Source organism: Schistocerca gregaria, chromosome 1 (assembly GCF_023897955.1).
Source record: "Schistocerca gregaria isolate iqSchGreg1 chromosome 1, iqSchGreg1.2, whole genome shotgun sequence".
Classification (NCBI taxonomy): domain Eukaryota; kingdom Metazoa; phylum Arthropoda; class Insecta; order Orthoptera; family Acrididae; genus Schistocerca; species Schistocerca gregaria.
The window spans coordinates 740,369,493-740,513,671 of NC_064920.1; the positions used below are offsets into that span (position 1 = coordinate 740,369,493).

Consider the following 144,179-nt stretch of genomic DNA (forward strand, 5'->3'; position numbering starts at 1 on the left):
TAAACCAGCATTATGTCTTTCATTTGTGTTTATTTTCACAGCTTACAAATGTTGGTCGTGAACTTTGTTCTTGAGACTGTGTCTATGCATTTCATGGGTCAGATCTACCAACTTGGTTTTGACGCCGAATTCTCAGATTATCTCGGTTAGAGTTTCCCTAATAGGATTAAAGTAAAGTCGTATGGCATGACTCGCTTCGAGGCCACGAGGGGTAGGGTGAGCCGCCTAATTGGAAAGGTTTTTCCTATCCTTTACACACGCACTGACACCTTTGCTTCGTGAAATGAGTTCAGTGTATCTGATGCGTGTAATGTGTGTGTGTGTGTGTGTGTGTGTGTGTGTGTGTGTGTGTGTGTGTGTGTGTAGTGTGGTTTCACGTCTGCGTTGTATGATGATTAGAGAGAAGGGAGAGAGTGGAACACGGTGCCACCACATAGCTTACAGCTGTCGAAGAGCAGCAAAGGGGCCTCTTAGCTTTCTCCAGCCGATGGTCGGATCATGATCAACAATGTCACATGCACTCACTCCATGAGGCACCGCGGAGAGCTTTGGAACTTAATCCAGGTCATTGGCACAAAGTCTGGTGCTCAGGAATTTTAGTCCAGCACCTCTCCTCCCCCTTTTCCGGATAGGCAAAGAGTAAACTGCCAACAGAGCTTGACCTACCTGGACAGGGAATCGATGTATTCATCGAGGCAAGGCCATTAGCTATTAACAGGGTCAAATGCCCTCTTGAAATCCACGGATGTTACAAATATATGTTTTGAGTTCAGTGGTTTGTCATTTCCAAATGAATATTTGTATTCAGCAGATTCGAGAACTCTTCAGTTCTGCTCAGCAGCATTTTCGAATATATTTTGTAGAGAACTGATAGAAGAACTATTCCTCTGTAGTTACTTACGTCTTTTCTCACATTCCTTACGAAAATGATGTATTAGTACCAAGGGCGCCGCCTCCCCTGCCCCTCCCCCGCCCCCCCTGTCACCCCCGCTCCCTCTCAGAGAAAGGAAAAAATAGTGTAATAAGCTGTTTTTATTACAAGAAATTGATTTAATCAGCGGTATTACGTAGTAGGAACTGTAACTTTCTCATGGGTGCCTACAAGTCACCATTCGTTTTCCAAAATATTAAAAATACTTCATAATGCCAAATCTAGACCCCCCCCCCCCCCCCCACGGATCCCGTCCCCCACATCTACATACTATCGTACGGGTGCCCTTGATTAGTTCAATTTACTATGCTTCTAGAATACTTTCTGTTTTCTATATTTCTTCTAAATCAGTTTACAGATCTTTCATAATCTTTGTTTACGACCATTTCAGAAATTCAGCTGTTGTTGGATAGTAATTTTTCACGATTTGAATTATTTCTCAGATTTCTTCAATGGCTGCATATTTGCTTCTCAGTTTTCACGAAAGTCTGAGGATGCTATTTGCTACTTGTTCTGGAGAATTTATCAAACTATTTTGCTAGCATCTCACAATTTTTAGTGTTATTTAAGCCAGTTCTACTTCACTCGCTACTGGAACAAATCCATGGCGCTTGGTACCCTGTAATTTATTCTTAGAGGTCTGATAAAATCTCTGGAATTTTTTTGTTAGGTTTTGCAGCATTGTACCGAGGTGTGATTTTTCGAATGATCTTTTAATTTTGTGCATTCAGCCACATAGTTCTTTTCTCTGTTGTTTAAACTGCACACAGTGTTCAACATTTTCTGAAATTTTCCATTTTCTCCGTCTTTCTCACCTTGCTGTTAACGCTTTTTCATACTCTCCATTCCAGTATACTCTCTTTTTATTTCTGTTTTGAACGCTGCAGTGTTAATTTGCCTAGATAGCTCTTGCCAATTCGTAGGTTTAGTTGTTATTCTGTGATTTTGTGTGTATATTTCATCAAGAAATCGAGGTTCCTGTGCTGTTAAAATCAGGATTTTATATTTATCAAAAACTATCTAGCTCCGTCCTCTTTCCAGCATTTAGCAAGGACTTGCAAGTTAGCTGTTAGATTAGCAACTTTTACGATATAGCATAGTTTATTTCTGGTACAATCTGTGAAGTGTTGAGGAAGTATTCTTCGAGTTACGGCTGAGCTGACCAATCAGCTCACACCCCTCCCCGCTGTTGATTCTGTGTCGCATATTTGAAGAGGCACTTATATTCTGGTGAGTTTAGTGGATGGTCTTGTCTGGAGTCCGATGGCGCCGCTAGCTATTTGCGGTGCAGCGTTGTGGTAAGATGCAGTTGACTACCAGTAGGTAGAGCACACTTGCAATGCAATTTTGTTAACCATTCACAGCGAGCGTGTAGTTCACACGTAAGTATTTTCTTGATAAGCATTGCTAAATTTAACCTTTGGCTACTATGGATTGTCTCTCAGACGGCTACAGTTTTTTCCTCGTGATATTTCACGAACCCCTGTGAGGTGAAGTAAACTCTTCTGTGTACCTTCCTGTCGGATGGCAAGCTACGCGTGCCAGAAATCTCGCATTTTTGTTGTAATTAGTTCCTTATTTTTGGGCCTTGGGTGGTCTCGCAGACGTACCATAGTGTTTGTGTGTCATGTTTTTGTTGAACGTTACCGTTTCTGCTTGGTGAGGAGAACTATACCTTCTATGCAACGTTTTCTATGCGAGACTGCTGTAAGTGTTCTCATGGTAGTTATAAAAATTCTCATGCCTGCTCTACACACAGACCGATTCCGCAAAATACATGGAACAACAGATGAAGACTTAGATGGCAGTGGTAATGGCCCTGATTTTGAGTATTTAATGATCTCGATAATAATTAGGAGAAGGAAACTAAAAGTGATGAAGATGTGATAGATTACGACGATGGAGAAGCTTATTTCTTTGGTAAGAACAGAAAGATGTTTTCGATGGAGACAACAAAAGTCGCTACCTAACGTAAGAGCAAGGCAGCTCAACATTGTCTTGCAGCTGCCTGAACTGCTACCGATTCCGAAAAGTCTCAGAGAAAGCTTACTGTTTTGGAGATATGAACATCAAATACGGAAACAGTTTGTTGAAAACAAAAAACATCAGCCTTGCGTTGTCTTTGTTTGAAGTGCAAAACAAGATATCCGTGTAAAAAGTGTGGTGTTCCGATTTGGATAGGAGGGTCTGCGTGAAATGCATTCAGTCTGAAAGCATTTAAAATTTTATTCAGTGCCTGAGAAGAATACATAAGGTAATTACTTTCTTCTCGATTTTTAATATAAAAATTTGACGAAATTTCTTCCTTGATAGAATTATGGGGTGAAATAATATCTCGGCTGAAATGACAAGTAGTGAACTCAAAACTGATTCCACATACAATTCGTCGTAACTCAAATGCGTTTTTCCATCAGTTTTGTTGCGAATCTGTAATACAATGTCCCTGATGATAATTTGTGAGTGAGTAGAGAGGTAACTATGTGCTGTTATTTTAGTAATCCATAAAATAAAAATAAAGTGCAAATTTCGCTATGTTTTAGTTTTCAAAGTGTTTTAAATTTTGCATTGTTTAAGAAATGCAAATTTCCATAAAGTATGTTTTCAAGAAGTGTAACGAATAACAGGAAGTCATAAAATATATATTCACCAAAACAGTGGTTTTATACATACAAATAAAAGGGCGGTCTGAGGGATCCCTCCATAGTAATTGAATTGTGTTCTTGTCAACATCCGTAGTAGCTAAGGGTTAAGGTGGTGGACTGCACTGAAACTCTGATAACTTGGATACGTGTCTCCCCAACTGCAGGCTCCTTCTTTGTGCTTTTGCGAGAAGACTAGACTTCAGCTGCTCAGTGCTGAATCTGTGTCAAATTCATCCAAATTGTACATAATTTAGTTTCGTCACTTCACTTTCCCTATAACTGAACCTTTGTTTTTGTTTTGTGACTTCTATAACTTTTGCTTTATTTGAACTCTGTGTGCCACATGTTTGATGAACATAAAGATTACAAGTGCTATCTTGCTTTAACTAACTTTGCAGGCAATTATTTGAATTTATGTTCGTACATTCTTTCAAATAAATCTTTCCTTCTCAATTACTGCACTATCTAGATGATCACTCGACGCGAAACGTACTACTTCTGCAAATTGGTTGAATTTTTATGGATTGCTTATTGCATTTAATATCAAAACTAGAGTCAGTCACTCGGAATGTTATACTTCGCGTTTCTATGGATAGTCCTTCAGGCTCTCCTTCATTCTATAATCTGATGTTCTGTAATTGTGAGCTATTACAACAAACTGGGTCCACATGCCCATCAAACTACATAAACCACATTGCTATGCACATTGTTATGCATGGATATAGATCTATTGCAATTTCTCTGGCTCACCTAATTCAGTTTCCTTTTGCTGTCGTTGTTGTGGTCTTCAGTCCAGAGACTGGTTTGATGCAGATCTCGATGCTACTCTATCCTGTGCAAGCCTCTTCATCTCCAGGTACCTACTGCAAGCTACATCCCTCTGAATCACCTTAGTGTGTTCATCCCTTGGCCTCCCTCTATGATTTTTAAGCCCCACACTTCCCTCCAGTACTAAATTGGTGACCCCTTCAAGACTCAGAATGTGTCCTACCAACCGATCCCTCCTTTTAGTCAGTTTGTACCACCAATTTCTCTTCTCCCCAATTCTATTCAATATCTCCTAATTAGTTATGTGATCGACCTATCTAGTCTTCACCATTATTCTGTAGCACCACATTTCAAAAGCTTCTATTCTCTTCTTGTCTAAACTGTTTATCGTCCATGTTTCACTTCCATACATGGCTACACACCATACTTTCAGAAAGGACTTGGTGACAAATGTTTACTCGATGTTAACAAATTTCTCTTCTTCAGAAACGCTCTTCTTGCTATCGCCAGTCTGCACTTCATATCCTCCCTGCTTCGAACATCATTCGTTATTTTTCTTCCCAAATAGCAAAAATCATTACTAATTTAAGTGTCTCATTTTCTAATTTAATTCTCTCAACCATCACCTGATTTAATCAGAGTACATTACATGATCCTCGTTTTGCTTTTGTTGATGATCATCTTATATCCTCCTTTCAAGACACTGCCCATTCCGTTCAACTGCTTTTCCAGGTCCTTTGCTGTCTCAGAATTACAATGTCATCAGCAAGCCTCAAAGTTTTTATTTTTCTCCCTGGACTTTGATTTCTACTCTAAATTTTTCTTTTGTTTCCTTTACTGCTTGCTCAATATACGGACTGAATAACATCGGGGATAGGCTACAACCCTGTCTCACTCTCTTCTCAACCACTGCTTCCCCTTCGTGTCCGTCGACTCTTATAACTGCCATCTGGTTTCTGAACAAATTGTGAATAGCCTTTTGCTCCCTGTATTTTATCCCTGCCACCTTTAGGGTTTGAAAGAGGGTGTTCCAGTCAACACTGTCAAAAGCTTTCTCTAAACCTACATATGCTTAACCTATCTTCTATGAGAACTCGTAGGGTCAGTATTGGTTTGCGTGTTCCTACATTTCTCCGGAATCCAAACTGATCTTCCCCGAGGTCAGCTCTGCTAGTTTTCCATTCTTCTGTAAAGGATTTATGTTAGTATTTTGCAGCCGCGACTTTTGCTATGAGCATTATAAAATCGTTGCGCAAAGTAAGCGTCCCCTGTCTAGATAATATTATATAACTTTGTGCAGTCAGATTGCATTACTAGTTTGATTAACGGGTCTAAACACTGAGGGCATCCTTTTTGACTCAGGGACTTAATTTCTTTCATAGGTAATTCATCGTCAAAAAGACCTTACAGGAACTTTTCATAGTTAACATTGAAAATATCTAAAAAGTCTTTTTAAATACAAGTTTCAAGGGACTACAAGGATGCTCCATCTCATCCTGATTCCAGATGTCCACATTTCTCAGAACCTTAGGTCCTGGTGGATTGCATAATGTAACTGTGGATTCCTCCTCTTAGTTACCGCCGAGGATAGTGCATACTTTTACTATATAAAACGGTCGTATGGCATGATTGGCTGGGAGATCCTTAGGTGCAGATTCAGCCTCTTAATTGGAAAGGGTTATGAACCGTGAATTTACTTTCAATTTTTTTTTTCTTAAAGAATTTACTTTATTCACTGGCGATTCATCAAGAACATTGACACATTTAATCACACTAGGTGAGCGTGGAAGTAGTTGCCAGGAAGTAACTGATGGAAAATTACTTTTAACAAACGTGAATTTATTCCTAAAAGCTTTTTCAAAACAGATTTAAATTTGTAAGCAGAAAAGCACACTCGAAATATCAAGTCACAATTTAACAAATTTGAGTTTTATTCCTAAAAGCCTTTTCAAAACAGATTAAAATTATTAGCAGAAATTCCCCCTCGAATTATCAAGTTACAGTTTTATTTAGAGGCAAGGAACTATATTAACAATAGGAGCCTTCGGGCTGAGAAGCTTGCCTGCTCCCTTTCAACACGGCCGTAGTCATGACCGCTCACAACAACCTCTGTAAGAGTTCACTGGTGCAAACCTGCAACACACCAGATTACTTTAAACAAAACTTTTTAACAACTCACACAAACATTTAAACTATGCACCCCGTAAGAGGAATCGAAATGGTACAACCCTCAAATTATTTGCCACCGAAAGTGCAATTTATTAGATTTTTTAAAGGACTCTTACGGTAGAAGGGTGGCAAGCTTATAACCTAAAATGACTACTTAAATAAAACCCATAAAATGCAGACTTACATAAAATGTACAACATGCTCTACATTACACTTATATCACCTCGCAAGATGATAAGCAAGATAGAAACATATTTCAAGAATTCGTTCCTTAAGCAATAAATTCGTCAACACCGAATCCGACAAACATGACAGAGGTAGCTATTAACGTATGGCAGACCGACAGACAGACGCTAACTGCCTAACAAATGCGGACGAGAGACAAACCAGCAAACTGGGGACGAAAGACTGACCAAGAACACAAGTAGAATTTAACAAGTAACTGAAACAACAAAACACTAATCACTCAACTTCTAATAAACTGCGATTTCTGACGAAGACACGGCGCAGCAACCCCAAAACGCTACCCCGAACCGTCTGCTGCCAGTCGCTTCAACGGACGCAGGAGGGCGCACCGATCTCCCATCTCACGGCGTCGCAGCTCGCTCCGGTCAGCCCGATGTCGTAGTTTCGCTACTGTTCCTCTCGTGTGAACCGCGAAGCCACTACCTCTTTCTACACGGCGCTGCCCACTGGACTCACGTGGGGACCTCACATGCGCCGACGCTCAAGGCGGACAGGTCATCTCGTGTCTCAGTGCGCGACCGACCAACCGACCGATCCAACCGCCAGTGACCATTTCCCGAGCAACTTGAGCAGACTGGCGGCCTAGCGCGCATACTAGCACTCCGGACGACGGCAGACAGTATCCGCCTCATCAATGCGGACGAGACAGACCCAGACTAACTTGGCTGACCAACTAACCAGACTCGCCGACTGAGACTCACAGACTGCCCGACTCCCCTCTACAGAGCTCATAGTCCCCTTAAATGCACGTGAACAGGCGACTTTTCCCCTTTCCCACCAGAGTGAGACACCAAAGCTGCGATTGCCACAGCGGCGCCACCGCCAGAAACGGAGGGCGTCTGCTTAACACTACGCGCTGCAGCGCGCTCTTCAAAACAGCAAATTTTACTACGGCTCAGGTTTTCGTAACCTTCGTGCACACTGGCACCTTTCCTTCGCGAAGAGTGAGATTTATGTTCAAATGTATCTGCTGCGTATGATTGCGTGCGTGTGTGTGTGTGTGTGTGTGTGTGTGTGTGTGTGTGTGTGTGTGTGTGTGTGTGTTTGTGTGTATGTGTAGTGTGGTATCAAGTCTGCGTTGTATGATGAGAGAAGGGAGGGGGTGAAACCCCATGCTGGCTCATAGCCTGCTCCTCTCGAAAACACCGAAGGAGTCGCTGAGCTTAGCGTCCTGTTTGACGGACGAACCACCATCAGCAAAAGGATAAGTAGTAACAGCTGCAGAAATGTAAGACAATTACACCACAATTTTTTTCATTTCTGCAAAAACTTCTGTTTCGGACCACTACCGGAATGATTGCAGGTACTCTTTGCAAAATTTTTGCTGAGACATCATCCTTCCAGGATACACAAATATTAAAAAGAATACAGTAATATGTTCGTTGTGTTAATAATCATGTTAGGGTCACTTTCGTGGGTTTTATTTATTACTTCGAGGCAGGCAGAACAGTGTCATGCGCATGTTTACAGGAGTGCCTCAGTCCCAGTCATTACCAGAGAGAGTGGTCGAGCTGTTGGTAGCGGCGGCTATGGCATGATGTCCTCACTGCACCCCACAGCAATGCAGCAGCTTGGTCCTGCGGCTGACAAGCGGATCACAGAGGATGAGTGGAGCTGGACCAGGTGTTTGTTGGCAGTGACTCCAACTGACATTCATTGCTTACATCCAGCACTAAAGCCTAGCAGCAAAGTGTCCACACGTACTGACTGGCCAACTCGTATTTGAGCCGTGCGTGGCTCTTGTGCCCGCCATCATGTATTTTACACCCTGTTTTTAACGTACTTCCACCTCACTACGTTAATGTAAATTACTACTGTCACTGAGTTGCTGCTTTGACCGGCGCTAGCAGAGTGTATCGATATATCCCCTCTCGTAGTGTCTTTGCTAGACTGCTATTACTTCCCGGTCGTTGTCTGTCGTAAGCGTAGTTCAGGTCGCGAGTTCGGGGCAGCCAGTCTGTTGGAACGCGTCTGGAGCGCAGTCCGGAACTGCCAGTCGGGGAATCGCAATGCGGCACTAGTGCAGTCGGGTTGGAGCAGCAATGAGGTCTGCGTCGATATGGCTGCCACGTATCACATGAGCCGGGCCACGGTCTCGGTGGCTCGTTGGTCGGTCGTCCTACCGGACGAAACGTTTTGGCTCGCCGATCTTTCATGAGTCGGCTCTGTTTGTGTGCATAGACTCCCGATTTGTCTTCGTGCGTGCTTAGTTACTGTTGGGTATCGTTCATGTCTTCCTGCAAGTGTTAGTCAAGTTGTGTGTGTAGTTCTCCTCATTTCCACTGACAAATATTTTAGATGTTGTTGGCATCCTGAGAGGAGTCGGTCGGTTGGTGCCCGACCAGGCAGGATATCTCCGTGCGGCGCCATCGGCTGGGTCCGCTGGCGGTCCCTGCCCAGTGTCGTAGTGTGTGTGGGGCTGTCCGATCGCTACGAGCTTCGTGGTTCACCGACCCAGGACGTCAAAGTTGAGTAGTGGTTTCAACTACCCAAGCCACGTCCATTCATGTTGTGTGGTTCGTTCCGGTGGTTCGCTGTTGGTGAGGTTTTCCTGTGAGCAACACAGTGTGTTGCTAATGCTGAAATTTATCCGCCATGCGGTGGAATTAACTGTATTGGTTGACTACAATACAAGTGCACCAGCGGAATTTTCTGCCTAGTGGCCGTTAGTGTTCCGGTTACCGGCCCTGGCAACTAACGTAATTTCAGGGAGCGTCCTTTCCTCACCTATTGTCGCTGTCCAACATGGTGTGTAGTTTTGACAGGTTAATACATATTTCATTGTGGATAATCACGTCCGAAGCATTTGTGTTTGAGTTCTCATGTACCGATTGGTGGCAATCAAGTCGTTTGTCGGTCGGTTCGTAGCTGTCCCTTGGTTGGGCTACCGACGGATCAAGTGTAGTTGGACTGATCATCTGTCTCACCTAAGTGAACGAGGGCAGATAGACCCCTGGAGACTTCTGTGTGCCGTTGTCTTTACTGTCTTTTTCACGAGTGTTTAATTGTCTGTTTATAACATATCATAGCCAATGCTTTAAAAGAAGAAAAATTATTATGTAAATTAATTTTGGAAATTTTATTGCATCTTGTTTATGTTTGTCTATCCACTTTTGCATTGAGGCTTATATTATTTAATTTGCTATTTTGACTACATTTTAATCTTGTTGATTTTCAAGATTTCTTGTCTGGAGGCCTTCAGCCGTGAAAGAATTGCATTTTGAAATTCGTGGTTATAAAGGTTCGGCTATGTGCCGTTTTGGTTTAAAGGTGTTATTAAATTACAATAAATGAGAATTTTAAGGTGAAACTGACACCAATCTTATTTGGCCCTTTCCACAATCCTAATCACCTGTTCTGCTCTGTGGGTTTAGCGGGCATCTCAGTATTCTTCACAATAAACTTGTTTGTAACTTTCGTCGCCGTTCCGTAATTTCTTTTTTCCCTTGCTGAAACAAACGCTAGCTCACCAAGAATATTCCTTTCTAAAAGCATTCAATTTATGAACAATATTTAGTTTAGCGATATCATCCAAACTCCGTGTCCTGATGTAAATAGCCCAGGTCCCTTCGACTGATGCCTGCATTGCGTAAGTGTCTCTGACTGTGCAGACCAACAAGGGGCTGTACCTTCTAGACATACAATGCCGCTTGAAGGTCCTGCTGAAATGTAATTGTATTACGGCTTTATGTGTGTTTCTAAGTGGCAAAACCCCTCTATACGTGTCTCTAAGTGGCAAAACCCTTTTACAGGCACGTTATAAGGAACTGACTCAGCTTCTCTTCTAGATATAATACAAAGTGCAACACTTTGATACATTTATCCCACTGTCAGATAAGATGGTTATTGCCTTCACTGATAAACTTTTGCTTCTCCCTGCAGAACCATGATTGAACCCCAAGGAGATGAACGGTCACGAATGTCTTTATAAATAAACTGGAAGCAGTCTTGATCGCATAACTTTTTTAATGTGGCGACCGGTTTCGATCTTTTATAAGATCATCTTCAGACCATGAATGTCTGCCGGAGGCGGTGACGCATGGCAACCCTTTTACTTGTGGCTGATGGTTACGCGATCAAGACTGCTTTCAGTTTATTTACAATAATTACAGATGGCTTTTTTCCTATATAAGAACGAATGTCTTTCTTGAGGACGCCAAAAATATGAAAATAGCATGGGGAGAGACCGGAACTGTATAGAGGACGTCTAAGGGCTTCCCTGCGAAACTTCTGCTGCGTATTCCAAACAACAGGCACGCAGCTCAAGGAAATCCTGGACGACTTTTTTCTTTGACTCTAAGAGCACGCTGTTCATAGACTTTCTGGAACACGGCGTCACAATTGAAGCGCGCAATCAAGTCCAAACGCCCAATAATGTTGATGGACGGCATCATTCTGTTGCGGAATAATGCCCGCCCATATGTGGCCAAGGCTACTTCAAGTACGCTGCAAAAGTTTCGCTGGAAAATCCTTACACATTCTCCAGACAGTCCCGGTGTCTCTCCCAGCGATTTCCATTTAGGGCTCCGAAGAAAGACATTCGTGGCCGTCGATCTGCTTCGGACAAAGACGTCCACCTCTGGTTACAATCATGGTTGCATTAAGGAATTTACAGTTTTGTCTGAGAATGGGATAAATATATTAACAAATATGGCCATTACTTTTGAAATGATAAACAGCTTACAAGCTGTATGAGATTTTCAGTCTGCAGCGGAGTGTGCGCTGACATGAAACTTCCTGGCAGATAAAAACTGTGTGCCGGACCGAGACTCGAACTCGGGATCTTTGCCTTTTTCACATCAGCGCACACTCTACTGCAGAGTGAAAATCTCATTCTGGAAACATTCCCCAGGCTGTGGCTAAGCAAGTGTCCACAATATCCTTTCTTCCAGGAGTGCTAGTTCTGGAAGGTAGGAGACGAGGTACTGAGAGAACTGAAGCTCTGAGGACGGGTCGTGAGTCGTGCTTGGGTAGCTAAGATGGTAGAGCACTTGCCCGCGAAAGGCAAAGGCCCCGAGTCTCGGTCCGGCACACAGTTTTAATCTGCCAGGAAGTTTCAGCTTACTAGCTTTTTTCCCCCATGTCTCTCGGTTTCATTTGCCTGGACCTCGTGTTTGGTACCATCGTGGTTCTTGAGCTTGTAATCCCAGACAGAACTATTTCGCCTTCAGTTCTTTGGAAACTGACTGGAATAAATTGTTGTCGAAAAGTCTGGTTGAATTGGCTTTCATTATAGAATAGGCCATACTGAAAATCATAGAACAGAAACAGTTACAGCGGCAATAACAGCAGAATAAAAAAATTGCAGTAGTAGCAGCAGAACCAGCAGCAACTCCAGCTGCTAATGGAACGGGAAGAATAACAACAGATACAACGTCAGCGACAGCTTTAGTTGCTACACAAGCTTATCGAATCACATGTACCGCGATCACGTCATATTCCCCGTTCCCATCGTGGACCCCATCAGCTTTGAAGTGTCCTCGTCGACTGGAACTGCTATTCCATAGGCATCCAGTTCCCTCTCCCCACTGACCTACTTACCCGCGGAGCATTTTGGGAGTTTGCACTATTCTTATTTTTATACGAGAAGGCGATGCTGCACCAGTACTGACATATCCAGGTACTAGAACACAGGAGCCATAGTACTGTCTACGTAAAACGGACAACTCTGCTGATGAGATAAACGGCACCTAATGAAAGGAGAAATTTAGACAGACCATAACAAAATACACTCCGATTTAATGTACAGCTAACAGACTAATCGAAATGGATTGGAAAGCAGGAAAGATGATGACGAAGACAATTGGGACATACAGAAGAAGACCCTGCAAAGTTCTACTCTCTGCAAAGACGTTGGACGAATAGCGTCGACAGACAGGGACTTCGGCAAATAGTGCATTTTTGACCTAAAAATCATAGTCACTGCTAGGCAGAGGTATATTTGCCACTTGTCCTTGTATATAGGATTGTAATAGGTTGGACAATGGCAGCACGAGGTAGAAATCAAAGGAGGCAACATCGATCAGCAGCACGACATGATAGGATAACAACGGAGACAAGAAGAATGACACAGTGATGTAGGAGAATATGTTCCTACAACAACAGGGAATGTGTCGCTGGAGGCTGCCAAAGTTCTACCATGCTGTTAACGTTAAATTTCTGTATAAGAGGTATCCAACGGTTGTGCGTCCATCGGAGTAGTATAGCACTGTTCCACTGTGTAAAGTGTGAGAATAACAACGGATGAAATGTTGAACGGTTCCGTGTCACGTAAGCGTCCTGTACGCTACTCTGCGGCTCCTCTGTAAAGCAGGTATGCAGAAAGCGGCAGTTTCTGTCGAGTCACGGTTCACCTGTCTCCTGCGTCAACTTGCCGAGTGTACCGCGAACACTTGGCAGAATTTGCCGTGTGCTTAAAAGCGAAAGTGCAAATAGTGACGCACGAGGAAATAAGATGTCTTTGTTTGTCATCCAGCAGTTCGCTGAAGTGAATGATTTCTGGATACTCAGTGAGGGGATTTTCGTTGCTGAAGTACACTGCTCTATAGAATACGTTCAATGAATTCTTGAAATATACGTGTGCTTCGACTTCTTGGAAGGGAGATATATAGCTACAGTCGGCTTGTTTGTATCAAAAATTTTATCACCAACTCGCGTCATTTCGAAATGTACACAGTCACTTCCAGGTACTGTTGCAAATCACTATTATACCACTAGAAGCGTGGTATGGCTACGTATAGTTATTCATTTAACCGCCTATGCGCATGGTGTTTACATTCGGCAACAAAGCTTAAATCTATGAATAATGTTAAGAAAACTACTCGTGTATGCATGGTGTTGCCGTCCAGCAACGCATACAGTCTGGCTGCGTGGAGCTAGATTGTGTTTAATGTCGTTATGTTGGCAGAATCGCCAAAAATCGATCATCTTTACTGAAGGTCGACGGTACGTAAACGCACATGGATGCAGCTGAAGAACGAATTATTTCTGCCACATTGATCCATCTAAAAAAATTATATTCATACAGTATGTAAAATGATCCTTAAAGGAAGAACAGATTATGTTCTCATGTTTCTGGAAATGAAGGATAAAAAGAAATCAATATTTTCGGTTTGTTGCCGTATGACAGTACTATGATATTGCTGCCGTGAACGTACCTTTTTCCACTGTGGACAGGTTCAATGTAATACTATTTATTACTTTTAGGTTGTTGACATAAACGTCCTGAAGAAAATGACGATTCGGAATTGGATGACACTAATAGCGAAAACGTATTTTCAGATGACTAAGAGGCTGAGAGTGCTGGGCCTGATATTGGAAATCCCATTCTAGTTGTTTCTCGGAGTGATAACGACAGTGAAGAAGAATAAGAAGTAGAGTAAGATAAGTTAGTGCTTCGAAGACAAAATGCCTGAACTTTCACGCAGTTAGAAGACGTGTCAGAAAGAACGATCCATGCCAAAATGGACTGGTATACTTCTCATATATACTGTCCAAAAGAGTATTTTCAAACGTTTCTTTAAAACTAAATATTGAACATTATTATCAAAGAATCAAACAGGCTATATATTTTAAAAAATCCTGATGAGCAAATTACCCAATTCAAAGGGCATCACTGAATGAAGCAATGAAATCCTATAGAAACCAAGAGATGGGGCTACAAAATGTTGTACAATCTGATCTGAAATGCTTTGTATACGTCTTTGAAGTGTATGCTGGCAGGAGTAGCCAAAAGGATCGTACTTCTCACATAGATGCCAATGGAAATTTGCTTAAAGTCACTATTGTACACAACAAAAATGGTAAAATACACTTCTGGAAATGGAAAAAAGAACACATTGACACCGGTGTGTCAGATCCACCATACTTGCTCCGGACACTGCGAGAGGGCTGTACAAGCAATGATCACACGCACGGCACAGCGGACACACCAGGAACCGCGGTGTTGACCGTCGAATGGCGCTAGCTGCGCAGCATTTGTGCACCGCCGCCGTCAGTGTCAGCCAGTTTGCCGTGGCATACGGAGCTACATCGCTGTCTTTAACACTGGTAGCATGCCGCGACAGCGTGGATGTGAACCGTATGTGCAGTTGACGGACTTTGAGCGAGGGCGTATAGTGGGCATGCGGGAGGCCGGGTGGACGTACCGCCGAATTGCTCAACACGTGGGGCGTGAGGTCTCCACAGTACATCGATGTTGTCGCCAGTGGTCGGCGGAAGGTGCACGTGCCCGTCGACCTGGGACCGGACCGCAGCGACGCACGGATGCACGCCAAGACCGTAGGATCCTACGCAGTGCCGTAGAGGACCGCACCGCCACTTCCCAGCAAATTAGGGACACTGTTGCTCCTGGGGTATCGGCGAGGACCATTCACAACCGTCTCCATGAAGCTGGGCTACGGTCCCGCACACCGTTAGGCCGTCTTCCGCTCACGCCCCAACTTCGTGCAGCCCGCCTCCAGTGGTGTCGCGACAGGCGTGAATGGAGGGACGAATGGAGACGTGTCGTCTTCAGCGATGAGAGTCGCTTCTGCCTTGGTGCCAATGATGGTCGTATGCGTGTTTGGCGCCGTGCAAGTGAGCGCCACAATCAGGACTGCATACGACAGAGGCACACAGGGCCAACACCAGGCATCATGGTGTGGGGAACGATCTCCTACACTGGCCGTACACCTCTGGTGATCGTCGAGGGGACACTGAATAGTGCACGGTACATCCAAACCGTCATCGAACCCATCGTTCTACCATTCCTAGACCGGCAAGGGAACTTGCTGTTCCAACAGGACAATGCACGTCCGCATGTATCCCGTGCCACCCAACGTGCTCTAGAAGGTGTAAGTCAACTACCCTGGCCAGCAAGATCTCCGGATCTGTCCCACATTGAGCATGTTTGGGACTGGATGAAGCGTCGTCTCACGCGGTCTGCACGTCCAGCACGAACGCTGGTCCAACTGAGGCGCCAGGTGGAAATGGCATGGCAAGCCGTTCCACAGGACTACATCCAGCATCTCTACGATCGTCTCCATGGGAGTATAGCAGCCTGCATTGCTGCGAAAGGTGGATATACACCGTACTAGTGCCGACATTGTGCATGCTCTGTTGCCTGTGTCTATGTGCCTGTGGTTCTGTCAGTGTGATCATGTAATGTATCTGACCCCAGGAATGTGTCAATAAAGTTTCCCCTTCCTGGGACAATGAATTCACGGTGTTCTTATTTCAATTTCCAGGAGTGTATTTTTGGGCAATTGGTTCTGTAGCTTATATTTGCAAATTGAACTAGCAGAAATGGGATCTACTATTCGATCCCACCGTCTAAAGGGAAGTATGTTCGACTGTGTCAGCGATATGAAAAATCTAGAATTGGTTGCAAAACATGAAAGACAATGTTCTGCTGACTTGAGAAGAGATTTGTGACATTACCCAGAAATTTTGTACGTGGAAATCCAATGGCTGAAGTAGAAAAATATGAACATGAAGTTGAAGAAATCAGTCAAGACAACTAACCACAGGATAATTGTACAGGGTGTCCCACTTAAACCTCCCTGATTTCAAGGACCCAGGAGAGAAAAACCACAGTAGACACGACAACGAAAAATGCACCACATTGTATAGCATCCAAAAGAATTTATATTCCCACATCAGAAGTGCCAAGTATCGTCTCCAGAATGCAGTATGGTCGCATGAAGTGAAAATGGCGACTCCACAGCAGTGCACGCAAGCAGTAGTGTCGTTTGAAGAAACAAAATCGCCGATTAATGTGCAAATAAATTATCTTCGGGTGTATGAATGTGATCCACCCGATGTGAAAACAATTAAGGAATGGTATAGGAAGTTTTTGGCAACAGGAAGTGTTCTGAAACATTCTGGCAGTGCACGTTTCAGAGTTTCAGAAGAGACAGTGGAGGACGTGAGACAAACGTTTCTCAGAAGCCCATGTAAGTCAATTCGTCAAGCACCTAGGCAACTCGATGTACCTCAGTCAACACTGCATCGTGCAGTTCAACAGCGTTCTTTGTATGTGTGCTTACAAAGTGCAGATTCTACAATGCCTGACGCTAAACGACAATCCACGCCAACAACAATTTGTTGCGGATATGCTGCACAGTATTGATAAGGATGTCAGCTTCCTGGAAAGATGTTTATTCTCAGATGAGGCAACCTTTCATCTACCACGAAGGGTTAATAGGCATAGTGTTCGGATTTGGTGTTTGCAAAATCCGCACGTTGTCATTGAAAATGTTCGTGATAGTCCTAAACTAAACGTCTGGTGTGGGATAATGCACGAAAAGATTGTTGGACCGTTCTTCTTTGCGGAACAAACAGTGAATGGGTCTGTATCTGGACATGTTGGAGCAGTTTGTGTATCCTCAGATACAAGACTTGCTACCCAACATCATTTTTCAACAAGATGGAGCTCCACCGCATTGGTCAACGGCTGTTTGCAAGTTCCTGGATAGGAAATTTCCCAATCGTTGGAGGACCCATTGCCTGGCCACCACGTTCTCCCAACATTACGCCACTTGATTTCTTTATGTGGGGATTCGTGAAAGACCCTGGGTATGCGACCAAAGTAGACGATATTCCTATGTTGGGACATCCAGTCACTAATGCAATTGCAACAATAACAGCCGAAATGTTACAAAGAACTTGGCAAGAAATTGAATATAGACTCGATAGTCTTCTTGCTACAAATGGTTCACATGTAGAGGTGTATTGATGATAAATAAATAAATTCTTTGAGATGCTCTACTGTGGTTTTTTTTCCTGGGGCTTTGAAATCAGGGAGGTTTGAGTGGGACACTCTGTATAATTAATTCATGGGAGGTGTAGATCCTGTGGATTCAGTGATGGTCTTCTGTAAGAGTTCAGATATGTTAACAAATGATGTATTACGGAATATTTTTTCACATACTTAATATGGTGATAGTGAATACTTAGTTTCTTTACAGAAGAGATGCAGCACCATGCATTGCTAAATCACATTTGTCGTAGCCGAGTTCAAGAAGGTCACAGGTGGAGCTTTGCTGTTCTAGAGTAAAAGTGAAGCAAGAAAACAAGGAAGTCCTAGAAGTAATTCTACTGAGAGATCTTCCGTCACAAAAAAGGATAAAGATGGCGCTGTAGTGATATATGGAAAAGATGTGCAACAGGATGGCACAGTATATTTGCCTGTTGTGGATATGAAAGGATGGTGCAAGGTTCCATCATACTATTGAATAATTAGTATGAAGTGCGTGAAATGGAAAGTGTATTTTTATTTCTCTGCTAATAAGAAATGTTTCTTGAAATTATAATGTTACTGATGATGAGATGAGGTCCAAAACTGCTCAAGACTACAACTAACAAGTTTTAGAAAAATTGTAAATAAAATGAGAGACACAACAATTTTTTATATGAAACTTTTCCTCTGGATATTTAGACGTACATTATGTCATGTCGTTGATAAAATGATTTGTACATATAAGAAAATAAAAAAAGTTGTCATACTTATGTTGTTGCTATATGGCAACAGACCTAAAATAGTGAATAAGTAAAAATCAAATAAAATTCCTAGTTTATATTTTTAAACAATTACATTCTAATTTGTGTTTAAGACCCTACCAGAGCCGCGCAGTTGAGGGTTAAAGAAGTTTTTGCAAGTGTCTTTCAGTTTATTGTCATGGAGCTGTCTTTGTGAGGTGACGTTCATTTGTTGTGTATCACGTAACATACCACACTGGATTAAATACATCCTTTTCTACAATGCTGATCATTCAGACTGCAACGCTTTAAATATATGATGCAGCGAACGTCAAATTGGGATCAAATGGATATGGAAATGGCAAGCATTTCAGTGTAACCGTACACAATAAGGAGGAAGGGAGATTAGTGTGCAACATCCCTTTGACAATGAGGTCATTAGAGAGTGAGCACAACCTCAGATTTGGGCGGGATCGGGAAGGAATTCGGCCGTGTCCTTTCAGAGGAACCATCTCCGTATTTGTCTTAAGTGAATTAGGGAAATCACGGAAAACCTGAACCTGGATGACCAAATGGTGATCTGAACAGGCGTCCTCCCGAATGCGAGTCCAGTGTGCTAACGACTGCGCCACATCGCTCCGTCGTACACAGTAGGTAGGGGTAAGGCGATCTACATTTTGAGTACAAAGAAGATTACGCAATGGAATAATAAATCAGACATCGCGTCTGAACGGTGCTTGTATGTGAGATGGTCGTGCTATGCCTCGTATGAGGAAGACAGTCTACCAACACGTGTCGGAAAACGACAGCGGCTGGATCACGGACTTTCAACACTGCAGTTTATAGTTCAGTGGTACTGCTGCTCGTCTGGTCATTATCCCACTACTGTCATGTGAATATGGAATCGTTGAGTTTAGGAGGGCCATACCTCAACGCCACGCAGGATCTTACCAGTCCCACGCGAATCGCGCCAGGGAGGACACACAGACTGCCGTGCATGACGTAAGAGTCACGTCACGCAGTAAGACAGGCGCCCACATGGATAGTCTGACGGCGTCTGAAGTACCACGGACTGTCAACACGATGGCCATTGATGCCGCATCCCTTGTTGCGACACCAAGGCAATGGCGTGAGGACAGCGTTGCACCCGGCAACAACACTAAACACAGGCAGCACATTGTCTTTTCAGTCGAGCCCCAGTTCACCATACAGCACCATAACGGACATATCCAGATATATAGGCTCCGAGGAGAACGAACATATCCAGATAGCATTCGTCATCGTCACACTGGTCAAGCACTTGGTGTGATCGTATGTGGTACCTCTGTTCTACAGCCACGAGGGTAAGTCAATTAATATCCGCAATTTAGTTATATTTTTGCTTATTTTGGTAATACTGTCGTTTTACGTTGATGACGCATGCTTTTTTTATTTGTTGTTATATCTTTGAAATTTTCAAGCTACTAGGACAGTTTCGTTATCGCTGCCGTCCTGTTAATCATGACTGCTCCGATGTCTATTTGCACCAAAGAAGAGCAACGTTCAGTAATCCGTTTCGTGTGGTCGGAAGATGTATCATTGGCCGAAATTCATCGAAGACTTTCGTTGCAGTACAGGAACAGTGTTTGCCACAACGGAGTGTCTACGAATGGACTGAAAAATTCCCTAATGGTCACACAAGTGTTACGCACGATGAAGGAGCCGGACGACCGTTTACCGCCACAAATGAAGGAACCACTGTGCGTTCACGTGAAACGATTCTCTTAGACAGACGATTAACTATTGACGAAGTGGCACATCGTCTGCAAATTAGTCACGGTTCTGCGTACGAAATCATCCACAACAGACTTGGGTTTCACAAAGTTTGTGCAAGATGGTTCCCAAAACAACTCACACAGTTGCATAAACAAATGCGCTTGGACATCTGCAAAAAACAGTTGAATCGCTATGGTAAAGAAGCGGACAACTTCTTAGACAGGATCATTAATGGTGACGAAACATGGATCCATCATTACGAGCCTGAAAGCAAACGGCAGAGTATGGAATTTGCCTCGGACGAAGCATTGAAAGAAGCGGTGCATTCCTGGCTCGCAGTTAAACCGAGAACCTTCTTTTGTGAGGGATCAGGAAACTTGTACAACGATGGACCAAGTGCGTTGAAACGCATGGAGACTTTATCGAAAAATGATGTTTTTGTAAGTTACCTATTTGACTACAATAAAATTTTATAACTACTTTGCGGATAATAATTGACTTACCTTTGTAGATCTATACTCTGCGAGCCACTGTGATGTGCATGGCAGAGGGTACGTTCCCCTGTACCAGTTATTAGGGCTTTTCCCCGTTCCATTCACGTGTGAAGCACTGGAAGATTGATTTTTTAAACGCCTCTGTGCTTGCTGAAATTAATCCAATCCTGTCCTCACGTTCTTTATGGGAGCGCTATGCAGGGGGTTGTAGTATATTCCTAGAATCATCAATTAAATCTTTTTCTTGCAACTTCGTCAGTAGACTTTCTCGGGATGGTTTCCGTCTATCTTCAAGAGTCTGCCAGTTCAGTTTCTTCATCATCTCTGTGACATTCTCCCGTGGGTCAAACAAACCTGTAACCACCATGACGTCTCTGTCTACATACGTCCTATATCCCCTACTAGTCCTACACCGATGACTCAAACAATTATGACCACCTGCTTAACAGCTTGTTTGTAAGTTGGTTGGTTGGTTTGATTTTTAAAGGGGCCCAGTGTTTCTAAATCTTTGGAACAAAATACGTAACTTATTCTGCGTATCAGAAATCTGACAGTTTATTGATGGGTTTGTGGAGGTACGTGGCATTAGATGTCTATGCACAGATCATGTAACTCGCTTAAATAACGGGCCGCTGATATGCGTATGCAGTGACGGCGCCCGATAGCGACCCAGATGGGTTTGACTGGATTTACATCAGGCGAATTTGCTCGCCGAGACATCGATGTGAGTTCACTACAATGATCCTCAAACCAATGTAGCACGGTTCTGGCTCCGAGACACGGACAGTAATACAGCGCAGTCGGAGAATACATCACGCGTCAAGGAATTCACGTGGTTCGCAGTTGACAGCGTGTCTTCGTTTACGACCACAGGTCCCATGCAAGCGCAGGAGAATGTCTCCCATAACATAATATTGCTCCTACCAGCCTACGTCCATGGCACGCTGCATATTTCGAGCCACTGTTCACCTCGATGACAGCGTTTGTGGAGGCGACCATGGACCTACTGTAGCAAAAATGTGATTCACCCGAAGAGTAGTATTAACTAAAATTTAACATTTTTATAACGTATAAATTCAAAATTATATATGTACTCATACAGCATAGCCTGGATGAATCCACAGCTGAACTTGCTGTAAGCAGCATAGCAGCAATAAATGAGTAAGACTGGACATAGACCGAGCAATGCTCTATCTCGTGTGTTTTTTAACACTCTTTCGCGGAAGCTCCCACCAACGACGTTAAAACAAGTGCCACTGTGGGTCTTCGATATCAACAACGCAACATCAGCTTCTGATTGGGCTGTAATAGCGGTTTCTGAGAGAAGAAATTTTCTGTAGCGTAACATTTTGGCTTCTGCAGATGGCCTTAGAGAGAAGGGGAGGGGGGGGGGGGTGATGGTCAGAGAGAGAAGGAGCAGATGATGAGATCATGGACGAGGGGAGAGGGAACGAAGGGGTGGACTAAAAGAAGATCGTAATAAATACATACCCAGGCAATGCCGGGTACTCGTCTGATATGACTGTAAAATAATATAGATAAAAGTGAACAACGGAAGGCAACGATTCCGTGAAAGATGATGTCAGTTCATATGTCTGACAAATCCCAGTTCAGATGTCTGACAAATAGGACGGAATGACAAATGCAGTGACGATTAGATTTTTTACTTTGTTATATTTATCGGCAGAACTACCAAAGAGAACTCGTTTGTGTAATGGACATTACATAAGAATTATAGTTTCATTAACTTGCCATGGAAATTTCGAAGCTTCTTAAGGGACGTGCCCGTTCCCGGAAAATGCGATATGTGTGAGTTGATGATAATTTGCAAAATTCCTGTGATTCGAGAACTGCAAACAATAACGTGACATTATCTATTCCTTTTTCAGCAACATCTAACGAACGAGGTACATCTGATGACAAGTTCATATTTCTAGAGATAAGTTTATATGATACTTTGCCCCTCATTTCGCTGTAATGATCCTGTACCCAAAGTTTGTCGAAGTGTTTATTCTGAATAAAACTGGGGAGAAAATAGTTTTACGGCACTAATTGAATAAAAGACGGAATTAGTTGATAGGACACATCCTGAAGAAACAAGAAATAGGGAAATGTGATAATGGAGGCATGTTTGGGATAGGGTACTGTAGAGAGAGACTAAGCGAACGTCCAGTAATTAAATTCAATTGTATTGGCTGCAGTAGTGGTGTAGAGGTGAAGGGACTTGCACAGGAGCGACTAACTTGGAGAGGTGCATCAAATCATTACTCAGACTGAAGATAACAAAAGTAGCAACAACAACAACAACAACAACAACATATATTCGTCCATTTGAGAGCATATATACGCTAAGAGCGTGTAACAGGATATCTTTTCCAACTTGCGTATTACGTAGTACCTGACAAGCACCTAACGTAATGACTTAGCTCATTATGGTGTTTCGTAACGATGTTCACTGGAAAGTTCTCAGCCTTGTATCAAAGCAACTCAAATGTCAACAGCAACTGTAATTTTTCTGTTGACGTCGAAGTGAATCAACGCAAGAAACTTAGAACCGAAGTACAGATTCTTTGGGAACTTGTAAATTAATCATTAACATAAATGCTTTTACGCGGAAACAAAATGGTAGTTATGAATCTCATGACTCATATCGTAGATAATTACAAGGAAAGAAATATTAAAAAAATTCCCTTTATCCAATCGAGGTTTGTGAAAGTACAAATGATAGATAACAACCATTGGGCAAGAAGTCTGTATAAGGAAGGATCTTCTTCACGCTCTACTCTCATAACGGTTCACGAATCTGTGCGCCGACTAGAAAGTCAGGGACTGTGGAAGGGGGGGGGGGGGGGGGAGGAGGGGGGATGGGAAGAAAGACTAAAACGGAAATTTCTGCTACAAATTAGTTAGTCAGTTTCGAGACGTATTATGCTGCAAAAACTAAAGTTTATAGGAGACAAAAATAACTTACTATATCCCAGATAATTATGTCGATGCACTCACGTCTACAAGTTTATGACAATTCTGAAGTGCACGAAAAAGCAGTACTCCAGATTTCATGGGGAGAAGGAAAAGGGGAAGACAAGTGCCTTCTTTTACGCCTCATCTCCCCGTCCCCATAGCAGAAAGCGATGACGTCTTCTGTGACAGAAAACTACGGCAGGTTTCGGTCTGTGGAAGAACAATCAGTTCAACACTATATCAGGGAGAAAAATAAAAATAAGACTTAACATGTTGAGCGCACATGTAGTTTACTTGCTCACAACGTCGTCCACATTTACTGACACAGAAATTTTGGGAAACTTGTCAAGTTCCAAATGTAAGTTGCTGTGACTGGACTCCCAGTGGTTACCACCTCTCCAAGAAAGAAGAAAATGATTACTGTCTTAGAGCTTCGTCTGTTATCAATAGCTTCAAACGCCATCTAAGTACCACGTTGGGCGTACACAGAACGGTGTCCAGCGCTCCGTTAGGCACCAGAAGGCACACAATATAAAGCTGAAGGAAGACTACTATTTAACGTTCATTCGACGACGCGGTCAAGAGATAGGACACAAGCTCGGAGGGGACAAAACGAACCAATCGAGCACTCGCCTTAATCGATTTAAAGAATACACAGAAAACAATCTGCATGACTGAACGGAGATATGAACCCATTCCTTCTAGTTGCTTGGACACATTCTTAAACAATGCGCCACCTGGCTCAATGATATTATGTTGAGAATTAAGGTGAAACGTTAGAATGCTCTAGTCTAATTTTAAGCAACTCACAATGCATACACATAACTAGAAAGCCCCTCTTTGCAGATAAAAGCACTATAACGAGATGAATGGAGTTACCGGTAGGAGGCGACGGAAATCATTAACGCCATTAGTAATTCAGTACTGGGAATAAAACGAACTTATAAAACTATGACACACGCAGATAACATGTACATTACAACAGGAAAAGCATTTTGATTGAGGATGCCAGTTAATGTGAAGCTATACGTGATACTGTCCATTATTATGTAGACATATACTTAGCGACTGCGCAGCAATTTGATTGTCGTGGCATGTGTCTGATGATAAAACCATCAGAGAGATTCGAAATAGATAATAATAAGTGAACCTAATGAAACACAGCTGCTTGGAATTAATTTCAAAATGAGAAGAATAAATAGCTATTCTACACAAAAGACTGTAAAATTCGCTGTTCAGTTCGCTAACCGTGTCGACTGGAGAGGTGTCTGCTTCGGTTTTGAGGGGAATACGAACCAAAGATATTTTATTGGGAGAACACTTACAAGATGCAATAGGTTTGCTAAAAGAATGGCTACACAACGCCTGCCGTCCTCTTCTGAAATATTGCTGCTCGGTTTGTAATCCGTAAGGGATAGGATTGACGGAGGACATCGAAAAAGTTCAAAGAAGGACAACACATTTTGTAGTATCGCCAAATATCGGAGAGAGTGTCACAGATATGACACGTTAGATGGATTGACAATCATCAAAGAAAAAGCGTTTTCACGAAATGTCAGTTACGAACTTTCCCCTCTGAATGCGACAGTATTTTGTTGACGCCAAGCAAGACAGGGAGGAATGATCAGTGAAATAAAATAGAGAAATTAGAGTACGTACGGAAATATTTCAGTGTTTCTTTCTCCCACACGCTGCTCGAGAATGGAACGGTAGAGAAATATCCTGAAAGTTGTTCGATGAACCTTTTGATAGCACTTAATTGTGAATGGTGCAGTACGCATATAGATGTACATACAGATGTAGATGCAGACCCCAGACAGAAAAATCCAGTCTAAAACAACAGTTTACTGTGCGATGAGCTACAGAAGACGTCCTTGACAAATTTTGACACTGTCGGCATCCTCGAATGTTTCAATCCTCCTCTAAGGACATTATGGGGCTTTCTCCATCTTGGATCATACTGACACGTTAGATGTCGTCTTACGTCAGTAGAAAAATGTGGTGGTACCTCATCACGCATGTATCAGTTTCCCCAACTATTGGCCGTGGGTGAATTTTGAGCGCAATTATATGGGGACTTAATCGAAAAGTTGAAATTGCAGTTCCATCTGCAGTAACTACGATAATATTTCATAGAGAAGTTGTAACTGCACATTCGCAGTCACCTCGCAAACGACTCGTAACAGGAGCCAAATTTACTGGAACGTTTTCGGTTTTGTTATCGTTGCTGTATATTATTATTTTCACCATGTCAGTTTCAGATGTTGACTATGTTGCACCGTGTCAATCATGATAAAGTTATTTTTATAATGTCATAATATTTAACCTTTCATTTCATGCTGCTCTTGAATCTAAGCCCACACACATTTGCAGATGTACGGAAGGTGTGAAAGACTGTCGGCCAGAGTGGCCGAGCGTTTCTAGGAGCTTCAGTATCGAACCTCGCGACCGCTAGGGTCGCAGGTTCGAATCCAGCCTCGAGCCTGGATGTGTGTGATGTCCTTAGGTTAGTTAGGTTTAAGTAGTTCTACGTTCTAGGGGACTGATGACCTCAGAAGTTAAGTCCCATAGTGCTCAAAGCCATCTGAACCTTTTTTTTTGTGAAAGAAGTTTGGAGGTGTTTATGTGTTTTTAATTTTTGCGATCGTTTCAAGAGTTCATACGCACTGCAAATATTGAACAAACGATGATGGTTCAAGCACGCATCTCATTACATTATCCCGGACTAGGACGAGGAACTAATGTTCCCCAGAACTGTACTGAAAACCCTGGTCTGGGTGAAGTGAGGTAGTACGGGGCGGATCTATTTCTAAATCGACAGTGTTTAACGAAAAGGTATGGTCAGACCTTCAGGCAACATTCCTCACTCAGAGGAAAAAAACGTGATACACAGACATGGGTCCGGAAACACTTTATTTTCATGTTATTTGACGCCCTGTATTTGACGTCCTGTATTTGACGCCAGCCACCTTCAGAATGTGAAAGAGAGTATTCCAGTCAACATTGTCAAAAGCTTGCTCTAAGTCTACAAATTATTAACCTATCTTCTAAGATAAGTCGTAGGTTCAGTATTGCCTCACGTGTTCCAACATTTCTACTGAATCCAAACTGATCTTCCCCGAGGTCGGCTTCTAACAGTTTTTCCATTCGTCTGTAAGGAATTCATGTTAGTATTTTTGCAGCCGTGACTTATTAAACTGATAGTTCGGTAATTTTCACATCTTTCAACACTTGCTTTCTTTGGGATTGGAATTATTATGCTCTTCTTGAAGTCTGTGGGTATTTCGCCTGTCTCATACACCTCGCTCACCAGATGGTAGAGTTCTGTCAGCGCTGGCTCTCCCAAGGCTATCAGTAGTTGTAATGGAATATTGACTACCATCGGGGCCTTGTTTCGACTTAGATCATTCAGCGCTCTGTCAAATTCTTCACGCAATATCATATCTGATTTCTCATCTTGCTCTATGTCCTCTTCCATTTCCATAATATTGCCCGCAAATACATCCCCCTTGTATAGACCCTCTATATACTCATTCCATCTTTCTGCTTTCCCTTCTGTGCTTAGGACTGGTTTTCCATCTCAGCTCTTGATGTTCATGCAAGTGGTTCTCTTTTCTCCAAAGGTCTCTTTAATTTGTAGGCAGTATCTATCTTACCCCTAGTGATATATGCCTCTACATGCTTTCATTTGTCCTGTAGCCATCCCTGCTTAGTCATTTTGCACTTCCTGTCGATCTTTTTTTGAGACTTTTGTATTCCTTTTCGCTGCTCTGTGATTGGCTACTGTGTTCGGCGGGAGGGCGCCAAAACGTTAAACTTTAGTTGCTATTATTAATTTAACCTGTCATCCAAATTATTTCATTTTTTTAAATAAACATCTCTCAACAGCCAGCTATCAATCAGTCATTTCAAAATTATTAAAATCAAAGTATTACTAAAACAAAAGACTGACGATATTACTGCCGATGCACTTCGGTGGCGTTTGGGTCACGCCTTGCTGGCTTGGCGCGCGAAGTGTCTCGGGCGGTCCGGCTGTCCAGTTCTGACCGTTCCAGTAGACAGACATGTTGTCTTATAGCAGTATTTGTTTCATGCAATTTTATTTACTACCGTTCCAACCGTCCCTAGGTACAGACATGTTGTCTGTAATAGTAGTACTTGATTCATGTAATTTTATTCTGCAGTTCTGACGGTTCCAGTAGACAGACATGTTGGCTGTGGCAGGATGTATTTCATGTTATTTTAGCCAGATATAATGACTGCGGAAAGGTATGTTCAATACGTTGTGATCAGGAATAGTTTCTCGTGTCTATATCAATAAAAACGCGAGTGGCATCCCAAATGAGTTATAGTTTATTCGTAGCAGCAGTTCTTTGCGAAGTTAATTTATGTCTCAAGAAAAAGAATCCACGACCTGCGTACTGTTTTCTGCGCTGGGGACATCATCGTCATGAAGACAGCAGGTTAGTGAAGTGTGCAAGAACTTATGTATTCCACACAGGACAGTGGAAACAACTAGGCACCTCACGTGTACTGCATGCACAGTACAAATGTGCTCAGTGACACGTCATCTGCAGTAATGCAGAGGAGGTAAAGAAGGCTGAAAGTATTAACACTATCTCACTTCTACTCCTTTTTTTTTGCCGTACCAGGCCCCATCTCCTTAAATTCCCACCTTGATTTGAATACCATGTAGAAAATTTTTAAGAATTTTGATCATTTTCGGGTATGTCTCCCTTAAGAAGTACCATCATTGTTCCTTCGGACATGCAGTGCCACTGCATCGTGCAGGCACTGCAGTTTCGCATTTCGTTATAATTGTCTTGCCCTTAAGACATCTCTGTAGACAACAGCGTCAACAGAGGTAGTGAAAAGTCATGACAAGCCGCTGTTGGTAACCAAACGCAAGTTGCTCACGAGATAGCCGTCATGTTTAGAGAGGCGACGCAGGGGTGAGTGTCCGCCCCGCCGCTTTCTCCGGGGCGGCGACAGCGGCCGTGGTGAACGACCCGGGTGTTCCCGCCGCCTGCCCCCGTTTGCCGCCGGGATGGGGGCCCCCTCCCACGGCAGCCCGGCCGCCGCTATATGAGGCGCCCCGCGCGCTGCCGCCGCCGAGTCATCACCATGTCTGCTGAGGCCACGGCGCTGCTGCTGCTGCTCGCAGCTGCTGCACTATTCGCCGGCGACCACGCCGCGCCGCTGGAAGCCGACTCTGCAGGTGAGCGCCGGCCTCCTCTTGCTTTCGGCTGTGGTGGGCACAGGGTCGCTGACAACCAGGTGCTCTACGGGTTTTGGTCTGGCCTCATTGATAGCTTCAGAGATCTTAGGACTTGCACTCGCGTTTTTTGCAAGACATCGGCGTCTATATAAACATGTTCTCTTTACAGTGCGCTGCGAATGTTACTTTATACTGCGCCCCCATCTGTAGATATTCCTCTATTTGTGGATGGAACGAATGGAAACTAGTACTTACTTACGTACGTATTTGCCGACTATTATTACTACGGTGTCGTTGTGGTCTTCAGTCCTGAGACTGGTTTGATGCAGCTCTCCATGCTGCCCTATCCTGTGCAATCTTCTTCATCTCCCAGTACTTGCTGCAATCTACATCCTTCTGAATCTGCTTAGTGTATTCATTTCTTGGTCTCCCTCTACGATTTTACCCTCCACGCTGCCCTCCAATGCTAAATTTGTTATCCCTTGATGCCTCAGAACATGTCCTACCAACCGGTCCCTTCTTCTTGTCAAGTTGTGCCACAAACTCCTCTTCTCCCCAATTATATTCAATACGTCCTCATTAGTTATGTGATCTACCCATCTAATCTTCAGCATTCTTTTGTAGCACCACATTTCGAAAGCTTCTATTCTCTTCTTGTCTAAACTATTTTTTGCTCATGTTTCACTTCCATACTCCATACAAATACTTTCAGAAAATATTCCTCACACTTAAATCTATACTCGATGTTAACAGATTTCTCTTTTTCAGAAACGTTTTCCTTGCCTTCGCCAGTCGACATTTTATATCCTTCGTACTTCGACCATCACAAGTTATTTTGCTCCCCAAATAGCAAAACTCATCTACTACTTTGTCTTATTACCTAATCTAATTCCCTCAGCATCACCCGACTTAATTCGACTACATTCCATTATCCTCGTTTCGCTTTTGTTGATGTTCATCCTATACCCTCCTTTCAAGACAATGTCCATTCCGTTCAACTGCTCTTCCAAGTTCTTTGCTGTCTCTGACAGAATTACAATGTCATTGACGAACCTCAAAGTTTTTGTTTCTTCTCCATGGGTTTTAATTTCTACCCGAAATTTTTCTTTTGTTTCCTTTACTGCTTGCTGAATATACAGATTGAATAACATCGGGGATAGGCTACAACCCTGTCTCGCTCCCTTCGCAACCACTGCTTCCCTTTCATGCCCCTCGACTCTTATAACTGCCATCTGCTTTCTGTACGAATTGTAAATAGCCTTTCGCTCCCTGTATTTTACCCCTACCACCTTCAGAATTTGAAAGATAGTGTTCCAATCAACATTTTCAAAAGCTTTCTCTAAGTCTACAAGTGCTGTAAACGTAGGTTTGCCTTTCCTTAATCTAGCTACTAAGATAATTCGTAGGGTCAGTAATGCCTCACCTGATCCAATATATCTACGGAATTCAAACTGATCTTCCCCGAGGTCGGCTTCTACCAGCTTTTTCCATTCGTCTGTAAAGAATTCGCTTTAGTATTGTGCAGCCGTGACGGATAGTTCGGTAATTTTCACATCTGTCAACATCTGCTTTCTTTAGGATTGGAATTATTATATGCTTCTTGCATCTGAGGGTATTTCGTCTGTCTCATACATCTTGCTCACCAGATGGTAGAGTTTTGTCAGGGCTGGCTCTCCCAACGCTGTCAGTAGATACGATAGAACTTCAAAAGCCCTGCAGGACTGACGTGGAACGAGCTGAACGAAAAGCAAACAGCCTGGTCTGCGAACTAGATCCTGGATTCATAATCAGTTTCACGTTACGAAATTGCGCTAGACAAATCTTAACAATTTAATAATTCTCTTATAGTCCAGTACTGTAGAGGAATGTTAAGACTACGTTACCAGGGAAAGACTGCTCGTTACAGGTAAAATTCTCCTACTTTTCGACGTGACCTCCTTTTATGTACCCATTCGAGGTGGCACAATAGAGCATTGCATTCTCATTGTGGAGTTAGGGGCTCTACTCTCTACCTGACCACCGTAATTTACGTTTCCCATTATTACTCTAAATGACATACGGTGAATGCAGGGGTAGTTCTTTTGAAAATTACATTGTGTATTTCATTTCTTACAGTTTCCCTACACGAGCTGCCGCTTCACCTCCAACGGCCATGCCGTCACGCGACGTTAGATCCTCATCTTCCTTCCTTTTGCACCTACGCACTTTGTCAAAAGGTTTTGCAATAACTAGATTCATCGCTGAAGTATAGTTCTACAACGTCTACGAAATAACCAGCCAGTGACGCCTTAATCTCTTCATTGAAGCTGTATAGCTGTGCGACCACGAATACCTTACATGTGGGAATACCTGCATATCGAATATACACAGTGCCAAATCTGGTAAACAGGACGGATACTCGAATAATTCGTACTTGAAATTCACCAGTATTCCCAATGACAAGGCACGTTTTTAAGCTTGTGAGTCGTTCTGTTTTTTTTTTTCTTTCTTTTGCGGTGCAGTCCAGGCACTTATCATATATTTCAAGATCCACAATGTCAGGACGATTTGTGTGCTAACCTATTTAATCAACGGACAAATACAGATGTATCCGCTTTAAAACTGTGCAATCATTGCAGAGATGTTTTCATATTTCCATTTCGTCAACATTAAACGAATGCGGCAACAATTTTCCGCATAATCTTTTCATAGTTAATTATTCATGTAGAACGAACTGTATTTTTCTGATATGCCTGCAGCTTCAGCAGTTTCGTAGTCTGTTGACTGCGCATCTTTCATGCTGTGCAATTCAATAATATCTTACATTTTTGGCAGAAGTTTCGGAATGTTGTTTTTGTGGATCAGTTTCGAAAGCGGTGCTTCGTGTTTGAACGCAACCACTCAGTTCTGAAATGCTGAAAATGAAGTAGAAATCAAGGAAAGAGAGAGTTAATGATGGTACGATACTCCATTTTTCCTTATAACAAACCACACACAACAGGAACTTTTTGAAACTTAATATAAACCAAACTATTCCGCTGATCAAGTTGACTCTTGATTTGCGCAACATATATCAACGTCAGAAAAAAATACATCAGTTTTGCCAACCTTATCTCTGTGAGAGATTGAGAAATTTTTCCCTTGCCTGATAAGTGAAGTTATCCTGCTGTACAGTTCGCAAATGTGACATGGAAAGTTTCACTACTTAATGCGATTGTGTGGGATATTTGATTGGCCTGACCTCCCCCGCCTCTTGCTCAAGGAAGTGATGTAATGAATATTCACATATAACAACTCGGGTACAGTTTCACTATTTTGATTTTTTTTATGTGTCCCTAACTAATTCTAACGACTGGAAAATCCTCCGACTGCGCAATAGTAAGAAGAGACAAACAGTGTCCCTAAATGACATCTCCATCCTCCGTGGCTACACTGCGCTTTCATCTGGTCATTTTGCATTAGTTTGTGTTGAGTTATTTTTAGTCCACCGTCAAATAATGTCTATATCATAAATGACGTTGAAAACACGTTCACCACTGAATCTAATGGTTTTTTTTGTCTTCTTCATACAGAGAGGAAGTTGAAACTCCATTGTATGAGAAAGCATTAACACAGCAGATCTAGTCGCTGATGAGTTGTTGTCAGGATTGATATGTCCCGAAAGCAATGCAATGTGTGGGATGTAACTCCTACTCGAATATTTCCTTCCTTTTTTATGATTTGAAAGAGTCTTACGAAATAGGAATCTTGTTCCGTACAATGGTTTAATTTATTTAATATAAAATCTTAGTTGCAGACCATGGACACAGCGCTTGATGTTATCAGCAAAGAAAGATCCATACAGCTGTGCAATAGATGGAATGTGGCTCGTACAGAATATTTCTTTTGTTTTCTTTATTAATCAAAAGAGTGATTAAAAAGGATCCCTGCTCCACACTCCGTTACAGTTTCCTTAACAAGAAATATTAGTAGTCAATCAAGGTTCAGCATTTAATGTCACACTGAGCTTTGATCACAGCTGGAGCTACAATTAGATATTTGTCGCGTATTGATACGAGCACAGAGGGGACTACATGGTGTTGTAATATCGTGTTTTCCGGTAGTTGCATAGGTGACACAGAAAAAATATTCCATAAAAGTCGCTCCTCTACATCCAGCACCGAGGAGAATGTGCAAGTCGTACAGAAAATCTTCCCACGAAGTCTGCATAAACCAACACGCCGAGCATCTAGAGAAAGTGGTTTAACGATACACACGACTCAAACCACTCAGAAAGGGGATTAAATTTCAGTCTTCCCGTTACTGGGCCACATGCAGCTTTTTCTCTTACCTTGATGTTGAGGTCGACTTCTTCTGCTAGCGAGTGCAGCTGAGCCTTTGTACGTTAGCTAGGAATATTCTTCATACCCATGAAAGAGAACTGTTCTCCCACACATCGTCACCGTCTCAGCAGACGTTCCACAGAGTATAATACTTTGTAATAGGACGTAATGCTCATGCAGACTTGAAAATTGGGCAATGGCCTGTAACTGATTTCTGAAATGGCACTTCCTGAAATACATTCGACTGCCAGTTCCGATCACGTACCACGCGAACAAATGTTACCAGATACTCCGCTGAAATTCTTCTGTGTCAGGCTACCCGTCTTGGGATATATACATACAAGCGCAGATGCAAAGAATCAACATATGATGATAAAAAGTATCTGCGGAACGACTCAACAAAAGAATGAACTGACTTCGAACAGGGTGTGATTCTGTGAATCCATCATGTTGGTTCATGTAATAGTGTTATTTCGTGAAACAGTAGAAGGAAAGTTGAAAGGAGTGCTTTATCATGGAACTTGATGTGACGACCAGATCGGTTATATTGATCTGGTGGATACATATAGATGGCGTTGACTTGAGAATATTGTACAGTTTAACATGCGATGCAAACCACTGTGAAACTTCGATTTCTTTTACTTACTTCAGTCTGTTTTGATACGAAACTTACAAAGTTTTCCGATTTATATCTTTGTTTATGGCCAATGACCTGTACATGCCAAATTTTTAACACCGCTGAATGTATTGTATATTTTTAAATTGCATATCAATGCGCGAACCCCATTAGAACAAGCACTCTCAACATACGCTGAACAGAAAGAAGGAAACGATTTAATAAGTCATGAGATTTCAATTTACGATCTGTACATGCACCTAATGGTTCTCAGTATTGTAGAAAATTTTTTTATTGAGTAACGCACGAAGTTTCGTTTGTTCACGGCCCTTCATCTGATTGCCTCCTTCAGTGATTGTTTATTCTGTGCGTCAGGATGACTTCCGCAATAAAAATTATTATAAAATAACTTTTTAGCGGGCAAGGTGTATATAGGAAAAATAGAACTTGGAGAGCGATTCAAGTAGAACAAATCACGCGTCTGTTCACGTCTAATGACAGTAGAGGTCTTCTTCGATTTCTGTCTTATTCCGGTCTGTAGACGATGCAGTTTTCACATTTTGAATGTGATGATGATGATTTTATACTTCTCTTTCGATTTTGGCCTTTGTCTGAAATATAGGCTAGTTATAATTACACTTTCGCTTCTTCTGAGGGCCCCCATGAAAAACGAGTGGTCGTAGGACGATGAAACATTTCGGAAACATCGGTAAGGGCAGCCGGCCAGTGTGGCCGAGCGGTCCTAGTCGCTTATGTCTGCGATCGCTACGTTAGTTAAGTTTAAGTAGTTTCAAGTTCTAGGGGACTGATGACCTCAGAAGTTAAGTCCGATAGTGTTCAGAGCCAACCGGTAAGAACACGGCGGAAGAGAATTATCGAATAAACAATTGAAAGAAACACATTTTAATTTCCACACGAGTGGGTAACATTTTTTAATTACGTACCACGTTTACTTTCCACGTTACAGACGTTGCTCAATCTGACGACCATCTGCATCGACGACAACATGGAACCGCACTAGAGATACCATTTCCCAGTTGTTCGCAGCACTTGTCGAAAGCTGTCCTGACACAGCTTGTGAATCGTTTGAAGATCGCACATTGCATCCAGCGTTCTCAACCGTGGCAACAGTAACTGCTTCAGCAGTTTTTGGTGCAGTTGGCCGTTAGGTTATACCAGAGACAACTCCCAAATCGCCACTTCAGAAACGTGTTCATAAACCCCGTTGCGGAAAGAATACACGCGAGTAGCAGCAGCACTATTGCTGTAGTTTCGATAAAACAACTGTGCGGGTAAATCGACGCTCGTCTATGTTGACTGCAACTATAATGCGCACTGATGCCTGTGTTTCAGCCCTAAGTGCTGTACTGTCAGCGGCACCTAACGGCAAGTCATGACACTGTCGCTGCCAACAACGCAAATCCTACAGCGCACAGTCCGCACATCGTTCCTATGAAGTTGGGTTCCTGTACCGTAAATAGTTTTCCGTCAACACTGGATGAAGTAGTGAGAGTTTAATAGTAACTACCCTGTAGACGGTCAGTGTACTCTGCCGAAGTCAGTCATTTCTTCTCCTTATCAAATCACACATTGTTTTCGTTAACAGAAGCAAATTCAAGTCCTTTGTGTTGTTATCGTTATTCTTGTTGTTTTCCTTGTTATTTTCATTTTGGCATGCAGCAGTATCATGATTTATTGTTTTCTTTCAATAAGTTTCGTATACACTAATTTGCTCGATCAATTTCGTTTCCGTGTACTTGATTAATTTCTATAGCACTCTGTTCCTGACAAAAGTGTTGAACTGGATAAAGATTAAATAAAATAAACATAATACAGGGGGATAGTTTCTCTTCGTAGCAGCACAGATCTCGTTAAGCCACACGTGTCAATGTCACACGTGTGTCCGAGGGCGTCGCATATTGACCGACTCAGCGCAGCGCCGCTCCGATATGGACGCCATCTCATTAGCTTATCGTGCGTTCGCTGTCGTTCAGCTGTCTCTGGAAAACTGTGTTTGATATTAGCAAGGTCAACGTGGCGAACGTTTGCAGTAGTAATGTTCTGTACGTGCTGCACGGTCTCATTATGTCTTTTTTTTTTTTCAGTCATAACTGACTAACGACGTGAAACTGGCCGTGGTAGCGGGAACGTTGGAGAGGCATCCACGAATTCAAAGGTCCACGACTAGAACGCTGTAGATTGTGGTTCTGAGATATCACATTGCGTACAACGGAAACTCTAAAAAACTAAACTAAACTCCTCCCGCACAGGCCGCCAAGGGTACCGACTGGCCGCCGTTTCATCCTCAGACCACAGGCGTCACTGGATGCGAATTGGAGGGGCATGTGGTCAGCACACCGCTCTCCCGGCTGTATGTCACTTTCTGAGACCGGAGCCGCTGCTTCTCAATCAAATAGCTCCTCGGTTTGCCTCACAAGGGCTGAGTGCACCCCGCTTTCCAACAGCGCTCAGTGGACAGGATGGTCACCCATCCAAGTGCTAGCCCAGTCCGACAGCGCTTAACTTCGGTGATCTGACGGGAACCGGTGTTTCCACTGCGGCAAGGCCGTTGGCTAACGGAACCTCTAGGAGGAAAAATTGCATTTCAGTATCAAGTAGACAATGATCAGAGCAAAAGAATTTTAACTACACCAAGCGTGAAGATAGATTGTACTTCTTCCAAGTGCTGGTCCCAGTAAGTTGTGTAACTTTCTTCATTTCGATTACAGGATCGTTCTATCACGCGAGCCAGTGGTGAACAATTCGCGATGACTAAAATGATAGTGAAAGTCCTGTGACAAATTCAGAACCTGTCGGTAGCCTCATAGGGCGAGGACAACGTGACGGCATCGAGGTTCTTTCTCTCCATTTCTTTCGTCTCCATATTTATCCTAATGAGCACTCGTTGCACGAGCATTCGCTAGTCATTCGCACAAAGCAGTTACATGACCTTGGCAAGAAAACAACACCATGGCTATTTATGAGTACAGAGATTAAGTTAGTCTGCAACTACTACGAAAGTAGTTTCCAGAATACAGTCAGAATCAGTGTAGTCCACAAAGGGGTTGCAAGGGTGGTAAGAAGGGGGGGGGGGGATATTCATGCTACTGTGCTCTAGTTTCAACACGTATTATTCGTCATGTTATCATCGCACTACAATTAGGAAATAATTCTCAGAGTATGAAGGTGTACTACACACACACACACACACACACACAGAGAGAGAGAGAGAGAGAGAGAGAGAGAGAGAGAAAGAGAAAGAGAGAGAGAGACATTGAGACAATTTCTGTATGGGATCACGCATTGTGCGAAGGATCTAGTTGGTTTTAGATCGCTTGACCGTTGTAAATAATCGTTCTGTAAATTCTGGGAAAGATTGTGTTGCAGTTATAAACTCATACCTGTCTAATTTCGCTTCATTTCGGTATATTGTCTTATTCAAAAATTTGCAATTCAAAACTTACTCAGGATACTCTATAAATTTTGGCAATAATCGTTATCAGTAGAAAAGTGAACGTTCAAGTGCAAAGCTCACCGGGATAGCAGACAGCACAAATGGGTCGAAACTGCAACACTTCTTTTACAGCGGCGTGTTTATGCGATAAATTACGGTTTTTGTGTGTTCTTGAAAGTTGCCTAACAAAGTACGTGTCCTCCAACCCGAAAGCGCCTGACCTACCGCCAACCATCGCTGTTGATGGTGACCCAGATTTACGATGCAGCGTCAAGGCTGTTCTCACGTCAGCCCTTCTCAGAACGACGACGTGGAACGTGCTAGCGGCCTCTTTGTACCATGACTTCGCAACTCGTTACCCTAGTGCGCCTCTAGTAGCTGCCATTTCCAATGTGGTGACTTAAACTATTGTCCTACCGTATCGGAGGCCTAAAAATCCTTCCGCTTTCATCATTAATCATCCGTTGTTCGTTGGCGAATTCCGCCAGATAACACGTATTTCTTCTTCTTATATTAATTCAGTTGCATCATATACTGTGAAATCATACATATGACTGTATGAGGTCAATGAATATCTGGAGATATGTCTGATGAGAGCAACTAGTAATGTCTAATAGCCGACCTGTGACGATTGATATGTACAACAATTCCCAACAATCACTGTTCCCATGCAGGGCGATGCCTGCGTTTGCTAAAGAAGTTATTTCTTGAGAAACTTCATTGTACATTCACACAGATTTACTTTTCCATTATTAAACATCTCATGTCGGTCAGTTCTGAACATCTTCAGGTCACATAATAATTTATTGACAATATTATATAAAAAACTAGCTTCGACTTATGGCTTGCAGAGATTTTTGCTTTGATTGTATTTAATCGAATTTTTATGTTGTTAATAATTGCAACACACTTTAGGCTTTTCATGTTAATGAAGGCTGCAGAAGCATGGTCTTTTCCAAATGTACTTCTGATCAAAAAATGATTCTAGTAGGTGGACTCCAAAGTTTGAGTTAATCATGCCTTTTGCGTTATTGTGGAGATATTTCCATAGCAGCTTTCATCCCATAACAAGTATTTCTTTATATCTAACCGAGAAGTCAAATACCAGTCGTCATAGATGTAGCCTTAAAAATCCTTTAGTCGTTCTTTAGTAATTACTTATTTTCAATATAACTTTCACCCACTATTTCACTCCCATTGGATAAAATTTTCAAAAATGCTGGAACATGTATTTCTTTAATTCTGACCGAATACCAATTGCTGTAGATCTAGCTTCAAAATTGTGTTAACAGTGATTTTTTTTTAAACAAACCTTCATCCCCTACTTCACCTAGGATTGGAATTTCGAAAAATCCTCTCTCAAACAACGCTTACAGTATAAGATCCACACCTTCTCCAAATTACATGTATCTATCCTTATCAATTTGAGCTGGACGATGAGAGCCAGACCGTCAGTCGGGACATTGTCCTGTACACAGGGTGTTACAAAAAGGTACGGCCAAACTTTCAGGAAACATTCCTCACACACAAATAAAGAAAAGATCTTATGTGGACATGAGTCCGGAAACGCTTATTTTCCATGTTAGAGCTCATTTTAGTTTCGTCCACCTACGCTCAATGGAGCACGTTATCATGATTTCATACGGGATACTGTACCTGTGCTGCTAGAACATAAGGATGACACAACATGTGGTTCATGCGCGATGGAGCTCCTGCACATTTCAGTCGAAGTGTTCGTACGCTTCTCAACAACAGATTCGGTGACCGATGGATTGGTAGAGGCCGACCAATTCCATGGCCTCCACGCTCTCCTGACCTCAACCCTCTTGACTTTCATTTATGGGGCCATTTGAAAGCTCTTGTCTACGCAACCCCGGTACCAAATGTAGAGACTTTTCGTGCTCGTATTGTGGACGGCTGTGATACAATACGCCATTCTCCAGGGCTGCATCAGCGCATCAGGGATTCCATGCGACGGAGGGTGGATGTATGTATCCTCGCCAACGGAGAACATTTTGAACATTTCCTGTAACAAAGTGTTTGAAGTCACGCTGGTACGTTCTATTGCTGTGTGTTTCCATTCCATGATTAATGTGATTTGAAGTGAAGTAATAAAATGAGCTTTAACATGGAAAGTAAACGTTTCTGGACACATGTCCACATGACATATTTTCTATCTTTGTGTCTGAGGAATGTTTCCTGAAAGTTTGGCTGTACTTTTTTGTAACACCCTGTATATAGAGATAATTAGCTGAACATTATACGTGAAGTTGTTTTACAAAATCTGAATCCCTCCATGGTCTTATAAATAAAAAACCTCGCAAAATTACAGATATGTTGTCTGATCTGCAGATCTACTATTAGACGCTTCCCTATTCTACATACAGTACTGAAAGAAGTATCGTAGAGAAGTATGTCAAATACCTTAGGCCCGTGAGCAACTACACAAAATATTTCATATTATTTCAGTGATTCTGAAACATCTATAGCTGTGAACGATATACTTTTGATCATACTGCAGCTATAATAAGTGACGCAGCATTAACAATACGCTGGCTCCTGATAATTTAATACACGCAATTTTTTTTCTTAATGTTCAACGAAAGTGGTGTATTTAGATCTGAGATCGGTCGCATTATTCGCAGACCTAGCGAAGAAGGCGAATAAATGTTAATGATTCTTGTCTCTGGCATTTTCACTCCCGACATGATTACTCCAGGCCTGTTTCCAATCTATGGAACCTACCTGACAGAGAACCCGTCAAAACGAGATGTCTAAAAACAGCGCGATCGCCTGTATGCACATCAAGTCTTGGGTGCCTCTGCGGATGTAATAGTTATCGATTTCTTCCCGGCAACAGTCCGCCCTGATAGCTGAGTGGTCAGCATGACGGATTGCCGTCCTACGGGCCCGGCTTCGATTCCCGGCTGGGTCGGGGGTTTTCTCCGCTCAGGGACTGGGTGTTGTGTTGCCTTCAGCATCATTTCGTACCCATCCAGCGCGCAGGCCGCCCAATGTGGCGTCGAATGTAATAAGACCTGCACCAAGGCGGCCAGAACTGCCCCTTAAGGGGCCTCCCGACCAATGACGCCAATCGTTCATTTCCATTTTCCCGGAAATAACCGCCAGTCCTGAACGAATTCTAAATTGTGAAGTCTCCGAATATGTCGTTGAAAGACTGTATGGCTAATTTTCTTTCTAGCAGCTGATGTTTACAGCGCTGTGCACCATGAAACTTATAAAAACGTATTTTACGACGACTGTGTCGTAATAAGCACATAAAAATCTTTACACTGCAGTAGGTGGGAAGAATAGGAAATATGTGGAGAAACAGGAGGTTCCAGAGGACTGATTTGTGGCAAGAATGTCTAAAAGATTAGTGCGCAGAAGTGTACTGAAATGACGCAGAAAGCGGTCTGTCTGAAAAGACGACGAAGAGTCTGCAAAGTATCAAAGCATATCTGTCGTCAGTATTCGTACAGTGTTGTTGAGTCCTACGTGGAGGAAAATGGTTAACGTGTAGTTTCCGGGTTATGCTGAATTGGTTACTAGAAGACGCTCACTCTACTCTACTTAAAACCATTTTTACCTAACGAACAACTTGATGTTGTTTTATATCTGATTTGAGTACCGTACCCCGTATAATTTATCTTTTGCTCCTGGTCGGTAGCAGATTTACAATGAAATTGCTAACAGCTGATTATTTCACCAGCACTATGCCGCTTGTATCTGCCGCGCGACACATGCATAACACGTACACACTGGTCTGACAGTTTGCTTGTTGTGCAGCCGTAGATTGACGAGGATGAATAACTTGGTATGTGTAGAAACATCGATCATTACGTAGTATATTGTGCGGGAAGACTCACGCCTCGCAAGGTGATAAAAGGCGCGCATGGCCGAGGAGTTCCCCGCTCGACGCTGGGATGGCCAGCTGCCCTTGGAGCTCTGCCCTGTTACGTGTCCTGCGCATTGGCTGCCGCGAGAGTGCGTGTGGGCGTGACGTCACGTGACGTAGCAGCGAAAGTGCGCTTTCGCCTCGTCGCCTACGCAGAACTGGGGAGTCCCGCAACATATGTCAGAGCGCCCTAGCTCCGTGTCTCCGGTGGCCACATTCTAAGCACAGTGCTGTCTTCTTCGACAGAAATAGTGCCAGAATGTCAGTGGTGTGCCTGTAGACACGATCGCTTCAAATAAGTTCCCAGAGTCTGTTCAACAGAGTTGGGTGAAACCAGAGTCGATGGTGTCTTATTACTAACAAGGGAATTACTCTAGCTCGCAAAGCTAAAAACCGAATAAAATGACGTTAGAAGTGGAAAAGTGTTCGACGATGAAACGAGTGACATGACACTGGCACGCAAAACACACGTAACATAAACACATTAAACATGCATTAACATGAACATAAGTCAAAGATCGCAATTTATGTCTCATTATGCATGCATGTAATTAAAATAAGAAGTAATCAGAATAGTCTGTGAATAGATATTGTTCTAGAATCCACGTGAAAACCTGTGCAAATCATTGTTAAGTAGTAATATAAATGAATGCATCATTGTAAATGTAATAATACGAATGTAATATAAGATATGTAAGCAGTAATTCAAACCGTGTTAATATGCAACGGTAAAAGATCATATAAATTTATAAGTTACAGAGCGAACCAATCAGTCGTCCTTGTTTTGTAGGTTTTATTACGCAAATCCAGATTTCGGGTACTGCCTAACCAATATCAGTGCAACATTTTCTAATCTCGATTGCATGTTAGTTCCCTGTTGTTTGGGCGTCAGTCAACAACAGGGAACTACCATGCATCGAGATTAGAAAATGTTGCATTGATAGTGGACAGGCACCAGCCGAAATCTGGATTTGCGTAATAAAACCTACAAGAAAAGGACGACTTATTGCTGCGCTCTATAATTTGCAAATCACATAACAGTCGATGAGTGCACCCACTTTCCCAATGGAAGGTAACCTGACTAACAGATCATGCATATTATGCTATATATGCAAGATTAACAAGCGCACTACTCTGAGAAAGTAGCTGTATCACACAAATATATATTTTTTTCAAGGTTAATAACTGAGTTAGTTGTGGCTTGTTATTTCTGCTACAGCGGCATACGATCTGTGTATAACTTAACTGGATTACATCGAGGCAGGATATTGTTCCAAAGCCATGTAAAATTTGTTTACTAACTAACCTAGTATTGGTAGTTGTTATGTAACAAAACAAATATTAATTCGCATAGCCCTAACAAATGATACCAAGCATATATTAGATTACATCTGCATGGACTGAACAAATCTAATTTTCCTGAGGAGAGATGTTCATGCAGATAAAATGGGTAACACCACACAGGCACACTGGACATGAAGTTCAGTACCAAGTCCCCTTCCCAAGTGGTGTTGGTGAAGGGACATTTATGTCTACTCTTTCCTCTCTTTTTATTCTGTTCTTAAATTATGCCATAAATTTACAGTTTCCCACTTCCAAATTCATGCATTTTTCTTTCAAAAATTAAGTTTAATTGCCTTAAGTAAATGAAATATAATACCAAAGAGCAGACAAAAGAACTTAAAACATCCCTATTTGCACGTGGTGCTGGCTGGGCAACAGTGCCTGTGGCCTCAACTGCGCGGCATGATTTTGCTGCGCGGCGGTGGCGGTGGGTGCGGGCCAAGGGGTCTGTATGAAGCACACGGCCTGCATAAAGTAATAAGATGACCGGCAACAGCAGTCAAAATAAAGCTCGAAAGAAAAAAAAAGGTCCCGCAAGATACGCAGTCTGTCTCAGGCTGCCACGCACAAAGCACAACGCTGTCTTCTTTGACAGAAGTACTGCTAGGATGTCAGTGGTATGTATGTAGAGATGACAGCTTCAGATAATTTCCTAGAGGCAGTTCAACAAAGTTGGATGAATCCAGAGTTGATGGCGCCTTATTACTAACAAGGGAAGCACTCTAGCTTGAAAAGCTAAAATCGAGTAAAATGACGTTAGTTTGGAGTTGCATTTGTTCCTCAATTCAGCAAGTTTACTTACATCTGCATCTAGATGTACACTCCGCAAGTCAAGTTATGGTGTCTGGTGGGTGTAGCACTGTCACTTCCCCTCTGTTCTGTTCCATTCGCGAATGGTGTGTGAAAAGAACGATTGACGGTAAGTCTCCGTGTGAGCAAGACTAGTTTTCTTCTAATAATTTCCGGGTATGCAGCCGGATCCCGTCGACATTCTGCCACGATATTTCGGCCCAGAGACGTCCGGCCATCATCAGGTGAGTACACAACTACTGAAGAGCCCAGGTGCAGTCGCGGTATTTTTACCGATTCTCTCGCACGTGTTGACATGCGCGGCATAGCCGAGTTGTACGTGCTGCCCTCGGTGGTGAAAGTAAAAGATCATCTAGTCATTGAGTATCGAATGACGCTGTCTATTCCGCTGTGAATGTATAATTTTAATAACAGGATTCCAAGTTTTATCCAGTTGAAAGCCGTTGTCACGATTTATAAGATTATCGGCAAGACGTATTTCCACTGATTCCTTGATTACGGAATCCCAAAATCCGGAAACCGGAGCTAAAATTTTTGTTCCATTGTATTCCATTGAATGTCCCAATGAAATACAGTGCTCTGCTACTGCCGATTTTGACGCTTGCCGCAGACGGGTGTATCTTTCATGTTCTGTACATCGTTCATGGACAGTTCTTGTCGTCTGGCCAATATATGCAGAGCCACATTCACAGGGAATTTTGTAGACGCCTGCTTTCTTCAGTTGTAAATCGTCTTTAACGGATCCAACCAGGGCCCGGTTCTTTGCTGGTGGACGGAAGATAACCTTGATTTTATTCTTCTTCAGTAATCGGCCTATTTTCGACGACACATTCCCGGCGTATGGAAGAAACGCAGTTGATTTAAAGTCGTCATCAGCGTTCTCAGTGCGCTGCTTCTTGTTATGACAGTTGCGCATGGCCTTTCTTATTTGGCGTGAAGTGTAGCCATTCTCTTTAAAAACCTTCTCCAAGTGTTCTAATTCTGCGTGGAGGTTTTCATCGTCCGATATTACATGCGCTCGATGTATTAAGGTACTGAGAACGCCGGCTGTTTGTGCTGGGTGGTGGCAGCTTGACGCCTGGAGATACAGATCTGTGTGAGTCGGTTTCCTGTACACAGAATGTCCTAATGACCCATCATTTTTACGGCATACTAGCACGTCTAGAAATGGTAAAGTGCCATCTTTTTCAATCTCCATCGTGAATTTGATGTTCTCATGTAAAGAGTTTAAATGATGAAGGAATTTCTCCAGTTCCTGTCTGCCATGAGGCCATACAACAAAAGTATCATCTACGTACCGCCAGAAGACCGTAGGCTTTAAGACAGCAGACTCAAGTGCTTTCTCCTCAAAGTCCTCCATAAAGAGATTAGCTACCACAGGGGACAAAGGGCTCCCCATGGCGACGCCGTCTGTTTGTTCAAATAATTCGTCATTGAATAGAAAGTACGTTGAGGAGAGTATATGTTCAAACAAGGCCGTCATTTCTGCACTGAATAAGTTACCAATAAGATGTAACGATTCCATTAAAGGCACTTTGGTAAATAGTGAGACCACATCAAAGCTGACTAATAAATCCGAACTGCTAAGCTTAACTTCCTTCAAGCGACTGACAAAATCCTCGGAATTACGTATATGGTGGCAACACTTACCCACATACGGCTTTAGTAGTGAGGCCAGATATTTTGCTGTAGAATAGGTGGCAGCACCAATATTACTCACTATTAATCGTAGTGGGGCACCATCCTTGTGTATCTTGGGAAGACCGTAGAGTCTTGGTGGTACTGCATTGTGTGGTCTCAATCTCTTGATAATTTGTTCAGGTAGAGAACAGTCGTTCAAAAGGGTAGCAGTTTTCCTTGATATTCGGCTTGTTGGGTCCTTTTCAATTCTGCGGTACGTGGAATCATTTAGCTGACAATATATCTTCTCGTTGTAGGCTTCCCTTGTCAGAAGAACTGTGGCGTTACCCTTATCCGCAGGCAGTACGACTGTGCTAGTATCTTCTCTGAGGCTGCGGAGAGCAGCTCTTTCAGCTGGCGAGATGTTACTCCGTTGTGGCGCACATTTCAACAACGTTCGGCAAGATTCACGTCGAATTTCGTCTGCATTATCCGCAGGGAGACGTCTAATAGCTTCCTCAATGGAACTGATGAAATCCGTTAAAGGCAGTGAAACAGGAGTAGGGGCGAAGTTTAAACCTTTCGCAAGCACTGACATCGTCGCATCGTCAAACGATTTCTCCGTAAGGTTCACCACGGATCGTCCAGAGATAGCTTCTTGCGGCTTTCGTGTTACGAGTTGGCTAAACTTCGCACTTTGCCTGTTCGTACTGTTCCTGTGAGCCCAGTCTGCCTTGGCCCAAGATACACCGTCAATCCAGTCCCAGCTAAGGGAAGAACATCTTGCTGCAATCTTCAGATGTAAATAATATAAATTCCTGGCAACAGTGTCTAACTCACGACGCGTATAACGGATTCGTTCTCTTAATAAAGCCAGACTCGCCTTGCGTTTTATATTGTTGGCGGCCACACTATTAATAAAATGAACAACTCTGGCGAAAGTTGGAATCAAGTTATTGTTTCTACATTTCAGTAAAAAATTTAGTGAACACAGCAACCTGGCTCTTTTCTCGCGTAATTTATCCAGTACGTGGATATCCTGAACCATCTCCTCCCCGTAAAGGTATTTGATGTGACTTCTGAAATTTTCCCGGCGTATTTGTTCTTCTAATAATTTCCGGGTATGCAGCCGGATCCCGTCGACATTCTGCCACGATATTTCGGCCCAGAGACGTCCGGCCATCATCAGGTGAGTACACAACTACTGAAGAGCCCAGGTGCAGTCGCGGTATTTTTACCGATTCTCTCGCACGTGTTGACATGCGCGGCATAGCCGAGTTGTACGTGCTGCCCTCGGTGGTGAAAGTAAAAGATCATCTAGTCATTGAGTATCGAATGACGCTGTCTATTCCGCTGTGAATGTATAATTTTAATAACAGGATTCCAAGTTTTATCCAGTTGAAAGCCGTTGTCACGATTTATAAGATTATCGGCAAGACGTATTTCCACTGATTCCTTGATTACGGAATCCCAAAATCCGGAAACCGGAGCTAAAATTTTTGTTCCATTGTATTCCATTGAATGTCCCAATGAAATACAGTGCTCTGCTACTGCCGATTTTGACGCTTGCCGCAGACGGGTGTATCTTTCATGTTCTGTACATCGTTCATGGACAGTTCTTGTCGTCTGGCCAATATATGCAGAGCCACATTCACAGGGAATTTTGTAGACGCCTGCTTTCTTCAGTTGTAAATCGTCTTTAACGGATCCAACCAGGGCCCGGTTCTTTGCTGGTGGACGGAAGATAACCTTGATTTTATTCTTCTTCAGTAATCGGCCTATTTTCGACGACACATTCCCGGCGTATGGAAGAAACGCAGTTGATTTAAAGTCGTCATCAGCGTTCTCAGTGCGCTGCTTCTTGTTATGACAGTTGCGCATGGCCTTTCTTATTTGGCGTGAAGTGTAGCCATTCTCTTTAAAAACCTTCTCCAAGTGTTCTAATTCTGCGTGGAGGTTTTCATCGTCCGATATTACATGCGCTCGATGTATTAAGGTACTGAGAACGCCGGCTGTTTGTGCTGGGTGGTGGCAGCTTGACGCCTGGAGATACAGATCTGTGTGAGTCGGTTTCCTGTACACAGAATGTCCTAATGACCCATCATTTTTACGGCATACTAGCACGTCTAGAAATGGTAAAGTGCCATCTTTTTCAATCTCCATCGTGAATTTGATGTTCTCATGTAAAGAGTTTAAATGATGAAGGAATTTCTCCAGTTCCTGTCTGCCATGAGGCCATACAACAAAAGTATCATCTACGTACCGCCAGAAGACCGTAGGCTTTAAGACAGCAGACTCAAGTGCTTTCTCCTCAAAGTCCTCCATAAAGAGATTAGCTACCACAGGGGACAAAGGGCTCCCCATGGCGACGCCGTCTGTTTGTTCAAATAATTCGTCATTGAATAGAAAGTACGTTGAGGAGAGTATATGTTCAAACAAGGCCGTCATTTCTGCACTGAATAAGTTACCAATAAGATGTAACGATTCCATTAAAGGCACTTTGGTAAATAGTGAGACCACATCAAAGCTGACTAATAAATCCGAACTGCTAAGCTTAACTTCCTTCAAGCGACTGACAAAATCCTCGGAATTACGTATATGGTGGCAACACTTACCCACATACGGCTTTAGTAGTGAGGCCAGATATTTTGCTGTAGAATAGGTGGCAGCACCAATATTACTCACTATTAATCGTAGTGGGGCACCATCCTTGTGTATCTTGGGAAGACCGTAGAGTCTTGGTGGTACTGCATTGTGTGGTCTCAATCTCTTGATAATTTGTTCAGGTAGAGAACAGTCGTTCAAAAGGGTAGCAGTTTTCCTTGATATTCGGCTTGTTGGGTCCTTTTCAATTCTGCGGTACGTGGAATCATTTAGCTGACAATATATCTTCTCGTTGTAGGCTTCCCTTGTCAGAAGAACTGTGGCGTTACCCTTATCCGCAGGCAGTACGACTGTGCTAGTATCTTCTCTGAGGCTGCGGAGAGCAGCTCTTTCAGCTGGCGAGATGTTACTCCGTTGTGGCGCACATTTCAACAACGTTCGGCAAGATTCACGTCGAATTTCGTCTGCATTATCCGCAGGGAGACGTCTAATAGCTTCCTCAATGGAACTGATGAAATCCGTTAAAGGCAGTGAAACAGGAGTAGGGGCGAAGTTTAAACCTTTCGCAAGCACTGACATCGTCGCATCGTCAAACGATTTCTCCGTAAGGTTCACCACGGATCGTCCAGAGATAGCTTCTTGCGGCTTTCGTGTTACGAGTTGGCTAAACTTCGCACTTTGCCTGTTCGTACTGTTCCTGTGAGCCCAGTCTGCCTTGGCCCAAGATACACCGTCAATCCAGTCCCAGCTAAGGGAAGAACATCTTGCTGCAATCTTCAGATGTAAATAATATAAATTCCTGGCAACAGTGTCTAACTCACGACGCGTATAACGGATTCGTTCTCTTAATAAAGCCAGACTCGCCTTGCGTTTTATATTGTTGGCGGCCACACTATTAATAAAATGAACAACTCTGGCGAAAGTTGGAATCAAGTTATTGTTTCTACATTTCAGTAAAAAATTTAGTGAACACAGCAACCTGGCTCTTTTCTCGCGTAATTTATCCAGTACGTGGATATCCTGAACCATCTCCTCCCCGTAAAGGTATTTGATGTGACTTCTGAAATTTTCCCGGCGTATTTGTTCTTCTAATAATTTCCGGGTATGCAGCCGGATCCCGTCGACATTCTGCCACGATATTTCGGCCCAGAGACGTCCGGCCATCATCAGGTGAGTACACAACTACTGAAGAGCCCAGGTGCAGTCGCGGTATTTTTACCGATTCTCTCGCACGTGTTGACATGCGCGGCATAGCCGAGTTGTACGTGCTGCCCTCGGTGGTGAAAGTAAAAGATCATCTAGTCATTGAGTATCGAATGACGCTGTCTATTCCGCTGTGAATGTATAATTTTAATAACAGGATTCCAAGTTTTATCCAGTTGAAAGCCGTTGTCACGATTTATAAGATTATCGGCAAGACGTATTTCCACTGATTCCTTGATTACGGAATCCCAAAATCCGGAAACCGGAGCTAAAATTTTTGTTCCATTGTATTCCATTGAATGTCCCAATGAAATACAGTGCTCTGCTACTGCCGATTTTGACGCTTGCCGCAGACGGGTGTATCTTTCATGTTCTGTACATCGTTCATGGACAGTTCTTGTCGTCTGGCCAATATATGCAGAGCCACATTCACAGGGAATTTTGTAGACGCCTGCTTTCTTCAGTTGTAAATCGTCTTTAACGGATCCAACCAGGGCCCGGTTCTTTGCTGGTGGACGGAAGATAACCTTGATTTTATTCTTCTTCAGTAATCGGCCTATTTTCGACGACACATTCCCGGCGTATGGAAGAAACGCAGTTGATTTAAAGTCGTCATCAGCGTTCTCAGTGCGCTGCTTCTTGTTATGACAGTTGCGCATGGCCTTTCTTATTTGGCGTGAAGTGTAGCCATTCTCTTTAAAAACCTTCTCCAAGTGTTCTAATTCTGCGTGGAGGTTTTCATCGTCCGATATTACATGCGCTCGATGTATTAAGGTACTGAGAACGCCGGCTGTTTGTGCTGGGTGGTGGCAGCTTGACGCCTGGAGATACAGATCTGTGTGAGTCGGTTTCCTGTACACAGAATGTCCTAATGACCCATCATTTTTACGGCATACTAGCACGTCTAGAAATGGTAAAGTGCCATCTTTTTCAATCTCCATCGTGAATTTGATGTTCTCATGTAAAGAGTTTAAATGATGAAGGAATTTCTCCAGTTCCTGTCTGCCATGAGGCCATACAACAAAAGTATCATCTACGTACCGCCAGAAGACCGTAGGCTTTAAGACAGCAGACTCAAGTGCTTTCTCCTCAAAGTCCTCTACAGCAAAATATCTGGCCTCACTACTAAAGCCGTATGTGGGTAAGTGTTGCCACCATATACGTAATTCCGAGGATTTTGTCAGTCGCTTGAAGGAAGTTAAGCTTAGCAGTTCGGATTTATTAGTCAGCTTTGATGTGGTCTCACTATTTACCAAAGTGCCTTTAATGGAATCGTTACATCTTATTGGTAACTTATTCAGTGCAGAAATGACGGCCTTGTTTGAACATATACTCTCCTCAACGTACTTTCTATTCAATGACGAATTCTTTGAACAAACAGACGGCGTCGCCATGGGGAGCCCTTTGTCCCCTGTGGTAGCTAATCTCTTTATGGAGGACTTTGAGGAGAAAGCACTTGAGTCTGCTGTCTTAAAGCCTACGGTCTTCTGGCGGTACGTAGATGATACTTTTGTTGTATGGCCTCATGGCAGACAGGAACTGGAGAAATTCCTTCATCATTTAAACTCTTTACATGAGAACATCAAATTCACGATGGAGATTGAAAAAGATGGCACTTTACCATTTCTAGACGTGCTAGTATGCCGTAAAAATGATGGGTCATTAGGACATTCTGTGTACAGGAAACCGACTCACACAGATCTGTATCTCCAGGCGTCAAGCTGCCACCACCCAGCACAAACAGCCGGCGTTCTCAGTACCTTAATACATCGAGCGCATGTAATATCGGACGATGAAAACCTCCACGCAGAATTAGAACACTTGGAGAAGGTTTTTAAAGAGAATGGCTACACTTCACGCCAAATAAGAAAGGCCATGCGCAACTGTCATAACAAGAAGCAGCGCACTGAGAACGCTGATGACGACTTTAAATCAACTGCGTTTCTTCCATACGCCGGGAATGTGTCGTCGAAAATAGGCCGATTACTGAAGAAGAATAAAATCAAGGTTATCTTCCGTCCACCAGCAAAGAACCGGGCCCTGGTTGGATCCGTTAAAGACGATTTACAACTGAAGAAAGCAGGCGTCTACAAAATTCCCTGTGAATGTGGCTCTGCATATATTGGCCAGACGACAAGAACTGTCCATGAACGATGTACAGAACATGAAAGATACACCCGTCTGCGGCAAGCGTCAAAATCGGCAGTAGCAGAGCACTGTATTTCATTGGGACATTCAATGGAATACAATGGAACAAAAATTTTAGCTCCGGTTTCCGGATTTTGGGATTCCGTAATCAAGGAATCAGTGGAAATACGTCTTGCCGATAATCTTATAAATCGTGACAACGGCTTTCAACTGGATAAAACTTGGAATCCTGTTATTAAAATTATACATTCACAGCGGAATAGACAGCGTCATTCGATACTCAATGACTAGATGATCTTTTACTTTCACCACCGAGGGCAGCACGTACAACTCGGCTATGCCGCGCATGTCAACACGTGCGAGAGAATCGGTAAAAATACCGCGACTGCACCTGGGCTCTTCAGTAGTTGTGTACTCACCTGATGATGGCCGGACGTCTCTGGGCCGAAATATCGTGGCAGAATGTCGACGGGATCCGGCTGCATACCCGGAAATTATTAGAAGAACAAATACGCCGGGAAAATTTCAGAAGTCACATCAAATACCTTTACGGGGAGGAGATGGTTCAGGATATCCACGTACTGGATAAATTACGCGAGAAAAGAGCCAGGTTGCTGTGTTCACTAAATTTTTTACTGAAATGTAGAAACAATAACTTGATTCCAACTTTCGCCAGAGTTGTTCATTTTATTAATAGTGTGGCCGCCAACAATATAAAACGCAAGGCGAGTCTGGCTTTATTAAGAGAACGAATCCGTTATACGCGTCGTGAGTTAGACACTGTTGCCAGGAATTTATATTATTTACATCTGAAGATTGCAGCAAGATGTTCTTCCCTTAGCTGGGACTGGATTGACGGTGTATCTTGGGCCAAGGCAGACTGGGCTCACAGGAACAGTACGAACAGGCAAAGTGCGAAGTTTAGCCAACTCGTAACACGAAAGCCGCAAGAAGCTATCTCTGGACGATCCGTGGTGAACCTTACGGAGAAATCGTTTGACGATGCGACGATGTCAGTGCTTGCGAAAGGTTTAAACTTCGCCCCTACTCCTGTTTCACTGCCTTTAACGGATTTCATCAGTTCCATTGAGGAAGCTATTAGACGTCTCCCTGCGGATAATGCAGACGAAATTCGACGTGAATCTTGCCGAACGTTGTTGAAATGTGCGCCACAACGGAGTAACATCTCGCCAGCTGAAAGAGCTGCTCTCCGCAGCCTCAGAGAAGATACTAGCACAGTCGTACTGCCTGCGGATAAGGGTAACGCCACAGTTCTTCTGACAAGGGAAGCCTACAACGAGAAGATATATTGTCAGCTAAATGATTCCACGTACCGCAGAATTGAAAAGGACCCAACAAGCCGAATATCAAGGAAAACTGCTACCCTTTTGAACGACTGTTCTCTACCTGAACAAATTATCAAGAGATTGAGACCACACAATGCAGTACCACCAAGACTCTACGGTCTTCCCAAGATACACAAGGATGGTGCCCCACTACGATTAATAGTGAGTAATATTGGTGCTGCCACCTATTCTACAGCAAAATATCTGGCCTCACTACTAAAGCCGTATGTGGGTAAGTGTTGCCACCATATACGTAATTCCGAGGATTTTGTCAGTCGCTTGAAGGAAGTTAAGCTTAGCAGTTCGGATTTATTAGTCAGCTTTGATGTGGTCTCACTATTTACCAAAGTGCCTTTAATGGAATCGTTACATCTTATTGGTAACTTATTCAGTGCAGAAATGACGGCCTTGTTTGAACATATACTCTCCTCAACGTACTTTCTATTCAATGACGAATTATTTGAACAAACAGACGGCGTCGCCATGGGGAGCCCTTTGTCCCCTGTGGTAGCTAATCTCTTTATGGAGGACTTTGAGGAGAAAGCACTTGAGTCTGCTGTCTTAAAGCCTACGGTCTTCTGGCGGTACGTAGATGATACTTTTGTTGTATGGCCTCATGGCAGACAGGAACTGGAGAAATTCCTTCATCATTTAAACTCTTTACATGAGAACATCAAATTCACGATGGAGATTGAAAAAGATGGCACTTTACCATTTCTAGACGTGCTAGTATGCCGTAAAAATGATGGGTCATTAGGACATTCTGTGTACAGGAAACCGACTCACACAGATCTGTATCTCCAGGCGTCAAGCTGCCACCACCCAGCACAAACAGCCGGCGTTCTCAGTACCTTAATACATCGAGCGCATGTAATATCGGACGATGAAAACCTCCACGCAGAATTAGAACACTTGGAGAAGGTTTTTAAAGAGAATGGCTACACTTCACGCCAAATAAGAAAGGCCATGCGCAACTGTCATAACAAGAAGCAGCGCACTGAGAACGCTGATGACGACTTTAAATCAACTGCGTTTCTTCCATACGCCGGGAATGTGTCGTCGAAAATAGGCCGATTACTGAAGAAGAATAAAATCAAGGTTATCTTCCGTCCACCAGCAAAGAACCGGGCCCTGGTTGGATCCGTTAAAGACGATTTACAACTGAAGAAAGCAGGCGTCTACAAAATTCCCTGTGAATGTGGCTCTGCATATATTGGCCAGACGACAAGAACTGTCCATGAACGATGTACAGAACATGAAAGATACACCCGTCTGCGGCAAGCGTCAAAATCGGCAGTAGCAGAGCACTGTATTTCATTGGGACATTCAATGGAATACAATGGAACAAAAATTTTAGCTCCGGTTTCCGGATTTTGGGATTCCGTAATCAAGGAATCAGTGGAAATACGTCTTGCCGATAATCTTATAAATCGTGACAACGGCTTTCAACTGGATAAAACTTGGAATCCTGTTATTAAAATTATACATTCACAGCGGAATAGACAGCGTCATTCGATACTCAATGACTAGATGATCTTTTACTTTCACCACCGAGGGCAGCACGTACAACTCGGCTATGCCGCGCATGTCAACACGTGCGAGAGAATCGGTAAAAATACCGCGACTGCACCTGGGCTCTTCAGTAGTTGTGTACTCACCTGATGATGGCCGGACGTCTCTGGGCCGAAATATCGTGGCAGAATGTCGACGGGATCCGGCTGCATACCCGGAAATTATTAGAAGAACAAATACGCCGGGAAAATTTCAGAAGTCACAAGACTAGTTTTACCATCACTAGTTCGTGGTCTTATGGATAGCGTTGCTGACTGTCGATGACGAGGCCCCCGGTTCAATTATCGGCGGTGTTGGAGATTTCCTCCGCTCGGGATTCGGTTTGTTTGTAATGATAATTAAATCAAGACCCTAAGCTGTTGACGGGCGTTGATATACATTAACGGGGACAGTTGAAAATGTGTGCCTCAACCGGAACTCGAACCCGGGATCTCCTGCTTACATGGCAGACACTCTGTCCATCTGAGCCACCGAGGGCACAGAGGATAGTGCGACTGCAGGGATTTATCCTTGCACGCTCCCCGTGAAACCCACATTGCCAACTTAATGTCCACGCACTACATTCATAGTGTCCCTGCCCACTACACTCATTACTCGCGGCAGACGATTTTACCGAGTACCGTAAGAGTTCGGGCAATGCGTGTGCATCCACACCGAAGGAGAAGGTCAATGGCCGGTTAGCCATAACTCTATGAAGATGATATCTGTTTTTTCGGACATTTTCAAAAGAACAGATACCATCTTCATACGGTTTGTGTGTTGTCCTCCTCTTCCTCATCATCATTATCATCGACGCGGAAGTCGCCGAAGTGGTGACTTGCACCAGCCGGTCTCCTTTCTAATTTTACCTTTATGGTCTTTTCTTGATATGTAGATAGGAGGAAGCAATATATTGATTAACTTCAGGAACGAGACTGGGTTTTTTCTGGTCCTCATCCTTTCATCATCATCATTATTCGTGACAGTGGCTAGATTGGATTGTGTAAAAATTGGACTGAGTCAAAATTGGGACTTTTTATGGGCGCTGATGACCGCGCAGTTGAGCGCCCTACAAACCAAACATAATAAGACTTAAGGAGCGCGCGCTCTCGGAATTTTAGCATCAAACCACACCGTGATTTATGGCACCTCTTTACTAGCGTCTGTCACTCGAGTCCGATGAGCATCTCTGAGTAGTTTTCGCACTTACTTAATGATCCTGTAACAGAACGAGCTGTTCTTCTTTGGATGCTCTGTGTTTCCTCTTTAGCGCTATCTTATAAGGGTTTGAGACTGAACAGCAATACTCGAATGGTCGAAAGAGGGTTTTGTAAGGTAACTCCTTTATGAGCGGTCACTTCCTGCCGATTATTCCAATGAATCTGTCTGGCATCTACGTTTCCTACGACTAGTGCTTTTACACGTGGCAAAGTTTGTGAGTCCTGCGAAATTAACATAATTCAAAAACTTAAGCTGTGTTTTTCAAGGCGATTTGTACTCCAGGATTAACCCCATGAATTCAAGTAACTCTGCACAACGACTCCCGCAGTGTTATAAACAATCACGCAGAAACACACTGATCAGCCAGAAAATTATGACTATTGTACCTAACAGCCGGTATGTCCACCGTTGGCACGGATAACAGCGGCGACGCTTCGTGGCGTGGAAGCAATGAGGCCTTGGTAGGTCGCTGGAGGGAGTTGGCACCACACCTGCACACGCTAGTCAACTAATTCCCGTAAATTCCGGGGAGGGGGCGATGAGCTCTGACGCCACATACAGTCACCTCCCAGATGTGTTCGAGGGGGTTCAGATTTGGCCAGCACATTAATTGGAACTCGCCACTGTGTTCCTCGGACCAGTCCATCACACTCCTGGCCTTGTGACAAGACGCATTATCTTGTTGAAAAATGACATAGCCGTCGGAAAACACGATCCTCATGAAGGGGGCTGGCCGGTGTGGCCGAGCGGTTCTAGGCGCTTCAGTCTGCCTCGGGCATGGATGTGTGTGATGTCCTTGGGTTAGTTGAGTTTAAGTAGTTCTAAGTTCTAGGGGACTGATGACCTCAGATGTTAAGTCCCATAGTGCTGAGAGCCATTTTCATGAAGGGGTCTGCAGTCAGTGTACGATACTCCTTGGCCATCATGGTGACTTGCACGAACTCCACTGGAGACATGGATGCCCACATTAATGTTCTATGGAGCTTGTCTCTGTCCCACAGCACAAGTACCAAGGAACTGTTCACCTGGAAGGGGAAGCATTCGCGCCCTCCCTTCGGCACGATGAAGAAGATATCGGAATTTATCAGACCGTACAACGCTCTGCCAGTGCGCCAACGACCAGTGCCGATGGTCACGTGCCCGTTTCAGTCGTAGTTGCCTATGTTGTGGTGTTAACATTGGCAAATGTATGGGCCGTCGTTTGGAGTGTTCGGTGCACTGTGTGTTGACGCACTTGTACTCTGCTCAGCGTTAAAGTCTGATGTTATTTCCGCCACAGAACTCCGCCAGTCCTGTCTTACCAGTCTGGCCAGCATGAGACGTCCGACATCTGTAATGAGGGGTGGCTGCGCAGCACCACGGCGTCTTAAACGTCTGATCGTTTCGCCGTGGTTTAGCCATGTGTTGAAGACACTCACCACAGCACTCCTCGAACACCCGACAAGTCGTGCAGTTTGCGAAATGCTCGTGCCGAGCTTCTGGGCCATCAAAATCTGTCGTCGATCAAACTCAGATAGATTGCGCGCCTTCCCCTTTCTACATATGGACAGCACTCTCGCTGGTAGTACACGCACCGTGCGTGTGTCTGACCGGCAGTCACTCCTCGCCAGGTGAAGCTGCTACCGCCGGGGCGGGTTTATATCAATAGTGGGTCGGTGGTCATAATGTTTTGGCTAGTCAAAAAAGGAATCCTACAATCACAAAAAGCGACTCGTTGCAATCTGTTCTGAAGGGCGCAATGGGATTGTATTACGTAAAATTTGGAGGTGATTTGCGCAATACCTTTCTACCATATTGTGGAACACGATGAACAGCTTTTCTCTGAGCTAGTACGCAACTTACAAAAAAAAAAAAAAAAAAAAAAAAAAAAAAAAAAAAAAAGTTCAAATGGCTCTGAGCACTATGGGACATCTGAGGTCATCAGTCCCCTAGAACTTAGAACTACTTAAACCTAACTAACCTAAGGACATCGCACACGTCCATGCCCGAGGCAGGATTCGAACCTGCGACCGTAGCGGTCGCGCGGTTCCAAACTGTAGCGCCTAGAACCGCTCGGCCACCAACGTCCGGCCGCAACTTACGTTAGCGGTAGAACGTAAGCTGCTACGGTCACGTGGTTACTTTCAGGTCGTCGCAGGAAGGCCTTATCACTCGTCCGTCCGCCTTTCCATGAAGGATAACCCTGGGAAGTACCCTCTCATCAGCGTTTCGCCCAAGTCTTGTCACTTACGCGGGATAACGTCAACAAGCACCTGTTCTTTCTAGTTTGTATGCAAAGTGGCCTATTTAAGTCAGAACAAAGAAGACCGATTACATCGACATACTAGTCGAAGGTAAGCAACCACTTGTCAAAGTGTGTAGCAGGTTTTTTTCATTTCTTGGCGTTACCAAGTCACTTTCTCGTAGAGAAACACGCTATATTAGCGTACATGAAGCCATTGTCGAATAGCTTCTAAAGTCTCAATGTTTTACTCGTCCCCGTCTAAAAATGTTGTAATAATTCTTCCATATAGTGTCCTGTCATTCCCAATGTAAGAGGATAACACATAGATTGGTTTGTATTTTCCTTACGTTTCAAATGTATGTCATGAAGGAACTATTCCGTGAGGTATACGTGTTGCAAGGTTTCTAGTCCATCTCGATGCTGCAACGATGTAATTGGATATTTCTCTGAGTTCAACCAACAAGCCAGTCAAGATATTGTAAATCTCCACCTTTGATAAATACGCAGGACCAAAAATCAAGACGTGTCGGGTCTGGATCCATCTCGTTCTATCCACTGAGAAGGAAATCAGCCACTGAGATAATGTCAGTCTTCATTAAGGTAGGGCAGTCGCAGTGGAAGCATTTTTGATCATGCTGATCAACTTAGTGTAATAAAAAAATTTACATGATATAAATGTTCACTGATATGTTGACTGTTCTCTGCTAAACGCAGACAGAGCTTAATTAAAAAAAACAAGCGAGCTTTGGGCTGTCACGAATGTTTTCCGAGGACTGTGCAGGTTTTTGGTGCCTCAAATGCAACTGCTGCGAGCACTCACATTGCAATTTAAGTAGAAAACAAACTTATCACTGCACGTAGTGTTTCCAGTAAACTCCGTTTCGCCATCCAAACGATTTGAAACATCGTCACAATTCTGCTTACGAGCCATTTCATATGACCTTTAGTGATCGTATCATGAACCAAACATGGAATGCCAAGCTCAAGAAGTGAGTGCAGGTTTGATTTTGAATGATTCTTAATGAAACTTCCCTCGGTTCCTCTACGATAACGTATGACATTCGTGAACGCCCTGAGGATTTTTTATGACGCAATGAACAGCTCGTGTCAACTAATCGCTTATGTCGTTCGTAAGTGGTCTCTGCTACGTGTGACGGAACTTCGAGTATTCTATTGATTACATATAATTCTTTTTCGCAGATCATTGGGAGGAGATCTTCAAGGATGTATATCATGCCGTAAAACAGTACATTATTTATTATTTTCGAATATTCCCTTTTAAGAGAGCGTTTGAACTGGAGCAGTCACGATTTGGTCTTGTTGTTTAGTTCTTCTCAAATTTCCTTCATACGCTGGTTGTGTTCTTTCGTGCGCTCTTCCGACCATTCATTTCTTTTTCTCTTTTACTTGTATTTTTGTTTAAGTGTATGTTTTATAATGTTTCTGCTCTTAATTGATTATGTTTCCTTGCCTGGTTCGCATTTCTTAAGTATCCTCTTCTGTTTCAGTGAACCACTTTGTCTTCTTTTAACTTGTATTTGCTCTCTGGAATATTTGTCTTGCGAGCTTCTTCCTGCTCATCCAGCGAAGACACTAATAAAATGTCATCCTTTTTCTAAAGGTGTCTGTTAATGTTTCTGTGTTTGCAAATCTCTCTCGACGTCTCCTTATTCGAATTCCTACACGAAAAACTGATCCGAATATTTTTCCAGAATTTTTCTTTTCTATTCTGAATCTGTCTTATTTGTGTTTGGTCATTTATTAATGTAGTTTTTGCAACGTAGAAAGTTTTGTAAAATCTATTTTTTTCTGCGGGGGCTCGCAGTTAGAAGTGAGCGAAGGTACATGGTTAAAAATTGACAGTTATTTTTCATGTTGATTTCTAGTGATCCGTCGAATCGTCGGAAGCGCAGATTAGGTTCTTGTTAAAGTGTTTCTTTAAGCCAGTATACATCACACCTTAGCTTTTCTCCTCGTTTTTTCTATAAGGTTGAACTGTAATCTGTATTGGCAGGAGGTGGTGAATTGACACAACAAATCGTTCCTTGTTCGTACGTTGAGCATTTCTTTCGTGTTTTTATTGGCTATAGCAACGTCATCTATCTGAAACTCGTATAAAGTGGCGTTTGGAAATTTCCATGTTTTAAGTTTGTTTCCAGGTTTAGAGAATTGCGTGGACATGATTTTCAGACCAAAATTTTCCTTGAAGTTTATTAAATTCTCGCCGTTTTCAATTGTTCTGTTGTGAGCTACGTGAAATTCTCTTGTTTTACTAAATTTCTTCTCTTTGTCGGGCTAACCCTTCCAATCTCCTAACAGAATTTTTAGATGATTTTTAGGTATTTTATTTGTGGTTTCCTCCAGAGTTTCCCAGAAATCGTCCACTGCTTGTGGTCATTTGTGGGAGCATGAGCGTCAGTGCGTGTGCCTTGTTTCGAGATCTTACTGAAATTATCGAGGTTCTTTCCGATGATGAGTGGAATCTATGATGGATTGATGCACAGCAAACGCTGTGACAATTTGTTTGGGTCCTTTGTTCAGCTGTACTGCATGTTTTGCTTTATAGATTCTGAAGTTTTTTGAATGAAAGTGATTCACGTCAGTAAACTGCGTTTCTTATATCGCAAGGATTTTTATGTGGAATTTTTGCATAGTCTTTGTGACTGTTTGATTCTACCTACTTGGATTTTTTTGTTTAGCTTTTACCATCTAGTTTTTTTTTATTTTGGTCGTACAGGTTTTGGAGCAGCTCTGACTTTTCTGCGCATGATGTTCCTTGCCGTCCAGAGTACGATGACCGGGTAAATTCAGTGTCGAAATTAATCCCTGGGGTTTTGGAATTATTTCATGATCTGTGCAAGATCAACTGTTTACGACGTTACTGTTGAGATCAGAAAGCGCATGTAGCAGCCATACCAAGTAGCTGAACAGACGCTGGCCATTGATAAATTGATTCCAGAACAGACGCTAATGGTTTTAGGCGTTTCTTTCATTTGATCCATAGAAGCCGGGCTACCTCACCCAGGCCATGTGAACCAAGGTTGTTTGTCGAGATGCGAGATGTTACTCCCCCTCCCCCCTTCCCCCCACCCTTTTCTCTCTCAACTGCGATTTGGATCGGCTGTGACGGAGTTGAAGCATGCATTATACAGGGTGATCAAACAGTCGGTATAAATTTGAAAACTTAATAAACCACGGAATAACGTAGATAGAGAGGTAAAAATTGACACACATGCTTGGAATGACATTTTGTGAGAAAAAAAAAAAAATACAAAATTCACAAAATGTCCGACAGATGGCGCTGGACAGCAAAAGTGCTACCGTGACTGGTGAGAGGTACGCCGATATGTTACAGAATCGCATCATCCCCAGACTGGCTGATAAACACCTGCTGGAACGTACGATGTTTATGCAGGATGGCGCTCCACCCCATATTGCTAGACGTGTGAAAGATCTCTTGCGCTCGTCGTTTGGTCATGATCGTGTGCTCAGCCGCCACTTTCGTCATGGTTGGCTTGCCAGGTCCCCAGACCCCAGTCCGTGCGAGTATTGGCTTTGGGGTTACCTGAAGTCGCAAGTGTATCGTGATCGACCGACATATCTAGGGCTGCTGAAAGACAACATCCGACGCCAATGCCTCACCATAACTCCGTACATGCTTTACAGTGCTGTTCACAACATTATTACTCGACTACAGCTATAGTTGAGGAATGGTTTTTTTAGATAGTGGACATATTGGGCATTTTCTGTAAAGAACATCATCTTTGCTTTGTCTTACTTTGTTATGCTAATTATTGCTATTCTTATCAGATGAAGCGCCATCTGTCGGACATTTTTGAACTTTTGTATTTTCTTGGTTCTAATAAAACCCCATGTCATTCCAAGCATGTGTATCAACTTGTACCTCTCTATCTACATTATTCCGTGATTTATTCAGTTTTCAAATTTATACTGACTTTTTGGTCACCCGGTATATACAGAGTACTTCAAAGCCTTCGTAACAACCGCCTAGAATTGGCAGATCAAGTTATGGGGAACAACTTTTATTGGAGACAAACGTTCGCTAACGCTTTCCAACGCCATCCTTTAGTATTCGGTGACTCTGGGACGACAGAGTTGATCCCACGAACGCAAAATTCCAAAGATTGGCTTCAATTTACAGAAGCTCGAAATTTGGCGTGGATTTCAATGCGAGATGCTTGTAATAGTTTCCAACAACCTGGCAGAAAATCTAAATAGGTTTCAGTCGCATGTGAAGTATACTTGCAACAAAACATAATCAATGCCTCCTCTGCGGAATGGCAATGGAAATCCTGTCGATGACAGTGCTGCTAAAGCAGTGTTACCAAACACACCCTTCCGAAATTCCTTCACCAAATAAGACGAAGTAAATATTCTAATATTCGAATCAAGAACAGCTGCCAACACAAGTAACTTAGAAGCAAATATCCTCGAAGTAGTGAAACAACTTAGATCAGTTAATAAAAGCGGGTCTTCCGGTCCAGACTGTATACCAATTGGTACTTTCAGAGCATACTAATGCAATAGCTCTAAACTTAATAATCATTTACAACAGCTCCTTCGACGAAAGATTCGTATCCAAAGACTGGAAAGTCGCACAGGTCACACCGGTATTCAAGAAAGACAAAATGAATAGCCCTCTAAATTACAGGGTCATATCATTAACGGCGATATGCAGCAGGATTTTAGAATAAATATTGTTTTCGAACATTATGAATGACCTCGAAAAGAACGGTCTATTGCCATACTGGCAACACATATTTAGAAATCATTCTTCTTGTGAAACACAACTAGCTTTCTACTAACATGAAGTATTGAGTGTTATCGATAATGTATTTCAAATTGATTCCGTATTTGTAGATTTCCAGAATGCTTTTCATACCGAACCACACAAGCGACTTGTAATCAAATTGAATGCTTATGGAATATCGTTTCAGATGCGCGATAGGTTTCGTGATTACCTGTCAGGGAGGTCAGAGTTCGTAGCAACTGACGGAAAGTCATCGAGTGAAATAGAATTGATTTCTGGCGTTCTTCAAAGTAGTGTTAGAGGCCCTCTGCTGTTCCTCATCTATATAAAAGATTTACGAGAAAATCTGAGCAGCCGTCTTAGGTTGTATGCAGACGATGCTGTTGTTTATCTCCAGTAACGTTATCAGAAGTTAAAACAAATTGCGAAACGATTTAAATAAGATACCTGTATGGTGCGAAAATTGGCAATTGACCTAAAATAATGAAAAGTGTGAGGTCATCCACTTGAGTGCGTAAACTTCGGTTACACGATGAATCAGTCATCTCTAAAAGCCGTAAATTAAATTAAATACCTAGGAATTACGAGTTCTAACAACACAAATTGGAAAGCACAAACTGAAAATGCTGTGTTGAAGACGAACCAAAGGATGCGTTTTATTGGGAGAACGTTTAAAAGATGCAAGATGCAAGATATAAAGCGACTGCCTACACTACGCTTTGTCCGTCCTATTCTGGAGTGCTGCTGCAAGTGTGGGATACTTACCTGATAGAATTAACGGAGTAAATCGAGAAATTTCAAAGACGGCAGCAGTTTGTGTACTATCGAGAAACAGGGGAGAGAGTGTCACGGACATGATACAGGATCTGGGGTGACATCATAAAATCAAAGGCGTTTCTCGTTGCGGCGCGATCTTCTCATGAAATTTCAATCACCAATTTTCCCCTTCGAACCGGAAAATATTTTGTTGACGGTGACCTACTCGGGGAGAAACAATCATCATAATAAAATAAGGGAAATTAGATCTCGCACGGAATGATACAGGTTTTCTTTTTTCCGCACGCTGTTCGAGGGTGGAATAATTAAGAATTATTGTGAAGGTGGTTCGATGAACCCTCTGGCAGGACTTAAGTGTGTTTTGCAGAGAATCCATGTATATGCAACGGCAGATTTCGAAAAATTAGAAGGGTCTACTAATCAGGTATTGGCTTATATTACCTACAACAGTAAACTGGAAGAGTGATTTTCAACAAGAAATCCTTAACAATTGGTGTCTTTATGTGGATAAAACTATTTTAGAAGCGAATCAGAAACATCAATTTTACACAGCCTTCCGCCTTTCACCTGAAGCAGATGACTGGATGATAGGCAACATACTGCATACTAACGCCACACAGTGCCTACACACTGCCACCTCTCTGGGGCATAACCAGCCTTAAACAACGCATAATGTCGCGTCGGTGGGATTCGTCAGCGAACATTTTGTGTTTAACAAAAGTTCTTCCCCATGACGTGATTTATCACCCGTAGATGGTACTTACAAACACTTTGAAACACCCTGTATACACAAAAAAGAGGTATGCTAATGTTCCTTCCACAGACCGCAAATGAAATTCTCCTTATGGATGCGGAACAAGAATCTTAAACAAATTTTAATTTGAGAGGTAAGACACTTATCAGAAAATAAGTAAATGGAGGTGCATAAGACAATTCTTAGACTTTTGTAGCCACACACCATAAAAGAGAAACTGAATTTTCGTTGATAACTTTACTGCACAACTTTATGCGCTTTGTGGAGTGTAGAAGTAGATTTTGATGTAGAAGGTGAGGTGAGTAGAAGTCAGATTTTATGTAACTTCACATTATTCGGTATTATTAGTGATATACACGTCAACTGAAACACGTTAATCGTGTATGTGTTGGGTGCATTAAATCCTTTAGGTTTCTCTTAAACTGCAGTTTATTAGTAGCTAAACATTTTATGGCTGGTAGCAAGTTATGAAATATGTTTGTTCCTGAATAATGGACACATTTTGGACCAAAGTAAATTTCTTTAAATCTCTGTGTAGCTTATTATTCTTCTTCGTCCTATTATCATTATTATAGAATCCACGAGCTGAGTTATCGCTTCGAAAAGTAGAAACTCATAACATTTAATTCAGCAGTAAACATAATGGAATGCAGTAACTAGCATCGCCATTTTGTTGAATTGGCCTCAGCAGGACGTTCCTAAGTTCACGCCGCAAATAATTCATGCTGTATCCTGTATTGTGTAAATTCAACAGCAGACCAGTGTCGTGCCTGCTGGAGGACCAAGTATGTAAACTGATATAAAATAGACTTCGCTAAGCTGGTATGAAAATTTCACCCACAATTGATTCTTAAGTGAGCCTATCGTAACAGTTATTGCACGAGGTATGATACATTTCATACCATCCCTTTTTCTGAAACGAAAATAAGGAAAGGAATATCCAGTCACAGTGTTCAGTTTCTTTAAGTCAAGGCTGGCCTACAGTGTTGTTAGTATTCAGAAGTGTAAAGGCAATAGAAAACCAGGGAGTGTCGTCTGAGAGAGCCAAGAAAATGAGACTGCTGGCGCCAGTTGGCTTTCGGAAGGCCAATAAATCTTCGGTGATGGGGCGCTACTGTTCGCGTGCAGCGCGATGATGATTATTAAAATAAACGTTTAGTCGGGAAAATTGATAGATCCACTACCAGCAAGGGTGGTAAATTACGGCGGATACGATACAAATCGCTGAGAAATCCCGACAAAAAAAGAGTGAAGTAAGCGGCGAATAAATTACTAACCCGGCGGCAGATTGGGTCGTCTGCGCTTGCGGGCGCGCCGCCTTATTGGAATGTTTCGTATGAGAACGTCCTAATTCCCATACTAGGCTGAAAGCTCGTGCCGCGATTGCTACCCGTGTTGGGCTCATTTGCATGGGGAAACACACGGGCGGAGCGCTTCGCGTGACCGTCGGCGCTTGGCGGTCGGGGTGACGTAACGTGACGTGATGGGACGCGGCGTCACGGGATGCGGGGAAGCGGGTCGCCGGCTTCCGTGCCCGGGAACAAAGCTTTGTTTGTGGCTTTGCAGTTCCTTCCCCTCACACTCACTACGTTCCCTGTGATACACGTCAGTACTCGCGACGGACAACCACTAAGCCATATCACCGTAAGATTAGCGTCTGGATTACGCTGCTCGATCCAACAAAAATGCAAGAATTACGTTTAACCACCCGTCGATGACGAGGTAGTTAGAAATGGAGCACTCGCTCGGAGTGGAGCGGAAAGGTGGTGAAGTAAATTAGGCGTATTCTTTTCAAATGAACCATCCTGGCATTTGTCTTAAGCCATTTAGAAAAATCACGGAAAACTAGAATCTGGATGGCTTCACGGGGATTTGCAATGTCGGCGTCCCGAATGTGGGTCATGTCTTACTAGTGCGCCACGTCGCCCGGTCACTTGCTCCAACGCCCATTGCTCTGGAGCTACCAACAGCACGCCACTTTGCACCCAGCTGAGACCGGAACTTCCCTATGAAAAGCATCTCTGTGGCGCTAAAGAAACCCACGGGCAAGGGCACAGTTTTCCTCTTGAAAACTTTATGTCTCTTTTACTGGCGGGAAGAACTAAATAAGCTATCGGACGAGTGTTTGTAATTAGACAGTATGCTGCTTGATGTTTTATTTTGAATATAAGCTTAATTCGGATTCATTGGCTTCACCGGTACATCTGCAAATAATCGTAATTATTTATATTTTACGTAATATGTAATTTATAAAGCCTTTTTATCCTCGGATATCTACTCACGTCCTGACGTTTCTAGACGGACACATGTCAACATTGAGTAAACTATTACTGCTGTCTGTAATTGTTGCTGTAATAAGGGGGTAACACTTTAAAGTTGTTCGATGATTTGATGTTGCACTTATATTATAAAACGTTTTTTATTATTCTGACAGTCGTAGAAATTCAAGTTTGACAGATAGTTGTTTACTGTAACATGTTTATGTTGTTGCGGGTCGTAATAAACAAGTAACAGTTAAGCTTGAAAATTTCTGTGACTGTCAAAATAATAAAAAAAACGTAATATACGTGCAACATTAAATCATCGAACAACTGTAAAACGGTACTAAAAAAATATTACATCCAGGAGCAGCAGTAATAGTTTACTCAAGGCTGAGATAATATATGTTGCAGGTCCCATAAAAAAGAAAGTGTTTGTAAGTTATGTTCTTCGGGGATTCTTGGTACGAATGTGAAGTTGTCAGCCGGCCGGAGTGGCCGAGCGGTTCTAGGCGCTACAGTCTGGAACCGCGCGACCACTACGGTCGCAGGTTCGAATCCTGCCTCGGGCATGGATGTGTGTGATGTCCTTAGGTTAGTTTGGTTTAAGTAGTTCTAAGTTCTAGGGGACTGATGACCTCAGAAGTTAAGTCCCATAGTGCTCAGAGCCATTTTTGAAGTTGTCAACACAACTATACTGGTGTGCAGAACTTAAGGATGGAAGTAACTTTAGCGTAATGTGTCTCTGCCAAACAACACAGTTCGATGAAACTTAGACCATACATAGAAACAACTGCTACAATATAGTACAGAAGGTAACTGAAAGAAATACGCAATGAGACGAACAGAAATGATACTTTTATCCAACCACAATAGTTACACCGAAGTCACTGCGATTTATGATGGTCCTCTGGGCATTACAAAAAGCAAGAATTGGTTCCTACCACGGTGATCATTAAGGACAGCACTAAATGCTGTGCATCGTAAGCCCATGCTGGCCACAAGGTTGGGAAGGAGCTCTTCTAATAAGGCGCACAGTTCCTCTACCAGCGCGGTTGACAACTGCCGGATGGGTTGGGTTGGGTTGTTTGGGGGAAGAGACCAAACAGCGAGGTCATCGGTCTCATCGGATTAGGGAAGGACGGGGAAGGAAGTAGGCCGTGCCCTTTCAAAGGAACCATCCCGGCATTTGCCTGGAGCGATTTAGGGGAATCACGGAAAACCTAAATCAGGATGGCCGGACGCGGGATTGAACCGACGTCCTAGCGAAGACTAGTCCAGAGTGTTAACCACTGTGCCACCTCGCTCGGTCTGCTGGACGGTTCCTGGTGCACGTGAACGCGCTGCAATACGTATGCCCAACGTACCCGACACGTACTCGATAGGATTTAAGTCGGGGGCACGGATTGGTTCAGTCCATTCACCAGTTCTTCTATCGTTCCAAGATCTGCCGCACCAGCGCTGTTGGATGCGGTCTCTTATTTTCATCCATAAAAATTACGTCAGGGCCGAAAGTAACCTAAAAAGATGCACAAGGAGGTGGAATACGTTATCACAATAACGTTGACCTCTAGAATCACTACTCAGACTGAATCTGCACTCAGCCAAATCGCAACCCAAATACTCGTTGGTGCAGTTTCTATGCTAGCGGCACCATCGCAAACTGGGCTGTCCTGATGTGAACACTATGAGAAACTGGTACTTTGATTGAACACCTTGTTTGTTCCATAGATTAATGAAATTTAAAAAAAGAGAGAAAAATCATGTCATTGGTGATTACTTCTATTTTAAATCATAACTAATGACGTAAAAATGATACTAAAATTTAAAAAAATAGTGTCATCAAAATGGTAAACAAAACCCTATCTTATTAATAGTTTTTCTCGGAATATTTCTTTAACTTGCTGCTCTACAAAATATTATTTAATTTCTTTATTAGTATCGTATTATCTCGAATGATAGCTTCTTTGGGGGGAATAAAGAATGTTCTTCGCTATGTCGATCTTTTGTACCAGCTTCCAAACAAATGTACAGCACCTACAAACGGAGGGTAATGGCGGCAGCAAGGAAATGCAGTTCCGTAGTTATTTCATTGAAATGATCTAACAAGGGAAATGATCTGACACAGGGACATCGTTAAGTGTCAATAAACGATCTTGATGAAACTTGACAGAGTGTATAGGGGGCAAAATAATGCAATAAGTAAATTTTTGTCTGTGTCCAGTTTCACTTTTAAGGGGTAAAACACACTACGAAAGGTAATTCGCAATTTTAGATTTAGAGGGAATATCTTCGAAACGATGATACATATAAAAATGTTTTTAACATGATAAATAATTAATGTTCTTGAAAACTGTATAATCAAGTATTCCAATAATTTAAAATTTTGCAAAATATCCCACCACCATTAACTGATTCTGAAAAATAAAAACTTTAGTTACAATATAAATTGAAGAAGCTTTCAAGCCAAATACATCCCTGTGTAATAAAGATGGCTCTGAAACACCTTTTACGGAAAATAAACTGTACATAATGTGCTGTGGGAGTATTTTCAGCATTCCTAATTAAAATATCTAATCTTTTATTACTATTCTAATTGTTTATTTTATTTACATATTTTCTATGTTTTGAATTGTTCTCTTTACGTTTTAAATTCATAGGTTTCTTGTTGTTCAGATCACCGTTTCACATACCTGTATTTTAATAACTGAAAATAATAAGTAACTCATTATTATGAGAGAAAATAATTACGATAATGAAATGCTTAAATCATAACGGTTTTTTTACACTATGCACACAACATGAACGAAATTTCTTCACGTAATATACACAACAAAATTTAACGGAATTTCAAATCGTCACAGGTGATCCTGTAAATATCCTGATTTGTATCAGGCATATTTCAGTACATTGGTAAGCCTTGGCGAAGAGAATTAATTATATACCAGTGGCAGTAGATTGATCGCATTGTTTCTGAAGTGTAGAATGACATCATAATTATTCAATGGAACTAGATATGAAAGACTTCTCACAAGATTCTTCCAACATCGATAGCCATATTTATTCCGCTGCTGTAGCTGCACTATCGAGCCCTTTGGGATCACCATATGTTTCTTGTTCTCGGGTACGACCCTCAAAGCGGTTTTATTCACACTGATCGCCCACCTTTTCATACTTTTAAGAGGAACTATGGGTGATATTGGATCGAGAATCTAAGCTCTTTGTGAAGCCCCAAAAATCCTTGTGACAGCATCGAAATCTCCTAAACAAAACATCTGACCAGGTCAAAAGATATTGGAAAGATGTTTTCTTTCCCAGGGAGAATTGTCTGCATTATTGTTAGATTCTTGAAGTGGTCAATGTGAAAGAACCGCTGAGGACAAGGAACTTGTTCATCTGGTGATCCCAAAGGACTCGACGCACAGGTGCAACCTTGGGACGTGTACAGCTTTCAATGTTGGAAGAACTTTGTGAGAACTCCTTCAGATCTAGTTTTGCTGAATGACTACGATGCGAATCTCCACTCGAGAAACAATACAATCAAGCTGAAGTCACTAGTACGTAATCAGTTCTCTTCACCAAGACTTGCCAATGTACTGAAATAGTCCTACTAAATCAGGATAAGGATCACCTGTAAAATCAGAAATCTTGCTGAATTTTGTTTTATATTAGCTTCTCCGTCGTGTACATTACGTGAAGAAATCTCATTCATTTTATGTGCATGCTTCAAGCATTTTCTTACAGGTTATCATTATTGTAATTATTTTGTATCGTAATAATGAAATGGGCCTACTTATTCTTTTCAGTTAACAAAGACATGTACGTGAAATGGCAAACAATAAAACAAAACGCCATGAATGTAAAACATAAAATAACAATTTACAACATACAACGCAGAAAAGTGAAACAAATAATTCGATTAGTAATTAATGTGTAGATATTTTAATTAGGTACGCTGAAAATACTCCGAAAGTACACTGTGTACAGCTCATTTCCCGAAAACGGTGTTTCAGAAAACAGATTTATTATACAGGGATTTATGTAGCGTGAAAGCTTTTTTCATTTATGTTGTAATAAAAGTTTTCGTTTTTTTTGGATTAAATAATGGTGGTGGGGCATTTTGCAAAATTTCAATAGTGGATTATACAGTTTTCAAGAACATTATTACATGTCAACTTTTATATTAAAAACGTTTTTATAGACATCACCGATTCAAAGATGTTCCTTCTGAATCTAAAATGGCGGGGTGTGTTTTACCGCTTATAAGTGAAATTGGGCACCAACTAAAAAAAGTACGTACTGCACTATTTTGCCCCCACTACCCTCCCGCCAAGCTTCATCAAGATCCTTTATTGAAACTTGGGAATGTTCCCTTGTAAGTTACATATTCTCTTAATTCAAATCCTGTATTCCACTCATAGTATAACCGTAGCTATATATCAAGTTATTTCTTTCTTTGTTTACAGCATAAGTCGTGTTGTTTTTATTATTTTTCTTAAACGATCAGTTCGTTGATTCGTGGGGAAAACTGCAGTCGTGCAGCTTCTGAGAACTGAAGATAACCTTGACACAGTGCGCCTCTGTAGCCAATCTGTTTACAATGTAGAACAGGGCGGGTCACGTTATGCAAGTCACAGGAATCATGCAGCGACGTAATCTCTGAAGGTCTTAAGGTGAAGCCAGTGCAGCGGCAAGTTATCGCCAGGCACCGTTGTATAAACAGAATATCACAATGTCGCGCAAACATTAACTATGTATTGGTGATGCGTGGTTGTTAACAGTTCAGATGTGCCCATCGTCTACGTCAACTACAGCACTGCTTCTTGAATTTTGAGGAAAAGGAATATGAGTAAAAGCTGCTTCTAAGAGGCGTCACTGTACATAATTTCGCTAATTTATTTCCAAGATGCCATTTCTGAAAACTGAAAGGACATTGACCGCTCACTTTACGATGTATTAAATTCTGGGTATGGCCGTTCATTCGGAAGTTTATCACAATGTAATTTTTCACTTTTAAGGGAACTATCTGCTTGATGACTAGTTTTACTTAGTGTGATATTAAATTAATGTCTGCTGAGAAAACATTCTGACCTACTGTTAGGCTCCTTCACAGGTAATACAGTTTATAAATATCTCAAAAGGACAAAATCGTCTACATGTATAGTATTTAAATACCTTTGATATTGTTCTTTTCCGGCCAGTTTTCTACACCGGGTTAATTGACAAGATTTAGAGACATTGTGTGGATTTGAAACTTAATGTTAAGCAGATGCATTCTAAACAGGTAATATTATATTTAATTCATTTGGGGCTCCGAGTAAATCTTTGATATGGTGATGTTGAATGAGATGTACATATTCTAAGCCACAGATATAAGACGGAGGCAGAAGATGATCACTAACGTGAAACACATAAAGTGACACTGTGAGACGGAGTAACTCTATGAAATAGTGAAACATCACTATCTTGTTTAATTATGAAACAATGACGGGAGAAATTAAAAGGAGACATCCAATACTCAATCAGTAATTTAAACTCCGACAACCACATATGATGTTTCGCTAGGACACTACAAGGTGTTGGCAAACAAGGGCAGAATGACAGATTCGCCGACAGTGATGTAGCGCGCGTCATAAATGAGAAGGCATTAGAATGAAAAATAGTTAAATTTCGTTCCGATAAAAGAAGACAGTGAGTGTAGAACACGCAGTGAAAGCCTAATCCTCTACGTAGAATAGTGTGCTACAAAGTTTTTCAGAAAGTTTTATTGCTTTGGTACAAAGAAAAACGCTTACTGTTTCTTACGAAGAACATCCTCCCCCATGAGCCGTCGACCTTGCCGTTGGTGGGGAGGCTTGTTTGCCTCAGATTGGCCGGGCGGTTCTAGGCGCTACAGTCTGGAACCGCGCGACCGCTACGGTCGCAGGTTCGAATCCTGCCTCGGGCATGGATGTGTGTGATATCCTTAGGTTAGTTAGGTTTAAGTAGTTCTAAGTTCTAGGGGACTGATGACCTCAGCAGTCAAGTCCCATAGTGCTCAGAGCCATTTGAACCATTTTTTTTTTTTTTTTTTTTTTTTGTGTGCCTCAGCGATACAGACAGCCAGACCGCAGGTTCATCCACAACGAAGGGGTTTCTGTTGAGAGAACGTGTGGTTCCTGAAGAGGGTCAGCAGCCTTTTCAGTAGTTGCAGTGGAAACAGTCTGGATGATTGAGTGATCTGGCCTTGTAACACCAACCAAAACGGCCTTGCTGTGTTGGTACCGCTAACGGCCGAAAGCAAGGGGAAATTACAGCCGTAATTTTTCCCGACGGCATCCTCTTTGATAAAATATTCCAGAGGTGAAATAGACCCCCTTCGGATCACCGAGCGGGGACTACTCAGAAGGACGTCATTATCAGGGGAAACAAAATTGGCGTTCTACGGATCGGAGCGTGGAATGTCAGATCCCTTAATCGGGCAGGTAGGTTAGAAAATTTAAAAAGGGAACTGGATAGTTTAAAGTTAGATATAGTAGGAATTAGTGAAGTTCGGCGGCAGGAGGAACAGGACTTCTGATCAGATGAATACAGAGCTATACACACAAAATCAAATATGGGTAATGCAGGAGGAGGTTTAATAATGAGTAAAAAAAATAGGAACGCGGACAAGCTACTATGAACAGCATAGCGAACGTATTATTTTAGCCAAGATAGACACGAAGCACGCACCCACCATAGTAGTACAAGTTTATATGGCAACTAGCTCCGCAGGTGAAGAGGAGATTGAGGGAATGTATGATGAGATAAAAGAAATTATTCTGATGGTTAAGGGAGCCGAAAATTTAGTAGTCATGATGGACTGGAATTCTATAGTAGGAAAAGGAAGAGAGGGCAAAGTGGTAGGGGAATATGGATGGGGGAAAGGAATGACAGAGGAAGCCGCCTGGTAGAATCATGAACGTAGCATAATTTAATCATAGCTAAAAATTACTTTAAGAATCATGAGAGAAGTTTAAATACGTGGAAGAGACTTGGAGACACTGGAAGGTATCAGATTGCTTATATAATGGCTAGACAGATTTTAAAGTGTAAGACATTTCCAGGGGCAGATGTGGACTCCGATCACAATTTATGGGTTATGAACTGCAGATTAAGACTGAAAAACTGCAAAAAGGAAGGAATTTAAGGAGGTGCGGCCTGGATAAACTGAAAGAACCAGAGGTTGTAGAGGGTTTCAGAGGGAGAATTAGAGAACGATTGACAAGAACAGGGGAAAAGGATACAATAGAAGGAGAATGCGTAGCTTTGAGAGATGAAGTAGTGAAGGCAGCAGAGGATCGAGTAGGTAAAAAGACGAAGGCTGGAAGACAGGGTAACACAAGAGATATTGAATTAAATCGAGGAAAGAAGAAAATATAAAAATACAATAAATGAAGCAGGCGGAAATGCGTACAAACGTCTAAAAAATGAGACCGACAGGAAGCGCAAAATGGCTAAGCAGGAATGGTTAGAGAATAAATGTAAGGACGTAGAAGCATATATCACTAGACGTAAGACACATACTGTCTATAGGAAAATTAAATAGACCTTTGGAGAAAAGAGAACCATATGCATGAATATCAAGAGCTCATATGGGAAACCAGTCCTAAGCACAGAAGGGAAAGCAGAAAGGTGAAAGTAGTATATATAAACGGGCTATACAAGGGAGATACGCTTGCGGACAATATTATGGAAATGGAAGATGAGAAAGGAGATATGGTACTGCGTGAAGAATATGACAGAGTACTGATAGACCTAAGTCGAAACAAGGTCCCGGGAGTAGACAACGTACCGTTAGAGCTAATGGTAGCTTTGGGACAGCCAGCCATGAGAAAACTATTCCAAATGATGAGCAAGATGTATGAGACAAGCGAAATACCCGCATTCTGCAGGGGCAATGAAGATGCTCCTGCATCGTTTTCAGTTGGAAATGTTTGATCACCCACAATACAGGCCGTAATTGTTTCCTTCTGAGTTTCATCTCTGCTCACATGAACCGCTGGCTATGTAGACAACATTTTGGCACAGATATCTAGACGTATCAGGGGTCCCATATCGCTCCAACTGCACACGGCCCACACCATTACAGGGTCTCCACCAACTTGAACAGTCTTCTGCTCACATGCAGAGTCCATGGATTCACGAGGTTGTCTCCACAACTGTACACAAGTGATGCTGGTCAAAGTAGAGAGGATAAAAAATGCATATTGGCAATGGCAAGGAAAGCGTTTCTGAAGAAGAGAAATTTGTTAACATTGAGTATAGGTTTAAGTGTCAGGAAGTCTTCACGGGAAGTATTTGTGTGGAATGTGGTCATTTATGGAAGTGAAATTTCGACGATAAGAATTTAGAGAAGAAGAGGATAGAAGCTTTTGAAATGTGGTGCTACAGAAGAATGCTGAAGATTAGGTGGGTAGATCACATAACCAATGAGGAGGTACTGAATAGAATTGGGGTGAATAGAAATTTGTGGTAGGACACATTCTGGGACATAAAGGGATCGGAAATTTAGTACTGGATGGAAGCGGGGGTGGGGGAGGGGGTAAAAACTGTTGATGGAGACCAAGAGATGAATACATTAAGCAGATCCAGAGGGATGTAGGTTGCAGTAGTTGCTCGGAGATGAATAGGCTTGCACAGGATAGAGCAGCATGGAGAATTGCACCAAACCGGTCTTTGGACTGAAAGCTACAACAACAACAACAACATGTGAAGAACATAACGTGTGTTTGTCAAAATATACGAAATTACCTAACAGACATGCAACTGAACACGTATTCCAGTGTAGTGCCTGAACAGGCAGAGAAGTCAAATTTCAACTCAGATGCATCACTAAATGCAAACATTCGCAAACGAAAGAAGAATTAATTCTGGTTACATCACTTTAGTCATTATCACCACACTTTCTTTCCACAGATGTGAAACTTTTTTTTTCAGGGTCCATTTTGTGGGTCATGTTTGAAGATTTTTGATAGTTGTGCTGTTATCTACACGTAACTGTTCGAGACACATTGTAAGACAGACTTACCGTATGTATAATACAGGCAGAAAAGCCTGTGCAGTAAGCCATAAGACAGAAAAAAAAGACTACGAAGTCTCAAAGAATGTGCTGATACTTAGCGCTAGGCCTAACACGATAACAAAGCGTAAAATAAAATACTAATTACACGGCAAATGTGTCTGGAAGCCCCTGCCCCCTCCTCTGTCCATTGTAGGGTACGGTGTTGAAGGTGGAAGACTTTTAAACACTGGTGTAAAGCAACTTTTCATTGTAGGTTGCATTCGAATATCGGTACGAAGTGTATCGCGAAGTTTTTTTTACTGCGATAATGTATATGGGGGCAGGAAGCGTGGAACCTAGCCCCCACGTAGGCAGATTTAAGGCTCCAGTTTACTATCCTGTCCTACGGACGAAAGGAAGGCATCTCTTGACGTCGACCTCAATATAAACAAATCAAAAGCTCCACTGGACAAGAAAGTGAGAATGAATCGGCTGTGTGTTGAAGTAACTGTTCGAATTTCCTAGCAACAATAAGGGAAATCAAGAAAAATCTACGGTAGGATAGTCTGATGGAAATTTGCACCACGTTTCTCTCGAGGACGATTCCTTTGCCTAGACCATGACTGCACCAACGTATGTCCCGTGGACGAATCAAGCTTAATAGTGCATCATTATCGCTCTCCATGATCCTAGAGGACAGACGTTTGAATTTTAATCCGAGGAACGCTCTAATATATTGCCCCTGGTTCTCTGCCGAAGAGGTATTCATGAGAGCCTCTTAGCTACAGCTGGGGTGGGAGCAGGCAGGTCACAGCGTCCCCGCGTTTTAGCGTCTCAAGTCGCGAATGAGGCCGGCGAATGCATAGAGCTGTACAAGCACGGGACTGACTGGTGGGGCTCAGTGAAAGCGCGGCCTAGACCCTCTTCGCGCAGCACGCATTGTGTTGGCGTCACGAGACCGAAGCTTCCAGCAGCGTGCGCTGGGACCTCAATCTGCCTCGCAAGAAACGATGTTAGGCACTTCACGCGAATCTACAACAAATACGGACACATCTGTCAGTATGTGTGCGAATTCCTAAGGGGCCAAACTGCTGAGGTCATCGGTCCCTAGGCCGGCCGAAGTGGCCGAGCGGTTCTAGGCGCTTAAGTCTGGAACCGCGCGACCGCGACGGTCGCAGGTTCGAATCCTGCCTCGGGCATGGATGTGTGTGATGTCCTTAGGTTAGTTAGGTTTAAGTAGCTCTAAGTCTAGGGGACTGATGACCTCAGAAGTTAAGTCCCATAGTGCTCAGAGCCATTTGAACCATTTTTTTTCATCGGTCCCTAGATTTACACACTACTTAAACTAACTCATGCTGAGAACAACACACACTCCCATGCCCGAGGGAGGACTCGAACCTCCGGCGGGAGGGGCCACTCAATCCGGGCGGCATTTATCAGTGATGCAGTCGCTGTACACTATGTATTACTATTCTCCCAGATTCCTTTACATCGATACCCTCTACTTTAGCCGTATTAACCTCATCCTCCAGAATGAAATATTACTATAAACGATGTTCCATCCAATTCAGTTATGCATGTCCGTTGATCCACTGGCGGAAACGGAAGTGCTACACCATAACATACCAGTCTGTTATTTGTAGAGATGTTTATCACGTGACGAATATTAATAATTAAACTTCCAACCCGCAATCAACATTAAAATGAGGAACAAATGTACTCTTGTTTTAGTTGTGGCATGAGAAGAGTCTCTGAATGTTATCTTGAACAATATCTTCCTACGCCTGAAGCACATGCTGTGGCAGGTCATGAAGATTGTTGGTTGGAGGATGTTACGACAAATACTCGTTCCTTCTGTATCCCAGACATACTCTATGGGAGGCAAATCAGGGGATCAAGTATCTCACTCAGTGATACGCACGTTCCTCGAGGTGTCTGCGGTGTGAACTGCAATGTGAGGGTCTTGCATTATCCTGCTGTAATATGCCATTTGGTACCTTTGTCATGAAGAGAAGACATGAGGGCTTTACCCTTTCTTGTCACGTACTGGCGACCATTCAGTAACTCTTTACTAACTATCAAAACAGTCCTGTTCTCAAATCGTATAGATTCCAACATCATGATCCCAGGAGACGGACAGGTATAGGTCTCGAGAATCGGTACTTTTTATTTGGCCCTTCACTAGGTTGTCTATGGGTACCTTGGCGCCTAATGACCACAGCAGACAGAAGGAGTCATCGCTCAACTCCACAGGATGACACTCACTGTCCCGGGTGTCTTTGGGTCTTCACAACGCAACCACCTACTGTCTGCGGGATGAAATCAATGATAAACAACGCATGGCACTTCGGAAATTCAACGCTATTTCCAGCCACCTGATGGTTCGCGGTGCCACTTTACCCGTATTTCGACTGTTGTCATTCGTCCATTCGTCGCAGCTAGACGAACAACAGTACGATCTTCTAATGGTGTAGCCCTTTTGAAAAGACCCGTGCATGCTCTTGCGGCCACTCGTCTTGAGTTCGACTTGTCACCACTCGTTCTGTACGCACTGGTCTGTCGGTGTGATGCTCCCATGTCCCATATGCGAAGGAGTCATATGTAAATGGTACAAAAGAAACTTATTTCTTGTTGCTACGTTCTGTCTCAGAGGAAAAGTGGAGTTTTCGGATCCGCATATCCGTATAATGTGTCTATTGACATGTCGCCTCGTGACTCAACAATTCGTTCCGCACAAATCTTAATACTACTCTGTAAAGGGCAGAAAATTCTCACAAGAAACTGTCTCTGTAAGAGATAGTTACGCTCATCATAGGTATTATTAATAATAGTAACTGTCGGTTGGCTCTCTACAGGGTTGCGATAATGTCCGCACAAGTCTGAACTGGCGATGAAAGAGAAGCATGTCGTCCAGAAATGCCCATCGAAAAGCAAAAACTAGTGTCATGTTGCTTTCTCTCTTCTTGTAGCCCATTTGTGAGAACAACTTCCACCTGTCCCTTACAAATGTCACAGGCAATTTGCGGCGACGTGTTTACAATATTGACGATGAAAAAAACGTATTATTTGCAGTCCCATGTCAATCTGCTGGAAAAAATCCTTGGATAAAGGTCGTCATCATCTCTTTCACTAACGAGGCAAGGTTAGGTGGTCACAACTCCACACAGTTTATATGAACCCTGTCTGATTATGCATGAGAAACTCCAAGATCCAATCACTGGAACGCAAATCGTACATCGCGAAAAGTCTTGTAAGTCATAACAGTTATAATCAGTGAAACACCTTGAATCGAAACTATAAAAATTGTTGCAAATATCTAGTTCACAAACTGTCGCCATAGTCCCAGCCTACAACACGAGTTTACACCGATGTAAAATTATGTAGAATGGAATGAAGAAAGACATGAAATAGTGATGTAAGACGTACCCTATTTCCATATACAAGTAATATACCACGTAACTGTTATTTGTGGCTATAAAACGACCGCCAATGTTACCTAACGCGTAACACTCACCGAAATAAATACTGGACAATTAAAAGCTTTAGAAACTGAGATCTCAGTCTATCAGGGAGTATAATTTCAACGTCCGGAGCGGCCGTTCTATATAGCCTGTCTAGATGGTGGGATAAGTTTAAGGTCATCGACTAGTTAAATGATTGTTAACAGCTACAGGTGTCCATCAATTTATCAGGTAGTTTCCACTGTCGCAGGTGTCGACTCAGGGGTAAGAGGATGTAGAATGAAAACGAAGAGTCTCGAAAATGCCAATGAATCACAGAATACTTTCCACTTGCTTGCTGACGGCCTGCTCATATGCACGGGCTTGCGACTTGGCGACTCGCAGCGAACATTCCCACTGGAGAAAGAGCAGGAAATTGAGTAAGGGAAGACAGAAAAGAAAAACCCTCCACTAAGAAAAAAGTACGGAAAAAGTTACGATTCACCGAACGTGATCGCATATGATTAAAAAAACATTCCACTCATTTACCGCTAACGTAGCTAAGCTCCGCATACCTTTCTTCACTATCGTTGTGCTAATTGAAATACTGTTGTTGGTGAGAGCACACTACGATTTTAGATAGTGTAAATTATGAAATGGCAAAGCTGAATGAGTATGTTGCTATTATAGTTGTTAAAGCAATTACGCGACAAACATATACCTACTTTTAGGACTAATCCTTTCTACATTTCTCTGATATGGAATTCCTTTGAAGCTATTGTGGGAAGTTGTTCTAAGCAATTACGAAAACTAATTATTATTATATTAAAATATTTTATATAATTAGCCGAATTTTCCATCGCTGCATGGCAGAAAAAAATAACATTAAATTGGGAACACTTCCTAATGTTCTTCAAAATTATATTTATTTGTTCACGAACCGACTTTTGGTTTCTTAGGCCATCGTCAGGTGACAACTGAATGCCGCAAACACAGATAAAATGACAACTCCCTTACACATATACTACTTATACGGAAGACCATGGAGGTAAAAAAGAAAGAAGGGAGATGTAATGACGTCACAAATTTGATGCCGATGTCTGCCATCTTAACTAGCCAAAAATATTAGGTTCATCGCATTCATACCTTCATAGTTCACCGCGGTGATACTTCCCAGTGACGTCACTCTGACGTGCCCATGCCCAGTTTCGACATTGTTGGGTACTTTGATATTGTAGTGACGTAGAAACGTGGATGTTTCATAAAAAAAGAAAAAAAACAGCCTGCGTTGTTTACCGGTGTACTAATCGATCCGATTACTAATCGATCCGATCGTAATTTAAAGTTCATCACATTTCATTCGCAAGTGGAGCGATTCAAGAAGTATCTTATTTTGTTTAAATGAATTATTGCTGCACTGTTTACGTCTATTGTTGTGATTTTATTTCTGCCATTTGACTTTAGATTTGTCTTACTTTACTCATTGTCCGTTCTTTCGCTTTTTCCTGTGTTTTTCACTGCCTTCCAAGTCGCAAACGCTCCGACATCCGAGCCACACTGCATTAGCGGTCTCTTCCCCGCACAACACACGGCTCCGTAACCGCGCTCATTCCTGGAGCAGCATATCATGGCCTAAGATACCCGCCGATTATTATCATTCACTGTTCACATTTCCTCGCCCTTTAAAAAAGATTCTGGCCAGAACAACCGGAGAGAGCGGTCACGTGTGCATGAGTTTTGTCTATGTTATTGTATGAATGTGCTGTGCTTCCTTTCCGAAGAATGCTTTGGCGGATAATTTATGTGAACACTCTTTTCGTCGTGCCTGCTTTATGCTTGGCGTGTGAGTAGCAATCTGTCCGTTTCACACTGTAGTTACACCCTCTTGAAATTTGTTATAAATAATCCACTGCACTTCAACAGGAACAATTACAATACCAGGAGAAAAAATGTCATTCATTACGCCACACAAAGGTTATCTGTAGCACAAACAGGGGTTCACAGTGCTGCAACCAAAAGTGTTGATCACTTAGCCATTGATGTAAAATACCTGACACACAGCAAAGTAAAATTTGGAACTGAATTGAAAACGTTTCTCTTTGATAACTCCTCCTATTTCGTGGAAGATTGCTGTTACATGCAAATGGTGATGAGTAGGAATTACTGCCTAATGTCTATCTGCCCTTAATCAAAAAATGTGAAACTAATAAATGATCTGCATGCAGGCATGTTAACAAAAGAAATGATGTCAATATATAATGACTAGTTCCATATCATTACGATTTATCGTGCAAATGATACATGGAACATGAAACTACGCAACTAACTATTGGTATGTCACAAAGCAAAGTATAGACTTATATACTAAAATGAAGCAGATGATCAAAGTAGACGCACATTCCAATTGTGCTATGTTTTGTTATTCTTGAAAAACTGACAGAGTTACCGGCGAGAAATATTTCGGAAAAAGAAGCAAATACGTTACTGTTGGCAAGGTAGGCCTACATCTTATGCAGGCTAGGCAAGCATTACTAAAAAGCTATTGACAAACATGTTAAAGAAAAATATCCATTTTAAGAGGTCTTAAGCGTTTGAGATTCCCTTAATCACATATATAGCATTTCACAATGCTGGAAGATGTTTAAAAATTATGTCGTTTTTTTAAGTAGTAAATTTCTATTATTGGCGACACACTAAATGACGCGTCATAGGTAAGATTTCAAAGTGAGAAGATGGTTAAACTACATGGAGAATAGTACAGTGGCAATATAATAAAACAATAACTCCATTTTGTGTGGAGCTATACCTCTATGCAGTCCTGTTTCTTTGACATTTCAATAATCATTCACTTTGTTGACGTGCACAAGATACGATAGCATCCCCTGCTTCTTTAGTAATTGCACACGTTTATGGGCTAGCAAAGAACGCTTAGGTAAGTTTTTTGCAAACGTGAACACTAAAAATGTTGTGCATACGAGAACAGGAAAACGTTCGAAATTGCCTTCCTTACACTATGTTGTTCATTAAGCACTGTAATTTTAGTATTTAAAATAGCTGTTGCGTGCACACAACAGAAATAATGAACAAGGAGCAATGGTAAACAGTAGTCTGCTAATCTTCTGAGCAACTTAGAATGACGGCAGGTCCAGACCACTCTGGCTTCAAAACAACGTACAGCGTAGGTCTGTAGTGCCATCGCCCTTCTTTTGTTTTACTTCCATACAGTAGATACAAAATATATAAGAACTATGATGTACAGAGTGTTTGCAAAGGAAAGTATTACATTTCTTTAACATTACGCAGAAATAGCTACGTTAACTAAAAAATAAAACGAAGTTTATTACGTTGTGCAGGTACCTTTAATAACTATTGAAAACTTAAGTTTCAGTTACACAAATACTGGATTACAATTTAAATTCCACTTGTTAATTGTATGTGGAAATGAAAAAAAAAAACTTTATGATTTCTTTTTTTTTAGCTAGTGCAACTATTTTTGCGTAGTATTAAAAATGTAATACTTTGCTTTGGAAAAACTTACATACACTGAAGCGCCAAAGAAACTGGTATAGACTTGAGTATTCAAATACAGAGAAATGGACAGGCAGAATTCTGCGCTGAGGTCGGGAACGCCTATATACAGCGAGAGTCTGGCGCAGTTGTTGATCGGTGACTCCTGCTACAATGGCAGGTTATTAAGATTTAAGTGAGTTTGAACGTGGTGTTACAGTCGGCACACGAGCGATAGCAGACAGCATCTTTGAGGTAGCGATGAAGTGAGGATTTTCCTGTACGACCATTTCACAAGTGTACCGCGAATATCGGGAATCCGGTAAAACATCAAAAAGATTTACACCTCGCCTTGGCCCGACAACATCGACACAGGACTATTGATGAGCGGAAACATGTCGCCTGGTCGGACGAGTCTCGATTCAAATTGTATCGAGCGGATGGACGCGAACGGATGTGGAGGCAACATCATGAATCCATGGATCCTGCATGTTAGCAGTGGACTGTTCAAGCTGGTGGAGGCTCTATAATGGTGTGGGGCGTGTGCAGTTGAAATGATACGGAACACCTGATACGTCTAGATACTACTCACACAGGTGGTACGTTTGTAAGCATCCTGTCTGATCACCTTCATCCGTTCATGTCCATAGTGAATTCAGACGGTCTTGGGCAGTTCCGTCAGGACAGTCTGACACCCCACACGCCCAGAATTGCTATAGAGCGGCTCTAGGACCGCTCTTCTGAGCCGGCCGGAGTGGCCGAGCGGTTCTAGGCGCTACAGTCTGGAACCGCGCGACATCTACGGTAGCAGGTTCGAATCCTGCCTCGGGCATGGATGTGTGTGATGTCCTTAGGTTAGTTAGGTTTAAGTAGTTCTAACTTCTAGGGGACTGATGACCTCAGAAGTTAAGTCCCATAGTGCTCAGAGCTATTTGAACCACTCTTCTGAGTTTAAACACTTCCGCTGGGCCCAAACTCCCCAGACATGAACATTATTAAGGATCTCTGGGATGCCTTGCAACGTGCTGTTCAGAAGAGCTCTCCACGCCCTCGTAGTCTTACGTGTTTATGGACAGCCGTGTCCGCTCCCGGTAACTGAGTGGTCAGCGTGAGGGATTGTCAGTCCTCTGGGCCCTGGTTCGATCTCGGCTGGGTCGGGGAATATTCTCCGCTCAGGGACTGGGTGTTGTGCTGTCCTCATCATCAGCCTGTCATTCTCATTTCTCATCGACCGCAGGCTGCAGGCTGCAGGTCGCTGAAGTGGCGTCAAGTTGAAAGACCGGCACCCGGCGAACGGTCTGCCCGACGGGTTAGGGGGCTAGCCACACAATTAAATTTTAAAAAATGGACAGCCGTGCAGGATTCATGGTTTCAATTCCCTCCAGCACTACTTCAGACAATAGTCGAGTCCGTGCCACGTCGTGTTGTGGTACTCCTGCGTGCTCATGGGGGCCCTACACGATATTAGGTAGGTGTACCAGTTTCTTTGGCTCTTCAGTGTATAATTTATGGTTTGTTTCTTGTGTATAAATATCCGTGGAAGTCGCACGTCATTTTGCCGGTGTTTGCGAGATTCAATTTTCACCTGACGATGGCCTAGGAAGCCGAAGCCAGTTCGTGGCAAAATAATTTTTTTTTTCTAGACAATGAAAAGTGTTTTCTGTTTAATACTATTTTTGTGTTTCTTGCAGTAATAAGAAATTATTATTATTATATTAAAGTAAATATTTTATTGTTTTTATTACCAAAATCTCATGCATGTGTGGTCGTTAAAAATGGGTATAACGGCGAGGCCGCTTGTTTATTTATGTGTATGAATGTGTGTGTGTGTGTGTGCGTTCGTGCGTGTGAGACCTGAACTGGATCGGCGCCTGTACTGACTCCGATATGAAGTGCACTTAAGCTGCGTGCAGAGTGTGTGAGACGTGGCTGTCGTGGTGTTCGCAGAGGCGACGCCACGCCCGGCGTCGGTGGCGACTGCGGCGACGTTCCACCCCGAGGCGCCGTGCTCGCGCCAGGGCGGGCTGTGCGTGCTGGCCGCGGAGTGCCCGCCGGGCTCGCTGCACAACACCACCGGCCTATGTCCGCAGCAGCAGCCGCAGGGCGTCGAGTGCTGCTACGGCCGTGAGTATACACCACTGTACACGGTACACACTACGAGCCACTCCTCTTTCTCCGGCTGCAATGCAGGTGCCCGACATGCGAACAGCTTGGCCCGAGGTTTTATGGAATTAACGGTATAACAAACAGATGATTCACGCTTTATTTAGCAAAATGAGAGTACGTTGTTGTACTTCGTAGTTAATCAGCTGTAGACAGGAGAGGGGGGAGGGGGGGGGGGGGTTAGTAGCGATTAGTGGTGTTACACACAAAAGATTTAATACGGGGGTCTTCTAATTTATCGCGTATGTTAATCATCTTTGGGCAACGGCCTTGCCGCAGTGCACACACCGGTTCCCGTGAGATCATCGAAGTTAAGCGCTGTCGGGCGTGGTCGGCACTTGGATGGGTGTTCATCCAGGCCGCCATGCGCTGTTGCCATTTTTCGGGGTGCACTCAGCCTCATGATGCCAATTGAGGAGCTACTCGAGCGAATAGTAGCGGCTTCTGTCAAGAATACCATCATAACGACCGGGAGCGCGGTGTGCTGACCTCACGCCCCTCCTATCCGTATCCTCCTCTGGGGATGACACGGCGGTCGGATGGTCCCGGTAGGCCACTCGTGGCCTGACGACGGAGTGCTTTTTTAATCATCTTTTGTTTCGAACAAATCAAGTCGAATTACAGGGACTGGACATAAACATTACCGTTTCTAATAAGGTGTAGAAATAACCGTTGGTATTCAAAACAGCTTCCCGTCTTCTCGGAAGAGATAAATACAGGTACTGTACTGCTTTTAACGGAATCTTACACCACTCCTCCTGCAAAATAGTGGCAAGATCAGGTTACGATGACGGAGATGGACAGCGATCACGCGCTTTCTTTTCAAAGTACACCACACAGGTTCCATAATATTCAGATGTAATGACTATGGCTACTGGGGCAGATGCAACAATTAATCCTCGTGCTCACAAAAGCAGTGCTGGACGATGCGAGATTTGCAGCCGGCCGCTGTGGCCGAGCAGTTCTAGGCACCTCAGTCCGGAACCACGCTGCTGCTACAGTCACAGGTTCGAATCCTGCCTCGGGCATAGCTGTGTGTGATGTCCTTAGGTTAGTTAGGTTTAAGTAGTTCTAAGTTATGGGGGACTGATGACCTCAGATGTTAAGTCCCATAGTGCTCAGAACCATTTGAACAATTTTTTAAGATTTGCGAACAGGTGAACAGGGGCCCTGTCGTTTCAGAACACAGCATCACCATTGGGGAATAAACACTGCCCAAAATGAGCACATAATTCTTGACATTTAACGGTCTTATAGATTAACAGTGAGGCCCATGTGGTTGCTCGAATAGTCACCGACCTCTCCGCCTCCCCCACCCATCATGTCTCCCTCTTGGGACGTAAACTCGGCCAACAGTTGTAAACAGTGTGTAACAAGTCTCATCCAATCACATCACATTCTTCCATTACTCCATAGACCACATTTTTTGGCTTCGCCACAACGTTTTCCTGCTACGGACAATTGCAGCCCCGACGAGTGGTTTCAGAATTCCTGCTCGGCTTGCAATTCCCAATATATGTACACTATGTGTTCAAAAGTATCCGGACACCCCAAAAAACATACGTTTTTCATATTAGGTGCATTGTGCTGACACCTACTGTCAGGTACTCCGTATCGGCGACCTCAGTAATCATTGGAGATCGTGACAGAGCAGAATGGGGCGCTCCATGGAACTCACAGACTTCGAACGTGGTCTGGGGATTGGGTGTCACTTGTCTCATACGTCTGTATGCGAGATTTCCACACTCCTAGACATCCCTAGGTCTATTGTTTCTGATGTGATAGTGAAGTGGAAACGTTAAGGGATACGTACAGTACAAAAGCGTATAGGCTGACCTCGTCTGTTGACTGACAGAGGCTGCCGACAGTTGAAGAGGGTTGTAATGTGTAATAGGCAGACATCAATCCAGACCATCACTTGGATTTCATGACCGAGCGGCTGTTCATAAGCCACACATCACACCGGTAACTGCCAAACGACGCCTCGCTTGGTGTAAGGAGCGCAAACATTGGACGACTGAACAGTGGAAAAACGTTGTGTGAGGTAGTGGATAACGGTACACAATGTGGCGATCCGATGACAGGGTGTGGGCATGACGAATGTCCGGTGCACGTCATCTGCCAGCGTGTGAAGAGCCAACAGTAAAATTCGGAGGCGGTGGTGTTATGGTGTGGTCGTGTTTTTCATGGAGGAGGGCTTGCACCGCTTGTTGTTTTGCGTGGTACTATCACACCACAGGCCTACATTGATGTTTTAAGCACCTTCTTGCTTCCTACAGTGGAAGAGCAATTCGGGGATGGCGATTGCTTATTTCAACACGATCGAGCACCTTTTCATAATACACAGCCTGTGGCGGAGTGGTTACATGACAATAACATCCCTGTAATGGACTGGCCTGCACAGAGTCCTCACCTGAATCCTATGGAAAGCCGACTTTATTGCCAGACCTCACCGACCCAGATCGATACCTCTCCTGACTGCAGCACTCCGTGAAGAATTGGCTGCCATTCCTCAAGAAACCTTCCAGCACCTGAATGAACGTATGCCTGCGAGAGTGGAAGCTGTCATCAAGGCTAAGGGTGGACCAACACCTTATTGAATTCCTGCATTACTGATGGAGGGCGCCACGAACTTGTATGTCATTTTCAGCCAGGTGTCCGGACAGTTTTGCTCACATAGTGTAGCTCCATTCATGTTGTTTTGGTGCTGACAAGTTTCACGAGTCCGACATTAATTCCTGCAGTGACTTCAGCGGCTGTCGGCACAATCCTCTTTAATCACCCTCCGTCATGATCTCTCAACATACACTTTCACGTGCGTTGTGACTTAGCGAATGAGGTTTTCCTGCTTTCCCTGTATGTAGTGTAAATTTCCGATACGGTGTCTCTTGATACAGTATACACTTCTTTAATACGACGCTTTTTGAAACAACAAACACTTCGCCTACCTTGATTACTGAAGCACACAGCACAAGCGCGCCAACTTACGTTCGAATGCTCTTAGCTCCAACATAATGCACTCACAACTACGCAAATACTATTCTGACTACAACTGATACTTGCGCCGTATTGAGGGCACTGCACAGGTGTTTTTCGTGATCAAATACAATAGCGCTACCTGGACTGTCTGGCTTCTTCATTTATCTCCAAGCATGCGTTTGTCGCGTTGTTTCCATGTTTTGTCAAACCCCTGCAGTTCTTTTTGCACGGATGCAACGGTTATAATCGATACCAGTAGACTTAAATCAACATAGAAAAGTGTAAGAAATCGTTTTTAGAAGAGCTATTAAAGATTGTCTGCAAGATACATCTCTCTTACCTTTAATTTTAAGAAAATACAGAATATTCCGTTCTGAACATCAGATCGTAATACGTTTACAGCATGAACAGTAGTTAGTGAGCAAGGTAGAGTCTTGCAATTTTTTGAGAACACGTATCGAACAGAATTACGTTTAAAGAAAATTGATTTTCTGAAACAGCTCATTTCAGCTACTTTTGCACTTTATTTTACTGCACGCCTGGGAACGATACACATTCGTAAGCTAACATACTTTGCTTATTCTCATTTCAGTAATATCTTACCGAAAAGCATTCTGGGATAATTCGTTTTTAAGAGACAGTATTCCGTTGTCAAAATCGTGCCGTAAGAACACTATACTGTGCTCACCCTCCTTTATGTAGTAGATAACCATCTTACACAGGTAGATCAACGTCTTGATATCTCTCATTATGTTTCTAAATGATGCCATTTACATATCCTGATATCTGTCATTATGTTCGAAAAGGGTGCCGCGTGGATACCCGTGAAGAACTGAAAAACATTATTGATTTAAAAAAATATCTACAACGGTTCTTAAATGTACGGTGCGATTTCCGTAACAGAAGATTTTCTGAAGCACTTTCTGTTCTGTTATGGTGTGTACTCTTGTTCCTGTATTTTGTCTCATTCCTTTGTTGGGGTCTCGTTTTTCTGCCGCATCGCACTTTTTTAACGGTAGCTTGGTTTATCAGTTCATTCTTAATGGCTGTTTAATTACACTTACGTCTGCCGTGTACTAGTTTACTAAGCGCTGATGGCGCCTGCATGAGGGCGTCATCTATCTTGCTTCTAGTGCGCATCTAGCTTATATTCACCTCTAGTTCAGCAACTTTTTTCTAGTCTTAACTTTGAGAAGTCTTTCTCTTACGATTAATTTATGTTCTGAATATTCTTAGTTATGAAGATGCGAGTTAGGAATTTCTTTGTCAGCTGTGGTCTACGGCTCCAAGAATCAGGGCGCTATGTTATATTGTAAGCTCTTCGTCGGGCGTCGTCAGTTGACGAGTTACAGTATAACGTTTTGAAGCATACTCGGTTGTATGCAGAACTTATTTTGATTTGCAATTAAGTTTCCTATTATTTTACTGTACTCTTTTTGCTTCCTCTTCAAACATATCATTTGATAATGATAACTCGGTAATAAGTGTGACGTGAAACTGAAACATAAAAAAATAGCAACTGTAATGGTTGGCGTTATTGTATGCAGCATGGTGGTCTGGACTTCCATCTATTACGGTAATCTGAACAGCACAGTTACATCGGTGAGGTGTTAGAGGACGAGACATTTCACCACATTCATGCAACTTCATAAGCCATATTTTAACTGCACTATGTCCAGCGTTAGTGATGGATGTTGTAACCTTATTCATTGTCACTTAACCATACAGCATTTATCAATTATACGAGCATTTAATTTTAGTGTGACAATATTATGCACATTTTAAAGCATAATTGAAAACATGTAATACAGTTAAATTTCCGCTTATCTTGTTTCTCTTTTCGATGACTGTAGTTATTTATAGGCAGTAGTTGAACAACGTTCCCGGTAAAGTCAGGTGCCTTACTAAGTTCACATTTGTCATAGTGAGAAAATATTTCACATGTAAATAACACACACAGTTTCTGATTAAATTCGCGGTAAATACAAAATTTGTTTCTATTCTTCACAATACAGTTATTCAAACTGCAACCCCATCTCCTAGATAATCTGGTACACTGCTTGTACCTAACAAAGAAGGTATGTCACTGACAAAGATGGCGTGGAAACCATAGCTATTGTAATTATATTATCTTTAACATTGTTGTTTACGGGCACATTTTAGATTTCCATCGAAATATTTTGTGTTACAGACTTACCGGTAACAGTATAGAAATTTTACAACGTGACGAAATTATAGATATTACGAGAACAATACATATTTGTTATTCCGACAAAATTTGATTCTAGAAAATACAAATAGAAAACTAACATTATCTGCGTTACTCCAAAATCACAAAATGACCTTATGGACGTTGCGTCAGCGACAGTAAGTGAACTTACCAATACTTCGCGTAACGAAATGCTGTATCTCTTAAAATATTACAGCGTTCAGAACGCGTTATGTAAGAATTAAGGTACCACTGCTTCCCTGCACTACGCATTCGTCCGATACGTCACTCAAGGAGTATGTCTGTGTGACAATCTTCCAGGAACCACTGTTAGTGTTCTGTGAACCCGACTGCTCAAACTGCATGGGGAGAAATTACCTAGCAACATCTCCAGGCCCTCTTCCATTTCATACAATGACGATTAGAGATTCTGAACGTAGTAAGTGGGGGTTACCCCATACCGAGTCAAAAATCAAGTACTGTTCTGTACATAACTAAAAGTAGCAACAGTATCCTTCACTAAAATCAATAGAATTATAAAAATTCTGAAAAACAAAAGCTATTTTTGGGATTGATAGAATTTCAAACAGAACTGTGAAAAGTTGTTCCAGGTTAATGAGCAATGTCCTTCTCGATATGTGCAATGCATCTCGCGCAATTATTAAACCACTTCATAAGTAAGGTGACAAGACAGACTTAAACAATTATCGTGCAGTTTCCGTAATGAGATCTTTTTTCCAAAAAATATTCCAAAAAGTGTTGTACTCTAGAGTAGTCGCAAACATTTACTTAAAATACCACAGTTTGGATTTCAGGAAGGCTGCACCACTGTGAATGCTAATTAAACATTCGCTCATCAAATAGTACAAACCTTATGTAACAACATATCGCCAATTGGTATTTTTTGTGATCTTTCCAAGGCGTTTGATTGTGAAGAGCATATACTCTCTTAGAGAAAGAAACTGATGGCTTTATACACAGCAGATTTGAATCATATTTGACAAGCAGAATGCAAAATGTTGTGCTGAATAATTCAGATAATGCCGGAAAGGTAGAAAAATTTAGTGACTGGGAAAAGAAGTTACAAAAGTACTCACACGGGGTTCAATTTTGGGTCCACTTCTATTCCTTGCATCTGTGAATGACCTTCCACTTAACATCCAAGAAGCAAATTTGGTACTTTTTGCAGACGATACTAGTGTTATAACAAATTCCAGTAGAGATAAAGCAACATAAGACCTGGTAAATGAAATTTTTCCAAGAATTATTAAGTGATTATCTAAAAATTGACTCTCCCTAAATTTTGGAAGAACGCACTACATTCAGTTCTGCAGAACAGATAGAGCGGTACCAACAACCGATGCAACACATGAGCAGGAGTCAGTAAGCAGGGTAGAATGCTCCTAATTTTTGGATGTACCTACTAATGAAAAACTGAACTTCTCAGATAATTAAGCTCAGCTACTTTTGTTCTTCGTATAATTGCTAATCATGTAAACAAACGTATGAACCACCTGACATATTTTGTATATTTCCACTCAACAATGTCGTGTAGAATAATATTTGCGGTAGCTCATCACACAGAAAGAAAGTATTGATTGAATTAAAGCGAGCAGTAAGAATAATATAGGTGTACACCCACTGACGTCATGTAGTGACCTCTTCAAGGAGATAGGCATTTTAGCTGCACCGTCACAGTACATATATTTGCTAATACATTTCCTCATTAATAATCCATCACAATTTGAGAAGATCAATGATGTACATACCTACAACACCAGAGGAAAAAATGACCTTTGAACCCATTGTGAAAGCTGCAATAGTTCAGAGAGGAGTCCAGTATGTAGCAACAAAATTTTTTTATCATTTACTCAGTAACAAAAAATGTCTGACAGGTAGCGGAGAAAGTTGTAAATCTAATTTAAAATTATCTCTGCTGGACAGCTCCTTCTATTCCATTGACGAATTTAAAAAAAGAAAAAAAAGGAAAAATGTAGTTACATGTGTGTGACTAAAAACAATAGTGTCGTAATTGACGCTAACACTAAACACATATACATATCCTGTAAATTGACCCGTTCCAACCGTTTCGATGGAAGAATCGTTCAAATGAAAGGTTTAACTAACTAATGAATCGTAGCTGTTTGTGTCTTGTCACGTAAGTAAGCTGTGACATGAAGATCGTTTAAATCAGTGGTAATTTTCACAGCATTCGAACTATTTCCTAGGTATTTCAAGTCATATGAACTGATCTGGTTCAGCCGGTCTGTGTGACCGAGCGGTTCTAGGCGCTTCAGTCTGGAACCGCGCGACCGCTCCTGTCGCAGGTTCGAATCTTGCCTCGGGCATGGATGTGTGTGACGTCCTTAGGTTAGTTAAGTTTAAATAGTTCTAAGTTCTAGGGGACTGATGACCTCAGAAGTTAAGTCTCATAGTGCTCATAGCCAACTGATGTGGTTCCTTGTGCCGTGTTTCAGTGTCGGTGCAGGAGCGGCGCTGCTCCGCGCGCGGGGGCGTGTGCCGGCCCAAACACAAGTGCGGCCGCCAGCTGTGGGAGGAGAGAGCCGAGGACTGCGGACCCACCGACACCTGCTGTATACTCGTCTCCTAGCAACGGGGACTCCCACCTGCCCAGCTGTACTTAGCACAGGCCGTCTATGACGCAGACTGCCTCTAGCAAAGCGAACACTACTCTTGCTCTTCAGTACGAACACATTTGCTGTTAGCACGACCAAATCATTATGTGTACACCTAATCTTTGCAGAAATGTAGATGCCTTAGCATGTCTGCTACAACTAATGCCTGTGGCTGAGTACAAATTTATTTTAGAACTAGCAGCGTAACAGAAACGTCATTTTCTTTTCTTCTATTATCCCCTAAACTAGCAAAGTTAGACAGCAGGGCAATGGTCCTATTTTGGAGGCACTTGAGATGCCTTACTACCAGATGTCGTTCTTCCTTATTCATTTGATTTCCTGACCCAGCAGAAAATATCGTCTGTAAAAAAACTCTACCTAGTATCTCATTTTTCATGTGCCCTGAGTGTACAACTAATTCTCTTCAGAATTAATATTGCACAGTCGACAATTCTGTTCCTCTTGTCGCAAGCGATGCTTCAGATAGTCATATGATCAATTTGAGAGCCTCGCTCACGGCATGTATTAAACAAAATTACAACCAATTGCATCCTTCGTCCTCATTTTGTAGCACTGTGACGTTATTAGAAACTCGGCGAAATAATAATGTTATTATTTAGAGATTAGAATATAATAGCTTTATTGTTTACAACTTGTAATTAATTGTTACTTCGAAAATATAATATTCTTGTTATTTACGTATTTATTTTCATTTCTAACTCCCGTAACTCCCATCCAACCTGAAGAGTATACATGTGCTTATAAAAATGACAAAAACCTAATTTTAAATTGTACTTCTTCCATTGAAATGTATTTCTCTGGTCGGACTGGTCATGGCTCCTTTTCTGCCCATTGTTTCGACTGCACTACAAAATATTGTGCACATAGAGCAATCTCGGATTCAAATTGCTGACAAAATCTATCTTTTGCTGCATTTGTGCGTTGTGAGTGTTTGAATGTTTTCATCCTGATGCTGTACTGCTCTTTACGAGTCCATATTTAAAGCAGACTCTGTAAAAAAGGAATCTTTAGTCTCTAAGTTACGAATATTTGCGCTCATATGACAACACACGATTGTAATTACTTGTAAGAGCAAAAAAAACGCAGACAGGAAGGCCGAGTATTTTTTATCTACCCTTTAAAACAAGTTTTTTAAAGGTTACCAACGCTACAATGACTAATTAATGGTATTCTCAAAGATTTACAGAAGCTCCTTAACTGGCCAACCTGCTTAACTGGCCAGAGCGAAAAATCAGCCTTACATAATACTAATGACGTTTGTTTGTAATTACATCTATTCCTTCTTCCTTGCCATGCCCTCATTTGATCTGCTAAGATGTTGTATAGCATAGAACGTAGTAACTGGAAGCAACAGTTAGAAACGATATCAGCCAACCTATTCCATGTTTGCAAATGCTGTGATGACTACGTGTAGGAGGATATAACTGAACCCGATCCCAGTTTCCAATGATCTGCATGAAGATTTGTACTCCGCAAGCCATCTCATAGTGTATGTGGATGGTAAATCGTCAAGGAATCTCATAAACTTCCGGTTTCTCCATTCACGAATGGCGCGCGAAAAGAGCTAGTGATGGTTTGTGACCATCTCGTGATCTATAAGAGGAAAGTTAATATTTCTCCACTCTTCTTGAAAAATTCTTCTTCTTCTCGATCCTATCCGTTCCGGATTTTGGCACTCATCTTGGCAGTGCTTTTCCTGTCACTTGCAGCTCTAAATAGCTCTGTAAATGTTTTAGAAGTCCACGTTCTGATGTTCTTAAGCCAGGATATTCTTCTCCGACCAACACTTTTCTTCCAATGTGTTTTCCTTCGCAGGATGGTCTGGGGGAGATGATGTCTGTTGTTGTTTCGCATGATGTGACCCAAGTACTGGATCTTTCTTGCTATCACGGTGGCCAATACTTACTTCTCTTTCTTCATTCTTCGTTGAACGTCGACATTTGTGACATGAACTGTCCACCGTATTCTTAACTTTCTCCTGTACAACTACATCTCAAAAGCCTCCAGCCGCTTACCCAACGATTCTGTCAGAATCTATGTCTTAGCACCATAGAAGAGGGTGGAAAATACGTAGCAACGTACAAGTCTGATCTCCGTCGTCACTGCTAAGCCATGATTCTTGAAAAGGTTACACATCTTACTGAGGACAGCCCTGGATTTTCCAATTCGAGTTCTCACCTCATCTCACGGGTCATTTATGGTAGTGCCAAGGTACGTGTACTTATGTACTTGCTCTATGTGATTTTGGCCTATCTTAATGTGACATGCAAGGACTCTGTTTTTACTGATTATCATTGTTTTCGTTTTTTGAGGGTTGACATCTACACCACAAATGGCTCTGAGCACTATGGGACTTAACATCTGAGGTCATTAGTCCCCAATAACTAAGAACTACTTAAACCTAACTAAGCTAAGGACATCACACACATCCATGCCCGAGGCAGGATTCGAACCTGCGACCGTAGCGGTCGCGCTGTTCCATACTGAAGCGCCTAGAACCGCTCGGCCACTCCGGCCGGCTATACACCAGCTTCAGAGCTTTTTTGTGCAAGTCTATCGACAAGGTACTGCAAACTATCCTCACTATCAGAAAATATTACTGTGTCGTCAGCACATCGGATGTTGTTGATATATTTTCCGTTTAAGAGCACTTCCATCTCTACTTCATCAACAGCTTCCTTAAAGATGTGTTCTGAATAGATGTTGAAAATCAGTGGGGTTAATATACAATCGGGCCTTACACCTCATAGAATGTCTATGTCTTCTGTATTTTCTCTGTGCCACCTCACAGAAGCCGACTGGTTCCAATACAGGTTCACAATTATACGTAGGTCTTTATCATACAAACCAATGCTTCTTAAAATGTAAACAATCTTCTGGTGTTTTACTCTGTCGAAAGCCTTCTGACAATCAATAAAGCAGGCATAAATGTCTTAATTGACATCTCTGCACCTTTCAAATAGTACCTGAATACTAAATACTGCTTCGCGCGTGCCAACTGCTGTTCTGAAACCAAACTGTTTGGAAGAAATTTGTTCTTCACACATCTTGTAAATTCTTGGGTCAATGACCCTTAGAAAGATCTTTAGCACGTGACTCACGAGGCTGATGGTCCTGTATTCACCAAAAGTGTTAGCTTCCGGCTTTTTGGGCAGTGTAATAAATTCGGATTTAAGCCATTCCCGTGAAATGTTACCAGAGTCGTAGATGTCACTGAATATTGCAGTCAACCATTTTAAATTATCCTCACATAGCAGCTTGAGAATTTTGGCATTCACATTGTCGGGACCAGGTGATTTACCAACTTTCATTCCATTTATCGCAGCTTGTACTTCTTCCAGCAGAATTATAGGTCCTGTTTGGCAACATATTTGAGGAAGTTCTGGCCGGTTGTTATAAAAGAGATGTTCTATGTATGTTTTCCATGTTTCTTTAAGCTGATCTTGTCCAACTGTCATTTTTCCTTCATTATTCACCAACCTATTTCCTGTCCTTTTTCTGTAATTTCCTGCCACTTCCCTGACTTTTTTCATGAATATTGGAACTATCGTGCTTGAATTGTCATTTCTCTGTTTCACTGCACTGTTCCTGTGTTTCCCTTTCCTTAGCTTCTCGTACCCGTTTCCTGATCTCCTTGTTGATATTCTTGTATTCATCAGGATTACTTTTCACTTTCCTCCTTCCGTCCATCAGTTTAAGTGTCTCTTCAGTCATCCATGACTTCTTTTTGGTGACATTGGATTGTAGATGTTCTTCTTTAACTGACTCCACTACAGAGTTTATCTTTTTAATTTTCTCTTCGGTGCACAAATTACCTGGCAGATACTTTAGTTCATTATTAAGATGGACTCCTGCATTTTCTCTTGTGGAAGATTCTTTCAGTTTGCGGATATCATACATTTCGAATTTTTTCGTTTGAACTCTTTTCATTCTGGTTTTTAAGACACCAACTAGGGGAATGTGGTCTGAGTTAATGTCGGCTCCTGGGTAAGTTTTTATTGAGAGACAGCTGCTTCTATATCTTAGATTTATCAAGACATAATCAATCTGATTCAGGGTAATCTTTTCGTCTGAATCTCTTGAGGACTTCCAGGTGCAGAAACGTCTGGGTGGTAGTGTGAAGAATGTGTTGGTTATTACGAATCTCCACTTTCCTGCAAATGCACTGAGTAGTTGGCCTTTTGCCTCTCTCATTCCTTTCATTAAGACCATAGTGACCTATAATGTTGCCTTCGGATCCCCTTCCTATTTTGGCTTTAAAATCTCCCATAATTATTGTAAGATCTTTCATCGGTAGCTGTTTCAAAACACCTGAGATTTGGGAGTAAAATTCTGCAACTTCTTCATCACTATTGTCTGTTGTTGGAGCGTAGACCTGAATAATGTTCAGTTGTGCGGGTAGAGCACTTATTTAGAGTAACCACACTCTCTCTGAAACGGCTACACAATTAGTACGTTTTTAGAATTCCCGTCCTTTTTTTAAATAACAGTTTTGATCTGCGTGTTTTTCAGGTGTTTGGGACACCCGTCACTTTAGCGACGTACGCTAAACTGTTCCTTGAAGTTATTAAGTTCTTACCCATAATCTGTACAGATTCGTATTAGTGGAGCATCATATTTAGTGGCTTCTCGTTTATTGGTCTATTTCAGTTGATTTTTAGTTCCTCGATTTCCTTTTCCTTGCTATCTTCACAATGAATGATCGAGGTACGATTTTCTTCGAAGAAACACTAACGCTTGACTGAATGACGTATTTAGGCCTTCTTTCCGCCGTGGTTTATGGTCTAAGAACCCCATTAAATGATAAACTAAATCTTTTGAGCATTATTTGTAAATGAATTTTAGCATTCATTCAGTCCGAAACCACATTCGACTTGCAAAATCCCCGCGTGTGTGAGTGAAGTTAGCTGAATCTAAGTTAATCGCGAAACTGCCATACCCTTGTGACTCAGTGCTGAATTTAGTGTACGCAACGGAGCTACTAACGCTATAATTAATTTAAGCCCTAGAGGTGAATCTGAAGGTGGGGAATTGACATAACATTTATCACTAAAAAGGATAGACTGTGAAAATAAATTCTAGATTTAATTCCACTCTACAGTTTAGTATAAAAGACATATGGAAAAATAAAGCATTGAAAACAATTTTGAATATCGACGTTACAATGACATACTTTCCGATTAGAGTTGCAAAACTAAAACTATGACTGGCCAAAGTTAGTCATTGACGTGGAATTGCTTAATCGTTTCGTATCTGGCTCTGTGATATGCATTGTAAAATGACTATAACGATCACCTGACCGTCTGTATGCAACAAGAACTTACGACTCCCACAGATGTGAGGATGCGCTGACGAATATGAGAAGTTGAACTCTGTCATGAATTTGATGTGCAAACTCTTGTCTATCCTAATACGCCAGAGCTGTAAGTGACATTTATCATAATCTTCTAAGCAATATGTACAGAGTACAGACAGCGCGCCTCTCTGGTATGAAATGCAGCGCTACGATCCTACAGTTGACTCGAACACTTGCGTTCCAGCAGTTCCGCCGGTTGAAAGCGTAACCCGTAGAGCACTGATCTGTTCACCTCTAAGCTCCATAACTTCCACACCCCAACTTCTGCTCACCATCTTCCGCAACACATTTTCCAGAATCCAAAACACAGCTTGCTCGTTTATTTCCGCCAACTAAATGAGTGCACCAGTCCCCTGAAAAGTTACTAAATCCTGCCTGTGGAGTAAGTGTTTCCTTGACAAAATATCTTGGCAAAAAAAGGCGAAATGTCAACAGGACAATTAACTGAGTTTCCTTCTCCATTCTCCCCTCCAACAACAACAACAACAACAACTTCCCGCTAAGTGTTACGTCCTCCTGACATCACTTCCATCCGGCCAATCAGTACTCATGCAGTCAGCAAGTAGCCTCACATAACAGGCCCTGTGAAACGTCCATGCAGCTAGTCGCCGACTTTGCTGCAACTTCCGAGCATTAGACAGGTCACAGCTGTTTGGCCAAGTTTTCTTAGGGAAACCAGGAGATGTTTATCTGCTCAAGCATTTCTTTTAACATCCTCCTAGCCTATCAGCCATCCTCTGGAACAAAGGTTTTTATCCCGGCCGTCTCGCACACAGTGCTATAAAGTGCGCAGTAGCCTCTCTGCATGCTCACAGCTCAGCAGTGCGACTTTCACCTCTGCCATGGTGAGGCAGCTAAACCCACTGCTCTCCTCCCTACAGTTCCGCAGAAGCCGGTGGACCAAAGGTCCCTCGTGGCTTGTTTCGCCGCGTCTCGCTATAAGTTGCCTGTCTCATACTCGCAGCATTTCCAAAGCTTGCATATAAATAAAATTGATACACCCTGAATCAAGTTAAATTACAGAACGTTAAGAAGAGGAAATGGAATCATCTCACGTAATCAGTGTAAGCTAATGACTCCTCTTGAACTAAATCAACTCCCCTCCAATCTGTAATTAAAGATGCATAAATTGAAAGACAAGAGCCGAAGCGTTTGCTGGTTTACTTCCTGCTGGCACAAAGCTTTCTTGCACGAGGTGTTCCTCTAAAGAAAAATACTGAGGCATCAACAAGCAGAAATTTACTAAGAGCTTTATACAGAGAGATCAACAAGTTAATCTAGTAGACCACCAATGTCAATGGCAGAGCGAAGGGTAAAACGAAAGGTACCTTAGCCAACCAGAACAAAATTACGATAAACGAAAACACATTCTTCTGAAGGGAAATCATCTTGTCCACTTACCCTTACAGCTGGCCATTTTTCTGAAGGCAGTTACGTGATCATCAATAATTTCACAATGTGCATATCAAATGCCCAGCTGGTCAGATATTCACTCGTTTATTCATACAAGAGTTGGAATCATGTTACAAAAATATTATCAACTTATGGTTCTCTGATTAGCCTTCTAAGTAAAGTGACAAATCATAACTGAAGGTCGATCATACTCGTTACATACTATGTTGATATCTATTCTGGATCAACCATTATAACAGATGTAATTGTTTTACAATAAACACAATTATTACTACGAAGTATATCCACAAAGTAAGTTCCGTTTGGTTATATAAAAGAAACGTGTGCAGATACAGAAAAATATCTATTGTACAGGAATCTACAACTGTCAAACTACTTTACTACATAGCTTCCGAAATTTTGTAGGCACTTGTCATAGTGTGGCACAAGTTTAGGTATCCTTTCTTCATAGAAGGTTGCCGCCTGTGTATTCAACCATGTGGTGACATGTTCTTTCAGCTCGTCATCATCGTTGAATTGTTGACTACCAAGGACAGATTTTAGGTGCAAGAAGAGATGAAAGTCGCTAGGATCGTGGTCCGGACTGTATGGAGGGTGATCAAACGTGTCTCAGTGAAATTCCCAGTAAGAGTTGTTTGGTCACATTCGCCGTGTGAGGTCGGGCATTATCGTGTAAAAAGCAACATCTTTCATCCTCGGCGTTTGTTCTGTATTGCGCAGCTTAATTTCTTAATGCTCTCGCAGTAACCATGTGCATTGATTGATCTCGAGGTAAGAAATCAATCAGCAAAATGCCTTTTCTGTCCTAAAAACGGTGCACACGACTTTTCGAGATGTCAAGATTTACTTAGGCTTAACCTTCATTGGGGCTGAAGTGTGCCCCCATTCCATTGATTGCCGTTTTTTTTTCAGGGCTGTCGTACGATACCCAAGTTTCATCCCCTGTGACTATCCCAAAAAGAAAACCATCGCCTTCTCCATTGTAGCGTGTCAAAAACTGAAGTGCACTGACCATCCGTTGTTTTTTGTGTTGTTCAGTAAGAATTTTGGGTAATCAATGTGAACAAAGTATTCGGAATTTTAGTATTTCAGAAACAATTTTACGAATTAGTGATCGTGAGATATGCGGAACTTCTACTGTATGGGCACTAAGTGTAAACTTACGGTTGTGCTTAATCTTCTCTTCAATTGTGTAAACCAGTTCATCAGTAACCACAGACGGGCTTCCACCTTGTTCTTCATCATACACTTGATCACGTCCTTCATTGAACAGTGTGACCCATCTTCTAACCATTGAATTACTCATAGCATTTTGTCCGTAAACCTCGCAGATTTCCCGATGAAATTCCTTTGGTTTAACTTTCTTTGCGTTTAGAAAACGAATTACAGATCTGATTTCACAGCGGCATTTTTAATTACGGCTGACATTATAAAGAAGCAGCGATCTGAAAATGGCGTACATATCTTCTCCATGAGTCATAGTAACTGCTGCGCATGCTCGGAACTGCGATCGTAGCGCTGCCGTGGATAGAAATAGAAACAGAAATTACTTTGTGGACGACCCTCGTAGAACAGAAATTTAATAATGTTTTTTCTTAGAATATCTATCCAGGTAAATGCATAAATTAGCTAAGTACATGCTAAACAAGAATTTAAGCAATCACAAACAAGATAAAATCTAAAATGTGTGGTACGCAAATCTGTCACGTTGAACTCATCTATAAATGTACCACATAAATATTTCAGTATTTATACAAATAGATATATTGTTGTCTTATAACTGACCTTTTTTCATATGTGAGCTATGTCTTCCAGAACATAAGTAGCAAAACAAAACTGAAAGATTAATGGAAGGTTTAAGGCTAATACGTGGACCATGAAAATTATGGTGTGTAGATTTATTTGTAAAGCTAACACAAAAAATAGCGCTCAAGATGTGTGTAATGTTGTTACTTGCACACAACATATATTTTCTTAAGATGGGTCAACATACTTTATTATTATTACACAATGGACAATATGAAGCACATGAATCAGTTAAAAGAACAAAATTGACATCAGAATAATTAAGAGCCTGCTGAAAGAAAAATTCACACAACTCTGAATTTAACCTGATATGAGATTCCAAATGCAACACAGTCACACGAGAACCATGGAGCGCTCAATGCATCACACAAGAAACAGTTGTTGACTTTGTCACACGAGAAATAGGTCTTGGCATAGTTACCACTTATTTAGATGACAGGTGTGTATCAACACTGAGGGCGTCTATGCGGTCGTGGCTTATAGGCACGGTGTAGCGTGACAGGCAGGCTTCTTTGGGGCTGGATTCATTCGGCAGATTACCTCCTGCTTCCGGCAGGCATTTTCCAGAACAGGGTAACAGCGAGGCTGTCAAAGCAGTGGTAGCAAGCGTGTGTCACTGAGGACATGACTGAGGCATCGTGTCTCGTCAGTATTGGTACGGAGGTAGCTCGTACTTGCGTCCACTGAGACTGACTGCAGTTTGTCATAAACGTCTGTGAGTTACTAATGGATGTTTTCTGTGTATGTTAATTTGAGTGTATAATGCCAGTGAGGTGCCAGCGGTTCCATCGATAGTTGAATAGTTTACAGTTGTCGAGTAGCACGAACAAGTAAGTCCAGGCGTCCGAGAGGAGGCAGGGTGACTGCCCCTCACGAGTACCACCCTTATGAATGGGGTAGTACCAACGCATCAGCTGGAATATATAGTACGTGGACGCGTTTTTGGACAGTACAGCGCGACATCGGCATTGTAGAGTAGGAGGCTGTATCTGCACTCGGCTTCGGACGGTGTGGTATAGCGCAGTATTCGTACCGTATAGTACAGCACAGTGTCCGGACATATTTACGGTGGGATGGTACAGCGCAATAGCTGGACGGACTAATGTACCGTAGTATCCGTGCATCATATATGCATTGTCCGGTGCGGGAGGTATCGCGTGGAGCAGTAGCCCGCCCTCAGCCCCGGAGACCTTGCTCACAACATAGCGGAATTCGGCTAGGAGCTAATTAGATTGCAAGTAAAATCAAATTTAGAATGTATGACCGGAAGATCAGTTTTAATTATCTACCTGTAAACTACGGCCGGCCAGGGTGGCCGAGCGGTTCTAGGCACTACCGGCTGGAACCACGCGACCTCTACGGTCGCAGGTTCGAATCCTGCCTCGGGCATGGATGTGTGTGATGTCCTTAGGTTAGTTAGGTTTAAGTAGTTCTAAGTTCTGATGACCTCAGAAGTTAAGTCCCATAGTGCTCAGAGCCATTTGAACCATTTTTGTAAACTACGTGGGGATTCTTAACTCTGACTCCAAAAAAGACAACATAGGCATTACACAGAAGTGCTATGTTAAAGCAGGAGAAATACATCTTTCTCAGTCTAGAACACTGTTCGCCATAATACCGTGCGATGCAGATATCGCCGAATTGGGACTGGTTCCTACAAATAGTATTATACCACAAGTCTTAAGACAAAGAACCAATGCATTAAACAGAGTTAAACCATTCCCCATTAAAGAAATTATTCCTTTAAGTTTAGTTAATGTATTAAGTGTACGGAAAACTGAAAATGGAAGATCTCGAAGTGAAGAAAAAAAAACTGGAATATATGGAGAAGAAAGCTGCCGTAAAGGAAGAATATAAGCTGCAACTGGAAAAGGAAGAAGCTACTGGGGATGTGCAGACCAGGTTTACATATGGTTTTAAACACACTATATGGAGAAATCTGATTACGAAGGTGGAATATAAAATATTGGCATTTATAGTAAACAGCAACGAAAACTGGTCATGTATTTGAGTACTGGCAGAAATCAGCGGAATCGAGAATGTTTACTATGTTAAGGGATAAACAAAAAATGTGTTTATTAAGTTCTGTTACCGTTTGGATCTGTTTGAAAAGGATGATTGTATTGAATCTAAGTGCGGCGTGCTGGGTGTTGTCAACCTAGCGACAGAACAGCCATTTACCGAGTTTAAAACTGATGGAATAACTACATTTAATGGACATTCGTTTGCACAAGTTGTAAACTAAAATCTATTTACAGAAATCTCGCAAGAATGTGGAGCAAAAGAATTGCCGACATACACAAAGGAAGATACGGAACGCTTAACAATAGCACCATGGTGGAAATAAGAGGAAAAATTAAAATCCCCGAATGCTGTCGCCTAGAAGAATTGGAGGAAGGAACTGAGCTAATATTGAAAGCCATAAAACAAGTATTTTAGACGAAGAAAATTAGATAAGTATTAGAATCCCGGAATATACATTCTCTGTATTTGTCAAATTACTGGCTGGAGAAAGAAATAGATAATTCAGATGTGGATTTAAGTTTGAATTTGAAAATTATGTTGGGCATCATTAAAACTACACCTAAAAAAATAAAGAAAGAGTTGTTTTCCATGTGTAAATCTATATGCAAAACTTAATAAAGGTTTCGTACGAGAATATTTACTGTCGTATTCGTTAACCTACCAGTAATCCTAAGACATTTCCTATACACAATGATCTATGTGAAGGTATTTCGGATGTGGAAGAGGTAGTTGGATGGCCTTGAAAAGTAGTTGAAACTAGGTAGGTAGCTGAATGCGTAGCGACCCTCTTTTCTTACTTATAGGAAGAGAACAGTAGTTGCGCACAGGGCTTAGTTGGTATCTTCTCATCCACTACATCATCACTTTGTCCATGCAGTATAATTGGAATATTCTGCGATGGCGCGTATGGTGGGGTCCAGTACCGACCCGCGTCATGCTGCTTAGGATCCCCGGTGCACTTCAGCGAGTCAGGGGCTTGCTGGATGTCTCCAACCGACAATAACAGCTGACCAGGTGTGCGACAGCATCCTGCTGCCGCTGCCGGAGGTCCCGACGGGCTGGGACATGTCGCTGTTGCAGACCCGACATTCTGGAGGACGTCGCATCCACTCGTGAGCAAAGAAGAAAAATCGTTACAGGCACAAAAACTTTGCCTTCCTCCCACGGCAGTAAACACAGACATTGAGCAAGCGGTACTTACTCATCTGCGGCTTCTTGTTAATCTTCTGCTGCTGCGGCTGGACAGCGCTGGACGTTCTCGCCTAGCGCTTCGTGCTGACTGACTGCAACTGAGGCTGCAGAGCTCCTGTCCCGATGTCATCGGATGCTGCTCTCCTATTGGCTACTGCCAATTTTAAGCGGTTCTAGTGGTATAATTATGTTGATTCACAGAAATTACTCCCTCCATTTCTGTTATATTCTTAATATTACTATACAGTTATGAAGGTCCATTGAAATTGTGTTCGTGCTCTCCATTTCTTTCCTTAGCATTTTACTCATTGAAACCGAATCCAAATTCATGCAATGTGTTCTTAAATGCACAATAAGATTTTTCACAGATAATAAATTACAACAAAAAGTAATCCATGATGTAAATATCTCCAAGAGCCCCTACGGTAAATCAGGAATATACAGACTCAAATGCGATACATGCCCGAAATTCTACATTGGACAGACAGGCAGAAGGTTTGAAGTTAGATACAAAGAACACATTGATGCTTTAAGGCTTGGTAACTTGAACAAATCGGCATCTGCAGCCGATATTGCTGAAGAAAACGATTCAGTAAGACACATTGAGAACAATTTAAAAATTTTACATCTAGCAGAAAAAGGAGCCACTATGAATATATTAGAAGAAATAGATATACACACACAAATAAACAGTACCCCAGACTATATCCTCAATGAACGAACCGAGTTAGCTAACACCCCTTTCTTGAAAAAGGTCCAAAAATTATTTCCCACCCTCCAAAGCAAATAATATTCCTACGCCTGTCTGTCGATCAAGTAGCAAATTTATATGTTACTGCAATTCTCATGATGCTAAATGTAAATAAATAATGTACTGTCTTACCTATAAAATATTGAAAAACTATGTAATTAATGTAACAGTATTCGCTCTAAAGCTCTAAAGCTCACTAATGTAAAAGGCGTTTCAGTTGCATAAGTGGATATATAATCTTTTTCCAAACTTGGGACATATTCATAATGTTACGATACATCATAACATCTTTGACACTCATATGTTTGTAAGCACTTTGTATGTATCAAAACACGTGGTGCGCGTTAGAAATCTCGCCTGTGGCAAACCTAAAGTGTCCAGTGAGAAAAATTTACATGTGCAACGATAAGAATGCAGTGGGAATGTATTCACATTTCTTGGACGAATGTAATGAAAACAAACACTCCAAACCGACATTTCACGTAGGTCACATCCAATGAAAATCTATAACGCAACCAACTGTGTGGCGTTCTTATAATTACGTATTATTTATAGTTTAGGACAATTAATCTGTAAAGAAACGCACCACATGTAATGAAAGCATGAAAACCGCCTGAAGATGAATGAATCATAACGATTGGAAACCGGTAACGGTACCCTTTGACTAAAGGAAATGAAAATAAATTTGTGGCTGGTTGCTGTCTCAACACCATCAACATTTGTCTTCTATATCTTCATTCAGTCGTCCTTCTAGTTTCTGTTGGTAATTCTTCCGCAGTTTCATGTAGTACTACCGAATGATTTCGCCTGCGCTAGAAGGAATGCCTGAGAATTAATTCTTTCTAACCATGGCTTCAAAGAACAGCACTGGATTCTTACATATGATGCTATTAAATTTTGCACATTATCATTTTGTGCTTAAAACGTTGTTGCATTTCTGAAACCATTAATTCATGAGGAAAGCGTCTCTAATTTCACGATATGATGTACAAATGGTAGCTATGCTCTTCATCTTCTCTGCTGCTGCTCCTTCAATATGAGCGCAAACTAACTCTAATTTATATAACAAAGACCAAGTTGGCGGTAAAGATACATCAAAATCTGCAATTCAGGTTTTATAGTGATGCATTTTTTCATTATCTTGCTAATTTTCGAACTTTTGGCGAGATAACGTTATTACGATCGACTGTCTCATTACACACTACCTTAGATCTGTTTGTAATGTTATTTGTTCACATGTTAACTATCCGTAAAAGTTTTCACTGTTATTGTGTTCAGAAACTAGGTGTTTCACTTGACTCTGTTTTCATTCATAAAGCTAGTGAAACTGTCCTTTGAATTTTGCTGTGAATTTTATCCAAATTCTTGTTTCTACTCCACTGATGCTCATTTATCCTTTCCTGTTTGTTCTCAAACACAAGAAGGGACTGCGCCTCCCGGGTCTCTTCTACTGATACTGGGTTAGTAATAGCTGCGCCTACTCTCACTTTTTGTGCCTCTTCTTCTGTTATCTCACTATTTTGAGCTTGCGAAGGGTTTGTGGCTTCATCTGACTGCTTTTAGATCTGTTCTTCGATCTTTCCAACCTCATAGGTAGGTTAGCAGGCTACAGGGGTTGCTGGGAAAGAAACACTGACTTTCATCGCAAAAGACACGAAACAAGCTTCACCAGTATTGACATAAACATGACTAACTTATTCGGGTTAAATCATTATTAAATAAAGTGGAAAGCAGCAACTCTATAAGAGGCCATACACTTAAAAAATTATTCCTCACCTTTTTTTCTAAAATAAACTTTAACAGCAGTTAACCAACAATGTTATTGATTCTCCCATTTCTTTGCTCCATTAGCCTTGAGCTAGATAAAATTGTTGTTCAGTTTTATAAAAATGGTTTCAGAGAACTATTAGCACCCAATTATCAGGTAATAGGAACAAAGATTATTATTGATCACTCAATTTAATGAATAATTCGTTCTGAGAGATTTGTGCACAACTAGCAATAAAGGAAAATCTTGACACAGACATTGCCTTGCTCTGATCTCAATCTCATTAAGGTCAAATTAAGGAGCAGGGTAGCAGTCATTTTACAGCTAGACTCAAACTTACTTCCATAAACCTTTCTGGTTAATCCACCACTTGGTGTAACTTAAAAACTATAAACGCCTTTCCTCTTCTACAAATTTTCATCTTATGGTCAGACTGCAATAACTACTACTAGCAACAACAGAAAAAAAAATTCGTTAAAAAATAATCAAGAGAACAGAGGCTTGTTATGCCTGGCTGGTTACGACAGCACAAGCCGCTTAGCCAGCTTGGTCCCACAACCTGACATTGCGCTCCGGCAGGACATTTAATCTATGATCAGCTAAATCTAAAACATAAGTAAACGCTGTTAACACACAAAAGATGCCTCAACAGCTTAACTTTGCTATATCAATCTGTAGATAATTTACAAGCTTGGACACTTTCGCGAACAATCGTTTTCAAAAGGAACAGAAAAGCACGACCCTTAAACGTGCCACAGGATACAAATTTTACACCTCCAACTTTCAAGTATGGTATTCTCACAACAGAACCTTTTAAACATGACTTAAATAACCACTATAAATATTAACCCACCAAACAGTTCTGAAGTCTGCTTCAGCAGCATTTGCTTAAGATGTTAACTGGGACAGTCCCACAGCATCAACTACCAAATAATTTTTTTATAACTCTCATCAGGAATCTCACAGAAAGAAATACTTACCTTTAGCAAAACCAGAAAGCACAGTCAATTTCCTTCCTTTACTCTTAACACTACGCTCAGAACAGCCAGGGTACATACAGAACCAAACAATGAATCTGGACGTGGTAACAAATCGACACAACTGTTAATGCTGGACATAAAGTGTTGACGACGTAACAGCATTCAGCAATCAGGAAGACACCGAACCACGTTTTCCCACAGAGCCGTGCTGACAAACTGACCGCCGAGTCACTCACTGCTCAATACTGGGAACCGGCTGCCTCCCTCACGAGCCGCCACGCCCTCCCTTTTAGCCGGCACCAAACAACGACAGCGGTTGTCAGCAAACTTATTGAGGCTTGCAGATAAACAGGATGTCGTTGGGAGCTACAGTTCAACCTCTCCGTCTTAAAGCGGTAATGGGGGGACTGACCAAATCTCCTGCCCTAGCGCTCATCTCTCGAAGGTTTAGGTGCACCGCCCACGTAGCCATTCTTGATTTGGCTCAGATGCGCTCTCGTGCTCTTGCCAGAATGCGTATCGCTGAACATTAAGTTCACCGATGAGAGCCTTTTAGCCGCTACCTAAGATCCCACAAATCTGCACAACAACTTCTCAGTAATTCCCTGTCTTCCCTGACTCTCCCGCAATACCTTAAATGTATTTAAGTAGCGAATGTGGACAATCATTAGCTGCCTAATGGAATGACGACAATGAAGTTTTGTGCACGACTGGGGCTCGAAACCGGCTTTCCTGCTTATCGCGAGTAGTCGACGTACGTTGTGTATGTCTCTCCACAGAGGAGAAATTTTACTTCCAAGCCTTTTGCCCGGAGACGCCGGATAAATACGATATTTTCAGTGTATGTGTTATTCCGAATTTGGTGCAATGTCTCTTTGAACATGCATGTATGTGTGAAAGAGCGGGCACTGCGGCGACTACAGCCGTTATGAAATACATTAAATGTTGAGGGTTGAATAACACTTAGGCTGTTTTTTGTTCTACTGACTTTTATTTGTATGAACTACTTTTCGGCTTATTACGCCATCTTTAGATAACTACTGGCTTTTGTTTTTCCATTGAATTCTGGGTGTCAGGGATGTTTGATATCAGTTGGTCCAGTTCTTCCCAAAATATATCCGTTCCTTCCTTGTCTTTCATATTTTTGTCATTTGTTGGAGCATGGACATTAATCAGTGTATATAACGTGCTCTGTACTTTGATTGTTGAAATTGCCGTTCTTGGGGAGTTCGACGAGAAGTTCTCCATTGAGTCTAATATGCTGGTAAGAACCAGAAATACCATTCTAAATTGCGGGGCACTTTTTATTACTCTTTTTCCAGGAGGCCCTTTGTAGAGACGGTGTCTCCCAGATTCAAATGGGTCTTGATCTACGTTTCGAAGTTCCTGAAGGGCTGTCATTAGAATTTTGTTTTGATTCATTACGTCTATTAAGTGTTTCAGTTTACCAGTTTTCCTTATTGAATTTATATTTAATGTTGCACAGAAAGAGAATTTTCCGGGTTTGCTGAATTTAAGTCTCTGTCTGCCTCTTGTCTGTTGGGCTGTCATATGCTCCGACTCACTGCAATATTCTAAGTGACACCCCACCGTATGCGAGTGGTGTCTTTCCTTTGACCCACGATGCTGTGTATCCAAGACGGTAGATTCTTTCGTTAGAAGACTCTCCATGTTGGGTTGATTTTCTGATCAATGATCCGCGTTCTGACCGTGGTCAGGATTGAGCTAATATATTACAACAATATTTAAATAAAGAAACAACGTTAACATTCTGTCACACTTAGATAATTTACAATGCTTGTAAATAAAAGTTTGTTTATTAATAAATAAGCCAGCATTCTTGCCCAAGTGCACTTACGCAAAATGATAACAGATTGTCGTTATAAATTGCTTAAACAATCATTCACGCGTGCTTGACAGAAGCGTCTTCTGGCACACTTCCCACTTTCAAGTTAGCCCTGTTTTTTAATAGCACTTGCAGTTAACATTTAAATAAGGTTAGTGACAATATAGTAAACTATTCATTAAATGAAAACAAAAGAGTAAGAAAATAGGAGGTTTTCATGGTGTGCTCGTTACCTGTGTAAATGTGGAGATTACAATGATCTGATAAACTTTTGCGTAACAAAAAACTTACAAAAGACATCAAAACTCAATATAAAAAATAGAGCCAGGTGAAGGCTTTCAGCGATGATAGTTGTACTGCAATGATATCATCTGAGACATCATTTGTTGGAATCGCATGAAGTGTTTAAAATTTGTTAATTCAGAGGTTCATTGTGTAAATATTTATTCACTGTGAAATATTTATTTCTGTAATTTTAAAGATATTTAAATGTTGTGTCACTGGATGCGCCTCACTTATCTGAGATCGCAGATGTATTCAAATTTATTTTAGTACTTGATGTGAGTTCCAGTAGAATCTCAAAGAGCTGAAACTTGGCCATCTTTAAGAGTGTCTGACACTTTGCCATTTCCTGGAGCATATTCTGCGCAAAAGCAATGCGAGCATCATCCGTCCAAATTAAAGCTCTTGGATTTACCCGTTTCGACGACGCGCTCGTTGTCTCTACATCTGAACTCGCCTGTGGCGGAAACGGTCAACTAGCCGGGCTGGCCGCGGCGCACCCTGTGCCCTGAACACAGGCAAGCCTGTCTCAAGTGCCAGACACTGGAGATGCCAGTAAATGGATATAGGGTAACAGGAATGTAGCTGTTAAACCCTCATATTTTACGGATGCAGATTTCATTTCCAGCAATGAAGGAATAGTTCCATAAAAACACGGGAGAACTGCCGTAAGTCAGTAACATCTTGCCATGATATTTCGGCACAAAGTCTTTTGGCCATCTTCAGGTGAGTACATCTGGAGAAGTACTGGCGAATACGCGCTGAGCTCTGCTATTTAAAGCCAAAGAGGGCTGCGTTGCGCATGCGCTGCGCATGTACTGTTTAGCGTGCGCGTTCACAACTCCGTGCGCTGCGCCTGGCTCCCTCCGCGGTGAAAACTTGGCATTTCGATGTCAGATCGATCTTCATCATTTTTATACCGATAACTACGTTGACTACGAAGTTTCTCTACAACGAGATTCCAAGCGGAATTTAACTGGTAACCGCTATCTCGATTGATAAGAGTCTCGCTGTCTGACAATTTTATTTCTATGGATTCATTTATGATTGAACTCCAGAAATTTGATGTTTAAGCCACAATTTTTGTATCATTGTAATTCATAGAATGGCCAGTAGAAATGCAATGTTCAGCGATTGCGGACTTGGTGGGTTGGAGATGGCAAGTATGCCGCTGGTGTTCCACAATACGTTCCTGCACCGTTCTTGTTGTCTGCCCTATATATGACTTGCCGCAATCACACAGAATCTTGTAGACACCTGATTTACGAAGGCCCAGGTCATCCTTAACGGATCCCAACAGTGATGATATTTTAGGAGGAGGGCGAAAGATGACTCTAACCTGATGCTTCCTCAATATTCTACCTATCTGTGACGAAATGTTCCCAATAAAAGGTAGATAAGCCGTTGAGCTGAAGACCTCTTCTTGTTCCTTGTTGCGTCGTTTGTAGGACTGCATAGCTCTGTTCACTTGCTTAGTTGAAAAGTCATTCATCAGGAATACTTTTTACAGGTGTTTCAGTTCCGCTTGAAGACTGTCGACGTCAGAAATAGTATGGGCACAGTGGATTAAAGTTTTAAGGACACCCATTGTTTGTGCCGGATGGTGGCAACTGGTAGCTTGCAGATACAAATCTGTATGGGTCGGTTTCCTATACACCGAATGACCAAGTGTGCCATCATTCTTGCGCCGTACCAGAACATCTAAAATGGCAAACAACCATCTTTTGCAGTTTCCACAGTGAACTTAATATTTTCATGTATGGAATTCATATGATGTAAAAATTCCTGGAGACGGTCCACGCCATGAGGCCATACTATAAAGGTGTCATCCACGTAACGCCAAAACACTGTCGATGCTTCGTCCACACGGCAGTTCTCCCGTGTTTTTATGGAACAATCAGTACGCCGGGAAAATTTCAAACATCAATGAAGGTTGAGAATTTACCCAATGATCCATTCAATGAACCATCAATAGGAGCTGTGACTTCTAAAGATAGAAAGGAACACCTTCCGCCACGGCTGAAACTACACTTTGGCAAATCTCACGCGTTCCAGAAATAATGAAGAGGCGAGGCACCAAGGGAAGAACAGCAGGTTTTTCAGTGGTCCTAACCTCGTCTCCACACAAGAGATCTCTTGAAGTATCGACGACAGCAATAAATAAATCAGAGACAAAGATGTAAACGCCGTCAAGGCCTAAGAACCAAGAACCATCTGATTCTGAGGACAATGTTTTTAGTGTGAGGGATGCTTCGTCCACCCTCAGTTGCTCTTCGTACTTCGACATAAGTGTAGTCTTTGTGACCATGGGCTTTCTAGTACAGAGCAGTTGCACCATCTGTTCTGAGCCTCCTCCCGTTCAGAAACATCTCAATACCAATCGGAGATTCGCACATAACAGTATTATCACGATGTCATCACCTCAACATTACGAAGTATTAACGCCGTTTAAACTGTTCTGTCTAATGCTGACCTTCTCGTACAGTTTTACAAGAACTGAGGGTTATGACGAGGCCAGTACGTGAATCACATCTGGATTGAATCTGTGTGCTGGATTAATGACCACTGATCATTTACACTAGTCAGTCAGCGTATACTTCTGTGGTGTTTTACACTTGCCTAAAAGGGTACAACATCGGTCACTATTTCAGCCTCAGAATCGCAGTATGCAAACATTTAGGACACGAACACTCACAGATATAAAGGGTGAACCAGCGATGATGGAAAAGGGATAAATGTACCAATTGAGGAAAGGGACCAAGGACCGGAGAAAAAAGACTGTGTCAAAAGTTATAAGCAAAAGTTGTTCTGATGTCATGTATACCAGTACTCTTGTTGATAAGACTGTGGAGGAGGTGACTTTCAGACGTGGTAGTACGGACCAAAGCAAGAAGAAAAGTCTAGTGAACATGGGCTCTAAAACGCATACCTTAAGAGCTATGAGCACTTGTTCATCTTCGATATTCTGAAACACCTCTCTTCTACTGACTGAATTAACGTAGGATATTCTAGAATTCAGTCAGATAGGAAAACTTCTTTTGATATGTAGGTTCATTAAAGAGGAACGTGTAGAAATGCGGTAGTTTGTAGAAAATTTGCTGGTGTGAATAATCCATGTATTTTCAGCTTTCTGTCTACGTTTTATGGATTCTGTTCCACGTTGGAGTGATTATCTGCGCTGTAATATGTTGATATGTTGTATATACATAGGGTTTTTTGGATAATATGATAGATTGAGATATTAGCTGTAATGAGGTTTCTTTTTGGTATTTAAAAGTATGGTACAGTACACAATTTGAATGAGAAGGAGGAGTAAGATGCGAATAGGACAAGAACAGGCGAAGGGTACGAGTAAAACAGTATCATGGAGCAAATTCAGGATACGACGGATGGTAATTTAGGAGAGGAACAGTTGGTCAGTTGGTCTTTCCCACTGAACATCCAAGTCCGAACGTCAGTTCAAACATGGTTCAAATGGCTCTGAGCACTATACGATTTAACTTTTGAGGTCATCAGTCCCCTAGAACTTAGAACTAATTAAACCTAACTAACCTAAGGACATCAATCACATCCATGCCCGAGGCAGGGTTCGAATCTGCGACGGTAGCGGCAGCCCGGTTCCAGACTGTAGCGCCTAGAACCGCACGGCCACTCCGGCCGGCCGGAACGTCAGTGATAACGCAGTGATTGAGCTAGACCACAGACTAACAGATGATGAACTAAATAATGTCCATGGTAATAATAATGAGGAGGAAGGCGAGGTCGCTTCACGACACTTCGAACCCATGATGATAATTCGAAATTATGAGATAGAAGCTAGCGTCAGGCCAGATACGCCGATGAGGCGATATGCTCAGATAAGTTCACACAGCTCTTCTCCAAATAGACAGCAATCAGCAAAGGTAATTTTGGAATACTTTGGATTTTTAAAGAAAATGGATGAGAATTCACAGAAGAGTGCAGATGAGCTAAGGAAATGGACAGATGACATACGAAAACACATAAAAGAAACACAGAAACAGACAGATGAAAAACAAAGATAGATAGATGAAATACAATAGGAAGTATAGGAACCTATGAAGGTGGTTCAAATGACTCTGAGCACTATGGGACTCAACTGCTGTGGTCATTAGTCCCCAAGAACTTAGAACTACTTAAACCTAACTAACCTAAGGACATCACACACATCCATGCCCGAGGCAGGATTCGAACCTGCGACCATAGCAGTCGCACGGTTCCGGACTGCGCGCCTAGAACCGCGAGACCACCGCGGCCGGCGAACCTATGAAGGAAGTGAGAAAATACTGGGTTAACTGAAGGGCGAGCAAGAAAGGCAAGAAGCCAAGAAAACAGCGCAAGGATACATCATCGAAACTGGAAAACAGATGAAGGAATCATGGGAAGAGGTGAAGAAACTAATCAGTAGAATGCAGAACGTTGAGCAAGTACAAAAGCAGTTTACGGTATCGCGACAAGGTCAAAAGAAGAAGCATGAACGGTACGAAAAGGCCGAGAAGCGAGCAGAAAAGACAGAAGAGTGGGCTTTGAGCCGTGGCGCTCACCGCTATTCTTGGTTCGCGCTGCAGAATTTTGCTGTGGTTGGTTGGCGGCGGCTGAAACAGAGGACGCGGCGGCTCACGAGGCTGGCAGTCGGCACGAAGCATCGGACAGTGAGTGGCGCGCCGGTTGGTTTGGCAGCACAGCTCTGCGGACGACATGTCTTCCTAATAGCAGAACTGGTGTATAGCTCGGTGTGTTATGCAGACGTGGTTGTTGCCGAGGGCTGTCAGCGTTTGTCTGCGGCCGCCGTAGCCAGTCCAGGGAAGAGCCGGAGTTGCTGCCTTGCTGCGCTGATCCAATTGATATCAGACGGAACCACATTCATTGTTCCACTTCTATCTGGTGGGCGCGTGCTGTACGCTGTTAGGGTGTTAGCGCCGTCTTGTCCAGCATTAACAATTGTATCGATTTACTGCCTCATGCGATCTCGTTGTTTGGTTCTGACTGTGCCGTGGCTGTTCTGAAAGTATCGTTAAGAATATAGACAGAAAGCTAACTGTTCTACGTTTTAGATCTAGCTGTTCGTAGGCTACGTGTTATGCCTAGGTCGCAGTGCCCGGTTGTGTGACAGAATTGGCTAAGCAGCTTGTACTCTCGTAACAAGCCTTGGACAACAAACCTGAGATCTCTTGACTGTTTTTTCTTTAAGGGAGTTTTTTGCTATTTTTAGTAGTATTTGTAACTGCAGCTTGTCCATAAGATGAAAAATTGTAAAAGGGGAAAAGGGTTTAATGTTTTTCACTAACACCAAGTGGTGGGGTAACCAGAAAGCTTTCCGGAACTTTGTGTCTAGTTGTAAAATGATTGCTTCCTTGCTTCTTAATTTGATCTTATTCAGACTGAGAGCAGAGCAACCGAACGCCTGTGAGAGAATTTTCCTATATTATTATTTGACATGCGCAAATGTTTCAGAATGAATGCCTCCCTAAATTGAGCGATCAACAGTAATGTTTGTTCCTATTAGCTGAAACTTTGGTGCTAACAGCTATCTGAAATCATTTTTATAAAATTGAGCAACAGCTGTATCTAGCTGAAGTGTAATGGAGCAAAGAAAAGCGAGATACAATAGTATTGTTGTTTAACCGCTGTTAAAGCGTTTTCTTAAGAAAAAAGGAGGAGCATTTTTTTAAGAGTGCGGCTTCTTGTGAGGTTGTTGCCTTGTTGCTTTTTTAAATGTTGATTTAAGTGTAATAAGTTAATCGTGTTGGATGTTAGCTAATTTTTATGGTAATTGAAGCCTGTTTTATGTATTTTGGAATAAATTAAAAAGCTTATCCTCTATTGGACTCTGTGTTTCTGCTCCAGCATCCCCAATGCCCTGCTTACCTACCTACCAATCGTAGCAAAGAGCGTGTTCAGTTTCATGGCGGTAAGGATACAAAATTGTACAGTGATACCAGTACAACAATGGTGTGGTTGTTATTGCATTTTATATTTGCTCTTCTCTTGCTGAGCTGTGGTTCTGTTATGTTTCAGCATGGGTACCTTTGGAGCAAGGAAGGCCATTGGTATGGCCAGCTACCGAAAGCCATGTCTCCAGTATGAGCTGCATATACCTAAACAGAATGAGGAAGGCCTTGACCACGCGAGTAAACATTTCGGCCGAATCAGTGGAAGAGGTGTAATAATTTCTTAGGGGTCTCCAGGATTATGTCAGCATTCGATGTTGTCTCCCGCCTTGTAAGCAGACTTGCCGAGTACAAGCCCTCCTTGACGATTTGGCTACCAATATCCGTGATGCTTGGTGTTAAGTGAAATTCAGAAATTGCAGTATTAAGTTTTCTCCTTGCAACAACATACGTTATCCTCAAGTTGGTATGATGACGAACTGAATACTGGTACTAATTTTGGTGAGGGTAAACATGAACTGAAATTGAGAGTCTATTCGATATGTTACCTAATCCACTAATGGCTACTCTCAAAGGAGAGATGAGCTTATCTGTTGCAGTACTGATCAATTAATGGAACTTTCGTAGTTATTGGTTAAGTTGCATGAACAGGTGAACTGTTACGGGGTGATCCTTGTGTTGTGTTGTGACTTGTTTATCTGTTAGCTATGAGTCTTTTTGCCAGGATTTTTGCAGAGGCATTAGAAAGTGAGGAATCGTTGTGGGATTTCTGGAAGCCGCTTTTAAATAAATGCCCTGGTAGTCGTCAGAAGAAAGAATTGACGTTCAAACATTAGTATCGCGTGCAAGTCAAAAATGAACCCTTAGCTCTTTATATCAATGAAGCACTTTTTACCATCTTAGCCTTGCGTCTAGAAATCTCTGAAGCTGAGGCGGTGGCTAATAACCTAGAAGCGAAGAGGCCAGAAGACGGATCAAGGTTTCTCTTTTGTGAGAAGCTGTTGTGTTTCGCTGACTTAGACAAATTACTGGTCAGCATTGAAGATATTCGTTATAGTAACAGTAAGTGGGGAGAATTTGACGTAGGTTTTTGTTGTGGAAGGGTGAATAATATTAATGTTCTACCCGGCATGTCTTCTGTGGCTGCTAAAGGGGTGTGTTATCGTTGCGGCAAACCAGGGCATTCTGTTAGAGAATGTCCGGTTCCTAAGAACAGGCAATGAAGCAGTCGATGCCAAAAGAAAGGGGCGTCTTCGGCGGTGTGTCAGAGGCTCTATGGCGGGTTGTCATAGGGTACGAGCGGCAAAGTGTGGGAGGCTACCATAAGTGTGTATCTCACTGGGTGTGAAACTTGTGTGCGCCCTACCGGGTTCCCGCAGTGGTGTATCTCTTCTTAATTATGCCTGGTATAAAAGATATAGGCGAGTCGCCAGGTTGTTCCAGTGAATCAGAGAATCATTTGTGTATCGCTACTGATGGGCGGCCTCTCGAGATAGTAGGTCAGTCTCGCTTAAGCTAAGAATTCAGGGTTTTACATGTCCTCTCAAGTGCTGGGTTGTCAAGAGGTTGTCGGCCAAACTTATTCTAGGATGTGATTTTTTACAGTAGACTAAGAGTTTGATGGACTACGCTGATGATCAGTTTTCCTTTAAGTTGAGGCCTGGGGAAAATTTTAAAATGTGTTCCCATGGGGCAGGTGTCAAGGTGCGTAAAGTGGGCGTTCAGCTGATCTGTCTGTTGGGCACTTTTTCAGACGTATGTACCAATCGTTTAGGCGTGGCAAATAAAATTAAATATCATATAATACTTACTGATCAGCACACGGCGTGTCAGACCCTGTATCGGTTGTTCCACTTAAAATGGAGAAAATTTGCAAGATTATTAATCAATTGCTGGCAGACGATGCAATTCGACCTTCAGTTTCACCTATGCAGCCCAATATATTTTACTCCCTAAACCTCCTGACGAAGGAGTTTGGCCTGTGGTTAATTACCGTCCCTTAAACCAAAAGATTGTTTTCGTGCCTGTTCCGTTACCGGAGTTACGTAATTGTTTTACCTGGTTTGCGAGAGCCAAAGTTTTCTCGGTCCTGGATTTAAACCAGGCACACTACCAGGTTTCCCTTACAGAAGAGTCTAAACCGATTACTGCATTCCGTACAGATTATAATCTTTCTGAATTTAACAGAGTCCTCTTTGGACTGGCCACAGGTGCGAACATTCTGTTGTAGGCGACGTTCAATTCAAGTCCCTGTGTAACAATTTAGTCGATGTAGTTGTGTGCAGCGCCAGGCTGAATGAGCATCTTGGTCACCTATGCAAAGCTTCTGAACGGCTTAGAGAGGCTGGTTTGACGGTAAAATCTACCAAGATCACCTGGGCTCAGAGGGAGATTTCCTCCTTAGGACACATTGCCTCGCGAAAGTGAGCCGTCGTTGAAAAAAGTCAGATTGAGGCTAACAATAGTTTCTGGTGCCCCTGGATAACAGAGACATTGCTGATTTTAGTGGCATGGTGAATTTTTTTCGAAAATGTATACCATATTTCACCCAGTTGGCGACACTAATCAACCGGCTACATAGGAAGGGCCTCACGTCTGGAACGACAGGCAGCGTTCGAAGGATTGAAGGAGGACGCAAGCGCGGCTCTGGTGCTAGAGATTCCCGATTTCAATGTTCTCTCTCTTATGCGTCCAACATAGGGGTGGTAGTCACGCTAGTACAAGAAAGGGATGGCGAGCGATGGGCTCATGTGTATGTGTCGAGGCCGTTATTGTGCGCTGAGTCTGAATATTTTGTATATGAGTTAGAAGCCTTGGCTGTCCTTTTTGCCATGCAAAGGTACAAATTTGATTTGGAACATTGCGTGTTTCGCCTCGAAACGGACAAACAGGCGCTGAGTTAGGTCTGCCCTCGCAAGACCGGACGGATAGCGCAGTGGGCTGTGAGGATTTCCGACTTTCAGTTTGATGTCTTCCATATTAGAGATGGGCAAAATCATGTTCCGATGCCTCAAGCCACGTGTTCCAAGCGGTTGAGGCCGAGCAAGAGCCGAAACTACAGGGGGAAGTGAAGTGCATGATAGTGATACCATCGCTGCAACGGCGGCAGAGTTGCACTTTGTATTAAAAAAAAAAGCGGCATTTGTATTAATACTGTGTAGATAACTGTAATTTCAAGTGTAGTTTTAAGAATTATGGGGTCTATTTGGTTGGTTGTTTCGGGGAAGGAGACCAGACAGCGAGGTCATCGGTCTCATCGGGTTAGGGAAGGACGGGGAAGGAAGTCGGCCGTGCCCTTTGAAAGGAACCATCCCGGCATTTTCCTGGAGTGATTTAGGGAAATCACGGAAAACCTAAATCAGGATGGCCGGACGCGGGATTGAACCGTCGTCCTCCCGAATGCGAGTCCAGTGTCTCACCACTGCGCCACCTCGTTCGGTGGGGTCTATTTCTGTTTGGTGTAAAGGGTAAACTTGGTGACTTTAAGATGCATGTACGTAAGATGTGTGGTATGGAAGCAAGTGTGTTGACAAAACGTAATTAATTTGGCTATAAATTGTACTGTAAGCAAAGTTTGACGGAAAAATTCAAGGGGTTAGTTAAATGTGTTACTTCAGTATTTTTTATGGAATTCTGGTGTAATATGTATAGTTTATTTTAATTACTGTGTGCACAAAACTTGGTGTGCGGAGGTCATCGCACCTCATTAAAACTTAAACTGCTTGTGGGAGTTGAACGTGAAGCTACGTCCAAAGTATAAGTAAAGTTTTGGGGGTATATTTCGTTGAGTATATCTATAATATACGTTATTTTGGAAGGGTTTGAATAGATTTATGTACGTAAAATTATGGGGACAATTTGGTAACATGTTTAAGAGACTAATTCTATGGTTGAGTGTTTTCTTCCGCAAATAGTGTATATCGATGAATTTAGAATGCAGTTATCTGTTGAATGGAAATGAAAGTTAAATGGGTGATTCCTGCAGAAGTTAGTATTCGATTTAAATTTTCTTGTAAGACTCCGTAAAATTGTAGAGAAATGATAAAATGTTAGTTCTTTCATAGCGTCGAACAAATTTCATAGCACGAAAGACGTGTTTTCTAGTGGGAACATGAACAGAGTGTTTGACTGTTGAACAGAATAAAACGTATTCCAACTATCAATCGTTCTTCAGCACTGACAGTGACTGCGAATTGACGTACGTTCGAAACTACGATCTGAAATCAGTTAGCAATACAGATATAAATTCATTAGTGGCTAGATATACAACTCAACTGATACATGGCTCAGCAGGAACTGATGGATGGATGGATCGATTTAAAATAATTGTTTGGCGATAAAGAGTGTGGTCATTAGCGCCCTTTCTCAAGACCGTGGTATGGGTGCATAAGCAGTTACTCTTGTTAAAACAAAAAGCAAAGGCCATTTAACTATAGCTACTGTATTAAGAAGTTTCACATACAGTCTCCAGGGTGTTCTACTCATAATGTTGTCACACCGATACAAAAACAAAAGCAATGAATTAATACAGGAAATGAATTTCCAGCGAGATTCTGCGATCATTGTGAATATTTTGTGAGTAAAAATTTCTAGGTTGCTAGCAAAATATTCTTTAATTATGACGCCGGTTCGGCTACCGCTGTCGCCAGACATCAAAAACTTAGGATTTGCAGAAAAAGGTTCATGACAGCGGAAACGGCGTCATAAATAAAGAACTTTTTAATAGCGGTCTAGGCGGTTTTATTCTCAAAAAAGGCTCTGAATTTTTCGCAGAGATTTTATTTCTTTGTACATCTACATCTATACCCAGCAACCATCCTGCGGTGTGTACTTCTGGTACGTCACACACACACACACACACACACACACACACATATATATATATATATATATATATATATATATATATATTCCTGGAAATGGAAAAAAGAACACATTGACACCGGTGTGTCAGACCCACCACAATTGCTCCGGACACTGCGAGAGGGCTGTACAAGCAATGATCACACGCACGGCACAGAGGACACACCAGGAACCGCGGTGTTGGCCGTCCAATGGTGCTAGCTGCGCAGCATTTTTGCTCCGCCGCCTTCAGTGTCAGCCAGTTTGCCGTGGCATACGGAGCTCCATCGCAGTCTTCAACACTGGTAGCATGCCGCGACAGCGTGGACGTGAACCGTATGTGCAGTTGACGGACTTTGAGCGAGGGCGTATAGTGGGCATGCGGGAGGCCGTGTGGACGTACCGCCGAATTGCTCAACACGTGGGGCGTGAGGTCTCCACAGTACATCGATGTTGTCGCCAGTGGTCGGCGGAAGGTGCGCGTGCCCATCGACCTGGGACCGGACCGCAGCGACGCACGGATGCACGCCAAGACCGTAGGATCCTACGCAGTGCCGTAGGGGACCGCACCGCCACTTCCCAGCAAATTAGGGACACTCTTGCTCCTGGGGTATCGGCGAGGACCATTCGCAACCGTCTCCATGAAGCTGGGCTACGGTCCCGCACACCGTTAGGCCGTCTTCCGCTCACGCCCCAACATCGTGCAGCCCGCCTCCAGTGGTGTCGCGACAGGCGTGAATGGAGGGACGAATGGAGACGTGTCGTCTTCAGCGATGAGAGTCGCTTCTGCCTTGGTGCCAATGATGGTCGTATGCGTGTTTGGCGCCGTGCAGGTGAGCGCCACAATCAGGACTGCATACGACCGAGGCACACAGGGCCAACACCCGGCATCATGGTGTGGGGAGCGATCTCCTACACTGGCCGTACACCTCTGGTGATCATCGAGGGGACACTGAATAGTGCACGGTACATCCAAACCGTCATCGAACCCATCGTTCTACCATTCATAGACCGACAAGGGAACTTGCTGTTCCAACAGGACAATGCACGTCCACATGTATCCCGTGCCACCCAACGTGCTCTAGAAGGTGTAAGTCAACTACCCTGGCCAGCAAGATCTCCGGATCTGTCCCCCATTGAGCATGTTTGGGACTGGATGAAGCGTCGTCTCACGCGGTCTGCACGTCCAGCACGAACGCTGGTCTAACTGAGGCGCCAGGTGGAAATGGCATGGCAAGCCGTTCCACAGGACTACATACAGCATCTCTACGATCGTGTCCATGGGAGAATAGCAGCCTGCATTGCTGCGAAAGGTGGATATACACTGTACTAGTGCCGACTTTGTGCATGCTCTGTTGCCGGTTTCTATGTGCCTGTGGTTCTGTCAGTGTGATCATGTGATGTATCTGACCCCAGAAATGTGTCAATAAAGTTTCCCCTTCCTGGGACAATGAATTCACGGTGTTCTTATTTCAATTTCCATGAGTATATATATATATATATATATATATATATATATATATATATATATATATATATATATATATATATATATATATATATATCCCGCTGCTCCATTTGCGAATGGCGTGTGGAAAGGATGATTGTCGATAAACTTTAATATTAGCTCCAATTTCTCGGATTTTATCGTTGCGGCCGTTTCGCGAGACGTGATGTGAGTGAAAGTAATATGTTGTTCAACTCTTCCTGGGACGTACTCTCTCAGAATTTACCCACGATACAGAGCCTCGATTTCAGCGTCTGCGCTGGAGTCAGTTGAACATCTCCGTAACGCTCTTGCGCCGAATGAGCGATTCAGTGACGTAACGTGCCGTTCTTCGACACATCTTCTCTGTCTCTTTAATTAATCCAATCTGGCAACGGTCCCAGATTGATGAGTGATGAACAGTATTCACGAACGTTTGAACAAGTGATTTATAAGCCACTTCTTTCGTGGGTGACCTACATTTCTATAAGATTTTTGCAGTGAATCTGAGCATCCCACGTGCTTTGTGTGATCATTCTACGTTAGGTGTCTCCAGACGATTACTCTTACGTATTTTATGGCGGTAACTGTTTACAGTGAACTGTCGCCAATAGTGTAATCGAACAGTAGTGGCTTTCTTCACATGCTTACGCACAACACGTTACATTTATTTACTTTAAGGGGGAACTGAGGGTACCTACGGGGGAATGCTTAAAAGTACTTCCCCCGAATTCTACATTTTTTCCTCCTGTCTACATACTGATTTCTCGTCATAGTCACTCCTTCGACGAACACATTTCTCCCAACGAGAGATCACTTTGTTGATACCGTTACTGTAGAATGTTTCACCTTGTTGGCGTAGCCACAACCACACCTCTGACTACACCGCTTCATCACTGTGGAAGTGAAGTCTCCGAAGGTGTTCTTTAGTTTTGGAAACAGATGAACATCGGACAGGGCCAACTTGTCAGTGTATGCAGATTGATCGTCGGCCCCGGTAGCCGAGCGGTTCTAGGAACTTCAGTCCGGAGCCGCGCGAGTACTACGGTCGCAGGTTCGAATCCCGCCTGGGGCATGGATGTGTGTGATGTCCTTAGGTTAGTTAGGTTTAAGTAGTTCTAAGTCTAGGGGACTGATGACCTCAGATATTAAGTCCCATAGTGCTCAGAGCCATTTGAACGCAGAATGATCGATGACAGTCAACCCAAGGCGTCGATTATTTTAGATGTCTCAGCGCTCTTGTGTGGTCTGGCATTGTCATGCTGGAGGACACGGTGCTACAAGTGTGGAGGAAGTTTCCTGCAATTAGAAACTCGATTAAAGCTCCTCGTCTTCGCACGCAGTGACATACACTATGTGATCAAAATTATCCAAACACCTCCAAAAACATACGTTTTTCATATTAGGTGCACTGTACTGCCACCTACTGCCAGGTACTCCACATCAGCGACCTCAGTAGTCATTAGACACCGTGAGAGAGCAGAAAGAGGCGCTCCGCGGAACTCACGGACTTCGAACATGGTCAGGTGATCGGGTGTCACTTGTGTCATACGTCTGTACGCGAGATTTCCACACTCCCAAACATCCCTAGGTCCACTGTTTCAAATATGGTAGTGAAGTGGAAATATGAAGGGACACGTACAGCACAAAAGTATACTGGCCGACCTCGTCTGTTGACTGACAGAGACTACCGATAGTTGAAGAGGTTCGTAATGTGTAATAGGCAGACATCTATCCAGACAATCACACAGGAATTCCAAACTGCATCAGGATCCACTGCAAGTACTATAACAGTTACGCGGGAGTTGAGATAACTTGGATTTCATGGTCGAGCGGCTGCTCATAAGCCACACATCACGCTGGTAAATGCCAAATGACAGCTCGCTTGTTGTGGGAGCATACACATTACACGATTGAACAGCGGGAAAACGCTGTGTGGAGTGACGATTCACGGTACAAAATGTGGAGATCCGATGACAGGGTGTGGGTATGGCGAATGCCTGGTGAACGTCATCTGCCAACAGTAAAATTCGGAGGCGGTGGTTTTATGGTATGGTCGTGTTTCTGATGGAGGGGGATTGCACACCTTGTTGTTTTGCGTGGCACTATTACAGCGCAGGCTTACATTGATGCTTTAAGTATCTTCCTGCTTCCCACTGTTGAAGAGCAATTCGGGGATGGCGACTTCATCTTTCAACACGATCGAGCACCTGTTTATAACGAACGGCCTGTGACGGAGTGGTTACACGACATCAACGTCCCTGTAATTGACTGGCCTGCACAGAGTCCTGACCTGAATCCTATAGAACACATTTGGAATGTTTTGGAACGCCAACTTCGTGCCGGGCCTCACCGACCGACATCGATACCTCTCCTCAGTGCAGCACTCCGTGAAGAATGGGCTGCCGTTCCCCAAGAAACCTTCCAGCAGCTGATTGAATCTATGCCTGCGAGAGTAGAAGCTGTCATCAAGGATAAGAGTGGGCCAACACTTTGAATTTCAGCATTGCCGCTGGCGGAAGCCACGAACTTGTAAGTCATTTTCAGCCAGGCGTCGGGATACTTTTGATCACATAGTGCAGTTACGTCACAAACAGCAATTTACACGTTACAATTCAGAAGCCTTTAGTGGTAGAGTGTTGCAACATGCGTCAGCGAAGCGGGAAAGTCGACCGATTAATGTGCATGACTTTTAATACCCCAACCGATATTAAAGACAGAATAAAAAATTCGTAGGCATTACTGAGCCGTACCGTGTCGATGGGTCGCGGTACGTCTCTCGCATGCCATCTTTGCCTGTAGCGCAGTGGGAGCCGTTTTGACGCAAAGTGGCAGGGTCACAAGGGAGTAGGGCGGCTGCAGACAGCAGGGCAGGAAGGGCTCTTCTGGCATGGCATGTTGCTAGTTGAGTCGTGTAATTTCTCTATTGAACGATTGGGATTCAGTATTCCACATGGGGCCGCGTGTTCGAGAATGTTTTCATTCTGAAGCTCTGGAGGATACGAGGCGGCCGAAATTACTCGTCCTGTGGAAGTCTGAGCTGTGACGCTTCGATTAAGGTGGAAGCGTGGCGTCTTAGAACTATGATGTGGTACCTTACTTCCGTTGAGTGAATTTTGTGACAGCGTGAGGTTCGCAGAGTGTTCATTTCTATTCTCTTCCCCAGCGCGTCGCCGTTTACTTATGCACCTTACTCGCCTTCAAGACTATTAGAAATCTAGAAGTATCGGCTCAATCTTCATCTTTGCTTAAACCCCGGTCGTAGGTACGTTGGGTGCGAGTTCAATATGGCTACACGTTGTAAGAGGTCCATGATTAAGGAATTTGTTGCTAGTGCACTCGAGCAGATGTAATTTCGATGGATTGCTCATGCGCTGCCTGCAATATGTAAGGTATAAGAGAATCTCAGACCAAAGAACAGTGTTGTACAGTGTAATTCTATGATGACTAGCATAAGACTCAATGTATCCTTCACCTTCTGACCTAATTACCAACAATTACTGCAATATCTGTATGTCATGTCCATCCTCATGATCATGGAGCACTATATTTGGTTTTTGCACTAATTCTACGTTGCTGTAAGAGTATGGATTCTACAAGAATGTGGTTTGACATATCAAGCTGTCCACCACCTTGAACGATGGAGATGTTATTATGGTCCTACTGTTTTGTGCACGTAATGTACTACCAAAATGATAACATTGAATATTAATACAACATTTCAGTGTCTTGGCTAACTGATAAATGCTTCATGGAAGAGAACTTTAGAGTGGCTCACTTGGTGTTGTGCTTCTGTAGAAAGATATGGACTTTCAGTGCAGCTACGTGCAACCTACTGTGCTACAACCATGATGCAATCCTTCCCATTCCTTTCCTAGTTCTTGTAAAATGGTAAAGACTTATACAGTGCGTTTAAATTCCTGTAAAATGATAAAGACTTATACAGTGCGTGTGCACTTTATGTCATTTGTTAATATATTTTGTACTCATTGCGTATACACTATTTCATTTCTTAATATGTTCTGCACTTATCAATAATGTATATACTCTGTGACTGTAGACTTAGTAACTAAATAGATCATAGAAAAATTTGTTATTCATGGCAAGTCCAATTGACTCGCCATCTCTGCCAAATTTTGCCCCCCCCCCTCCCCCCAGTGGAGGGTTATGTAAGAGGTCCATGACTAAGGAATTTGTTGCTAGTGCACTCGAGCAGATGTAATTTCGATGGATTGCTCATGCGCTGCCTGTGATATGTAAGCTATAAGAGAATCTCAGACCAAAGAGCAGTGTTGTTTGCAGTAAGAGCAGTGTCTGTAGCAGTAGGAGTAAGTAGTTGCGAGCAGTCTGGTGTATCGTGTTGGCTGGGCCGGTCGTGTGGAGCGATGGCGGAGCCTGAGCGTTGTAGTATAAGGTAAAACCAGCCTCGCGCATATGTAGTATTGTTATGTCAAGTCCCATGTAATTGCTTTTTAAAAAAAAAATCTCTTAATAATAATCTTTCTCATAAAAAGTAACTTTTGACAATCATTCATTTCAATTTAAAGAATTTACTAATTTTCCAGTCCATGGTCATACCGATTATAGTAAAGAAAAATTCAGTTGTTCTTTTTACACATGAAAAATCTATCGGCCAGCATTGCACTGGGCTGTGCCAGAAAAATTTCATATAGGAGCAAATATATATGCGTTATCCGGCGACTTCATTGAGGTAAGATTTTTCAATTTTTTCAGAATGATCTTTCAGGGCCATGACGCAGCACTGCTGACGTCTAAAATTTACCAGTTTAAATTCACGCAGTCAATTATTGAAAGGTTATAACTGAGGCATAGTTTTATTGAGAGATTAGTCACATTGTATTATTGGTAGATTATGAAATTTTACTGTTGGGAGCTTTTGGAGTGTATCTGTTGGAAGATTACGCTGAATGTGAATTATAAATAATTATATTTTTAATGTTGGGAGGTTACGGAATTTTTCTGTTGGGAGGTTACAGCGTGTCTGTACAAACTGCTCATTGTACCACCAGTAAATTTGTGATTCTCTGTAATTCAGGCTTACTGTGTTATGCCTTCTTATATATGATAGCTTTGTGGACTTTGGTTTAAGTTACCTCATTTATTGCTGTGACTGGCTTTGATGCTTTCTAGTTAACTTGTTAACTCTGAGAGAACAGGATTCGTTCTATTTGCTTGGTATTTAAGGTACCATCTGCTAATATAATCTAAGTTCGTTCGACAGCCGTGTGCACCCATTTAGATCTTGTTGATTTTCCGTCCCGCATGGCGGCCCCTTGCTACCGTTAAGCCATCGAGCGTTGTTTTGAAATAGAATTGCGATTGGCGTGCGAATCTTATCTCCTTATTGAGATTTTGTTGTGTGTTCAGTAATAAGGCCCGACTGCCTTTTGCTATTAATACTGGAGGGCTTGGTTTCGGCCCCTTTGTTGGTACGCAGGTGTGTAATTACGCTCTTAGTCATATTATGTTCAGTTTCATGATTGAAGGGTTATAGATCATTAATAAGTTAATTATTTCTTGAACTTCAAGATCCTTTCTCTTGCGCAGAATTGTCTCGATTATCCGTGAGGTGCCCATATTTGATTCACGCTGAGTAACTACCTGGGTGCAGTCGGTTAGATTCTGAGGCCGTGTGTTCAAATGGCTCTGAGCACTATGGGACTTAACTTCTGAGGTCATCAGACCCCTAGAACTTAGAACTACTTAAACCTAACTAACCTAAGGATATCACACACATTCATGTCCGAGGCAGGATTCGAACCTGCGACGGTAGCGGTCGCGCGGTTCCAAACTGTAGCGCCTAGAACCGCTCGGCCACCCCGGCTGGCAGGTCGTGTGTGCTTTGGAGGAACTGGATGTAAATTTTAAGGTTATTGTTTTAGTGTGGTTTCATTTTTTTGGCGAGTGGTGTCGTGGGACAGAAAATACGATAAGCTAAACTATTACATTGTTTGTCACACTAATTCTCCTTGTTGTAACTGTTGTGTTGAAGTATAGGTACTGTAAGAAATTTTTGCATCGTTCTTCTGTCACATAAGCTTGTACTAAAAATTTTAGATGGCCTAATGATTACATATTACCTCATTATATGAATTGAAACTTAGTTATAAGCAATTAATTCTCAATAAAATGCAACAAATTTCCTTGCCTCTGTGATGTGTGTTGTTGGAAGTATTGGCTTCCATAACTGTTAAAGTTAAGTGCGAATCTTATTTGTTGTCTATGAAAATAGATATTTTCATAACCATATACAAAATTTTAACGGAATAATATGGGACGTTGCGACAGTGTGTTAAAGTTTTATTTAAATGAAAAGTAAATATTAATTTTAATTTTAATAATTAACGGCCTCAGTTGCACTGTTTGCCTAGAATTTACCTAGGTTTCAGTCGGGATAACCCAAACTTCTTCAGAATAACAGCTACTACCGTCTTTCCACTGTGGACATCGTCAAGCTAAAACTACAAATCCATAAATTATCGTCAGACTATAAAACTTGTCTGAAACTGCCCAATAGAGTGGTCCATTGATCATGACCGGGCATTCAAAAAAGCGTCAAACAAAGAAACCTCCTTCAAGCTAGACAAGTTTCGTTCTTTGTAGTTTTTTCGTTTGATGCTTACTTCATGAGATATTTGGCCTGGTCACTATCAGTGGACCACCCTGTATAGTACCGATGAAGATGTTATCTTTTCTTTCGGACATGTCCGAAAGAACAGATACCATCTTCGGCCATTGGACCATCTTCTTCTGTTCGGATGCACAAACAGTGCCCGAACCCTTACGGGAATCGACAAAAAGCCGCGAGTATAGAGTATAATGGGCGGGGGCACTATGAAGACAGTGCGGGATAATAAGCTGGGAATGTGGGTCTCACGGGAGGTGTGTCAGAGATAAGTCCCTGCAGTCGCGCTCTCCTCTGTGTCCACGGTGGCTCAAGGGGCAGTCGGCTTTCAGCCGTGGTACCGTGCGGACGGGCTCGGCTCGCCGGGCAGCGCTCCGCAGGTGTTGTTGTTTGCCCGCTAGCACGCGGTTGAATCGTTGTATCGTCGTATAGTACTGGTACCGACCCGACATGGCGTTCTCATATTGACAAGCTACAATCAAACTAACGTTCAATGCATTGTACACGAGACCGAAGGCTCATGAAATTGAACTGTTTCTATGAGACATCATGCACATAGAACCACAAGAACTGAAAGGCATACATTTGTCAATTGTATCCAGCACAGTGTACCTCAAACTAATTGACGAAGTGGCCTGCGACAGGCTACTCCAGCGATCTGCAAACGGCTTTAGCTTCTGTCACGCAGACGATAATGTGAGCGTGGTAGGAGTTGACCATGCTGGTCTAGGGGTGGGTACGTGCGCATCTTTGAACTACCGTTCGAAGTTCCTGCCAACCTTGTCGTTGATAAACTGCGGCCTTATGGCACTGTTCTGAGCCACACAGAGGAGAAATGAAACACATTCGAAACGTACCGTGTCCTTAATAGCGTACGACAAGTGCGTATATAACTTAAGAAGCACTTTCCATCGTATGTTTCCGTTGGTGGCTGCTGCGCAATTGTTATATATGATGGCCAACCGAGGACGTGCTCGGGCTGCGGCCAGGAGGGCCACGTTAGAACTGAGTGTCTGCAGCGACGCCTACTTCAGGTGCCCCGCAATGAACTTCCCCAACGATTCACGATGACCTCTCTCCCGCTAACGTATGTGGAGGCGGCGCGACATGATGTGATGGATGATCAAAACCTGCTACCTCCTCAAGCCGCTGCGAGCTCCGTTGGAGCGTCAGCGCCGTCGACGACGCCGCGACCGGTGCAGAGGATCCTACAGCCTCTGCCCAGAATCGTGAGCACCCAGCCGCCGTCATTGTCGGGATCGAACACAGGGATTCCTGGTGACCGAGACCGTGCTGAGCCCCGCCCTCCAGTGGATATCGAATCTCGGACCCGCAAGCAAAAATCACCCAAGCGACACAAGAAGAGGAGATTGTCAGTGGAAGAACGGGACAGGGATGCAAAGCCGGCGGAAGACATGGACTTCTTTGACTCGTCCACAGTTGCAAAGGACTCCAGTGGCATAGTTCACCAGAAGGCGCCTGAAGACAAGGAACACTCTCCTACATCCGGTGGCCCTGTGAAAGCGACCGGCCACCGCTGAAATCACAATCCTCTCTTGGTGACTGGGCAGACGATATGGAGGCCGATGATGCACAGCAAACATTGATATCGCCACCAGAGCCCTTGGCTGACATTCACGCCGGAGCACTCTGCCAGTCAGGGGATCATATAGCACAGTAATGCGCAGCATGCGGCTGGATGGCTGTGTGCTCTGCGAGCTCACCGTGGGAGTGCCCCAGCACACTGCCTCCGCCACTTGATATGTCTCAGGCATTTTTTTTGTCATCAGTCTACTGACTGGTTCGATGCGGCCAGCCACGAATTCCTTTCCTGTGCTAACCTCTTCATCTCAGAGTAGCACTTGCAACCTACGTCCTCAATTATTTGCTTGACGTATTCCAATCTCTGTCTTCCTCTACAGTTTATGCCCTCTACAGCTCCCTCTATTACCATGGAAGTCATTCCCTCATGTCTTAGCAGATGTCCTATCATCCTGTCCCTTCTCCTTATCAGTGTTTTCCACATATTCCTTTCCTCTCCGATTCTGTGTAGAACCTCCTCATTCCTTACCTTATCAGTCCACCTAATTTTCAACATTCGTCTATAGCACCACATCTCAAATGCTTCCATTCTCTTCTGTTCCGGGTTTCCCACAGTCCATGTTTCACTACCATGCAATGCTGTACTCCAGACGAACATCCTCACAAATTTCTTCCTCAAGTTAAGGCCGGTATTTGATATTAGTAGACTTCTCTTGGCCAGAAATGCCGTTTTTGCCATAGCGAGTGTGCTTCTGATCCTTGCTCCGTCCGTCATTGGTTATTTTACTGCCTAGGTAGTATAATTCCTTAACTTCATTGACTTCTTGTCCATCAATCCTGATGTTAAGTTTCTCGCTGTTCTCATTTCTACTACTTCTCATTACCTTCGTCTTTCTCCGATTTACTCTCAAACCATACTGTGTACTCATTAGACTGTTCGTTCCGTTCAGCAGATAATTTAATTCTTCTTCACTTTCACTCAGGATAGCAAAGTCATCAGCGAATCGTATCATTGATATCCTTTCACCTTGTATTTTAATTCCACTCCTGAACCTTTCTTTTATTTCCATCATTGCTTCCTCGATGTACAGATTGAAGAGTAGGGGCGAATGGCTACAGCCTTCTTAATACGAGCACTTCGTTCTTGATCGTCCACTCTTATTATTCCCTTTTGGTTGTTGTACATATTGTATATGACCCGTCTCTCCCTATAGCTTACCCCTACTCTTTTCAGAATCTCGAACAGCTTGCACCATTTTATATTGTCGAACGCTTTTTCCAAGTCGACAAATCCTATGAACGTGTCTCGATATTTCTTTAGCTTTGTTTCCATTATTAGCCGTAACGTCACAATTACCTCTCTCATGCCTTTACTTTTCCTAAAGCCAAACTGATCGTCACCTAGCGTATTATCAATTTTCTTTTCCATTCTTCTGTATATTATTCTTGTAAGCAGCTTCGATGCATGAGCTGCTAAGCTGATTGTGGGATAATTCTCGCACTTGTCAGCTCTTGCCATCTTCGGAATTGTGTGGATGATGTTTTTCCGAAAGTCAGATGGTATGTCGCCAGACTCATATATTCTACACACCAACGTGAATAGTTGTTTTGTTGCCACTTCCCCTAATGATTTTAGAAATTCTGATGGAATGTTATCTATCCCTTTTGCCTTATTTGACCGTAAGTCCTCCAAAGGTCTTTTAAATTCCGATTCTAATACTGGATTCCCAATCTCTTCTAAATCGACTCCTGTTTCTTCTTCTATCACATCAGACAAATCTTCACCCTCATAGAGGGTTAGAAATGTATTCTTTCCACCTATCTGCTCTCTCCTCTGCATTTAACAGTGGAATTCCCGTAGCACTCTTAATATTACCACCGTTGCTTTTGACTTTCCTGTATGCTGAGTCTGTCCTTCCGACAATCATATCTTTTTCGATGTCTTCACATTTTTCCTGCAGCCATTTCGTCTTAGCTTCCCTGCACTTCCTATTTATTTCATTCCTCAGCGACTTGTATTTCTGTATTCCTGATTTTCCCGGAACATGTTTGTACTTCATCCTTTCATCAATCAACTGAAGTATTTCTTCTGTTACCTATGGTTTCTTCGCAGCTACCTTCTTTGCACCTACGTTTTCCTTCCCAACTTCTGTGATGGCCCTTTTTAGTGACGTCCATTCCTCTTCAACTGTGCTGCCTACTGCGCTATACCTTATTGCTGTATCTATAGCGTTAGAGAACTTCAAACGTATCTCGTCATTCCTTAGAACTTCTGTATCCCACTTCTTTGCGTATTGATTCTTCCTGACTAATGTCTTGAACTTCAGTCTACTCTTCATCACTACTATATTGTGATCTGAGTCTATATCTGCTCCTGGGCTCGCCTTACAATCCATTATCTGATTTCGGAATCTCTGTCTGACCATGATGTAATCTAATGGAAATCTTCCCGTATCTCTCGGCCTTTTCCAAGTATACCTCCTCCTCTTGTGATTCTTGAACAGGGTATTCGCTATTACTAGCTGAAACTTGTTACAGAACTCAATTAGTCTTTCTCCTCTTTCATTCCTTGTCTCAACCCCATATTCTCTAACCTTTTCTTCTACTCCTTCCCCTACAACTGCATTCCAGTCGCCCATGACTATTAGATTTTCGTCCCCCTTTACATACTGCATTACTCTTTCAACGTCCTCATACACTTTCTCTATCTGTTCATCTTCAGCTCGCGACGTCGGCATGTATACCTGAACTATCGTTGTCGGTGTTGGTCTGCTGTCGATTCTGATTAGAACAACCTGGTCACAGAACTGTTCACAGTAACACACCCTCTGCCCTACCTTCCTATTCATAACGAATCCTACAGCTGTTATACCATTTTCTGCTGCTGTTTATATTACCCGATACTCATCTGACCAGAAATCCTTGTCTTCCTTCCACTTCACTTCACTGACCCCTACTATATCTAGATTGAGCCTTTGCATTTCCCTTTTCAGATTTTCTAGTTTTCCTACTACGTTCAAGCTTCTGACATTCTACGCCCCGACTCGTAGAACATTATCCTTTCGTTGATTATTCAATCTTTTTCTCATGGTAACCTCCCCCTTGGCAGTCCCCTCCCAGAGATCCGAATGGGGGACTATTCCGGAATCTTTTGCCAATGGAGAGATCATCATGACACTTCTTCAACTACAGGCCACATGTCCTGTGGATACACCTTACGTGTCTTTAATGCAGTCGTTTCCATTGCGTTCTGCATCCCCATGTCGTTGATCACTGCTGATTCTTCCGCCTTTAGAGGCAATTTCCCACCCCTAGGACAAGAGAGTGCCCTTAACCTCTGGCCGCTCCTCCGCCCTCTTTGTCAAGGCCGTTGGCAGAATGAGGCTGACTTCTTATGCCGGAAAATTTAGGCAGTGGCGGGGATCGAACCCGGGACCGAAGACGTTTTGATTATGAATCAAAGACGTTACCCCTAGACCACGGGTACATTCCCGTCTCAGGCATACCGTGTGGGATTAGTCAATGCCTGCATGTTACACGACATGATCAGAACGGCAGACTTGGACATTGCCCTTCTCCAGGAGGTCCGTCCTGAGCTGCGTTTAGACCTATATGGCTACATCACCTACAGCCTTCCTTCAGGTGATGGCGCAGGAGGAACGGCCATCCATCTCCGAGATGGCATAGACGCGACGGACTGTGACGTACCTGCCGAACGGGCTCTCACATTTGGCGCAGTCCGCGTCATTAACGTCTACGCTCCCTGCGGTAATTCGCACCGTGGTGACAGGCACGTCCTTTATTCGGAGGAGATAGCCCCACTTTTGCAAGGAAATATGGACAATTACATAGTGGGCGGCGATTTTAACAGTGTTCTGCGGCCCGAGGACCAGATACCGCTTTACGTTCCATGCCCGGCACTACAAGCATTGATACGTGACCTCGCGCTCCACGACACATGGGAACCAGCGTGGATATACGCACTTTACCAGCCATTCTGCCAGTCGTCTGGACCGGATATACGTCTCCGCACAGCAACCCGTGATGCAGAACTCTGGCCGACGGCCTTCACGGATCATCTCGCGTATATCTGCACTATCATTTTACCCCGACAACTCATAAGAGGGCCGGCTAGAGTGGCCGTGCGTTTCTAGGCGCTACAGTCTGGAATCGCGTGACCGCTACGGCAGCAGGTTCGAATCCTTCCTCGGGCATGGATGTGTGTGATGTCATTAGATTAGTTAGGTTTAAGTAGTTCTAAGTTCTAGGGGACTGATAACCACAGCAGTTAAGTCCCGTAGTGCTCAGAGCCATTTTTTGAACTCATAAGACGCAGCAGAGGCCCGTGGGTGCTGAACGTCTCCCTCCTTCGCGAGGAAGAGTGTCGGCGTGCAGTTACTGACACGTGGCGTCGATGTATCAGGCGCCTGCCCATGTATGCTTCCACGTTGCTGTGGTGGCCGGGATGTGTCAAACATGCACTCCGAAAGACTCTGATGGCCTACGGGCGTGACAGATCGAACTGGCAAAGGACAACATCGGAATGTTACTATACAGCATTACGCGAGCTGGCGACGCAACCGTCGTCTCCCTAACGTCAGATGCACGTACAGCGCATCAAAGCTCGTATACTTCGCATCAGAGCAGAGCAGCTAGAAGGTGTCCGCATCCGTGGGCGAGTGCAAGACTGTATCCCCAACGAAACGGCATCAGTGTATCACATTGTGCGCGAGAGGCGCCACCGCAAACGTCAGCTCATATCGGAGGAGAGCGGCCGCGCAGTGACGCAAACGGATATAGCGGACACGTTCGCCCGACACTATGGGACCTTGTACATGGAAGATCCGCGAAACGTACACGACTATGACTAGCTGCTGCACGATTTTCCCGCCCCTAGGGTCGTGGCGCCCGATGATTGTCTGCTGTTGCCCATTACATTCGACGAGCTGACATCGGCCTTGGCACGTGGAGCACCGAACATGTCACCTGGACCAGACGGATTACCCCTGGGATTCTACCGCACTTTCTACGACCTTAAGGGAGTCAAGTGGCTCCAAATGTTTCAAGATCTGATGCGCCCTCATTTCACTGTCCCCACAGAATTCACAAACGGCATCTTGATCCCAGTACCGAAACCGAATGGTGGTTGTAGGTGGCAAGACTTTCGCCCACTCACACTCCTCAACAACGACTACAAGATCTTCGCCCGCATCCTCCGCGCACGTCTCCACACCACTATCGGGAAAGCCATCCACACCGATCAGACATGTTTAGGTGGTGTCAGCAACATTCAAACGGCGTTAGGAGCATACCGCGACGTAATTGCTTTGACGGCGGCCTACAAAATACGAGGCGCCCTTGTCGCCATAGATTTTGACCACGCCTTCGACCGCGTCGACCACGGCTTCTTACGCGCGGTTTTGCAACAAATGGGCCTCTCTCCAGAGTCTGCACAGGTATTCCTTCGACTGGTCCACGGAGCGCGCTCCCGCATGGTGGTCAACGGTTATCACTGTGGTCACATTGTTGTTGGACGGCCACTGCGACAAGGGTGCCCCCTGTCGGGTATGTTATTTGCGGCAGCGCTTGAACCAGCTTTACATGGTCTACGGCAGCGATTAACAGGCATTTCAATATGGGACGTGACCTTTCGTTGTGGTGCATTCGCCGATGACGTGGTGTTCCTGGGCAGATCAGAGGATGAAATGCATATGGCGCTACAGTGGCTACGCCAGTACGGGGTGGTCGCTGGGAGCATCATCAACGTGAAGAAGACAAAATACATGGATCTCGGAGGGTGGCTTTCCCACGCAACGGCGGTGCCCTTTGACAAGGTGCCTGTACTCAAGTGTTTAGGAGCGCAATTCTATAGAAATGTCCGCCGCACGGCGGCGGCAACGTACCGCCGGCTCCTACACCACACACGTGCTCTGCTGCAGGACAACAAATTGTGCCGCTTGGATATGCTCCTCAGAACACGTTATGTCAACATCTATCTCATCTCCAAAATGAACTATTTTGCGCATGTCCTTCCCTTGAAGGCTACGATGGCCAACAGATTTCGAGCAGCATATGGACATTTCGTAAGCACCGGCCTTGTTTTTAAAGTCCGATACACCACCCTGACACTGCCGCAGCGGGCGGGCAGTATCGGTTTAATTCGCTTATATAACCGTGGGCGATCGCTTTATCTCAACACTATGCATCGCACGTGGACTTCTACCCACGCCACTCTGACTGGCACCCTGATAGCGGAAGTGGCACCACATTCTCTGCATCCCCCGATTTCTGTAGGACACATTTCACCGGCACTCGCCCACATCAGAGAGTTCTTGATTGACTTCAGCTATTTACGGTCAGAACTTCCGACGACACGGAAGCCCAGCACTAAAGACTATTATCGCCTCTATCAACAGCAGCACCCTATAAATACAGTCGCCCACAGACATCCTGAAATTACCTGAAACACGGTGTGGCGAGCAGTACAGTCGCCTTTTCTACCTACGACGGCGCGTTCATTGTGGTACGTGGTTGTGAATGGGAAGTTCGCCACTCGTTAGAGGGTACGTTCCATTCATCTGACAGACGACCCCTTGTGTCCGACATGCTCAGTCGTTGACTCGGATGCACAACGTCTGACTTGTGTCGCGACCAGCGAGTGCTGGCTACTGACGCAGCGCATGCTGCCATTACTCTTGCGGCGATTGCCGGAGTCTGTCTCCCCTGATGAGATATTGCGCTCCGACGGCGTATACTTTCCATCAGCCAGGACGAAAGCCGTTAACTGGCTAAAAGGCATGGCCCTTTACTACGTATTTTGCGATGCTCACAAAGGCACACTTGACTTTTTGTCCCTATTGATGACGACAGCCGCCACCCGAAGTACAGAACTCGTTTCGCAAATTATTTAGGTTCATTATTTGCGGATCCTCCTGCTCACTGGGGCGCTCCGGGTATGAGACGCTGAAAATGAAGAAGAAGCCTCGAGCATGTTGATCCTCTACGGACGGAATAGGGGGGAAACCCTCCCAACAGACGAGAAGACTACTCGGAAGTTGTAGGATCTTTTTGTAATGAAACAAAAATAAATCCATAAATACACAAAAAAATAAAAAAATGTTATAAAAGTTAAAGAAATAAATAAATAAAACAACATAGACCAATCCACTACATCCTCTTCCTGATCCTTCGATCTTCGAACGTGTTGCATGGGCGTGCTGGCGGGATGGCCATGCTTCGGGTGTCGACCCCTGCCCCACCCGTCGTCTTGCTGCTGCACCGGTTCCTTATATATATATATATATATATATATATATATATATATATATATATATATATATATATATATATATATATATAAAAGAGGGATAGGGCGTCTGCCATGTAAGTAGCAGATCCCGGGTTCGAGTCCCAGTCAGGGCACACATTTTCAACTGTCCCCGTTGACTTATATCAACGCCTGTATGCATGTAGGGGTATTCATTTCATTGTAATTTCTCTATATTATCTTTATAAACGCCCTGACCAAAGTATCCGTACACCTTCTAAAGGACGTGTGACGTGTGACCACCCTCCACCTTTATAACTACTTGAACTTTCTTGGAATGCTTTCAAAGAGATGTGTTAATGTCTGTGGAGAATGATAGCTCATTCTTCGTCAAGAGCTGAAACCAGAGGAGTTAATGATGTCAGATGTTGGGGGTCTGGAACGAAGTCGACATTCTAACTCATCCCAAAGACATTCGGTGGGTGCACATCGGAAAACTCTAGGCAGGCCAGTACAGGAATGCTACTTTCGGTAAACCATTGTCCCACATATGCCTTTATGAGAGGTGCATTGTCATGCTGATACATTCATCGTCTCGGAACTATTCTTCTACTGTACACAGTAAACAATGCTGTAAATGTTCTTCCGCATTTTTTAAATTTTTTTTTAGCGCAATAAGGGTACCACACTAACCACAACAAATACCTCCATGCTGTAAGGGCACCTCCTCTGAACTTTACGGTTGGCGCTATACGTGGTATTGTGCAAAGTTATCCAAGGATTCGCCTAACTCGAATCCTTCCATCGGTTTGTCACAGCGCATAGAGAGACTCATCACCCCTAATCGGTCGTTTGCATTCAGCCACTGTTGTCGCTCTTTACACCAACTCACCTCTCACTGGCACTGACTACAGAAACGAGTAACTTATGAGGAGCTACACGACCATTGTACCCAACACTTCTTAACCCCATACACACAGTCGGAGTGCTAGCTGAACTCTGGGTAGGGCTTTCGAGGTCACGAGCGATTTCTTCCGTTAGTTTCCTGGGATTTTTTTTTTTTTTTTTACATCCACCATCCGGAATGTTTGATAGTCCTTGTCCATCAGTACATGTGGTGTGCCCGAATTTGTTTTCGCTGTGGTTGTTTCTTCTCGTTCCCACTTCTCAGACAAGTCACAAACAGTCGACTTGGCAGCTTTAGATGGTTTGAAATGTCTCTGATGCTTTTATCACTCAGGTGACATCCAGTGACTAGTTCTCGTTCGAAGCCATTAAGCTCTCTTCACCTGACATATACATTCTGCCGTTACCGCTTCTTTACTGACAATACAATACCAACAGCCTTCTTATACATTGGCCGGTCAGTCTCTCGTGACATCTAATGGTCAGTTCCACATTAAATATATGTGCCCACATACATCTCATCTGATAGTGTATGTCTGAGCCTGGCAAACTCAGCATTTTGCAGAACGCTTTGTATATTGCCATTTGATGTAATAAATGTGGTTTTTGTGTGAAATAAGGTGTATCATTTGAGTGAAAATAAGAGGATGGTAGTGAGTCCTCTCGCACTAAACATTCGCTATGTAAGTGTACCAACCCAAGACCAGAGCCTTGCAAGTGAACAGATGCATACAGATTTGTTGGTAGGAGGCCTCACCATTGTCCTCATGAGTCGGTTCTCTGTCCGCTGAAAGTGATTCTCAGGCAAGACTGAATAATCTCACACGAATGCTGTCCGTAGTGCTTACTACAATAGCACAACCAGGAAATTTACAGGCGATATTCTTTCTTTACAAGAACTAACATCGAAAATTATTCTTCTCTTTCAATAGGACAGACTTTTTCAATGTTGAAGTTACCTTCTCTAAAGAACGTTTACCTATTTACCTTCTCATGTAAGCATTAGGTCTACATCTTCAAACCGATTGCCCTGGGCAGCAAGAGCAAGGTCATCAGCATATATGAAACTTTTAGAGCCTCAAGGATCCAAAAGTTCCATATATGCTGATGACTTTGCTCTTGCTGCCGAGGGCAATGGGTTTGAAGATGTAGAGATAATGCTTACACACGGTCAACAACAGCTCGGTATTTACTATGAAAAGAATCAACTCGCACCCAATCCTAAGAAAACGCAAGTGTGTTCATTCCATCTGAAACAGAAACAAGGTGACAGAAAACTTGAAATATTCTGGACTGGAGTTGCACTAGAATATTGTCCCCATCCCAGTTATTTGGGTGTCACTCTCGACCGTACACTAACCTGCAAGGAACATCATCTGAAGCTGAAGCAGAATGTATCCTCCAGAAACTCTCTTATTCGGAAACTGGCGGGATCGAACTGGGGTACACAACCACAAACACTAAGAACAACAGCTCTTGCCTTATGCTGTGCTCCAGGAGGGTATGCTAGCCCAGTGTGGTACAATTCAGTACGTGCAAAGCAGGTTGGTGTAGCCTTAAATGACAGCTGTAGGATTGCTACAGGCTGCCTAAGGCCAAACCCCATGGACAAAGTTCAATGTCTCGCTGGGATTGCTCCATGTGACATCAGAAGAGAGGTCGCCGCTAACATCGAGAGGCATAAATGAAATAAAGTGACCTCACATCCACTCTTTGGACATCAACCTGCCAAGCCAAGACTGAAGTCCAGGAAGAGTTTCCTAACAGCTTCACAGCCGTTAGAAGGATCAGCTGCGGCTACCCGACTCACCAAGTGGAAAGAAAGCTGCCAACACCTGTCAAACTGAATGACACCACAAGAATCCCTGCCGCCTGGACACACGGAGAAGTGGGTCATCTGGAAGGCCTTGAACAGACTACGGACGGAAGTCACAAGGTCGAGTGACAATCTCCTTAAATGGTACTTCCAACTGCCACATGCCAACACAACACTGTGCGAATGCGGTGAATTGCAGATAACCCGGCATCTCTTCAAATGTAACTCATGCCCAACCAGCTGTAGCATGAAGGACCTAACGTCTTCAGCACTCAGTGCTATCAGACTTGCCCGATTCTGGGTGAATACTGTATACTTTTCTTTGTATGTATTGTATATGTGTACATTTTAATGTACCTCTGACAAGAATAATGAAGACCTTCTCATTTATTCATCGTATAGGCTTTTTATCTGAATGTTGTGAAAACTAAATGTCTTCTCCAGTTCAGATGTTTGATATCTAAACCATAAAAAAGTACATGCATGTGTGTCCGAAGGAGCACTGCACCGTTCTTCTTAACAATGAAGGCACTGCAATATTGTATTTATCCGCCAATACGAAGCTGCGACTTTCAACTAAAATGTCCTCCCCTGTGTGGGAATTACACTACTGGCCATTAAAATTGCTACACCACGGAGATGACGTGTTACAAACGCGAAATTTAACCGACAGGAAGAAGATGCTGTGATATGCTAATGATTAGCGTTTCAGAGCATTCACACAACGTTGGCGCCGGTGGCGACACCTACAACGTGATGACATGAGGTAAGTTTCCAACCGATTTCTCATACACAAACAGCAGTTGACCGGCGTTGCCTGGTGAAACGATGTTGTGATGCTTTGTGTAAGGAGGGGAAATGCGTACCATCACGTTTCAGACTTACATAAAGGTCGGATTGTAGCCTATCGCGATTGCGGTTTATCGTATCGTGACATTGCTGCTCACGTTGGTCGAGATCCAATGACTGTTAGCAGAATATGCAATGGTGGGTTCAGGGGGGTAATACGCAACGCCGTGCTGGATCCCAACGGCCTCGTATCACTAGCAGTCGAAATGACAGGCATCTTATCCGCATGGCTGTGACGGATCGTGCAGCCACGTCTCGATCCCTGAGTCAACAGATGGGGACGTTTGCAAGACAACAATCTTATGCTCGAACAGTTCGACGACGTTGGTAGCAGCATGGACTATCAGCTCGGAGACAATGGCTGCGGTTACCCTTGACGCTGCATCACAGATAGGAGCGCCTGCCATGGTGTACTCAACGACGAAACTAGGTGCACGAATGGCAAAACGTCATTTTTTCGGATGAGTCCAGGTTCTGTTTAGAGCGTCATGATGGTCGCATCCTTTTTTGGCGGCATCGCGGTGAACGCACATTGGAAGCGTGTATTCGTCATCGCCATACTGGTGAATCACATGTCGTGATGGTATGGGGTACCATTGGTTACACGTCTCGGTCACCTCTTGTTCGCATTGTCGACACTTTGAACAGTGGACGTTACATTTCAGATGTGTTACAACCCGTGGCTCCCTGCGAAACCCTACATTTCAGCAGGATAACGCACGACCGCATGTTGCAGGTCCTGTACGGGCGTTTCTGGATACAGAAAATGTTCAACTGCTGCCCTGGGCAGCACATTCTCCAGATCTCTCACCAATAGAAAACGTCTGGTCAATAGTGGCTGAGCAACTGGCTCGTCACAATACGCCAGTCACTACTCTTGATGAACTGTGGTATCGTGTTCAAGCTGCATGGGCAGCTGTAGCTGTACACGCCATCCAAGCTCTGTTTGACTCAATGTCCAGGCGTATCAAGGCCGTTATTGGGGCCAGAGGTGGTTGTTCTGGGTATGATTTTTCAGGATATATGCACCCAAATTGCGTGAAAATGTAATCACATGTCAGTTCTAGTATAATATATTTGTTCAATAAATACCCCTTTATCATCTGCGTTTCTTCTTGGTGTAGAAATTTTAATGGACAGTAGTGTACGTACGTCTTTATCATCCAAACAAATGCTTCTTAAAATGTCAACAATCTTCTGATTTTTTACTCTGTCGAAAGCCTTTTGATAATAAAGCAGGCATAAATGTCGCAATTCACGGCTCTGGACCTTGAATATAGTACCTGGATAGTAAATAATGCTTCGCGCGTGCCAACTGCTTTTTTGAAACCAGGCTGTGTGGAAGAAATTTGTTCTTCGCCGTGAGTAGTCGATTTTGACCAGAAAGTCGCTCGGGTAGAACGGGATTCAGATTCTACCGAGCGGTCGTCGAGAAATAGGGTGGTAAGCGTGCTGGCGGCCGGAGTTGGCGCAGCTGGGACTTAGATTGTAGAGCGCCGTCAGCGGCGAGCGTCCAGGAGGCCCGTGGCGGTGGCCGGTGATGGCCAACTCGCAAGTCTGGCGGCCGTCAGCCGCAGGCGCTGCCCGCCTCCCTCCTCCAGCCTCCAGCCTCCCACTTCCCACCTTCCACTTCCCGGCAGCTCAGCGCCCGCGGCGACGTGGGCTGGCGGCGGACGTCCACGGGAGGGTCAGGTGCAGCCCAACAAATCAGATGCCTCAGCCCTTCGCTGCCAGTGCTGTAGCGCAGACTGTTAGTTTAAGCTGAGAACGGTCTCACGTAAACTGTATGCAGTCAAATCTGCACCCAGAAAACGTCTAGGAAGGATTGACTAATACCCCCGTCCCAATTCCATGAGTTGCCCGACAGGTAGAAGAGCTGAGGACCCACCCCTTCCTGCTCTTACGTGGTGTGCTGCTGAAGAGGACTGGAGATGCTCTAACAAGAACTGTTTTGTCTAACCAAGTTGTGTAATACACTAAAGGCCATTAAAATTCCTACACCAAGAAGAAATGCAGATGATAAACGGGTATTCATTGGACAAATACATTATACTAGAACTGACACGTGATTACATTTTCACGCAATTTGTGTGCATGGATCCTGAGAAATCAGTACCCAGAACAACCACTTCTGGCCGTTCAAAAAGTGGTTCAAATGGCTCTGAGCACTATGGGACTTAACTTCTGAGGTCATCGGTCCCCTAGAACTTAGAACTACTTAACCCTAATTAACCTAAGGACATAACACACAACCATGCCCGAGGCAGGATTCGAACCTGCGACCGTAGCGGTCGCGCGGTTCCAGACTATAGCGTGTAGAACCGCTCGGCCACCCCGGCCGGCCCTCTGGCCGTAATAACGGCCTTGATACACCTGGACATTGAGTCAAACAGAGCTTGGATGGCGTGTACAGCTACAGCTGCCCATGCGGCTTCAACACGTTACCACAATTCATCAAGAGTAGTGACTGGTGTATTGTGACGAGCCAGTTGCTCGGCCACCATTGACCAGACGTTTTCAATTGGTGAGAGACCTGGAGAATGTGCTGCCCAGGGCAGCAGTCGAACATTTCTGTATCCAGAAAGGCCCGTACAGGACCTGCAAAATGCGGTCGTGCTGAAATGTAGGGTTTCACAGCGATCGAATGAAGGGTAGAGCCACGGGTCGTAACACACCTGAAATGTAACGTCCACTGTTAAACTGCCGTCAATGCGAACAAGACATGACCGAGACGTGGAACCAATGGCACCCCATATCATCACGACAGGTGATTCACCACTATGGCGATGACGAATACACGCTTCAAACGTGTGTTCACCGCGATGTCGCCAAACACTGATGCGACTATCATGATGCTGTAAACAGAAGCTGGACTCATCGAAAAAAAAATGACGTTTTGCCTTTCGTGCACCCAGTTTCGTCGTTGAGTACAGCATCGCAGGCGCTCCTATCTGTGATGCAGCGTCAAGTGTAACCGCAGCCATGGTCTCCGAGCTGATAGTCCATGCTGCTGCAAACGACGTCGATCTGTTCGAGCATAAGGTTGTTGTCTTACAAACGTCCCCATCTGTTGACTCAGGGATCGAGACGTGGCTGCACGATCCGTCAAAGCCATGCGGAAGCCTGTCATCTCGATTGCTCGTGATACGAGGCCGTTGGGATCCAGCACGGCGTTCCGTAGTACCCTCCTGAACCCACTGATTCCATATTCTGCTAACAGTCATTGGAACTCGACCAACGCGAGCAGTAATCTCACGATACGATAAACCGCAATCGCGATAGGCTACAATCCGACCTTTATCAAAGTCGGAAATGTGATGGTACGCATTTCTCCTCCTTACACGAGGCATCACAACAACGTGTCACCAGGCAGCGCCGATCAACTGCTGTTTGTATGTGAGAAATCGATTGGAACCTTTCCTCATGTCAGCACGTTGTAGGTGTCGCCACCGACGTCACCGTTGTGTGAATGCTCTGAAAAGCTAATCATTTGCATGTCACTGCATCTTCTTCCTGTCAGTTAAATTTCGCGTCTGTAACACGTCATGTTCGTGGTGTAGCAGTTTTAATGGCCAGTATTGTCATTTGCAGAGAACTGTCCAAGTTCCAATATTACTTACTTTTTTACTTGATGACTAGTTTCGAGCCGAAGCTCTTCATCAAGTCATCCACTAAGCTATGCAACAAGATCAGTCACACAGCCACGTGGCTATACATTTCTAGTTAAACGCATCTTGTAAATTAGTGCAGGGCCGAACTTCATTCTTTAGTTAGGCGGGTGACTGAAGTTGAGCCCTGCACAGATTTACAAGATGAGCTTTATTGGAATGTACAAACATTTGGCTGTCGTAATTGATCTTGTTGCATAGCTCAATGGATGATTTGATAACGAGATTGGGGTCGAAACTAATAAAGAAAAGTAAAATTGCAACTTCGACAGTTCCCTGCAATTTGTTACATAATTTGCAAAATCATTC

The 144,179-nt window shown here is 43.0% G+C and overlaps 1 protein-coding gene and 1 pseudogene across 1 annotated transcript; one reads left to right on the forward strand and one right to left on the reverse strand.

Moving 5' to 3' along the window:
- The first annotated feature begins 28,363 nt into the window (after positions 1-28,363).
- LOC126267422 (U-scoloptoxin(19)-Sm1a) lies at positions 28,364-92,198 on the forward strand. The gene is made up of 3 exons (XM_049972677.1): positions 28,364-28,644; positions 83,461-83,637; positions 91,342-92,198. The coding sequence occupies exons 1-3, from the start codon at positions 28,512-28,514 to the stop codon at positions 91,473-91,475; spliced, it is 444 nt and encodes a 147-aa protein (XP_049828634.1). The 5' UTR covers positions 28,364-28,511; the 3' UTR covers positions 91,476-92,198.
- LOC126288335 (5S ribosomal RNA) lies at positions 36,018-36,135 on the reverse strand (annotated as a pseudogene).
- Positions 92,199-144,179: the final 51,981 nt, after the last annotated feature.

Bases quoted from the DNA above. Each gene is read 5' to 3' on its own strand.
- LOC126267422 (XM_049972677.1), top strand. From the start codon at position 28,512: ATGAGGCGCCCCGCGCGCTGCCGCCGCCGAGTCATCACCATGTCTGCT. The intron at 28,645-83,460 runs GTGAGCGCCGGC...TGGTGTTCGCAG, and splicing joins GCTGGAAGCCGACTCTGCAG to AGGCGACGCCACGCCCGGCG. The intron at 83,638-91,341 runs GTGAGTATACAC...GCCGTGTTTCAG, and splicing joins CGTCGAGTGCTGCTACGGCC to TGTCGGTGCAGGAGCGGCGC.